General features: G+C 48.7%; 12 protein-coding genes across 13 annotated transcripts; 4 read left to right on the forward strand and 8 right to left on the reverse strand.

Moving 5' to 3' along the window:
* Window positions 1-9,452: 9,452 nt before the first annotated feature.
* Window positions 9,453-11,335, reverse strand: LOC131209763 (arrestin domain-containing protein 2-like). The gene is made up of 4 exons (XM_058202897.1): window positions 10,857-11,335; window positions 10,591-10,770; window positions 10,114-10,299; window positions 9,453-9,949 (listed from the first exon to the last, which is right to left on the reverse strand). Exons 1-4 carry the CDS (start codon window positions 11,310-11,312, stop codon window positions 9,773-9,775), a joined length of 999 nt encoding a protein of 332 aa, XP_058058880.1. The 5' UTR covers window positions 11,313-11,335; the 3' UTR covers window positions 9,453-9,772.
* A 1,207-nt stretch (window positions 11,336-12,542) lies between these two features.
* On the forward strand, window positions 12,543-14,006 carry LOC131209503 (pyridoxine/pyridoxamine 5'-phosphate oxidase-like). The gene is made up of 3 exons (XM_058202588.1): window positions 12,543-12,655; window positions 12,728-12,884; window positions 12,988-14,006. The coding sequence occupies exons 1-3, from the start codon at window positions 12,610-12,612 to the stop codon at window positions 13,508-13,510; spliced, it is 726 nt and encodes a 241-aa protein (XP_058058571.1). The 5' UTR covers window positions 12,543-12,609; the 3' UTR covers window positions 13,511-14,006.
* A 4,794-nt stretch (window positions 14,007-18,800) lies between these two features.
* On the reverse strand, window positions 18,801-69,532 carry LOC131208951 (diacylglycerol kinase eta). The gene is made up of 16 exons (XM_058201897.1): window positions 69,410-69,532; window positions 64,945-65,055; window positions 33,568-33,648; window positions 27,996-28,147; window positions 27,721-27,916; window positions 27,154-27,651; window positions 25,051-25,196; window positions 24,413-24,679; window positions 24,219-24,344; window positions 23,956-24,158; window positions 23,030-23,898; window positions 21,844-21,987; window positions 20,543-21,749; window positions 19,901-20,461; window positions 19,400-19,833; window positions 18,801-19,331 (listed from the first exon to the last, which is right to left on the reverse strand). The coding sequence occupies exons 1-16, from the start codon at window positions 69,530-69,532 to the stop codon at window positions 18,801-18,803; spliced, it is 5,649 nt and encodes a 1,882-aa protein (XP_058057880.1).
* A 4,475-nt stretch (window positions 69,533-74,007) lies between these two features.
* Window positions 74,008-83,179, reverse strand: LOC131209179 (open rectifier potassium channel protein 1). The gene is made up of 7 exons (XM_058202179.1): window positions 82,720-83,179; window positions 77,684-77,863; window positions 77,505-77,626; window positions 77,075-77,430; window positions 76,812-76,959; window positions 75,641-76,156; window positions 74,008-75,576 (listed from the first exon to the last, which is right to left on the reverse strand). The coding sequence occupies exons 1-7, from the start codon at window positions 82,859-82,861 to the stop codon at window positions 74,413-74,415; spliced, it is 2,628 nt and encodes an 875-aa protein (XP_058058162.1). The 5' UTR covers window positions 82,862-83,179; the 3' UTR covers window positions 74,008-74,412.
* Window positions 83,180-90,267: 7,088 nt separating this feature from the next.
* Window positions 90,268-94,205, forward strand: LOC131209785 (putative ATP-dependent RNA helicase DHX57). The gene is made up of 2 exons (XM_058202924.1): window positions 90,268-90,335; window positions 90,401-94,205. Exons 1-2 carry the CDS (start codon window positions 90,268-90,270, stop codon window positions 94,203-94,205), a joined length of 3,873 nt encoding a protein of 1,290 aa, XP_058058907.1.
* A 255-nt stretch (window positions 94,206-94,460) lies between these two features.
* Window positions 94,461-97,474, reverse strand: LOC131209069 (protein kinase 4). Its single transcript, XM_058202047.1, has 4 exons — window positions 97,410-97,474; window positions 95,367-97,336; window positions 95,118-95,263; window positions 94,461-95,054 (listed from the first exon to the last, which is right to left on the reverse strand). Exons 2-4 carry the CDS (start codon window positions 97,138-97,140, stop codon window positions 94,929-94,931), a joined length of 2,046 nt encoding a protein of 681 aa, XP_058058030.1. The 5' UTR covers window positions 97,141-97,336; window positions 97,410-97,474; the 3' UTR covers window positions 94,461-94,928.
* A 316-nt stretch (window positions 97,475-97,790) lies between these two features.
* Window positions 97,791-100,817, forward strand: LOC131211731 (GTPase HRas). The gene is made up of 5 exons (XM_058205317.1): window positions 97,791-97,848; window positions 99,037-99,619; window positions 100,178-100,318; window positions 100,421-100,536; window positions 100,622-100,817. The coding sequence occupies exons 2-5, from the start codon at window positions 99,481-99,483 to the stop codon at window positions 100,796-100,798; spliced, it is 573 nt and encodes a 190-aa protein (XP_058061300.1). The 5' UTR covers window positions 97,791-97,848; window positions 99,037-99,480; the 3' UTR covers window positions 100,799-100,817.
* A 2,789-nt stretch (window positions 100,818-103,606) lies between these two features.
* On the reverse strand, window positions 103,607-104,569 carry LOC131210036 (large ribosomal subunit protein uL29m). The gene is made up of 2 exons (XM_058203224.1): window positions 104,419-104,569; window positions 103,607-104,338 (listed from the first exon to the last, which is right to left on the reverse strand). The coding sequence occupies exons 1-2, from the start codon at window positions 104,508-104,510 to the stop codon at window positions 103,651-103,653; spliced, it is 780 nt and encodes a 259-aa protein (XP_058059207.1). The 5' UTR covers window positions 104,511-104,569; the 3' UTR covers window positions 103,607-103,650.
* Window positions 104,570-104,747: 178 nt separating this feature from the next.
* Window positions 104,748-108,129, reverse strand: LOC131209130 (pyruvate dehydrogenase phosphatase regulatory subunit, mitochondrial-like). 2 transcript variants are annotated; one of them, XM_058202122.1, is made up of 5 exons: window positions 107,452-108,129; window positions 106,272-107,115; window positions 105,425-106,206; window positions 105,175-105,350; window positions 104,748-105,111 (listed from the first exon to the last, which is right to left on the reverse strand). In XM_058202122.1, exons 1-5 carry the CDS (start codon window positions 108,052-108,054, stop codon window positions 104,868-104,870), a joined length of 2,649 nt encoding a protein of 882 aa, XP_058058105.1. In that variant the 5' UTR covers window positions 108,055-108,129; the 3' UTR covers window positions 104,748-104,867. The 2 variants fall into 2 exon arrangements, with proteins under 2 accessions (XP_058058105.1, XP_058058106.1); XM_058202123.1 differs by having other exon boundaries at window positions 105,175-105,365.
* A 1,395-nt stretch (window positions 108,130-109,524) lies between these two features.
* On the reverse strand, window positions 109,525-111,568 carry LOC131209761 (trans-Golgi network integral membrane protein 2-like). Its single transcript, XM_058202895.1, has one exon. The coding sequence runs from the start codon at window positions 111,260-111,262 to the stop codon at window positions 109,853-109,855; it is 1,410 nt and encodes a 469-aa protein (XP_058058878.1). The 5' UTR covers window positions 111,263-111,568; the 3' UTR covers window positions 109,525-109,852.
* Window positions 111,569-111,732: 164 nt separating this feature from the next.
* On the forward strand, window positions 111,733-113,966 carry LOC131209632 (complex I assembly factor ACAD9, mitochondrial). Its single transcript, XM_058202741.1, has 3 exons — window positions 111,733-112,816; window positions 112,880-113,204; window positions 113,269-113,966. The coding sequence occupies exons 1-3, from the start codon at window positions 111,810-111,812 to the stop codon at window positions 113,791-113,793; spliced, it is 1,857 nt and encodes a 618-aa protein (XP_058058724.1). The 5' UTR covers window positions 111,733-111,809; the 3' UTR covers window positions 113,794-113,966.
* Window positions 113,967-114,226: 260 nt separating this feature from the next.
* LOC131212688 (acyl-CoA Delta-9 desaturase-like) lies at window positions 114,227-122,734 on the reverse strand. Its single transcript, XM_058206647.1, has 7 exons — window positions 122,602-122,734; window positions 121,794-122,203; window positions 121,443-121,708; window positions 121,282-121,352; window positions 115,758-115,943; window positions 115,483-115,678; window positions 114,227-115,406 (listed from the first exon to the last, which is right to left on the reverse strand). Exons 2-7 carry the CDS (start codon window positions 122,182-122,184, stop codon window positions 114,933-114,935), a joined length of 1,584 nt encoding a protein of 527 aa, XP_058062630.1. The 5' UTR covers window positions 122,185-122,203; window positions 122,602-122,734; the 3' UTR covers window positions 114,227-114,932.
* Between the last annotated feature and the right edge of the window lie 16,533 nt (window positions 122,735-139,267).

Genomic DNA, 139,267 nt, shown 5'->3' on the forward strand with positions numbered 1-139,267 from the left:
AGAAACGTGGTGTCAGTACTCAAGCGCACAGGCTGCCAATTATGCGAATAAACAACCGGCTCGTGTCAGCATCGTTTGAAGTTCCACCGTTTCCGAAGCCGATTAGCGACACTGTTTGTGGCTCTCTTCGCAGCTTCGAATTTATTCCCTACGACTTTTCCGAATCAATCGGACACTGGTAGCGCATGGGCCGGACGGTGAAGGATCGGAACATTAACTCGGAAAAACCAGTTCAGATTCTGGTTTAGACTAGTATATATAGCAAAACAACAATTTATCACTTATTATCTATACGACAATGTATGACAGAGACTTGCAAAAATATATGTACTGTTCTAGGCTGTTCAATTAGTTTCTTAGCTTCGATAACAGAGAGCGCAGCTACGAGCCTGATTTTTGTTTTGTTACGTTGGTACACTCTTCAATTGAGCGTATGTAAGGTTTCGTGCGAATCGGTCACTTAATTTTTTTTGACAAGCCATTTAGTATCGACATGTTACAGTATTTTTTTACAGCTTTTTTGACGTCATCATTTGATGAAAAGCGCTTTTCACGCATGATTTTTTCGATCTGAAAAACGATGTAGGTCACCAAGGGCCAAATCTGGTGACTAGGGTGGTTACTCTAATAACTGGGGTGCTACATCAGGCGTAACGTAATGATTTTGACATTAACGATTAATGCCAAACTGCTGTGGCGCTGTCAAAAAGTTTACGGCTCGCGCGAGGCGTAAACGCCGAGAGTAAATACTTTTTGCATACGCATGCTTACAAACAGAGGATAGTTTAAGTTCTTATTTGCCGGTGTAGCAACAAAATAAAAAAAACAACAGAAAATAATATTCAGAAATCAATTTATTTCTCTTCTATTTCTATTTTCTCGGATCAAAAACACGAACGTAAACACGTTTCACATTTCGTTTTTATATTTTTGCTGCCACACGAAGCGTAAACAGTTTGGCATTAATAATTAATTTTACGCTAGTTTTCACGCTTTGTGTAGCCGCCTAGTAACAATTTGATCTTCATGTTCGTGGATTTTGCCATTTTCAAATTGCTCTTGTGACAGGGTGCATTGTCAAAACTTCAGTCAAAATATTTATTGCTCTACGCAATGAGATGGCTAGACCTTATACTAAATCTCTTTAAGTGATTCGACGATTTTTCCAAAATGATATCCTGTATTTTTTTTACGATTTCAGGTGTTATGTCAGTTTTTAACGTTTTTGACAAGGATCGTCTTGAAGGCTAGTACGACCACGTTTAAACTCAGAAACCCACCTTTGAACCCCCTAATTAAAGTTGAGGATCCCTTGTACACTTTCAACATTCGTTCGTGAATCTCTTTTGTTTTTAAACCTTTCAAAAATAAAAATGAAATCATTGCACGATGTTTGATTTGTTATAAATGGTTTGTAAAAATAAATTTAGTGGCCCGTAGTTAAGAAGTTCACTCACAAGTAGACCTTCAAATCACCTTATGATTAGTAGATTTAAAATGCCGAAAATAAAAATTATGTTAAAAATATTGTTTTGACTCAACGTGTCATTGGCCCCTGGTGCGTAGATGCATAAGTTTGCTTAAATACAAATTATATTTAGTTAAAATTTCGGCCAAAAATATGCCACTACAATCCTAAACATTTCAATTTATGCTACCACGTAACAACTATTTGACCTCTGCAGGAACGAACTAGCGCTACGAATTGGCACATCATCCAAAACAATAACATCGTAGGAAACACGCGGCACTAATCTGTATGTTGTAGGCTTTAACCGTAAAAAAAGTTCTCGGCCGCACTTGTTAACAAGTTTTTCAACTTGCATTATCGCGAAACTTAAACCCAATCAGATCCAGGTCATTATGCAATCAGCAGGAACCGCATTCGTGTTTCGGGGCTTTACGTTGTAATGCAGACGAGGCGGCTGAACAGTTTGTTACCACGCGAACCCTGCTATTTCGTGGCACTAACTAATCAGCTTGGTAGTTTGCAGGCATTCAAACTGAGCACTGAAACACTTGTGAGCTGTGTGCATGGCGGTTGGAAAATTTGTTGCAGGAGAAGTGTCAACGACTCCGTACCGTGGTAGAGCGGCTTTCTTTCCGTTGTTCCGTTCATGTCGGAATATTACTATTATGGTGGAGAAGAGCACTTTTCGCAGCACTTTATTGCCTAACTCTTTTGTGAGTCGAAATAGAAGTCCTAGTTCTAGAAGTGCCGACGTCGCGAACACAATAGACGCGCTTTATTACTGTACACAGTTGTCACAAATGCTCGCTGAAGCTAACAACGGTTAATTTATCTATGCACAGAACTCTTGTTTCGCAGCAATTATAAATGGTAGAAAGAACAGCTGGTAGGCTTAAGCAAAGCCCGGATTGGACGGCTTCCGTGTATAACCAACATCTCAACAACGTCGTCATTAAGACCGGCGAAGAATATTGGAGTACCAAGGTTGCTCTCCCGCGAGCCACTTCCGGCGTACTAGCAAAGGAGAAGAAATTGTACGAGGCAAGTTTATAAGTTGGGCACCAAGTTGGGAAAAATTCGCGAAAAAAACGTCGAGCGAGAATGCAGCTTACGATGCAAAATAGGAACCGTCGGCATGACGTTCTTGCATCGAGACATGGACTCAGTCAACGCAGTTACAGTGGATGGTTAAGGCAGAACGCCATGTTGATTCAACTTTCCGACATTGTTTGACAACTGATTCTGACTGAGTTAGACTGTTCCACTGATTACGGGAACGGGTAAGAACCCGAACGATTTGACCAGAATGCTCCGAAGTTGTTGGCAAGAGTCCGGAACAAAACGCAAGATCCTCTTTATCCCTCGGCTGCAACACTGGCCGTGTAGTTTAGTAATGGCTCTTGGATGCTCGAGCATGCAAGATTTGTAGGACACAGGCATGGACTCCCAGGCACGTCATACCTCCATCACAGCTGGCTCCAGCTTGTGCACCGGATTAGGCTTTCGGTCTTCTGCAAGCTCCTCACAGGAACACACACGTTATACTTCTCTAACGTACGGGAATTAAAAGGTTAAAGCGGTTAATTGGGCACAGAGAATTGCTCAACAGTAGCAGAATGAATAGAAACGGTAAAGGATTATGTTGTCCAGCATTGTGCAGCACGAGCTGTACCCTTCAACTCTATGCACGCGACTCGAGTGACTTTGCCCCGTGGGAAACACTCGCTCTGAATGGTCGGTGCACTCGGGCCAGTTCACTCAAACAAACCAGTTCTTCGCGCGAAGTGTACCGCGATGTCGACCGATGTTGTTGCCGCAGGTTCGTTGTGCAATTAGCGACGCAATCAACACGATCCCGGGTGTGCAACCCAATTCCTGTCAAAAAACCATTATCGAATTGATGCATTATCGTCTACGCTACTGTTACTGTGAACTCATCGCAAAGCTATCGATTAAAAATCACTAGCCTGCATCATTAGTTAACATCCGGTTGGATCCGGTAGATCAGGGATCTTGCACGATTCCGTATTGATAGAACTCCTCGCGTGGTCATGTTGAAAGATTAGTTTTTAATGCCTTTTATCCCATTCTGATCGGTTTATGGCCAAAGCTTGATTTGAACGCATTAATTGTTGTCGATAATGTTGTCGATCAATAATTTCATTAGGTTCTAAAAGCTCATAGTGCACAACACCTCTCATATCCCACCATATGCACAGCGTAACATTGGTGCAGTGAATATTTCGCTTTGGTTGCGGTGGACAGGGTTCAAAAGGTTGTATCCAAGGCCATTTTACGTTTAGGATTCCAGTAATGAATTCCCTTATCATCGCCAATAACGATTCGGTCACTAGCGTACATATTTCATAAAAAAAATCTTGGTGATATTTAATGAATAAGTACGGTAAAACCCCATGAATTAATTGAAAGTCACAATATTTTAATGTGATGACTACAGTTCCAGCTAGTTCTACCGATTATACTCTGCGCCTAATGGAGCCACTTGAAAGGCATTTTAGAGTTCGATGAATCTGTTTACTTCCTAATCGCGCATTACCGTCAATTACTGTCATGAAGTAAAAACGCTTGCCGACCGTGTCTAATAAATCATCGCCGCTGTGGGGCGATTTTATTGAGCAGTTCGGCTTTCTGACACACTTTCGGGGCAATAAAGTAAGATAATTTGCCCGGTTCTGTTCTGTCATCGCCATGCCCACGGCAGAAGGTCTCCGCACTCCGCGAGCATCCCGCGATCCTATATTGATAGAACCGAAGGAAACTTTGTCTTGTTGGTTTCACAATACTCCAAGAAGCACCGTTCGTCTGCGCTGTTTATGCAGATGGGCTGAACAAACTTTGGCCCGAGGGGATTTATGCTGCGCCACTAATGGACTTCACACCATGGTCCGTTTCGATTTGACTGTTTGCTGGTGCGGTCGAATAGCTCCGGTACGGAAGCGGACTGGAAAGACTTCGAATAAAGTTATCAGGAGCGACACAGAGTTAATGAGTTGATAAGGGCCTGTGGTCACCGCTGTGCGCCAAACTTTAAATTAACTGAAATGTTACGGTTTGCAATGGGTGTTTGTGTTTGTGAACTGATTATCCCAACCCGGTGCCGTTGTTGGCCAGGACGCCACGGTCCTAGTTCGTGGACCTGTAGCTCCTGGATGGAGTCGTGCAACAGTTTTCATCGTAGCTTTGGTTTTTTTTTTCTTTAATTAATCCAATCAACCATTCAGCCCGATCCAAATGGGTCTGCAGTGGCGCTTATTGGCCCGTTGGTATCTATTGATACCACGGCAGTAATAAAACGATTGTTACACTATCGACAACTTTTTAATCACCAATAAATTGACGACTCGGACGTACATTTAATTATCGATCCCATTACGGTCAATAGGCTTCGATGAAAACGGGAAACGGATCCCCGCTGCTCCGATGGGGAAGTTCGGTGGGCTGCCCCAAAGTTTACCATTTAATCGCCTTTAGATCCTCGTAATGCGAAGATTATGCCATTTGGAGTATTTCTACGCCACGGATGAGGGCGCTTTCGCTATGAAAGCACCACTTACTGTCAGGTGATGATAAACATCGCCATCGCGCCCTAGGGACACCGCTGGACACCGCTGGCCCTGCCGAAGGGTCAGCCCGGTCGCGGCCGGTCAGCGGGTAAGGGCTATTAGCGATTAATTTGCTATTTTCTGCCCTACCGATCGCCGGGCCCATCTGCCGCCGAACCAAGGGTTCTTGGGTTTATCTCCTTTCGACATGAAATATGACACTTGCCCGGGAGTGGGCAGCTCTCGGGTGAGCGTAAAAAGGTTGCCATAATGATTGGAGCCGTGCGGCTCACCCCAAAGGTTGCAAACGGCCTCAGCTTCAGCCTCGCCCGGGCCATTAAGGTGGTAAACCGTAACATTAGCCGGCACACCGGCCGGTGTCCAGGGCCGCTGGTCGAGCTTCCGGGATAAAACGCATCGCGGTTCACAGGGCGGACAAGCGAACGGCCGCGTGCCCCCGGGGGAGAGCTTCAAAATTACGATTTTTGATATCCGTCTACCTACATTCTCTCTGCGTCCTCTGCGTAGCATTAGGCCGCAGATTTACACTGGCGGCTAAAAATATGCGTTGTCGGATCAAACTGACCGCTTCTTGTTTCCGGCCACTCAAGCCCGTCTCGAGGTCCCGCAAATTATAATAAAATGCCTTCAGATGCTAAAAAAAAGCCAGAACCTAAGACAGTGTAGCACGACATTGTCCGTAAGCGAGTTGGTCAACAAACTTTCGTAATATGGCCCTGTTTTGCCGAAACTCCTCTATTTTGAACGGCCTTCAGGTTTGTGGAATGTGTTTTTTTGTGTTCGTAAATGGAACATCTGGACCGCGTTTCGATAAAATTGAGAAAACTCTAAAATTAATTTGGGAAAATGAAACGCTTACTTTTTTGTGAGTGAAAAATAACCAACTCGAGCTTGGATTCCTTCTATTTTAATTTCCATTTTAGATCTACAACGGTGAGTTGCCGGAGAGTTTGACTCACAGACGCAACACTGAATTTGCGGCCAGCCACCTGTTATATTTACCGGCCAGTTTGTCGGAAAGTTCCTGCTAATTGGACTCTGATGCATTCTTGAGTTTGGTCCCAATTTTAGTTGGGATTCATTCATCATGAAAGTAAGCGGAAAAAGAGGTAGTCCTTAAGATTGGCTCCTAGTTCTAACATGTAACGACCCATCATTAGATTCGAGCGCTACTAACGTGTACGAGCGATGCTATGTCTTTGTGATCGGTATTGTATTGTTTGTCTGTTAGTTCGACAGGATGAACTGGTCACAGTCCATTTCGAGATAGGATGATGGAGGATTGTGTGGTTTCTCTCACGTCCTAACTATTGAGATTGTGACAACCTCATTGTTCGTCGCCTGAACCCTCATAAAATCCACAGAACTCATAAGTAGTGGCAAACGATGAAACGGCACCAACTTTCCATAACCTGGTTGTAACCCAGCCCCTGGCAGTTATTGGGTTTGTCCAATTCTAACCGAAAACGTGCCTAACTTCTGTGTGAGCTACTAAAAACAAATAAAAACGCTGCCATTCGAAAGTGGGTGGAATCCATCGGCCACATCGGCAAACTTAGATAGAGAGAGAGAGAGAGAATCCTGGAACAGGGATCACTTACCCTTTGTTCGTTAGACGAGTGCAGCCGCTCCATGGCGCTCCATCGCAGCCGCGGGAACTGCGTTTCAATGTATTTCTTTTTTGTTTTGTTTTCGTTTTCAGTTGTAATACTCTTTTACGCCTCTCTCACGTACACTTTCGGCGAACGGTGCAGAACTTCCGCATCCATTTGGCTACTTCCGGTGCCGCACACTAAACGCGTAGATAAAACGGTTTCAGTACGGGAATCACCACCGACGACGAAACCGCCGCCGATACGAGCCCTGATCCCTGGAATCCCCCCACCCGTAGCAGTGGGAAGTGTTGCACTCCGAGTGCACAATTTTATCCCACGACCCACTGCACACATACACAGGCGCGCGCGCGCTCGCGGTTTTACTAGGAGGAACTATGGCGCCCGTTTTATTGGTCCGTAGTCATCCGCCGCGCGTAACGAGCACCGCTGGCAATATCCGCTCTAAGCTGGACACAGGACGAGACGGCATCATGCGCGCGTGATGTCGGGCGGAAAGGGCTCGTTTGGGGCAAAATTCAATCTATTATTTAAACCGCCTTTGGCCAGTACTGCTGCACTTGCTTCACGGGCGCGCGCCAGGACGACCCGACAGCACACCATCACAGCGAGCGACACACGATACGATCAAGCACGACGCGAACAGAGAGGGAAAGAGAGAGAGAGAGAGAGATTCGAGCACGCCGTCGGCGCCATTACTGTCGCTCGACTTTCGGGTTTTCCGGGCGCCCGGATGCACCACCTAACTGCAAGCGGCGCTTCCCGATTCCTGTAAGACGAACGACCACCACCGTACGCACACCGTGGCGTGGTGGTCGTGTGCTGCCGGTCGTGAGATCCTCGCGGATGCACCCCCGGCCGAACGCATTCATTCCTGGCGGACAATGGCGCTGGACGAGAGGACCAGGACGAGGGTCGTGATCGCTGTGAGGGGCATGCTTCCTTCAGAGCGCACCACCCACTTGCGGGTGGTGCGATCTGATGGTCCATTTCCTGCACGTTTCCCCGTCACTGTGTATGTGCGACCACGCGATGCAACTCGCGCATCGCGGGTGCATCACATATTTAATCCTGGCCTGGCACACTCCTGGCTGGGCCGCCGTGCAATCCAATTTCCTCGCTGGGGACACTGCACTCGATTGCCCGTGAACTCATTCACCCCCCCTTCGTTCCGTTCCGGTCGCTCACCACGCGAAACACGGAACGGAGGTCCTGGACGGCTTGGTTACAGCACGGAATTTCACGCACAAATCGAATGCAAACCACACGCGCGCGAGCCCGACATGCTCCGACAGACCTGCAGCAGCAAGATGTAAACAGGCCAACGGCACACTCGGATTGACGTTAACGGAGCGAACTGGCGCCGCTGCCGAACCAGCGGAAGTCTCGCACACAACTGACCCGACGAAGGCTCAATCCGTCCCGAAGCGGGTCCCACAGGTTAGTCCACGCGTTCTCGAAACGAGCACCGGAGCGCTGCCTTCGGAAAGCTTCCGGATGAACACGGCGCGCGACGCGGACACTCACTGCGTGAGATCCCGCGATGGAGGCGACTGGTGGCTGGTACTATTTGCCTGGGTTGCTGAGATTAGGAGCTTCGAACGAACGCCCGAAAACCCCAAAGTGAGCGCGAAAAAACCGAAATGCTAGCCTTTGGTCGTAGTGAATCACAGCTGTCAGAAAAAGAAGCATCCTGCGAGCCGGCCGCCGGTCTTTGGTGTGCGGCCATTCGTACGGTTATCCACGTGCAACGCGAGCAGTGCAAATAATTTCCCCAATCAATCAAAACACAACCGTGCTCATTTTTTACTACATCAATGTCCAGCGTAACGATAGTGACGAGGTAAGCTAACGTTAGGTTTCAACTAGATAACATCTCACTTCAAAGGATTCTTGTTCTTGCTCTTTGGCACCCCGGCCGTGATAAGTGATTCTTCTTATTCGGCAATTACAACCACCGAGCGGGTTGTTGAGGGAATTCTCGGAAACCCATGGTGCCAGCGTGCGTGACAACGACGAGCGTCACCGACTACTCTGCCAACGGGCGGATGTGAGCTACATATATTCCATTTCAAAGGATAACAGTCCATTTGTCCGTTTGAGGCCGTTTTGGGGTTTTGAAGTCCAGTAGTAGATGGACGCCATGTTTGCGTCTTTCAAATAATTTCTTTCTTCCTTGTTTTCCCCTTGATCACCGGTAGCCGAAACAAAGACCGGTTGATGGGACCGACTTCGTTGGCACTACTAAATTGCAACCTAAGACCAACCAACCAACTGTGCCAACCAGGTGGCAAAGGATTGACTGTTCAAACAGAGTGTATCGAACCATACGGCTAAGCCCAATCCAGTACGGTGTAATCGAAATAGATCACAGAGTACGGATAAGATACGTCCATTCGAACTACGCAGCATTTCGCACAATCAACATTGACAGGCCAAATGCACCCTAAGCCACGACACTCGTTCCACCCGGGGGAATTGGACCAGAAAGGAGTTGGCAAATAGGTGACGGAACTGTGGTTGATAGGGAAGTTGGAAACCTATCGTGCGTCGTTACTTTGCACTAGCCGTCAGTAAGCAGCAAACGGATTATCAGATCAGACAGGGTCACCGTAGTGCGTAGTTTCCAAAACCCAACGTATAACAAACACATGAAAATTAAAGTTTTTAATGTTTTTTTATTGAAAATTTTCCGAAAGTTTTAATAATGTTAACACGTTGTTGAGGGATTGCTTTTCTAAAATGGCAGTTAAATGACCAACATTTTGGCACTGTAATTGACAGACGTATTCAAAAATTGTAAAACACCAGCAGTGTGATTTCGAATCCTGTAATCCATAAGCTATGATTATTCTTGTCAGCAAAGTGTCGTTTATCGCATTAACTACTACCTCGTTAATGCTACACGGGTTAGGAAGCAACATTAGAGAGAACCCAACAGCTAGTTCGATGCTGAGTGATGTGATGAGCATCGTTGACCGTGAGCATTATTTGGAACTTCGCATAATCCGATCATTTAATTTTGTTCACGATTATCAGGGTCCCGCAAAGGCAACGGACGGTTCAATCAGCAAAGGGTTCAGTGGGGCGGCCCGGCGGACCGTCTAGTGTAGCACCTCGAACGGTGTGCCACGGGACACGGGCAGCGCTGCCGGGTACTGCACATAGTTATCAACCCATTCCTGTAGGTTTTCGTCGTCCCGCCGGAACGGGTACGTCCCGAGCGTGATGGGAATCCGAATGGCTTCCTGGCGCTCCATGAGGTTCGGTTCTATTAGCACCTGCAACCGGGATACGGGTGTGATGGGAAAATCAAATTAAATATTACGGTTAACCGGGAACGGCCCCAAAGCGGACCGTCCACATGTGAACGGAACGCGTGCAAAGCGCTCCGGGATGTGACGCCATTCACACCTACGCCATGGCCAGGGGAGCACAAACTTACACAGACGCTGTACTGCACTTTGATCAGATGGCAGCCGAGCAGGTTGGTCGGTGGGAGCGGCGGCACGGTGAGGTGTCCGTTCTGCAGTACATCCCGCCCGCCGGACTTGATTTTATCCCGCACGATAGCGTCCAGCTCCCGGCGTTCCTGGTGTACCGACTTGCCGTGGACGAAGTATCGCACCGTCTGCAACCGACCGACCGGAGCGAGAAATTTACATCAATAAGCGTAAGATAATGGAGTTGGTGTGCCGTAAATCCGTTCAAACACCGGCACCCGCACAAGCGCCACATTCTCCATCCAATTATGCTCCGTTTAATCAAGCTTCGTTCCGACTTTTACGCCCACCTTTCGGCTTGTCCAACGTGCAATTACTTTTCATTCCGATCCGGAATGGCAAGAGTTACGGTTCGGTCGCGGCTCTAGGGGACTCGAGCCAGCAACTCGATTCAGCCGCGACGTGGGAAGTAACCTCACCTCGATGAGCGCATACTTAAGCAGCTTCACGGTCACGTTGCTCCGGTTGGACACCTCGCCCGTGAGCAGAATGCTCTCGCCCGGAATGTACGCCCGCTTGTCCAAGCCCACGTTACAGCGGACGGTTCCACCGATATAGCCGACGCCTACGCGATGATCGACGTTCACCTCCATCGGACTCTGGAACACCGAGGGTCAGACGCGGCCAGAGTTAGCGGTTCGGTGTGTGTTTTGCTCGTCGCCACCAGCACCTCACAGACACTTACGCTCATGATGGGCACCTCCAGGTTCAGGTCGATGGGATTTAGAACTATAAACACCTGTTGGTTTTTGTGGGAAATGCCGGACGTTTCCTGGAGGCTCGTTTTGCAGTAGTACTGCACCCAGCCGTGCCGGCCGAGAAAGGTGGAGGGCAGCGACACTGGCAGCCCGAGCTTGAACGGGAAACAGTGGATGCCCGGCGACAGCAGGATTGGCTTGTTGTCGAAATCATCGAGCAGCTTCATGCGGAAGTCGATGTAATTCTCCTTATCGTACGAGCGATCACGGCGCCCTTTCGGCACATGCACGGTGCACTCACCGAGCACGTGAAAGTGCAGCCCCAGCACGGCCGTGTTGCCCTGCGTTTCCAGCAACACCCGGCCGGACAACACCTGGCCGGGCAGATAGAGCAAGGTGCCACGGTCGAGAATGATTTGAAATTTGGTCAACTTTTTCGACATTTCCACGCAGGACCCAGTGTCCCCGGTTGTGCCTTGTTTGAAACAGTTTCACTCTCACAGAGAGTCACTGTCAATCACAGAGAAACGCACTTCGATAACGTTCCGCGGATAAATCCAACTCCACACTGAAACCACGAGCTGCTGTCCATTCTGGTACCGCCGTTGGAACTTGGACAGTGGGCGTTCGGAGAACCACTTTCGTACATGGCGGAGAAGCGCACGGTTGGGGTCGCCATCGGGTAACATTGGGATCCCAGAGTTAAAAGCTCCGTCGGAGTTAATCAACATCCGTAATTTAAAGCAATATAAATCTGATGGATCTGTATAAGTAATAGTTGGTCGGGGGAAAAGAAACTCATTATTTTTGCTTGAAATTAAAAACTTTGTTTAAAGTGTTTCCGATTGTCCGATTTGGGTCAAATATGCACCATTTGTATAATTGTCTAAAAGTAGCCTCTCTTATGAAAGTCTTGATCCTTATTGGGAAAGAACTGTACTAATCCATTCAATCGAGTAATCGATCTTCTCTTGACCCTAATTTCTAATCAGTCAGCAAGTTTTGCAATGCGAGGAAAAGGTGATAATTGTTTGGTGGAAGTTACCTTGGATTGCTCTGATGGAACTAACTAACTTTCTTCTGCTTTCCAATGTTTTTTGGTGTTAATTGGTGTGGCAAAACAGTGTTGTGGTCGATTTTTACTTCCTGGGCGATCAACTTCGATTATTTCTGTGATTTTACCGACAAATTTCGACCACGGGGCTATCTGTGCGAGGCGCTTCTGACACAGACAACATCTTTGATTTGATTTACCACTAAAATTACACAATTGTACTTTGTTTCTCATGTGAAAGAAATTGATTTGTCTGTTAAAATATTTCTAAACACAAATAAAACACTCATTCTGATGCTTCCAACGTTTGTTGTCAACCCTGCGCTTCCGTATAACAGTTATTCCATTCTGTGCTACAGTCACAACGTGCATGAAAAGTTTTTTGAGTAATCCAGTAAACAATTTCTTGTAGTATATTTCACCATCGTGTGCTTTTTCGTCCAAGTAAACAACTGCAAAAGATCGAAAAATATCTAGAGTTTATGAGCTTGTCTTAATAATTACTATCAAGTACATAAACAATATTCACAATACCAATTTAGTGTTTTTGCCCCTAGACACTTTTCGTGCAGCGCTTTGTTTACTTCATATCTTTATCGTGGCACGGACAAAATGTCACAATAAAGATGCGCTAGCCGAACGAATTATTAACGATTCTCGGTTCGGTTCAGTTTAATCTCACCTTTATGCGATTACTTTTCTTCAGAAGAATGTCGTTTGTAGATCTCGCGTGTAAGTACATCTGAAATAGGTACGGGTAGCTCCACGAAATGAATTCCATTATATATTTTCATCGAAAAACAGCACTCCGCATAAAGTACAAATCGGAGAAAGAGATCTTTCTAGAATCCAGCATCGAACGAAAGGAACCGATAAGTCTGTTCCGGAAATGGATGCAAGAGGCATGCGACACTCCAGAAATTATTGAACCGAACGCGATGTGCTTGGCAACAGCAACAAAGTAAGTCAGTGCGATAAAATAATCTCGACCGTCATATTTTTTACGTTGCCGGCATTTGACTGATAACGGGCTTCTCTCGCTCCGCTCGCTCCGGGCTTCTCAGAGATGCTGTTCCTTCGGCCCGGTTTGTTCTGCTCAAAGACGTGACCGACGATGGGTTTACCTTCTTCACAAACTACGAAAGCCGCAAAGCGGATGAGCTAACAGAGAACTCCAACGTAGCATTGGCATTCTACTGGCTTCCGCTTAGACGTTCGGTGAGGATCGAAGGAATAGCGGAACGTGTTTCACGGGATGCCTCAGAGGCGTATTTCCACACCCGTCCCCGTGCTAGCCAGATCGGTGCGGTGGCCAGTCCGCAGAGTAAACCGATCCCGAACCGTGAATTTCTCGATAAGAAAGAGAGAGCGCTCAAGGAAGAACTGGGTCCAGACGCTGAAGTGCCGCTACCCAACTGGGGCGGTTATTTAGTTCGCCCGAAGGCCATAGAGTTTTGGCAGGGCCAAACCAACCGTTTGCACGATCGCATTCGTTTCCGGAAGGCACTCAAAGTAGATGAACGCGTCGACGGTGTGCTGCTTCATCAAGGGGAAAGTGATTGGGTTTACGAACGTTTGGCACCATAACCGTGCTTACCGTTGCGACGACATAGAAAGTCTTCCATCTGTTGCAGATCTTTCGGATAGAATATTAAAATAGCGACATTGTTGGCCTATACCCTAGTCTTTATTTAACCGTCTTATCTTGCAGTACCTCCCAGTCTCAGAGAAACGGAAGTCTTATGCACCATATGTTATTGCAATAAAAGTTAAAAATTATGTGCGGCTCCCATTTGAGCTGGATTGCAATATTGATTTTGGAGAAAACGACGTCATTGAATGCGGATGAGCCCTTAGCTTCTATTTGTTTTAGGTGCTTCGTAGTAAAGATTTACAAGTCTTTTTGTTGTTATCAGTTTAGAAAGTAAGATCCTCTAATCGATAAGTTATTCTTAACTTTGTGAACAATGAGATTTCGTGAACAAAGTTATTATTAATGAGTAAAAGCACGGAAATTGAAAATAGAAATATTATGGCTGCATACATTTCTTGGACAGTTTGTAGAACATATTTTTAATTTGAAATGCACATATTATGGTTCGGAACGGGATATCTTTATGTTTAGCTATATCGTCCAGGCGAACCGTGAAAGAAATTTTTTTTTGTTTCTCATTTTATTAGTAACAATATTTATATGCTTCAAATGCTATCATTTATATATTAAATTACCTTGTGTAAACTGATAATCAGCTTGTTCTTTAAAGGAATGCTTTTAACATCGAAAATATAAAAGCATCCAGCATAATGGGTGCATCAGGGCAAGATTTTGAGCTGTTGAACATTAAGTATTGTTGAGTAAAACTGAAAAGTATGAATCATGCAATGATATCGGTAGAAAGTTTTCCATTGCCTAACCGTAAACATTCACTTTCTTTAATATTTAAATCCAGCATATGTTGAACCATCAATGGTTTCATTTACTCACAACATTCGAAACAAAGTCCATTGTCCTGTTGGAAAGTTTTCAAAGAAACGAGAAACAAGCTGCGAATGATAATTTTTCTTGTAAAATATACTGGATAATTGACTGCATGAATCCACTGGAATGTAGTGGACCAGAAATGCAGGGCAACAAACAAACACGAATGCTCTATCGTATCTGTGCCCAACCAAACAGTCTTCTATACTGGGAGCTAGACATTCTTGCGGAGGACGAAAATTTCATGGAGCAGGAATGTAACGTTGGTTCTTTCAGTGCGTGTTGCGTACATATTTTGTAAGTTGTTTTTCCGTGATTCAAGAATAATTGTCAACCTTTTATGCTACACATTTGCCATTGCATAACAATATGCTTCCAGCGACTGAATCTTTTCACTCTGCTTTTGGTTAACATGAAATGTTCATATTCGTGTAATGTAATACCCGTAGTATTCGACTGCGTTATGTTTGCTTTTACATTGAGACAAATTAGAAAACTCGAAAAACATTAACAAATAGCATTGATAAATAGGGGACAGTTTCCTGTACATTCATAAGGAGAGCACAGCTCGGGAAAGTTGAACGGTACTAAAGCCTCTGGGTCTGTTTCCTCGCTCGCTATCGGTTTGGTCCTCGGTGAGTGCGATCGTGGAATGCATTAACGAAAAGGAATCACATAACAAGAAGCTAACCGAGGTTCAATTGCAGGGAAGCTGATTTAAATGCTGAGGAAACTATAGAAGAATTCAGTTCAGCTTTGGATCACATCACAATTAATGGGAGATATCTGTTTTGCTTGACAACAGCTTAACTTTCTACGATTGTTTATACACATTTCAACCAAACACTGAACCACTAATTTGTGAGGAGCGGGTTTCATAAACAGGAAGGACTTACACTATCAACGCACATCAAACAGGTATGGTAAAGAAACTACGATTTTGTTCTCCCGCTTCGTTCGCCACATTTTGTCTCTACAGCTAGGACAATGGTACAATTAATGCCTCCAGGGCCACTTAGAAGTGATGCAACTAGTTTGCGTCAGGAATTACATTCAAATTTTGCCACGACCCTTCACTAAACATGTTCTGCGATTACTTTACCCCTCACATTACATCTATACTATCGAAAGCAACATTCAAACACGGAATCACCATTACGGAAACTAATGCTCGTAAATATCGTTAATCGCGTGTAGACGAAAGTACGCCAGCGTTAGATGATAAAGTTACTGTATAGGCATTCAATTTTACAAGCAACTGAGAGTACAGTACAGTTCGAGTGGCACAGTGCGCTTGTCCCTGGGGACAAATCAAACTCGAACCCGAGCTAGAACGATGGTTGGGTTGAAAATTGTAGAAATTTGCAGAAAATAGAACTTACAGAGCCATTTCCTATGTGCTCTGGCAGCTGTTCTTTTCTCCTTTCTCGATAGTAAACGATCCAAAATATTCTTCATCTCCACAAATTTTACGATTACAGCCTACAGCATTCGATTGGAGTATCAACACAACGATACAATCATTTGGTTTTATTGTTATCGATGGCCACTGTGGTATTAGAGTCAGGCAACGTAAACTGCGGTTCAAAACCGCGAATAGGTGCCAAGATGCTGGCCAAGCTAGGCCAATATTTAAGTTTGCCAGAATCAAATCTTACCCTTAACGCGTACCAACATAATTGATTGTGCTTGCTTTCCGCTGTTTATAGCATTCCGTTGTTACCTCTATCGCCTCCGAACTACTGGAGGCGAGGTTAACGACTACAGGAAGGTGGCCAACAGTGGGTGGGTTCCTCTCTGCGCGAGGTAAACGTGGGGCTCTAGTTAAAGATCGTGCGCTACGTTCGTGGGTGGCTAACAGGAGCACTAACAGTTACTCTAAATCTAACCAACTTATTCGAAACAGTCAATGATCAACATTTATCCCGTCTCTTTGCTAACAAACCGATGAGCGGTGATTTATACTGGGCTTACCTATAGTTGCCCCCTTTATTCAGTGTAGTTTAAACGCATTTTGATTTTGCTTAACTTTTTAGTGCATAATTGAGACTCTCCCATACTCTAGAGTTATCGTTACGAGCCAAAAAAAATAATTTACATCCCGCCGGGGGGGGCCATAAAGGTGGCTGCCGCCATACGCTTTACACTCTTTTTTTCTATCGAGCTATAAAGTTTAATCGTATTGTAAAGATAGTGTAGTTTCCACAGTGGGAAGTCTTGTGTGCATCTCGCGCAGGAGATTAAAAGTTTAGAAAAAAAGGCGTCCTTCTGATTTCACTACCCATCAGCCTTAGAGGCCTCGATTTTTGAAGAGTCACAGAGTTCCCATCGTTTACGGTCGTTTTCTTCACCGCTTGGTTCAGGTGTGCCTTAAGAGAACAACACAAACACACGCACTACGTCTAGGAATGATCACTTAACAGCTCGCTACTTAGTAAGGATTTTGAATTTAGAACGTGTTTTTGCTGTGTCCTCATGATTTCATGTTTTTTTATCGGCTATGCTACATTTACTTTAATTGTCGAGTACACATACAACGATTGTCTTTTCGAATGGAAAACATCCCGATTGCGGAAAGCGTATTTTAGTTTCAATTGAGATTTATGCTTGATAATAAAGTCGTTGGTATTACTTTGCTTCGACACACGTTGGCTTACCGTAGAAATCCATATCGTTTAGTTTCGATTTATGTGTTTTAATTTGTTTTACTGGGGAGGGGGCGCATTGTATGTCGACTAACATTTGTGTGGCTCCATTTTCCGGATACTTCGTGGGCTCTTCCCGCAAATGGATTCTAAACTATTCTCTGAACATAGCCACGGTTAATGAATTGATTGATTGAAAAAACGATGCCACCGGTTGGTAAGCCATTCCGCAGTGTGCACGTTCTGGTGCCGTTCCGTGCCGTAGTGATAATGTTTGACTTGTTCCATTCCAACTTTACCAACCGTTGCTTTATATCTAATCAGTTGTTGGATCGAAGTAAAAAGTATCATTTTATGTAACAAACGTTATATTTATGTATATTATGTAGCTGTTTGCTCTGGCTCGGGGCCACTCGGTTCCGTAAGTTTGTTTCGTTTTGGTTTTATTCGTTTACGTCTTGTATATAGTATATTCTAATGTATGTATGCATAAGATGTAGCATATTCATATATGTATTTATGTATAGTTGTATATTTATTCGTGTAAAATGTATAAGTAGCATGCTTTGTTCTGTTTTAATTTGCATTCGATGAGATAGTTTTACGCCTTCCGTGTCCTCGTTTATTCTCCAGGGTTTCCCCGTATTACTTATGTTACTTCATATTTACCTAGCAATAGGCGCTTCCTTACATAGCTCCCATTCGTTTTGTTGGTGCCGCCGCGATCAACGCAGCACTCATCACCACCAATACACGCACGCACACGTACACGCACACACACAAACACACACATACATTGAACATCCAACAGTACTGAACAGGAACACAAAAGGCGTTAGCAGGGTGTTCGAGGAGAGATCAATAGAACCAGAACCGCCAGCTGTGGGCAGGTTCTTGCCGGACGAAGCGGAACGCTTCTCATTGCCGGTCGGAGTGGTCGAGAAGAATTGCTTGTTCTGCTTGTCTCAGCAGAGGACTCACACCCCGTTACGACAATCTATGCACCGCGTCAAGCGACAATCAAAGGGTGGAAACTGAAACACACAAAAGACGTCGCTCACCGTGCGGACACACTAAACTGTACGATGTGTATAAGGTTACGTTTAGGAGATCTTAGAGAGATAATGCAATGTAAAGTAGGGTGTTGCTGGGCGTCGCTTAATTCTAGTAGTGGTTTTGATAATTTCATGCCCTGCCCTAGCTGGATGGGTGGACGACACATTTCACGGCTATTGCTTCCGGCCCCGTCCGTACCTGCGTTGGATGATAAATTACGGGCCAGGATTGCTTTTCTCCTTCACTGCCAGGACTGCACCTTCACTCCAACTACCGGAAGGGGGTTCTGGGCTGGTCCTTGAACACTGGTTACATACACTACAACAGCTAGCAGGGCCTCTACAACAGTCGTATCTAGTCCGCAGTGGTTCCGCAGTTAGTTACTTCGAAGGTTAATGGTAGGTTCCGCGTTCTCTTTAAATCTTCTGCTCGCTTCTTCGCGCTAAATACGACAGATAACAAAGTCTTTCAGTTGCTTTTTTTTTGTCGAAAAAGTATCAACAGCTTATTCTAGCCTTATTCGGTTGCAGAGGCTGCACCCATGTCCTACGGAGAAGTTGCTTGAACGTTAGAATTGGGTAGATTTGTAATGATATTTTGCGATCGTCACGATTCACGACTGATGTGCTTACTCGTAACCGGCGCTCAGGAGTTGCTCCCTGGGCTCGGGTAGACACGTGTCTACCCCGTGGCTGGCCTATCCGGTGCCCAAGTCTTTGATTGCTTGCAAGATACGCTTCACGTGACCGACCTTGGTGACGCCGAGGTCCTTCAGGTCGCGCCGTGCCAGCGTCAGCAGTTCCTTACCGCGGATGTCGTTCTTGATGAAGCTATCCACGTACTCGGCGAGTTGCATCGCTTCCAGCCAGGTCACGACCTCTCCGACGCCCCAGTTGCTGACCGTCTCGCGGGAAGTTGAGGCCGCCTTCGCCACAGCTCCGGCAGCGGCCGGACCATGGCCATGACCGTGGCCGCTGCGGAACCGCAACCAGAACGGTTTCTGCTTCTTGCGGTGATCGATCTCCTCGTTCGGGGCCAGCACGTTCAGGTAGACCTTCGTTTCGCCGGTGTCCGAGGCCTCCTGCAGCGTGCACTTGTTCAGCTCCATCTCCATGTTTGCCAGCGACACGCTCAGCTTCGTTTCCAGATCCTCGCGCAGGATGAGGCTGTGGCTGCGTTCCCTCAGCAGCTCGCACGTATCTCCGTACAGCTGTCTCGCGCAGCGTACCTACGAATGTGACAAGGAGGTGATCACAAGCGATCCGTCTGATCCCCGCGCGTACCCTTGGCACCTACCAGTTCGGTGAGCTGTCGGCGCAGATTGGGCCCTTCGATGATTTTGCCACCGGGATGAATGGACTCCAGGGCGTCGGCCGTTTTCGAGGCCACGGCGTACAGGTTCGGTTGCAGCGAGGGATGCGAGATGATGAGGAACTTCACCCACTTCACCAGCGTGCTCACACACTCGATAAAGTTCAGCAGCAGGTAGGTTTCGCGCTCGGAGAACATGTCCTCCGACGGCGCCACGTGGTGCTCGGACGCGGTCGACGGCTGATCGCGGGCAATGCTGATGCTGTGCTGGCGCTGCTTCTCCTGCCAGCTCTTCAGCGACACCTCCAGGCTACGGTTGCGACACAGCATCTGGGTGCGGTTCTTGTGAATGATCCGTATCATACCGGGTGGCTGCAGCCACGCTTCGCCGTCGACCTGAATCGGCACGCATTCTTCGCCTGGCGGACGGAACGGAATCGGACATGTAGCGAGATGGCACACGAAAAGCCCACCAGCCCAACTTACCGAGTATGTTGATCTGCACACACTGGCACTGCGCTATTCGGTGGTGCTGGAGGTTGATGAGCCGCGAGGCGGCCATCTGCACGGACCCGAAGACCGCCACCACCTCCAGGATGCGATCGTCGAAGCTTTGCGCCAGGAAGCAGTCGTCCTCCTTCTTGCTGCCCCAGAAGTTGGTGCCGCCCATGAAGCTGGGGATGTTGAGCACCACGATGCCCTGCAGCGACGGCAGCGGGATGCGCTGGCCGTCGCACTCGAGCTGCACCTTCTGCTCCAGGTTCTTGTACGTCTTCTGGAGCCACTGCTTCGAGCCGAGCACCCCGTACCACATGTAGTTCTTGGCCCGCGATCGACACTTTTCCGGGTGCTCCTCGCGCTTGTTGTGGAAGTCGAGCGAAATCTTCGCATCGATCCCGATGCCGAAGTAGTTGTTCATCACCGCCTTCTCGTAGTACCCCTCGAGGAGCGTCTCGTCCGGGTCCATCAGCGGGCTGACGGCGGCACACAGCGTGTCGGCGTTCGCCAGCAAGCACTTGGAGATGAATCCCGTACCGCTGCTGACATCTGCAACCAGACACAGAGAGAGAGAGAGAGAGAGATTGTTAGGTCCCGGTTTCGGGCAACGAGCCGAGGGAGCACACATACTTGGCCAGGATGGGAGCCGCACTAGCGGATTGATGATCGGCAGCTTCTTCACCCGGTCCTCCTTCTCGTCCTTCTTCTTGTCGTCCTTGGACTCGGAGTCACGGTCCAGGTTGAACAGGCCCATGTTCGAGCTGAAGATGTTGCTCTTGGAGCTCTCGAGACCCTCCGGTTTGAACAGCAGGCTGCCGCTGCTGATGCGCCTCGAAGCGGCCGGCGAGCAGTTCAGGAAGCGGATGTGCTCGGAATCGAACCCGAGCAGGTTCGGGTTGTTGTTCGAGTGGCGCCGATTGATGTCGACCTCGCGGGCCGTCAGCAGGTTCGGGGTGTGCTCCGAGTGGCGCCGGATCTCTGGTACGCGTAGTGACCGCAGCTCATCGCTGATGGCCGGCGACGGCGGTTCCACCACCACATTGATCGTCGGTATCCCCGGCATCCGGATGCTCTTCTCGCTCCGATCGTCCTTGCCGTGCTCGTCCTCCTCCACCTTCTCGTCATCGTCGTCATCATCGTCCTCCCCGTCCGCTTCCTCGCCACGGTGCACGTCTTCGTCGCCCGTCGTCGCCCGCTGCTCGTCGATATCGCTCGACGACCGGTCACCGAGATCGTCATCCGGCAGACTGTCGGCCTCGTCCTCTGCGTTCGCCGCCGACACCAGCTTCTTGTACTCGAACCCGGACGAGCGCACCGTGTCCGTTTCCGAGACCGAAACGTCCGACGGTGAACCGTGCCCGGGCAGCAGGTGGCGGGCGAACGACTTGAGGTTCTCGTACTCGTTCTCGCCCACCGACAGCCGGTTGGTGAAGCCGGCGGCCACGGAGCGGCCCCGGTGCGCCCGTTTGAAGCTTTTGCGCGCGATATCGTTCCCTTCGACGAACTTGGCCAAGCTGCAGAAGCGCGGTTCCTTCACCTTCTGATCGTCGCACCGGTTGTCGATATCGAACACCCGGTTCTCGAATCCGCACTGGTCCAGCTCGGCGACGTCCTTTCGCGCCGGGGGCGGCTTACACTTGAAGCTGCGACGCCGCGTGTGATCGAGCGTGCAGAGTGTGGTCGTGTCCTCGGTGATCGTGTTGTCCTGCAGCGCGCCCAGCAAGTCCTGTCCCAGCACCGAGCTGATGTCGTCCATGAGACTCTCGCCGTGCAGGGCCTCCGTCGTGTCGCTGGTTTCGGGCGAATCGATATGGCTAAAACGATCGTTGTCTAGATCCTGCGGAAAACACGCACCGACAAAGGTGGAAGCAAATGTCAACATGAAGCTGTCAGGCCTGATCGAGTGGGGAGCCGATCAACGCCCCAATCACCTGTATAATATCACCGACGTGGATTTGGGAGTTGTTGTCTGATTGTCTGTCTAGTATCTCCGACGTAACGCTACATTCTTCGTTGCTTATTGCTGATAGAATATCACTGCCATCGCCGGGCACTTCGTCGGACGAGGAACGCTCCTGGAATGGATGATGGTAATCAAACACCACTGCTCAGTGGGGATTTTGTACGGGAAAGGCGGACATATTTGTTTTTAAGAAGAATCTATGGCCTTTTTGCAACGTCTGTTTCTGTTAATAAATAATCTGTTTTCGTTATTTTAAGGTATTTTAACGCCTTAAGTATGCAATCTGCATTACACCAAAGTAAATTAAAGCACCATCGTGAAGGGACATATCGAATTTCTGCTACAAATCGAATGCTTTGTAAGTGTAAAAAAGGATATGAAATGATCAAGGAGTTTTACCCACTCCGTTTGCGGGAATTTTGAAACAGGTAATTATTACCATCCAAAGTATCCAACCCATGTATTATTACTTAAACGTTGGAATACTTATTAATTTTTTTTCTTCATCCAAACTTAAATCAATATTATATACTTGGTTAAATACATGATCAATCGCGATATCGTCACTAATGTGTTTCTCCATGATAAAAAAATCTTTAATTTTATCTGGAAAACTAAGTTTATGGTTTTTTCGTTGCCTATAACCCAGTGACATAAAACTAATTTTAGGGTCACTGCTATGTATTGCCCGAATAAACGTGTCTTTTAAAGTATTCTCTCGAGAAGATTTTTTTGCGTAGTTTGCCCTATCTTGTCTAAAACATTTAAGCAGCGTTAACAATACAAAATACAACTCTATACAAACGTAACTTCTGAAACTGGTGAAAATGCGTATTAGATGCAATGGTACATTCGGTTGTTCGAACACAAGATAGAGATGTTATTTAGTTTATCTAAATAATAGAAAAGGCATAAGTCCAATATGTTTTGTATGGCCATTTCATAGACTACAAAAGACCAGGCGCCTCCTTATACTTCAGAAGGCGTTTTCTTAAAATATTCGTAGCGGATGAATCCGCAAGAATTTTCGGATTCGGATTTGTCATAGATAACTGATCGGTTTTAGGCTAATATAACTAAAACCCTCAGTTTTTAAAGTTGACTTATGACCGCCTTTTCCCCATAGTGAACTTCCTCGCCACTCGTACACTTACCGGCAGGTCCGTGTCGATGATGGTAATGTTTTCACTGAAGTAAATGTTTTCCGGCGGCTTCTCGAGGCTGGGAATGCAGATGGTTGGCACCTGCAGCATGTTGGAGGAGCACGGCTTCGAGGCCGACAGTGCCTCGGGGGCACTGGCCGCCGGACCCCCCTTGGCCACCGTGACCCGCTGCGGGTGGGTGCGGTAGTAGTTCCGCTCGTACACCTCGATCGGTTGAAACTGCAGGTAGCCCCCCCCGGCCCCGTCGGCCCGGAACGGATGATGGTCGCCCGTGGCCTGTAGCTGTTGCAGGTGTTGCTGCTGCTGCTGGTGGTGGTGCTGCTCGATGGTCTTCTTGAACGGCTTGAATCCGAGCCGCTCGAACGCGCTGTTCGGGTCGAGATCGAACTTGACGGTCTTCGTGTCGGACTCGAAGGAAAAGTCGTACGGCGCGGTGGTGGACTGCGAGTCGGACGTGGTCGTTGCCGAGGATCGCTGGTTCAGCGTATCATCCGCATCCTTGCCCTGCTGGTCCATAGCGTTCTCCGACTCGGCCTCCGTCGGCGGTTCCAGAATGGGCGGCTCGCCCCCCAACCGCAGTGGCTCCGTGTGGACGCTGTTCTCCTCCAGCTCCTCGATGCTCGAGATGCGGTAGGACTCGGGAACGCCGGAGCTGCGGCGACTGCCACCGTCGGCGAACTGCTTCGGAACGGGCAGATTCAGGGTGCTGAAGAAATGCTCATCCATCGAGTCGCGGCGCATGTCCGGCAGCGGCGAAATGCAGGTCAACCGCGACGTGGACACCGACGGTGAGATGGTGCCCGGCGGTGGCAACGTAGCCGGTGATGCGCTGGTCGAGTTCTCCGATGACGAGGCGGTGGCTGGAAGCGGAAGTCGTGGTCAGTCACTGACTTAAAGCGCAGACTCAAAGGACCTACCTCGCAGTGTGTTCATCGGAACGGACAAACGTTTCTGCGGTGCGTACGGCATGGACTTCTCGCTCAGCTCCAACACGTCGTGGATGGCTCGCTTGAGGCTGCTGGCCCGACACAGCACTGCCTCCTTCTCCGACCGGCGGTCTAGTCTACTGATGCGCTCTTTGGAATTCAGCTTATCCTTCTCGTTTTTCTCTATGGTTTTTCTGCAAACGAAGAGCGATCACGTCAACCCTGGACTTCCCATCGGACCGCGACACACTTACGTATCTATTGGTCTTTCTGAGGCACTTTTTTGAGCAATTTCTTTCAGTGTTCTAAATAATTCGTCGTCCCCGTGAAGACCAGCTTCCTCGTCCTTCAGTGTATCTAATAACATTCCTAACTTTTGTCTGCAAGAAACGAGTACGAGAAGAGCGCGTAATGGGACCTGCTGCTGTCAGGGGGTTCCAGGACTTACCTTAAAATATCACATTTGACGCTTAGTTGCTCCTCGTCGGAGCTAGTTTCCCTTACTCTACCGATAAAGTCATTGACCGTTTCGCACAGTATCCGCGTCGACTGTAGCATCATCTGGGTGTCTTCGTTGTAGACAATTGACTGCAGATGCCACAGGGCACTGTCCTCGTACTGCGACAGCAGCGGGTCCGGGTAGTGCGAGATGGACATCTTGGGGGTGCGCGTGCTGGCGATGCCGATGTCGCGCTCGAAAACCATAACGCTCCATCTGTGCCCAAGGTGCGCCGGGCGAAAGAGAAGAACGGAGGGACCCATCAACTCACTCGGCTCAGCCCATGGCATTATGCAAAATCACCACCCCCAGCCAGCCAGCGATCAATGATAAAACTTTGCCCCTTTCGCGCACTTTAACGCGGCGCCATTACACAATTAATTAAAAATTCCAACAATTCATCACTTCTTCGATCGCAGCCCGGCCCGGTGATTGAGTGTCGCGAGTTGAGTGGAATTTGAGGCACGTCACCGTCTTCATTAACCCGAGCCTCCCAGGGAGGAGTGTCCGCGTCAGTCACGGCGAAGCCTGTCTGAGGTTCCTGAGGCTATCGCATCAATACTGTGTCCCGTGTCCCGTGTACGTACCTGTCGAGCATTTTGGTGCTGGCCTTCTCGTAGCGTTCCAGCAGCTGCGGTAGGTGTGCGTCATCGTCGCAGGAACTTCCCCAGCCGAGCACTCGCGCCAGATCGTTTCCGGTCCCGAGGGGAAGCACCGCTATTTGGCATTGTTTCTGTTGATGTTGAGGTGGGGAACGAACAACGAAAAATGGTCTCTTCAGTTCTGTGGCCGCCTTCAAAGCTCCAACTGGATTAACCGAGGCACCCTCAGCAGCGAGACAGGGCGATTCCGGTTCCGGTTTTACGGCATTCTCAGGCAGCCGTAGGAATGTGCACATCGCGTACTTTGCGTACTTGGGCGGCTACCCTCGAATGTTTGTGCCACAGGCACACACGGTGGGTAGCGAATGTGTCGTTGTCTCAATTTTCGGAAGGAATTTAATTTGAGCATCTCTCGAAAATAATATGCCTTCGCGAGGCCTCAGATAACTTTTTCAAGTGCCTCCGGAGGCCGGCCGTAACGCTTTCTTATAAATTCATGAACCATCCGCTGTAAAGCTTTCCCTGCACCGTTACTGGTATGGGTCAGGACTGCCGAATGCTGAAATGGAACTGGCGGCGTGTGTAGTAAAATAGGCACCGCAAGATGCTACTCAATTAGTTGGCCGCCCGGAGCAGCTACTCGTGCCTAGCGAAAGTTCTCACTGCGTCCCGGCGACCCACGAAAGTTCCATAAATTAAATCACCATCAGGCGCGTGTCAAAAATTAAGACATTTCGTGTGCCGTGATTGTCCGACGGCCGACGACTTCTCGTTCGAGCGTCATCGATTTCAAAGTTTCCGCCAAGGAGACGATGACAGGGGAGAATTCCTGCCAGCTGCTCCGTCCGGAGACTGGAGAAGTTGGAGAAGTTTTTATCAAATGGACTGCTTCGTGGTCCCACCAAAGGTCAACCGAGCGGTGGATTGGACGTATTGTGAGCAATGTTAAATTGGCGTGACATTGACTTTCCGTGTCTCCCGGATTGTGCCCGGATGACAACGGTGCTTTCCGTGTTACATCATCCACCCAGGCAGTACGTAGATGTAATTCGACTGGTCGATAGCATAGCGCACCCTCCCATGATCCTTACTAGGAGCTAGCAACATCTGTTCTAAAAAACCGCACTCAAAATGTCGCTCCTGCCCAACAATGCTACCTAATGGGCAGAAGCTTCTGGTGTCCTTCGCGTCAAATCCCTACAAAACTCTCCCGCTGGAGCATCGGCCACTAAAGCCCAGCACGCCACGAAGCCTTCCGTTGGTTTCGTTTTGTCGGAGCTCAACCTCCTGGCTCCCTCATTAGATATTAATCCCCGGCGTGACAGTTTTGACAATTCTGTCACTGCGAGTGCGCGTGTATGACGCGGCCGTTTATTCGTTCCGATGCTACCAGGGCTTCCCAGAACTCATTTCCTGTGCACGGGCGAGCGAGCGAGCTCCTCTCATTCGACTGTGAAAATGGCGATTGGCGACCCGGGGAACTCGCCAAGCACAGGGGCACTTGTTTTCCGTGGCCTTCTCGACCCAGCCATATCCTGCGCGGGCCCCGAGGCCCGCACAATGTAACCCTAACGAACGGAAGTAATATCACGGACGGTTGCCACGCGTCAGGCAAATATTTATGAGACAGCCAGCCAGCTACGGCCCCTCGCGTTTGCGTTTTGCTTCGCAATTGGCGCTGGTCCGTAGGACCGCCGGTGTTATGGAAGCGCCACATCACTTCCCTTTCGCTACGGCTACTTCCAGATACAGCCGCGGCACCCGCTGCTAGGAGGAAAATACAAAACGTGCCATAAAATATTCGCTTCAATTATGAATTTGTGGTCCAGCCAGTCAGCCAACCACCAATCGGAGCACCGGAAGCCGTCCGACGGTTGGGTGTCATAATTTTTGCCCTTGACATTTCCATTCCTCGGTAACCGTTTGGTGCGGTCTGACGAAGACGCAACCATTCGGAACGCCCGGACCCCGGCGCCATTATGAATGCCGATTGACGGATCGAATCCTTTTCCATCAACCAAGATGCTCTGCAGCCCGAGGGACCCGCTCCTGGGGCCGAATGAACGTACTCTTCTGAACGCATCTTACCTGCATCTTCAGGTGGTCTATCTCGCTGAGGACCCAGCCGACCGACCCATCGCCGGAGCAGATCAGTATGCGGAAGGGATCGAAGTGCCGGAACAGCCGCAACCCGAGGCCGGGCCCGCTCGAGATGAGATCGAAGACCTGGGCCGGGTTGAGCAGTTGCTTGAAGCGGCGCAGAAACTTCACGCCCTGGTTGTCGCCGGACTTGGAGTTGACGAAGACGAGCAGCGGCGAGAAGCTGCCGTGCGGTTTGCACACGTCCCACGCCTCGTCCAGCCCGATCGAGTGGAGTGAGGTCGGCGGCACCATCGACACGCGGGCCGGCCCCAGGGGGCAGCAGGCGGGAGCGTTCGGGCGGCAGGCCGTGTGCACCGTGGACCGGCACCACAGGCAGCGCCAGTCCTGCAGCCGCAGCACGGAGCCGCACGTTTTGTCGCATACCATACACTTCGACGACACCGGCAGGTTACCTTCCATCCACTGGTGGGGCATCACGAGGTTCTACGGAGAGGGGGGCGGGGAACGTGTAGGTGTGGGGGGAGTATCGGGGCCACGAAACTGCCTACTTACGCCATCGCACTCCTCGATGATGTCCTTCCCGACGCTGGCCAGCGTGGTCCATTTGCAGTTGGAGATGGCCTTGGCGGCGCAGCGCTTGTGCACCTTACACTTGCACACCTCGCAGGACAACCCGTGGGACGTGACGCCGGACAGGGCTTCGCGGCAGACGTTGCAGTACGTGGGGCGCGCGTGGGACGTTGCGTACCTGCGTTTTAGTGAGGATGTGGGGCCGATTAGGACTCCGCCCGGCAGAACACGAACACCCGGAACCGTACCATACGTACCAGTGGTGGTGCCCGGAGAGGAAATCGTGCTGGTCCGGCGGTCCCGGCTCGAAGAACTCCCGGGCCGAGGCAGCTTTCAGGGCTTGCAGCCAGTCCTCCATCTCGCGGCGTGATTCAGCGCCCAGAACTAGCGACCGTGTCGGTGTAATTAGCTGTGAAGTGGATGTAAGAAAGTACGTGAGTTCTCCTCGTGACCGAGACAGACTAGTTGGAAAACAATCGACCCGATCATATCCTGTGTCATATGGTCCAAAAGATTACCAGTTCGGCTTCGGAACTAATGCTGGGTTGTTCCATAAGTTTTGCGCTTACAGAAAGCGCTGCTACTAGGCTACATTCTTTGTGTTATGTTGGTACACTCTTTACGTATGTAAAAGATCAAGTATCGTGCATTGATTGTTTTTTTTTATTTTTGGAAGCTATAAAAGCAAAGGAAATTGATGAACGAATTTTGAAACTGTGTAGTGACTCTTCGCGTTCAATTAGTACAATAGAAAGATGTGTTGCTGAAACTAGAAGTGGTTGTATAAGCCTTGAAGACGATCCACGTCAAGGCCGTCGAAAATGCAGGATGTCGTATTGGAAAATCGTTGAGTGAGTAAAAGACACCTGTAGTAAAAGCCCTAGGCATCCCATCACCGCATTGCATGAACATTGCAACATTGCAACATTGCAGGGTGCCGCAATAACTACCAATGGAACAAAAACACGTTTCGAAAGGATGAAGTGGATTTTGGTTGTCAACTCATCATTAAGAATGAGACTTGGGTCTATCACCATGATCCTGAATCAAAACAAGAGGCTAAGAAGTATACTTGGTTCTTATCCTTTTAGACCAGCTGAAGGAGAAAACTCATGAAAAATGAACCGGTTTGCAGAAGAAAAAAAATCCTTTGTCTTCAGGACATGAACTAAAGTTCGAATTGTTGGAGCATCCACCGTATGAAGCAGATTTCATCCTTGGCGACGTGACGTTTTGCATCAAATGTTGAAATAATAATATCTGTGGAGGCGCATTTTGCAGTCCTTCCTGAATCTCACTTCAGGGATGGAATTCATAAATTGGAATCTCGTTGGAATAAGTGTATTGCCCATACTGAATAGTAAAGTGTATTTCAAACTATAAAATTCAGCTTCTCTCATCGAACCGCAAAACTTTTTTAACAGCCTGGTATGTTGTTGTGATATTACAGAAACACGAAACGGCAGAAGATGCAACTCAATTAGCGGCCCCGAGTCTGCTCGGTCGGTTCAGGTCGAAAAGTACAGAGAATCCAGTCGGTTCGCTGGCCCCATTACACCGCAACATCTTATCTCAGCAGCCACTAACTTTCAATTAGCCACAGACTGAAACTGAAATCGAACACGAACTTTGCCTTCAGCGAGAGGGCCAAAGTATCAGTTCGGTCCTCCATTCAAGACCACTTTAGGTGATTTGTCTAATCATCTGCTGGCGCACTGGACAAGGCGGTAATCAATTGCAACACTGTGACCGTTTGAAGTCGCAGGTGGTGCAATCAAATCACGGAACCGAAGGCAGCCCACGACCATGCCGTCCTCTCTTACCTTTTCACGTACATCTCGGGACAAGAGGTAATGAATAAAAAAGGGTACATTTTGGTGTTCTTGTGCGCCCCGGAACAAGGTACGAACGGCCCAGAACATAGAAAACCGAGTTCCCGCGGTGGAAGTCGGTCGTGATTCGAAGGCCACTCGTTGGTCCACGGACTCCCCGCGCCCAATTAGCACGAGCAACTCAGTGTCAGGCGGTTTCGAAGGATCCTAGCTCTGTGTTTGGGATCTCTTAGGCGACGCCGTGCGTTGTGTAACAGCAGCTGGTGTTGCTTTCAACTGAATTAACGCAGGCAAAGTGGACACGGTTGGGCTTCGAACAAAACAGAACGAGAGAGCAACAACGGAAAACTTGGCCCCCGTCAGAACCGAGCAAACAAACACGCGCACGTAGACGTAGGCAGGATTCTGTGGTTTCACCACCAGAGCGGACGGACAGCCGAGCCAAGCCGAAGAGTGTTGGGTACCGCATCAACTTTTTGCAACTTCAACCTTCAAAGCACCAGCATCAACACCGAGGTCCCCTCCGGGGCGTCCGGGGTGTCGACCCCGATGGGCCCAGTGGAGTCAAAGTAAATAGCACTCCAACCCAAGAGTGCCGAGAACAGAAGGCTGAGGGCTCCATGCCAAGGTAAGGGGCATCGTATTGTTTCTTTTTCCTTCCACCCTCGTGCTTTGCGGCGTAGATAAACACTTTGCGGAGCAGAGTCAGCGCTCGTGGATTGCGAAGCTGTACAAAAGCCTGGAGAGCATCCTGAACCGGTCGCCCGCGCAACGGCAGCCCCACCGATGCTTGCATTCGTTTGCAAGACATGAATTCAAGCTGGAAGGTTTGAAAATATTTCATCAAGCTTCGGGTGCGCTGAGGGCCACATTCCGCCTTCGTACAACTCCGACGGCCAAGGTACCATCATGGCACGTGATGCAGGATATGGGTGCGCGAACTGCGAAATTAGTTTTTGATATTTGAACCCCTCCGCCAGAGTCAAAATAGGAACGCTTTCGACCACGCTTCGCTTAGAGCAGCGTTCTACATTGAAAACAAATTGTTAACAACACGAAATCCGATGCGCACGAAAACAATGGTTATACGCTTGGAATGTGCCGTCGATGTTACGGACCGTACGTGGTCCCGTTTCACTATTTATAGGCCTTTCTCTGCACTTCGGAGCCCGCGGCGAACTCCCTGGGCCCTCTGGGACCTGGGCCGAACAACTGGGACACGGATATGCGTGGCGCGTGTTCCATATTTGTTGGCGCTGTGTTTGCGGCGTTCGGTATTCGTTTCTCCCTTTTCGCGCCCTGCTCCGGTGGCTTTCAATCCTTTACGTGGACATAATGAACAAAACGTGCATCCACGTGCGGTGCACAAGAATCCTGCTCCCGTGCATTCAGTACGCCCCGCAGCCAGTTGGGGTCATAATAGTTGTGCGCCATTTTTACGGCAAACGAACAAGCGTACAGCATAATAAGTAGTCGGTAGGGAGCCGGAGCGGCCAATACATAAAAGTGTGTGGTATTTCCACAGTATTTCATGTCCGTAACCCTCTTGCATTGTACAAAACCTGCTGGAACTGGCAAGTGTTTCATTGTAATCGCATAAAAAAATCGTGCTGTATTCGAAATGTGACAAACAGGCGTTACCCGTTTTGTAGTTGCGAAATCAGAGGGCTGGCACATTACAGTTTCTGAATAATTTCAAGTTGAGTGCCTGCCATTTTAGAACATGAATCTTAGAAAATAATCTATCAGGATTTGAATCTTACAAATGAATCGATCAAGAACAAAGGAAACGACGAGTGGAGGACCGCTACCATCAATTCCGAGCGATACCGATGATGCTTTTTGAAAATTCGGAAATTTTCAAATCTTCAAATTTGTAGCTTGGAGCATTTGGCAAATCACACCCGAAATGTGCAAAAGAAGTCATTGAAAATTATCTTATCAGAATCAACTGTTGCAAAATGTTCGAATGTTCTGTTCAAGCGTGATGTACCATCTGTAACTCCGTCCACTCCGACTGCGAGCAGCTCCGGACTCCTACTTTATATAAATTCGACGGACTTGTTTTGTTTTTAAACTAAGCCATAAAAATCATGTCGAGATGTCGAATCATCAAGATATCTCCACGATCCTCCTTCTTTCAAATCGTTTGGCACCAACTTGGCTGCAACAAGCCTAATACTCAAATCGTCCACCAAAATGCTTTGTACCGGGTCCAATAGATTCATTGTTTAAGTTTTGCTTTGTCTATCCATTCATAAATTGATTCCCTTCGAATTCATTTAAAACATATTAGTTAATTACTTTTAAACACTTAACGAATGACCCTTTACAAATGAACTTAACTTAAATAACTTTACTCCCTTTACTCGGTTAGCATCCTACCATGAACAATGCATAAATGGGAGACCGAGTCGGTTCTCTCCCATCGGTTACGAATTCAGAAATTCAAATCGCTTGTTTGTCGAACAACTCCCAAACGGTAACACATAACAACGCGAGGCGTGTAGATCCTGGTGCCTGATAGAAGTTTGCCCTTTTTCGTTCACCTTTGAGGTGGGTAAGGTGGCCATAATGCTAAAAGTTTTCCCATACTATCCAATCGACGCGGTTTGTTTCTTTTTTTCCCACAGCATAAACTCAAACCCGTGCGGCATTAAGGGCACGATAAAAATGTCGTTAACACCATAGAGACATGATGATGGAAAAATATAATCTTTTTTCCCATCGTTTCTCGTTTCGGTTCCATTTACTCAACCTTGCCCCGGAATCCGGCCGACGCAGGAGGTGACCCCTTCTGCGATGGTGGTAAGGAATCCTGCGGAATGATGATCGAATCGAACACACAAAAGTAATGTCAAAATTCGCCCAATATTCGGGTGGAGGAGGCTGCTCTCGGGGTGTGTTGGCCAGAAACTTCTTGCCGGTGGCGGCTGGAAGAAGGGGCAAAAAAATAAAAGCGATGGCACGTGTGGCCCCCCACCATGGGCGCCATTTTCGGTCGTTCCGCTTCCTAGGGTCCCGAAACGGCGAACTTCGCCCTGAAGCCTCTGGTGGACGCGGAGCTAACCGGCAGCTCGGCAGACCTGGCGCTGGCACGTGATGAACTCTAGCGCGCAGGATGTTGGGACGTGCCAAATCGGGACCTTCGTGGCAAGAACGTAAGGATTTTATTGACTCTTTACGTCTTCTGCTTTGCTCTCTCTCTCGTTGTGCTTCGGTGCGTTCGGTGATGGAATTTGTGCCGCAAGTTAAAACAAACCGGCTAGAAACTGTTGGAGCTATTAAAGGAGTTTTTAGAGCATCCCGTCCCTGCCGGCCGCTTCCCAGTACTTCTGTTTTACGATTCCTCAATCATTACCTAGCGACGCACGGGGCAGCCTAATAAACAGTAAAACGGTAAAACGCGGGTGTTTAGGTGCAATTCGGGGCGGTGTTTCGCTCGGCCGAAGTCAAAGGAACTGGTTCTGGTGGCGTAAAATGCGAAACAATGTTCCGTAATGGCGTTTCACCTGTTTGGTCAATTCTGAGCGGCACAGTGCGTAGAAACGCATCTAAGCCGATACTTAATTACTGGCCACTGAAAATATGGCATGTACGAGTTTCAGCGACTGTTAGTTAAAAGTTGGCACATTAACAAAATAACAATTTAAATATTTAAACTGAATCAAATGCTTAACGTAGTTGAAATTAGCGTATGGCGATTCGTGTGTTTACACAACAATGCCAAAGGAGAAGGCCAACTTCTGCAGATCGTTTGTCCCAACCAATAGTGGTGTGTATGGTGTGCATTATTTTTAATTTTATTTTAATAAATTATTTTAATTTTTCATATGTTAGTCTAAGTTTAAGTTCTTTTTGGAAAAGTTTGAAGCGTTAACCAGGTACAGTTTTTGACAGTTACCAAACTACTTGCTGGATCGACTGGATACATTGATTTAACCTGGCTGCGATAAGCTGTAATTGTGACAGGGAAAAGGAAACCGTCGGTACTCACCTGGAAGCTGTGATTAGCATTTTTCGTGCTGCACTCGGCAAAGCATAGGTTTGAGAGGTCGATTTCATCGAAAAGCTCACTCTGGCGAAAGGCGAACCGAGAAGGAAAGACAAACAGCAAACAAACAGTAATCAGCGGCGAAGGATAAAGTTTTCGGAAACAGATTGCACTGTCAATTAACAACGAACTGCCGTCGGAGAGAGTAATGTTCAAAATTTGGGCAAGCCCTCTTGCCCGGGTGCCTTGCTGGTGCCGCTCAAAATTAGTCGCCACGTGCCACGCCACGAAGCCCTCGGCCCTGGCCACCGTCCCTAGGTTGTGCCATTTGGCACCCGGGACGATCCGCGTAGAAAGTCAACAAAACCGATTCGATACCGAAGAACGGGCGTAATAAATTTCTATAAATGAAAACCCCAGCAGCGCTCGTCCAGAAAACACATAAAATATCCATTTACGGTTTGTTAATTAGATTTGCTCGGCTCGAACGGCCCGTAAAAAACCGAGTTGCTCCAGTTGGCCTTCCTGACCGGAGGCACGCGCCGACTGGAGATGTATGGCCGTGGTTCAGATTTCGCCTGGACGGTGCTGCCCGAAAATCCTGAGCCCTGCTCAGGCCGTCTGCGGCACGACAATGATGATGGGGACCCTCGTGCGCCACTCGAGAGGGTTTGCATAGCGAAAAGGACCGGCCACGCGGTGACGGGCACCGAACTCAGATGGCTGGCTGGACAAAGTTGGCCGTAAAACACATAAAATCGGAGTCAGCAGCTGAAACAGCTGCAGATTGGCAACTCCCGAGCGCACACGGGTAAGGACGCCACCGAGCCGTAAGGACACACGAGCGCGCGCGCGCGAGAGAGAGAGACAGAGATAAGTTTTAATTAGCGATACTTATCCGATTGCCTTTTGAATGAATCATCTCGGCTTCTGCTTTATGTACGTCCTGAGCCCTCATCATACTTTCGGCGGTATGATTCTTTTCCCTCTCGCTGCGCTCGTCCTGCGAGGACTCTAATCCCTGTGCCAGTGAATAGCGAACAATGCCAATGCGGTACGTCGTTGGTTTAGGCTCACCGCCACTCCACGGCGCGGTAAGATGTTCGTCGACGTGGTCCTGACCTGGGGCCACCTGGATCAACCGGTAATGAACCGACCATTGCTTTTGGAGTGCTTCAAAGACAAATGCCATCCGCGACACGTTGGCTACATTATCGCCACTCGTTATGTAAATACTCTCTCTCTCGGCCCGTGCAATACTATCCGAGTCCGCCATTATTGGACCATTAGTTGGGGTTTATTAACTGCGTTCCGCGAAAAACTCGCAGCGAAACAAGATTCTTTTCAGATTAGCCAATTTCGCGAATCCATTTAGCGTTTCTTTGATCTTTGGCGATGGCCACGGTTTGGTGGTCGTTTCGATTTCCCCATAATGGTTTGTTGGTTCAACGTAACCAACGCTCGGTGACCAGCCTTTCGTGAAAATTTGAATCCTTTGCTCCGCAGCGCTGTGAATCGGTTATTCGATGTTGTTTGAAATTACTATTCACGACCATATATTTAATATTTTAGCATAAAATGCTGCCGATGAAAACAAATGCAGTGCAGTCGGACTAGCTTTGAAAATAACACAGTTTTAACTGGTATAAGATTCTATTATTTTTATATAAAACGCAAATACGTTTGAGCACAGTTATAATCCTCCGATTCAATTTGCTCCTCAACTAATCGTTTTAAAGAAAACATATTGTAATTGTGAACCCTCTAGAAGTTGTTTGCTAGACAGAAGAACACTTGATTTTTAAGACCTCTCTTCTGGCGAATTTAGCGACAACGACAACAAATCAAAACTCCAGATTTATGCGGCCATTATCCTTCTGTTTGATTTAGCGTTGTCCACAAAAATCTCTCCAAAGCTAGTAGTTTCATAACTCGAATAGTGCAATTCTTGATAATACAAGTTCGAATTGATGTTTCGATCATACAACAGAAGCTCCAACAGAGTGGATGATCCCATGACAATCCACCATCCATCCATGTGAGATGCTTGCTGGGTAAGAGATGTTGTCTTCCTAACGCTGCATAATGTGATCTGCTCAGATTTCAACTTGCTCTCACTCTCGACGTTGAAGGAATATTGTAAGACTTTCTCAAAAGGCCGTACACTACATTCATCGTCGAACCGACGAGAGTGACCTATCGATTCGTCTTGCGGATTCTACTTTAAAACAGTTTCAACTGAAAACAACTTGTGTCCGAAACGTTCGACGGAATGCCGCAAAACGGAGTTTGCAGAAGTAGCAATCAAGTTTTACTACCAACCCTTTACGCTGTGGCTCACCAAAAGTTCCTTTGGCAGCCAATTTAAAGGGCTGACCCAGCATGACCCAGTACGTATCGGGAAAAACGGTTCTGAGATGTGCTTCTGAACCGAAGTCAACGACTGCAGAGGCAGAATGAAAGGTAAATGTAAGAAGCAAAAAAACACGTTAAAAGCTTACGACGCGGTCTTAGCAGAAGTTTAAAGAGGTCCCCTTTTTTGATGGGCATTCTTTGGTTGCTTTCGCGCTTGCTGTGACCGTGAAGGACTAAAGCCATTGCGACCCAAAACGAGACAAAGAGAGCGTCAGCTACAGCAGTCCATGTCATGAAAATGAGCTTTCATTAGAGCTTATTATTTTTTGTCTCACCATTACGGTTCTTGTGTCGGTTGGTCCAGTTGTTACCGCTTAATCATTGCAGCAGAGGAATCCTTGAACCACTCTGCCAGTACTTCAAGAACTTCTCAACGCTCTGCCAGGTACAACTTTCCTTTAAAGCGATCAGTTTTATTGATAAAGCCTGGGTCCATGCCTGGATAATATTCATTCACGTATTCACAAACAAGATTGCAATCTCGTGGAACAAAGAGTCACGATGCGCAATATCCAAGGCAACGTAATAGAATACAAAGCATAAACCACTCTAATCCTGTCTTCCCGTCTCTTACATATTAAATTGTGTTCTGCCGTTTCCGGTTTGCTGACAACGACATGTGATTTTGACAGTTACATATTGCCACTGGAGCAGGTTCGCAGACGCATTGTTCTACAAATCCCAAGTCAACGCAGACCGTTCTCAACCAATGACAAGTGGACTAATCTCCGGTTCTTGCGTTCGGCACTCGGCAGAAAAAATCTGGGCAATTCGATTGAATAAGCAACACGTGGTTGAGCTGACGCAAGGCGTTGCGTGATTGAAACCTGTTTTCCATCGCCTTAAGCTTAGCAAGTAAGAGCTTAAATGGCGTTAATCCAAACGAGTGTTCATACAATTTAGGTGACGAATTCGAAGCTTTTGCCATGTGGAAAGCTACCCCATACCTATATACCAGGATTCTGGAAAGCTACCCTATATACCTGTTACGGGCAGTTGAAACTCCAATCCTGGGTTCCAGCCACTTGTCTGTGCGTATCATTTCCCAGCGCAATGAATTATACATGAAACGGCGCCATCGACACGGAAAACTAATTAAATTATTCGTGACGTACGGGCAGTCCACGGGCCTCTGGCTCATAGGTATGCCACGACCGGAATCTTCCGAAATACGCTCGGATTTTCGCTTCATTACCAATTTATATAAATACAATAATAACTCCATACTGAAATCCATACTTGTGGAGACCAATTTTTTTTTGTACGAAGGTCACTATTTATATTTCGGGAATTGGCAACACTGATGTCATGTGAGTCCCTCTGATGGTTCCATCGTAAAGTTTGACATTTTTGACGACATACGTACTCAGAACATTTTGTCATACGGACGCTATTTGTTTATTTTATATTTAGTTGAAAGTTTCGTCTCGGCAAAAAAATGGAACTGAATCGTGAACATTTTCGAGCGATGATTTTTTACGACTTTCGACGTGGATTATTACAACAAGAGTGCGTCAATCAACTTAATTTGACTTTTGGCGATGAAGCTCCATCAAAAACCACTGTGTATCGCTGGTATAGTGAATTCAATCGTGGTCGTAGTTCGCTGTCCGACGAGTTTCGTGAAGGTCGTCCAAAATCGACTGTAGTGCCAGAAAACATCGATGCTGTGCACGAAATGATTAAGCAAGATCGTCATGTAACCTATTGTGAGATTGAGGCATCCCTAAGCATTAGTTCCACCAGCATATATGCGATTTTACATGAACACTTAGCTGTGCGAAAATTATGTTCACGTTGGATCCCACATAATTTGACAATCGCTCAAAAAAAGGCTCGTGTCGATTGGTGCAAAGAAATGCTTCAGAAATACAATCGCGGTGCTTCAAAAAACGTTTATAAAATCGTGACAGGTGACGAATCATGGATATATTCGTATGAGCCCGAAAATAAGCAGCAGTCGACTGTATGGGTGTTCCAAGATGAACCAAATCCAACAAAAGTTGTTCGCACACGAAGCACTTCAAAGAAAATGGTGGCCTGTTTCTTCGGAAAAACTGGTCATATTGCAACAGTGTCTCTAGAGGATCGTAGAACAGTAAATTCTGAGTGGTACACAACCATCTGTTTGCCAGAAATCTTCGGTGAAATAAGGAAAACAAACAAGAGACGTCGGATTGTTCTTCATCATGACAATGCCAGCTCTCACACATCGGCTCAAACAAGAGACTATTTGAGCACTCAAAACATCGAATTGATGGGTCATCCGCCGTACAGCCCTGATTTGGCACCCAATGATTTCTTTTTGTTCCCATCCGTGAAGAATAAACTGCGTGGTCAACGATTTTCATCGCCCGAAGAAGCTCTTGGAGCGTTCAAAAATCATGTTTTGGAGATACCTCATTCGGAATGGAATAAATGCTTTGAAAATTGGTTTAAGCGCATGCAAAAGTGTATCGATCATCGTGGCGAGTACTTTGAAAAACAATAAAAATATATTCGCAGCTTCACTATTTGTTTTTGTTCCTATTCCCGAAATATAAATAGTGACCCTCGTACCACAATATCGTGATTACGGTAATGCCACCGCGATCCACCACCACTCGACCGTGCGGATGACAGCGGCATGGGCCTCACGGTTCACATCCGAGATTGGGTTCGGTTTGCTTTTCGCGAAAATGAAATCAAAGAAATACGCAGCACGCCAAGCCGAGACGAAGGCCGCTACTAGACGGCGGCTGCTGATTGCGTCAGAGCATTGGCACGGTTCGGTAGCTGCCGCCGTCGCCATCATGAAGCATGAAAGTGGCAACGGAAACGCCAGCCACACACCTTACACCTTACAGGACGAAGCAGCAAGCGGACACTCGTCCCGTGTAATTCGATTTTCGACGATACTGCCACGAGCATCGGCCTTCGCGTGTCTATTTTTTGCTCTTTTCATCGTCATCAAAAGTTTCCAACTGCGGGAGAGACATTTTACTTTCATTTTAATATTCTGTTGCCGCTTAATACGCGATGTTACAATGCGCCACGGGAGCGTCCCGCATGGATCGATTGCCATCGGGCCGTTGCGAAGCCATTTTGATTGTTTTTTCGCCCTCCCCGATGAAGACTCGCCCTCATTGCCCCTTCCCGGCTGAAACGCAATCCATTTGCCGGATTGTGTCTCATTGAAGGGACGAGCAAAATGCGCACCGGAGTTCTTCGTTAATGCCTTCACGGATCCAGCCTAACATGGGCCGCCTCATCACACACTCGGCGTCTGTCGGCAAAACATAAACCGACAAACGGAACTTTCCGTAATCTGCAACTCAAAGCCATCGGTGGGGGAAGCAACTTTCGGAACCGAAAGAAGGCCCCGAGTAGGGGCTAGTGCCTGTGAGCCATCGCATTAATCTTCGAGAAATTGCACGAAAGTTGAGCGTCAGCTACCTGAACCGCTCGATAGGTTCTCGGAAGCGGTTTGGCGAAGTTTGAGATTAATGATGTAAAGCCTCGTAAGGTGGCTCGGCCGATAGGTTCCCCGGCGTTCGTGAACGGCATTTTTATTCGGTGCTTCGCAAACAGAACACCGCCAAGCAGGGGCATTAAGGCCAACAAATTGCGCCCGAGCTCGAGCATTGCCCGCCGGCATGCAAACTTCGAATCTTCGGGCCAGTAATAGGACTTCTTTTCCTGAGTTATGCAAACAATAAGTAGCAACTATAACAATAAGTGTGCAAACTATGGCCGAAAGTTGTGAAATATCCTGCCAACGGACAGGATCCTGGCTCCTACTGTCCCCGGTTCGTTCGTCCTTCGTCAGCACTAATGGCCGGGTGGCGAAAAGTAAACTTTCATTCCGCTTCATTCAGCGCACAAATCAGTTTCCAGTAGCCAGCAGATGTTTGTCCAACGCAGTGCTCCAATTGTCACACTTGCCAAGGCAAGGCGACCCTTGGCAGTCGGAAAGCGCACGTGAAGCGGGCGACGATGGGCCCGACCTAGTTTTACGCCTGATTGCTGTCAGCTTCGCCTGGTGGGCTTTCCCACGAAAGAAAAGCCTCCTGCGGCTCGAAACGGACAGGGCGACACGGTGAACGGCTTGCGAAGTTACTCAAATGCACCCGCAACGCCCAACTCAGGGACAGGGCCGTGTGGAAATGGGTGAAAAATAATCCTCGCTAGAGCCAAACGCCCGAAGCGTGCAGTACTTTTCAGTGAAAATATTATTCAATTGAAGAGACAATTAAATGAAACTCTTTCAAGCGAGTGAGCTTTCGGCCACGCGTTGCTAAATTTGGCCAGGATTTTTCGCAACGGATCTTGGCAAATAGTGCTTCCATAAAACGATTACTTAACAAGCTTCCGCTTTACGGAAAAGGGAAAGCTGTTTGAAATACAATAAAAAAAACCAGAAAGAAGTTGTTAGAGAACTGCACAAAACATCCTTCCGATAATTTATGACAGCAACAGTCATCTACAACTATCTGCACATCATCTATGAAAGAATTACTCAACAATGTTTAAAAGAAAAAATCATCGAGTTCTTTTAATTTTGTTTTTCAGTAATAATACCTTTATTCTTGCGATCAGCTTTAATTTTCCGATAGTTCGTACTTCATCCACAAGTACTGCGTAATCCATAAGCATAAGCATTCCCTATCTAGCAGCAAGTCATCTAGCTCGAAACAGAATTGATCAAACAAAAATCGGTCCACAAACCAACAGTAATGGTTCCCCCCGCCGCCCCAGGGCAGCCTCCAGAGAACTAGCTCGTCGCATGGAAATAAAAACATGTTTTCGAAATTCCTCCCGAAACCAAATACGGGCACCACCGCCGGGCGTACCGCAGGCATTGCTCACCCCAAAATCAGTCTTCCGCTGGCTGCGCAATTAGAACGAAGCTCGGCCAACATTCTCCCGCCCCGGGGGGAGGGGAGCAGTGGGATTCCAGATCGTCCGGTGCCGCCATTTAGCATAGCGCCCTGCCCTGCCGTCCCCTGATACGCACGTCCTCGTCTTGGCCAAGCAACAAACAACACCCGAACGGCGCTTGACGTCATAAATGTGTGGCATTCTTCTCGCGCTGACGATGGTCACGTCCACCGTCTGAGAACCCCGGCGACGGTAAAACTTTCTTCACCGGCCACCGGTCGCCGCCAGCCACGACGCAGTGAAGTAAAAACGTAAATCCTTGCGACACGCGGGCGTTGCCTCAAAGGGGCGATTTGCGAGCCATTCGCTGGTTGCGGTGGGAAAGAGGATTTCCTAGCTCCGAAAACCCACTACCGGGGACGGAGGGCAACGCCGAAGCCGTTGGCCGTAAGCCGTGGTGATGTCATTGGCCCAGCTCCGGTGACGCCCGACAACGCCGCCTTTAATATTTTTACCAAGAACTCTATCGGCTTTATTAAATATTTATCGTTCCTTCAAACTGAGCTTCCCGCGCAACGGTCGGTTAATGCTGGAGATTTAGGATTAAGGTGGTTCTTTTTCGCTCCCGCTGACGGTTCGCCCATCCAAAAGGCTTCGCTGGAAGGGCTTCGGTTGGGAGCAGGAAGTAAAGAAGCTTGCGAATCCTTCAATAGGTACTCCGATGCCCAATTACGATTTGTTTGGTCACAAACCAAAGAGTGGCAAGGATTTCAGGAGACGTTTTGTACAATGTCCAATGCGTTGCGATCCAATCACCGTAACGAGTGAACAAACTGAGGTGAGGTAAAGAATCTGGTGCAAAACCTTATAGAGACTAAACACAGACAATTGTCCAGTAACAGTTAGCGACTAAAATCAAATTTCTTTAGGTCCAAAAGCACTCGATATCGTTTTCGTTATTTACCTGTTATTGACGATTATTTAGCCCACAATTTGCCATCATGACTTGCCACCAACTAAATCGTTGCTATTTACCAAACTCAACTGATTGCCCCATGGACGATGGAGAAAGTACAACCCGAAACGAAGAAGTTGCAGAAGAATACCAAAATAGCAAAGCAACAATATTTGACATATTGTAGTTTGAAATTTATGTTGAAATTTTCACTTCTTTTAAATTTTAATGTCATGTCATGTCATGTGAACAACCGCAGCTCTGATACCGGTCGAAAAGTTCACGCCAGATAATGAAATGTAGGTTTGGTTGTTCTTGCTGGAGCCCAACCATCGCACGCCGCATTATGATCTTATTCGGCTTTTTTCTCGTTAATTCCCGGACGCTTCCTCGAGTGACCGAAAACCTTATATCCTTTTTTTCCTGAACCGCTCCTGATAGGCTTCCGGTCGGCCGTTAGCCATGCTCCACGTGCCAAGTGCTCCCTCTCCGCGTGTTTAAGGCGCATTTTCATCAAAACGCACGAGACGAAGGACCAATAACGAACCTTGCCAATCCACCTTGGTTGGCCGCCGTGTGTTTGTTACGCTTTTTTATCCCCAGTTCGGCAATCGTACCCTTAATGTTGCGCTATCCCTCCCCAGAGAGTAACCGAAAGGTCGAGCGAGCCGAGGGTCCTGCGGCCCCCAAAGTTTAATGCCCGATCAGTAGCGCGTTGCGGAGAGTATGGTGAATCCCTCAAAATGGGATACGGCGCTACCAGCATGAACCGGTGGGACGATGGATAATAGAATTCGTTTCGCACGTTGCCCCGGTTCCCCACATGGCCCATTATGCTGGGCAGGACTTCGTAAGCAGTGCATTTTACAGACGGACGGTAACGAAACAGCTCGCTTGTTGATCGTCAATGGAAGAGAAAGAAAGCGATTTATAAATCCCTCCACTCCACATTGATTGAACTATTTGTGACGAGATGTAAATGGTCGAAGCTTAGTACACGCGGAGGACCCTGGCTCCTTGCGAACAACAGCCCATTCGCCCATTCTCCGAAAATGGCCAAAAACGCTTTCTCTTTCATTGGTGAAAGTTAATTTAAAGCAAACACTCGACCGTTTACGCTACGTGCCCTTTGGCAATGACACATCGTACGGCAGCCGAACAGCTTCGACTGGAAGTCAAGAAAAAGCGTTTTACAGCATGTTTTGCGTACTTTGACACACAGCAAAAGACTGGGCAGATGCGAGACACATAAGTCAATCATTCGTGCGGCTGGCATTGAACATTGTCATCTTTTGGCCAATTTCAAGAGTAGCCACATTTGGATTGGGATTAAACAGCTCGTAACAACCTGCTTCCTGTGTTGAGCGACTGCAGTGTTTCCAAAGACTTACTGAGAAGAAAGCTGTTACTGTTTATTTTTGTATTTATTAATTTATTTTAATTCGTTCAGTCAACGACTTGGGCATTTAATATAGGAAAGGACTAACGGTAGAGCAAACACAACAACCGAAACATGGAACAAAAAATGAGTGTAGGAGAAGAATAAACACCTAGAGTGCTGCTCAACAGACATATTTATGTTAAGTAAACTATTCCACGTTAAAGATTCTATTGTGTGGACACTCAACTCGGAGAAGGTCCATGAAAATGTAGTTTGTGTTCATTATATTAAAGCTGTTGGTTTTAAGGCGTAAGAAACCAACACCCCAACGAATTGATAAAAGTATAGTAAGCATCTCAACTACAAACCCTCGTCTGTTCGTCAAAAACATCCAACATTCACATGTAAGCAAGACCAACATGAAAACGAGGCTGGAATTTTACTATTGGAATACCTTGAAACCTGGTAATACCTTTATACTGGTAAAAAGTGCTCTGGACTAATGAGCCGGTAGTAAGATTCGATTACACTTATGATCGAATGTACGTTTGAGGCAGAAAAGGTAAAGGTATCCTATCAGTGTGCAAAAGCAACAATGAAGGAAAATGACAAAGGTATCATGGTCTGGGTATGCATTTCTGCACTTAAGCCTGGGAAGTTAGTGAGACTTCAAGTTCGTGTGGAAGTTCGTGTTCGTGGAAGTTCAAGTAGGGTTTAACAAATTTGTGGATTCAATAATGTCAACGTCAATTACATACGTTAGTTCCGCGACTTATTGACCGATGTAATAAAATAAACACCAAAAAGCATTAGCTCATCCTCGTACTAACGGCGTGCGATCTCTAATCATAATGTGCAAAATGCAAATTCTGTCCAATTTTCCCGGCGCTTCTTCCACTTAGCTCAGCCTGGTGACCAAAACGAAGGGTTGCAGCGTACTCTTATTAGCCAAGGACCCAAGGCTAACACGAGACAGAAAGCAAAAGACAGAAAAGCTTACTAATGTGTTACACCTTCATAAACAACACTTTCTAATTTGTATTAACAACACTCCGCCGTTCGCCTGCGGCAAATTCCCTTTCCGAAACCCTTTCGACATAAACACTGCAGCGCAATGGCCACGGTGGGCTACAAATTAGAAACTGTGGCCCCGTCTGTGATCTCGCAGACAGCTGCCTGCCATGGCCGCCCGGAGCAAAACGGATGCTGAAGAAACACACGTGGAACGGAAGCAAAAATTACTTGCCGGCGCCGCAACAATTATCGCCGCAAGCCGCAGAGAGACAGACAACACACGCAGCCAGCTTAGCCGCCTCGGAGCATATGTTCGCCCGCAGCCGGGCAGAGATGGGCAAAAATTAATAACAACACCAAAAGTTTGCTTCTCCCGCCGGCGACGCTTTTCATTTGCGAGCTTAAAAGCAGTCCGCAGTTCCTTGAACGCTCTTGTAGCGAAGACGTCACGCGGTCCGTGAGGGACCAGTTTCACCTGCCACAGATATGCGGCTGCCGGCGAGGAGGTTGTGTAATTCGTTTCCGACTATCAACCGAAAAATGTTTAAATCGTTACTTCCAACAATCTACACTGATCTCGGTAAGCGAATGTTTTTTACGTTGAGACGACGATCTGACTCAGAATCGATGCACGGTTGTTTCTCACCGGACCTCATGGCCTAGTCGTACGTGTAACGTGTATTTTTCGTCACTTCTTGACTTTAATATGCCCCTCGATCAGTGTCGCGATGTTTGTGAAGGAAATATTCTTTTGCTGGCCAAGGAATTTTGGGACAAACGAGCTTTTCTTCCGACGGATCGGTCCGGCACCAGAAAAACAAACACAGTGGCAAGCAAGCAAGCAAGAAGGATATGGGAAAAATGCCCGGACGGGCCAGCTGGCCCCCGCGGGGGGAAATATTCCAAGGACCACGACGATATGGGGGTGTTACACGACGTAACGTTGCCAGCATTTCCCTTTTTGTGCCGCAAGGTACAAAGTTTCTCTGCGCACCGCGGAGCGTACTTCCGGCGAGAACTCACAAGGCCATTGGCAACGTGAAAATTCGCAAAGCTACGGGACAAAACATGAATAATTAAGGTAACAATCACACCCGGATGGCATCATTTTTCGCTGGGTCCGGGCTCGGGCTCAGCCGGGATAAAATTGGGTCGCATTGTTTCAACGCCATACGCAGCGTTAAAACCGTTACCGAACCGCGCTGTCGCAGAATTCCCAGAAGTCTGGAAAGGTTTTTCGGAGGTGAATTTGAAGGTAAAAATATAAGCGACGGATAACGAACGAACGATTCGTTAATCGCAGCATATCAAACGCCAACCCCGTGCGCAACCGCAATTTCGGTAGGGGGAAGTGAAATGTGTTGCTGGCGGCGTTAATTACTCGCGCTAAGACTTTGTAATTACACTCCACAGTGAACTCTTGGGGTGTATATTATTTTAAAAACATTACTTGGACGCGATGAACAGTCCCTCAATTTCATCGAGCGTGACGATGCGACAACCGAGCGGCTCCGAAATGCTTTTGCTTGGTGCCAGGGAACCCGGCGACATCCTGTGTGTAACCGGAAATTACGCTCAACAGTTTTGGGGCCGAGTTCAGAAACTCGATAGGGCGCACCGGGGCATCGTTTACATTGTTTCACCTGCCTTTTTTCCCGCCCGGTACGCCTCGGGTGTATCACTGTAAACGTAATTTCCTGCCAGCCAAATATTTGTCATCACTTTCTGCGCCACGCACTACAAACAGGATGATGCGATGCTCGTTCGATCCCCTTTAGCCGCTTCGCTTCGATTCGTGTATGCTTTATCCGTGTAAGTTTTCTTTTCATTATCTTAAAAAGATTATTGTATTTAGCGTTTATCGAAGGTAAAAGAGATCAAATGCTTTTTTACGTTTGATTTTGCTATCTTATTCAAAATTTTCACATTTTCTCAATCATTTGTTCAAATGCCATTGGTCAGGGTTTACATAATTTGTTTACTTCTCTGGGCTTCTAATTTCAGCAACAATTCAATGGGTCGTTGGCCGTTTAAAATTATTTTCTCCTCAATTTCTCGCAAACACGATTGAAAATGTTATTTTCAATTAATTTCAAAAGGAGTCGATTTTGTTCAAATAATCTAACGATTTAAATGTTTCTTTTGGCAATAAAAATCGATAGCGAATATTTACGAGACATCATGAACATATTAGATCAGAACTGCACAAATGTGATACTGAAATGTAAATAATGTTGTTTGCGAAGTAATTAAAATAAACAAAATCATTTTACAGTTACATTGATGTATTTAGATGCCTTCTGATGCCTGTTGCCTTCAATACTACAATCAACAACACAATTTATGACTTCATTTTGTGGATGAACATTGACCCGAAGCATTACTTAATCTGGTAACGTTTCTGATTGTAGAAAATTGCAACAAGGAACAAATGGAGTTTTACTTAATATTAGGAAAAATATCAATGTGTAGTTGTGCATAATGCTTGCGTAAACAACTTAGTCGGGTATGCATTAAAACAATTGAAGGTAATTAAATTAACATAATATAAAGCACTACACAATCGCAACAAGATGTTTGCCACAGAAGCGTTCACCTGTCAAGACTTCATTAGGCTCCTTACACTTTACTTTCCCAAGCAAGTTGGAGCAGCGACGTTCCTTCGCTCCGTCATAACGAAGTATTAAATTCAATTTCGCATCGACGGACTCGAGACCTGCGCGACGACCGACGGTGTGCATCTGACGAACTGCAACTTCAGAGGCGACGACTTCCTGACATTACCATTCACAGGCAAGCAATCTAATTTTTGGTTCGGTGACGCTTCCGGCACGTGGTGCACCCTTTGCCGTGCGTACACAGCGCCCTCTATCGAGGATCGCAAAAATCGACAACCGATAATGGTAATGGAAACAGGCATTTATGGAAATGAGCACGCTCCGTTGCGTCGGAGCGCAGAACGGTGCGCCCCGAAGGACCTACGGGACATCCGGTCAACAAAGCTCCCAAAACACGAGCGCCAGCGCCTTGCGCTGTCCCACTCACGGCGACGGATGCTGTTCTACGGGCACTTCGGGCAGAGCTCTTGAGAGACCGAAAATGGTGATAGGCTCGTCCACTTACCATTAACGGCGCCTCGGGCCGGTTTTTTTCGACGCCGACGACGACGACGACGACGACGACGACGACGACGACGACGACGACGATGTTCTTTCAGCACTAATTTACCGTCGAAAACGGTATAACCTTTCCGTTGCGTAGAACGATGGCTACAAATTGCTCGAATGAGGGAGGACACCGTAACGTTCCGGGCGTGCTTTCGTTCGATAACTTTCCACAAACGTAGACATTCTCCCGACTCCAGAGAGATTGTTTTTTTAATTTCTGCTCACTCACCTAGTGGTAGGTAAACAGGACGGCACATTCTATGTGTGATCACATAAAAAGGACGCGCCATCCCATCTGTCCTGCCCGGGCCATGGTACAAGCGAAGGATCAAGGAGTTATTCTTGTATCAGGAAAATGTAATCAAGAATCATCACCGACACCACGCAGGGCCCCGTCCGGAGCTCCGGAAACTATCTCGGTAAGGCTATTTCGGGACATCCTGGGTGCCCTGGGTGGCTTCTGGAAGCCGCAGCCGCAACGGAACGGCCCCATCTCGTATCTCGGCCGAGCCATTCCGATTATGGGCTCATAAGAATATACATGAAACTACAGCGCATCCGACGACGGCACGGTGGCAGCCGTGTGCCGCATGATGACGCAAGAGTGACACTTCCAGGACGGCCCATAAGTTTTACCATTCCAAGGTACCCTCGCTGCCTTGGTGCGCGCACCTCATTCGTGGTCGTGGAGCAACGGCACTCTGGTCCAGTACCCGTCAGATCGAGCACCAAGATGGCAACGACACGTGGTCCACGTCGTCGGCAAAGTTAGTAGCCACCAAACACCTCGAACCTGACGGTCTCCGGATGTGGCCGAGAGCTTTTTTCCATAAATTACACGCCTTCCATTAGCTCGCGGCACTCGGCATCTCGGATCGATCGGACCAACGTCGGTCAGCAGCGGCCAGCCGGCTCTGAACTGGATCATCTTTCAAGGTGTCGAAACTAAACTAATAAAGTTCCCCGTTCGGGGAACACCTGTGCCACCGTGAGCGTTCCGTGCGAGCGTTGTGAATTTTTCAACAGCTCGCGACGTCATTTTGAAAACCAACACGTGGCGGCAAGGGTGGCAGAAATGGGATTTGAGATTGGGTGGTTTCGGTTTCTGTTCCCCGGGCTCAATGGGATTTTTCCGCAAAAACTCGCGAGCCCGTGTCGTGCGCAGAAAAAGTCGATCAAGCGAATATCGATCGAAGCGAGAATCTGCAAAGCCGGAGAACTCTCGAAAGGCTGCCCCGGGGGTTGTATTAGACGAGACGAGTGCCACACGGAAAACCGCGGCCGTGCACGGCACATTCGAAACCGTAAAACCCGGACGCCAGGACCATGGGCACGGACGTCCTTTGAAGATATTCGCGGGGCCCTCGTTTGCTAAACATCCGAAACAACCGAACTTTGCGCAAATGGCAGGCAAAGGCAGCCACCCAGAAGAGCCCAGACATTTGAAGTTCGACGCCAGTTCCGGCGGAAAGAAATTCCATTCGTTGTCAATTACGAGTCGGATCAAAGCGATCAGAACTCGGCGACGGACTCCAGTGTGCGCAAGGGTGCGTCCTGTGCTCCAGGGGCACCCCTACTTCACAAGCCAGCCTCTCAACGAAATGGCAGACTTCATTTGAAAGGAATTGTCGGGCGCCCACATGCTCGCTGAAAACACTCACACAAATCAATCGTAATGTAATTGTGAAAAATAAACCCATAACGCAATGGAATCTCTCACTGGCAGGATATAATCCCACGACCCACACACATATGGTGCCCTTCTTGACAATGGCCTAGCTGCCGCCGATGTCGAGCGTTAGCTCGAGATGTACCTGCCTTTCAGCATTTCTTGTAAAAACAAGATTACAATCGCTTCGAGCACCGTCAAGGGCCACCCTCGGGGATGATCGATCGTCCTGCTGCCTGGGCAGGCTTTCCTCGGCCACGGGCCACGGGCCCCGGAACCTAGCTCGAACTAGTCGACCCAAAGTGTAGGAACTCCCTCCAGTGCCAGTGGACATTTGCGACGCCTATATCTATCATCGTAAAACAACTCCACCCGGTTATCGAACGGCAATATCGTTAAGAGCCCCGTCCGTTACGAAGATGAAACGCCGATTGAGCCGCACCATAAATCAAACCCTAAATCGGGCAGATAGAACGCTGTCTTTTATCATCTTTACCGCCGCGCCGTCGCGCCCAGCTGTGGCCGTTGCGGGAGTGCTGGACGGTTCCGGTGACGTAATACCTGTCGATAATGGGCAGCTAGTGCGTCCAGCCGCCCAATCAATCCATCAGCTCGAAAGGCTGTCGGCGACGACTCGGGCTGGCTAATTGCTTCCACAGATGATCCTTTTCATCGAACCCCGGACTGATCGATCGATGTTACTGGGCGCGTCGAGCCTTAGGTCGGCCGATTTTAACCTGTCAGATTTGAATCTATCGCGAATCGCGAGATGGGCCACGGGACCACGGCTCCAGGACGACTCCCGACTGTTGACCATTTCGTCCGTCCGGTGGTTGGGTTGAGACACCGCGACCCAGCACAACGGGGCCCAAGGTTGATTGATGGACGGCCCTGCGACGCTAAACTATTAGCCGCTCTCGGTTTCGCTCCCGCCCGCCGCTCTCGCGGGAAATCTGCTCCGGGGAAACAGGCGACTGGCTAGGCGACAAATTGTTTCGCCCAATTGAGGTCACCATCGTCCGTCCGTATTTGGGTCATTTATTTGGACACCCGCGGATGACGTCCGGCGCCACCCGGCCCGTCACGGCGGCTGCCACTCTCTGCCCTGCCTACGCCATGGGCTTGATTATCGTTTTCATTAGCTGCACGGGCCACAGCCAGGACCAGACCAGATAATAGATATCACCAGCGTGTTATATGTGAACCATAAAGTGAACCCTAAAACAATCAACCTGACTAATGAAGAAGGCTGCACCAGTGTGCCCTGCCACTAATGTGACTCCCCGTTAAACAATGTCCAGTTCCAGAGCACTGGGCGCCCACCACTGCATGATGCTGCGCTCGGTGCCACGAAACATGCCAACAAAGCCACGCTGGTCAACAGGGGAAAATGGTTTTTCCATCAATTTTCATTACTCACCACGCGGTCCGGTTATTTGCCGGCCTTTTGTTGGCGAATGCTGTCGGCGTCTCGTACTGCCACGGTACCTTTTCGGGCCATCTGTGCATTTATGTGCTGCTATCATTTCGTTGCGTCAATCTTAATCCATTACACTTTTCATCTGTTTTTTTCCATTTGCTGTTGGTTTAATTCTTCGTTCCTTTTCTGCAATCATCAATGAGTAGGAATAGACTCAAGCCTATTCCTACTCGACAATGATTCTTGTCAATTTCAATTAAACTATTCGCTTTATTTTAGTCACTTTTGGTCTGCGGATTTCCAAATTTTGTTTAGCTTTCGTGGAGATTTTTAAGATTTTTTTTCAAGCAAAATTTCTTGAGGTCCAACAATCACTATCTGGCGGATTATAACGGACGTTTAAAAACCTTGTCTTAAACCTGTGGTTTGGTGTCATGATCCTAACATTTTAATTTAATATTTTCCTCTTATCATATATCAAAACACTAGTTGCAAACATGAAAGTCACAACATTTACCAATGTTTTACCAATGTAATGTTAAAGGCAAAGCAAATTTATAAAAAACCACACTAGCTTCATTACATTTAACATTTGACAACATGAAAACCTTTAAGCAGCTTTAAAAATACCGTTTCAAATTCTTTTAACTTTCAAATGTGATGTCCCAAGTTTTGACATTCAAACCAAAAGAGACCTGAACAGTCAAAAAAGGTTTATGATGAAGAATGGGTAGCGTTTCTCGATTAGAATACGTGTCAGATGTAAAAAGAATTTGCAGAAATGCCAGGAGTTAACCACACAACAGTTTCCCATCGCCTGAGAGCCGTGGGGATGATTAGAAAAATGCCTTATTGGGTTCCACATGAATTGAACCAAAGAGTTATTGAAAGAAGGAAAGCCATTTGCAAACTACTGTTTGTCCGGCAGAAATGCAATGAATTCTTGTACCGAATTGTCACTGGTGATGAAAAGGTGAGTTATTAAAAGAGTACTAAACGCAATAAGCTTTGAATAGAGCCTGGTGAACCATGTCCACCGCAACCAAAGCAAAATATTCACTGTGTAAAGTGTTTCCTGTGCATATGATGGGTTTTGAATGGTGTGATGAGCTTTTAAATTCAATTATTGATGGACAACGCTATCGACAACAAGTAATGCGTTTGAATAAAGCTTTGGCCATATGCTGATCAAATTGAGATAAAATACATAATAAACTGGTTTCATAATAAACATAACAACGTTCGACCACACACAAACCGTTCAAAACATATCTCGAAAATATCCGATGGGAACTGTTGCCCACCCTGAGGCTTCACAGAACTTCACCTATTGGTAGTAAAAACATCCACAATCGGTAGCGGGAATAATAATAATACAAAATGAACCAACAAACGTAATACACCTTCAGCATATTACAACCAAGTTACCCCAGAATAAAGCTATTCGATAGTGGAGGAAATACTACATATTGATTAAGATAATCTTATTAAATTAGATTAAGATTAAAATACTGTTACACACCCCGCTGTATTCGGCAGATGTTGCTCCTTCGGACTAATACTTGTTCCGTGGCATGAGTCGTTACTAGCAGTCCAGCGATTCACTTCTAAAGATAAAGAGTTCTATCGCCACGGAATCCGAGAATAAGCGGAAAGATGAAAGAAAATAGTAGCTAACAACTGACAATACTTTAAAATAATAAATCATTACAATAGTCATATGGTTTGTTTTTGTAGTTAGGCCCCAATTGTCGGTAACATTACTCATGAATTAGTTTAACGGGCTAACAGGTTTCTTTTTAAATAAAGTGTTGTGTATTTTTGAAGGTATGGTAAAAATTCTCCGATTCCAGATTTTCATTTCTTTCATTTCATTGCAATAGGTTCACAATCATTTTCATTACTGCCCGATGAATGCTTGTTCGATATCCACCAGTGCCACAATTTGAGCAGTGCGTTGGCAATTTACGAACTGTTATCGAATTATAGCGTTTTCCACAAAACACCACTTACTAGTAATCAACCAGGTGCTAGCACTGATGATGTTACCACCATCGGTCTTGGCGTGCGCCGTTGCTTCTGCATGACCTCACAAAATGCAATCAGCAGACTAATAGACCAGAAGATAGCTCATGCTACAAATCAATAGATACCCGTTGACAATAGAAACCCGACACGCTTACCACACGCCAGCTGGCTAGCAAGCAGCGGAAGACTGCATATCCTAGACACGTTTCGTGTGACAGTGTCTGCGTGTTCGTCCCTCTTCGGTAGAGACAAATTTCGGTTTCCGACGATAGTTTCAAGTCATGCCATAATAATGAATGCGCCCAAAGGAATGGCGATGCTTTGGAATGTTGTCCCAAAAAGAAAACAACAACACAAACGGACATATGTATCCAGTCTATTTATACCCCACGTGCCACTCCAGGTATCGACAAGAAAAGGATCGTATGCCTTCCATCGCCGCCATCCCGCCCCGCCATCGGTTGCTCGCTCAGTGGATGCCAAACTTCCCGCCGGCCAGCACCGGTGGTTGGCAGCAGTATCGAGTGTATCGATCAATATCCATTCAATATTCATAAACATTGGCCCGTTTTGTTTATGTACTGCTGTCAAGATTATTACTCCTCCATCCCGTGACGGATGAGGGCATCGCCACAACATAGTTCACGCTCGGCACTCATCCGCACCCAGACGTGTGGCCAATTCGCTTGTCAAATGATTCGGACGTTTCTCGGACTTTATGAATGACACGGGCAGATGCGCATCAGCGCTGCGGTCTGCGGGACGGCCACACACGTCGCCGGAAAACGGCGTGTCGGGCGTGGCATGCCGGGGGATCTCTCGGTGGGAGTGCCCTCGATTACTTATTGACCGCTTCGGCCTCAGGTGGCCACACATCACGTCGCTTTCAGGTCAAGGGACAACTACGTGGCACTTAGTTGATTCGGCCGGTATCGACTTTGGGCAATTGTTACGCAAAGCGATGGACGCATTTTCCCTCCCAATGCATGATAACAGATCAATAAATCGAAGAGGGTGGCAATGATCATTGTCAACAAATTGAAGGTAGATTTTATGGCGCCATCGAAGGCACTTCTAACTGGCTCGACTGACCTCATTGGGGTCCGTTACCAGCAGCATAAAGACGGAAAACGCAAGGATACGGAACTATCTTAAAGAAAGCCGACACGATGAAATTCTCGGAACCAGCATCTAACTACCTGACCCGTCTGTTCTCATATCCGTTAGCCTTCAAATAATATCAAGATCGAAATGTCGTTCGAACGCCTCAGTGCCATCAACTGCTGGCATGATTGCTAACCTACCAGGAGTACCAATGGACGTCAAAAACATCCAACAATGACGTTCGCCAAATCAAAAATGTCCAATTTTCGTAGTAATTTCGTTTGGTGTCATAGATATTTAGAATCAAGTTGATAACAGCGAAGTTGTGGGTTTGTCGACAACGATCGTCGTTAGGATCGAATTTTCCGTGTGTGTCTAGCTCCTATTACTTTGTGCACCACTGCACCTGGACCGAAGTTAGTTATTACCGAAGCCAAAAAGGTGAACAAAAGAGTAACATCTAGAAATCTAGAAAAAACAGTTTCAAGAAATTACACGTAAACAGTTAAACAATAACATTCAAATATAATAGTACTAACCAACAGCTGAAGTTTAAGAATCAATCATTTTAAGCATGTTTAACAATAATTTAATTACAATAACATCCAATTGATATAATCAAACGAAATCCTTAAAAACGTTGACATAGACTGTCAAACCTTAAAACCTAGTAAATATTTCGTCAGGTCAGCAGATAACGAATAACGTTGGCGGACAAGCTTTTTGGTTGAAAAGTGTATAGATACCGTCACTATCTCAGACACAATAAAACATTCAATATTTATGATCTCTTTTCAATGTTGTCCATTTAGGTTTTTTGCCAACCAACCATTAAAGGTAGCAACGATCACTCATACAGTTTCGCATCGAAAATTAAGGTGAAGTATATTTAAAATAAAAAATTGTTAATCTAATAAAAAATTCAACAAATTGAAATTAAGATGCCCAGCAGCTCGCCATCGCAAGAGAATTGCAAAAACCCGAACCCTTCCTGCGTTTGATATTCAATGTCAGTTAACTCAACATTTTCACCTTTATAGCGCGCGCACTTTCCGTTTCACCCGATCTTTGACAGGGCGTACCTTATCGGCCCCACCAGGCCCACCCGGTTTTCAAACCGGAGTTTTTCAGCTTCAAAGCCACTTCCACTTCGAACACTTAGTGACCCTCGAAATCGGCCGTGTAAAACAGGGGTTCCCAAGAGCCGAAGGCCGAAGATCCTTCACGCCATACACCTGGACGACCTGATCCTTGCCTCGCCACGCTTCGGTGGGGCGACGACTAAGGGCTAACCCTTGTCCGGGTGTCCGGTAAGCTAAGGCCGACAAAATCGGTTATGAAAATCAATATCCAATTTTTTGCAACGGATCTTAACGGGTTCCTTTACGTTCGATGATAATTTGGAAATTTTTAGAAATTGAAACGTTTTTTTATTTCCTTCATAAAATATGAAAATCGAACTCACGAACTCGGCGATGACTCACCTGCGCGGGTACGTCGTCGTAACCGTGGCCGGTTGTATTGCTCATGTAACTTGTTGCTATCCGGACCGGAAACGGTTCAGAAAAGTGCCCTACCTCGAACGTCCATTCGTTGCACTAGTTTCCCTTTGCACAATTTTTTGGCAAAACTGGCCAAGTGTGATAGATTGTATCGTTCCCTGTGCGGTGCCGGCCGTTCTCGAAATAGTTTTGAACCTTCCCAAATCAACGCACTCAACGGTCACTCGCACACTAACCGATCGCTCGTCAGTCCACTACCAATCTACCCCGTAAACACTCGTCAAGTCCTTCCGTGGAAACTTTAGGTTGGTTAGTTTTTGCGGTAAAGTATAGTCCTTATAAACTCTAAACACTGGCAACAATCTACGTGTGGTTTTTTTGGTTGGTTCGTTTCCGGCTCGAGTTCCTTCTCGCTGCCCCCAAAATTGCTTACGGTACAGGTGCGCTCTATAGAAAAAGGTCACTATCACGAATGGGTCCGAGCAGGGCTGTTGGTCGCTTGGCACGACCGCCCAGGATCCCCGACTTACCGGGCTACGGACTATGATTGCATAATTTCATCGAGGCTTTAGTGGAGGAAGGCATTCATTTGACAGATCCGTAGGACTCGCTTCTTCTCGCTACTGGTGTGACAGATACACTACGGCTACGGGAACGGGGTGATATTGCTTAGGTACGTTCTACTCGCTAATGCACTACACAGACAGAAACAGATAGGGTTGCAGTTAACTCGTGTGGTGCACCTGTTCAACACTCTACCGGTCGTTATTTTCGAAACTGTACAAACGGCACACTGTCACGCGTTCGAACGGATCGGGCGCGTGGGCGCCGCAAAGGTACACGGTTCTGTTGCGCAAAGTCTTGCGTTGCTGCCGTTCAGGTTGAGGCCTCCCGTGGAGTTGTGGTGATTGTCCTGGTGGTGTAGCGGCAGAACCGAGGGCCGAGCGATCCGTCGGTCGGTCGGTCCGGGTCGCCGTCGGTTGCCGCGCGTTAGTGTCCGCACCGTGTCCGTGTCCTGGTGTTGTGTCGGTAGCGCTCGTAGGCCACGTGCCGCGCGCTAGAACCCAGATCCAACACTGACCGTCGGCCGCACCGAGCGTTCTACTTTTGATTCTACTACTCTGGTGGCTGCGGCACTCTGCAGTGTCCCGGAGACCCCTGGAGAGATGCGCGCTGGAGCACGAGTCACGAGAGCGGCTTCGGAGCTGAGCGAGCTGAGCCGGAGGCGGCCCACCGAAAGCGAAACTGAAACCCGACCCCGGGCGACCAGGGCGCTAGTGGTCCCGCTTGCGCTCCATCGCTCCATCTCATCGTGCCCACTCTCGCGCTCTCTCCGGAAAATGCAATCAGTGAGTGGGAGCGAGCTCTCAGCTGGCGAAACGATTTTCCAGCGCCAAGATTTCCCACCGCCACACATACGAGTGATCATCATTAGTGACGCTCGGTGGCCGCATGGGGTGCCCCGAAGTTCGCGCCCAAAATCCAGCCCTGACGCCCGTCAGGATGCTTTGGTCCTTTCGCTTCACCGAACCGCAACCACCGGAGCCGTGGAGCGTTTTTAATCACACTTCAGCGGCCGAGGCACGTGGCCGAGAAAGTCCTCAACTCCGGGGGCACCACCAGGTGGCCCCAGGAGCACCCAGGGGGGGTCCCACGGGAAAGTGCGTTCTTACGAAATCAATACCAGCCCAACCAATGCCGTGGTCGTTGTGATTTAACACGCGCCCCCGAGGCCCGTTAATAATTGATTGGGCGCCAATTTTCGTGGCGTGCCCTTCGGTGGCGCTCGCTTGACATTGGCCATCAATATTTGAGCAGCCCCATACATCATACTGCCATACGCCCCCCCCCTGTCGCTCCGGGCCGCTTTTGGCGGGCGAATGCTAGGATGGTAACGAGCAACACGTGCCAATGATCGGCTGGGCAATTAGATGTCCACCGTTTTTCCACCGCCGTATTTTATGCGATTTTTGCTTCGCTAAACATCGCTCGTTAGCAAATCATTTTCCACGACCCACCGGATCCCGGTTTTCCCACGGACCCCATGTTCTTTCCCACACAGTTTTCGGCTTCCCGTTCAGTGGAGCGTCACGTGGGTCATGGGGCAAGGTAAGCGGCCCTTGATGCTTTGACCCGCAAGGCGCGTGTATGTGTTGGCTGTGGTGATGGTTTACACTTTACAAATGGGAAGCGATTTTCCTCCAAACCGCAGCTTCCGTTAACTAACGCTCGTGCCTCTCATCTACTCTCTCTTTCTCGCGCGCGCGGGAGAGCTTCTTTCTCTTTCTGTTGAGTTCGGAACTCTGTCTCTCTCTCGACCGCCGGAGGTTCTCTCTTTCTACGGCTTTGTCTTTGTGTGTTAACCTTTTTCCTTTTTCGGTTTTCCATACTTCGTTTACGGACGGAAGGTAGCCAATCGATACCATCATCGCCTGACCTGACCTGCTCATTTTCTATCTCTCTGCACACTCTCTCGTTCTTCCTCTCTCTCTCTCTCTCTCTCTCTCACTGTCTTGCACACTGCCAATCGCGCCCGGTTACAACCCGTACGACGAACCCCGATGCGCAACACATGATTATGATGACTTCCCCGCGTATCACCATCCGTCCGTCGCTCGGTCAGTTCCACTCCGGCGGTCACGAGACGTTCGACACGCACACCCCGTTGGGCCGTTTATTTTCGCTTCCTTCGACAATTTGTCCGCTACCGAGCAGCCGAGTCTCACGTTCGCAGCAACCGCCGTGCTCCGATCGGCGTCCATCCCTGTCCCCGGCTATCCTGTCCCTTGTCCGACTGTCCCCCACCCCGGTACGTTTTGTGTTTGCTCACGTGCGAGACATTTTTCTTACGCCTCGTGGTGCTCCTCCTAGCCGGCGGACACGTAACCCGCGGTCCAGGGGGGATACCAGCCGTCGGCGGAGGGAAGCACCACCCATCACCCATCAGCAGTCGAAAAGTTTTCCACTCGCTTTGATAGTATTTTTCTCGCTTCATTTTGCGCCCGACCCGTCCGTTCGATGGAGGCGCATGGTCACCGATGGAGGCGCCTGGTGCTCCATCGGCGGCTAGGAGTGGCAGTTACGACAGAGTTTCTTCACCCTTGTTCGGCTTTCCTTCCTATTTTTCCGGTGGTGACTTTCGGTTCCCTTGCCCCCCTGTCCACGCCGGCGAATGGCATCACTAACGCCGGTGGTCGGTTTCGATCCCACGACCAGCGCAACCGTCGCGCATGATGATAGTAGCCCCTCTCACCCAACCAACCCCTGCCACCGTGGGGTGGGAGTGAAAATTGTGCAAATTTACTATCGTCACGTTAACGGTGTCAGATTCGTGATTGGAAAAGTGATGGATAGAGCGGCCCGGCCCAGCCCATACACATGGTGGGCGTTTCGCGATCCGACAACCCGCTCGACCCTCAAGTCGGGAGCGGGACTTTTACCGGGTCAACCGTGGGAAAACACATTCCTCCGCCCGGCTTTGCGCCGTTCGCGAGATAGGCGAAAGGCGCCACACCACGGGGGTGGGGTTTGTTTGTTCTCTGAACGGCGCAACGAAAGGAGATTATGAGATACGGGCACGGCTCATTCCCGGATGTAGGAATCGGAAAATTGCCGTCGGTGCAGGCAGCGCCCATCAATCATTCACCAATCGTTTCGGCAGCCCGCTGAGAGGGTGCGCCCGCGGTGTCGATGGTTTTTGTCTAATTGATAACAACGGGAAACCCCTCGAAAGGGTGCGTTTAATCAGATATTTGCGGAAAGCAAATGCTGTGAAAAAAAATGTTAAGAGAAAAGTTCCTTTTTTCTCAACAAAGTATAACAAAAATGCATTCCCACGCAAGAAGCAGAATCGTGCCTTGCAAAGTTCTTAATTCCAATTTCACTGCAATAACTTATGTAGGTAGCCGTGTCGGTTAGTGAATGTTTCATTTTATCAAATTAGAAGTCGTTCGATAGTAATTTTTTGCCCACTAGCTTTTATCAATGAGCAAATTTAAAAAGCGTATCAAAAATTATATTAACATTTTCAACATACACAACTTATTTATTTATTTACTAATAATATTAAAACCAGCAGATTCATATTAAATAACAACTTAAAATATTGCTCTCAAGTTGACACACTGTCAGGGAGCCGACGTATTTCGCTTAGAAAGCGATTGATTGGTGCAGTGAAACTTTTAAAACTTGTTATTGTCATAAAAAGTTATGGTCGGATTTTTCCATATATAATTTCATTTCATTGAGTTTGGGTTTTAACTTTCCACTTGTTCATGCCAGAACGATGTACAAGCTATTCTGTAAACAGACAATAGTTTGCATCCTTTAAAAGATTGAAATCAACTGAAATAATTATATCAATCGCATAAACTAATGCCGAACATATGCCGATTAACCAGTACGACAAAACATACACCCCATAAACTAACAATTAATGCTGCAAGAGCTGACAGCGTGAAGCCCAAGCTGGAAAATATTCCAACCTTACACTGTTGATAGAAAGTTTCATTCAACTTCATAGGAAAAAGACTTGATTAATGGAAATGGATGGAAAAAAGTTAATTATAATAGCTTTTATGCAAAACATTTTTTTCACCTGCCGAACATTGAAAGTTCAACATTGCAGATGCTTCGGATGCCCCACAGTATGCAACTGAACATCGCGTAATTAACCCTTAACATTCTGGAATTTAATCCAACTCATCGTCGATGAGTAATTAGCATCAGCCGAATCGATTGCATTGGAAAATACAGTTCCGTTGAAGTGCACAGCGTACGGGTAAAACTGCTCGTTCGCCAGTAAAAACGCCAATCGTGCCTCAAAATAGCCCAGCATTTTCCGCAAAGTGCGCTGCTACGGACCCCTGAGTCTGTGAAAATATGCACCACAAAGAAAACAGTTTCCGATCAGATCCGTGGCCCAGGTGAGATAGTGTAATCAATACACTGTGTCAATAATTGGCCGTACACGGAAATGCGGGTGTTTCCGGGGTCCGATCCAGATCCAGGTCCGACCCGTCATCAATGCACTGCTAATCCCGGTGGTTACCCGCCTGGATGGGATTGCCGAACAGCTGAGCATAAATATACACTCCTATCGCCGGTCCGCCGTGGAAAATCCAACTCTGAAACGCACACAGTACAGCCACTGAACTGCACTGAATCCGACGTGTTACGTTCCGTGGACTGAGCTGCACTAGTTTGCCCTCCGTCGGCCACATTTAAACAGCACTTCCCTAACGATCTCATTAGTGGAGCCGGTCCGGATCGGCCGGCCAATCTATTCTTAGGTGCCACGGTGCAACACTGCACGCCGCCGCCGTACGTGATGCACAGCTTCCAATGACGCACTTATTGGGCCCGATGCCTGGGACCGAGATGCACATTGGCACGCCCGATTGGGACTGCTTACCCTCGGTCGGTCGAACAGACCCGCACCAGACGCGGCGGCGAAAGTACCGTGTTTGATTGATAATTAATGAATCGTTGCGAAGCACTGGCACTGGCCGATGCTGCTGCTCCATGTAAAAACCACTTAGCCTTTCAACGATGCTTGATTGGATTTTGAATCACACTTCTTTCCGCACGAATCAATGGCCGCTGCACTTGAAGCAGGAACTGTACGCTGCAGCCGGCACTCACAGCTTGAGCTGTTTGTATGTGTGTTGGGTGTTTGAAACCTTTTCTTTGTATGACTACACGGAATTTAGTGCTGTCAATACTTAACTCTGCTTGGTGTTGCCTGCAGTCTACATCCTTGTTCTACTATCAACAATACACTACTCGCACATATAGAAACACTTAGAACATAAATAAAAAATAAAAATTAAATCTACACAGTCTGTCCCAAAGTAAACAGGACATTTTCAAATGGGCCATTTCTGGTGACGCTTTCTTGATGTAAGTATATTTGTTTGAAAGGTACATCTTTTCCAGAATTCCAGTCAAAATTTTCATGAAATTTGGACTACTGGAAGAAAACTTATTGTGCCCAAAGTGACAGTATGTTGGTGGTGTCGGTACAAGCCTTCTGAATGGCCAAAGTGTCTGCATAACGTTTTCTTTTCATTGACAATTGAAGATTCTCGAAAAGATAAAAGTCACAGGGTGCCAGAACAAGTGAATACGGGGAACGATTTATCGATAGAATGCGATTTTCGGACAAAAAATCAGTGATGAGCGTCGATCATTCTGAGCAATTTTTGGTCGTCAGTGAGTTTGTGTTTCAAAAAGTGAGCGCACACCTTTCGATAACACAATTGTTCGGTCAAAATGCAATGAATTGAATCTCTGGAAATGCCCAATTCCATTTCCATAAAACGTAACGACGATTTCGGCTCAATATTAAGAAAATCACTGGCGTAATCACGAACTTGGATTGGCTATCGTTCATCATTGGCCAGATATCGTTGATGTCTTCACGACCGTTTTTGAAACGTGTATACCACTCATAAATTCTGCCACGGGACAGACAATTATCACCATAATCTTGCTGCATCAAATGAAACGTTTCGGTAAACGTTTGACCGAGTTCAAAATAAAACTTGATATTGGCTCTTTGTTTATTTAAGTAATCGTAAGTAACCTTACGTTAAAATAAGTGTCGTGCAGTGATTGAAATCTTACTTTTAGAAGGTTTAAAAGCAAAGGAATTATGTTAACGAATGTTGAAACTGCATAAGGTGAAGAGTCCTTATGCAGTTTCAACATTCGTTAGTAGTATTCAATTAGTATAGTAGAAGGATAAGTTGTTGAATTAAAATGTAGAAGCACAAGCCTTTAAGACGATCCACGTCAAGGACGTCCAAAAACAGTAACAACACCTGAAAGCGTAGAAAAAATACAGGATTTCGTATTGGAAAATCGTCGCATGACTAAAAAAGCCCCATGATCATCACCATGATCCTGAGTAAAAACCAGAGGCTAAGGAGTGGTGTGAACCTGGTTCTTCGGCTCCGAAATGAGATCGTGTCCAGAAATTGGTCAAGAAAATGTTGGTATCAGTTTTTTTTTAATGCAAAAGGAATTTTGTGTAGCGATTACTTGCAAACTGATAAAACAATACATTCTGAATGTTATTGCATCTTTTAGACCAGCTGAAGGAGAAAATTCGTGAAAAAAGACTCGGTTTGCAGCAGAAGAAAATCCTCCAGCACAGGACAATATCCTTTTCTTCAGGACAATGAACCGTATCACAAGAAAATTTTGGCAATGGCAAACAATCATATATTATTGCAAAACTATTGCAAAAACTTCCTTCACTGCTACCATTTTCGCTTGAACTTCTTCACACAGAAACAAAACATGAAACGTATAGTTCTTCGCTTTGGTCTTAGCTTAAGGAATGTTCCTCCAAGGCATATTGCTTGGCGCAGAAAAACGATGCATAGTTGTGGTGGATCGAAACTGAAACAAAGGACCACCAAAGGACCAAAGGATTTGCAAAGCTGAAAAATTATTTTGTCGCCAAATGAAATTTCTTTACCTTCCCCACAAGTCCCAGGAATCATAATATTTACGTTGTGGCTCGTTGACAAACATAATTTATTCCACCAACGGTAATCCAGCCAAGAGAATAATGGTAAGTTGCCGCTTCGGCATTAAGCACCGGCGTAAGCCGGGAGACCCCGAAGCCAAAGCTCCGGTGCGAAATCGTGGGCCGAAAAATAGGGCGCTCCCTAGCATTTCCGGGGGCCGGTAGATTTATGCTGCGGCAGATCTACCAAATCTACCAAACAGTCATACAGCCATCTGGAAAGCATAACTTAGCGACAACCAAGTCTACCAAATTCACCAAACAGCCAAACGGAAACCATAGCTTACTTTACGAGTCAAACAAGTGATTGCATAACAGGCAACAGAAAGTGAAACCGTCAGCCTTCAGCCTTCAGGGGGTCAGCCTTCAGCAAGAAGGGCAAAAACATGCAAGACCGTAAGAAGAAACCACACCGATCACAACACATAAATTAAACAAACATGAACCGGACGCAGAACCCAAGCGTGTAACAAAACACCACGCTTGGACTGCCAAACCCGGGACACCAGATAGAATCCAAACATAAAACTTAAAACATGTAAGCAAACACACGACGTGAGCATAACATTCTATGTTCAACGGGGACAGTTTTAAAAATCAATAACATGCACCAGCATGTAACTGGAGCAGATAGGACACCCAAAACTAGACCCATCATAAAATAACATAAACATAAGAGTAACACAGACCCCGGGAACGTAGCACAGACCCCGCGTCGTACAGACGTCGCGCCCGTCTTCGGAGCATAAATCACTCGCCTGCAAGATGAACCAAGTGTGATAGGCCGGTACCCAGATCGACAAACATAAGCGGCCGCAAGCATAAGCATCAGCGCGTAAGTAAAAGTCACGCCACGCAGCAGTCGATCGGCGAGGTAAGGCCAATTCCACCATAATGCAAATGTCGGTCCATTTTCGAGTGCCCTCCCTACCGCAATCAACCATTGTAGGTGACTCCTTAAGCCGCCGTTGTAACATTGCCACGATAATTGTTTATGGTCCGCTGTTTACAACACCGCATTGGATGCTTGGCGTGGCCGGGAAAAAACTTCCGCAAGCCACTGGCACCGTGCCATGGCTGGCTGGATGGGCTTATAATGCTTTTGCTTTGCTGAAGAGTCTTCCGCGTCTCAGCGTCGTCAATAATGTCGAGGGCGGGTCTGGACGGAACGGGCTCTCGGCCCGGCACTCCCTACGGTACGAGAAAATGCTTCGCCATCGACGTCGGTGTAGCGTATCGCTTTCCGGCCTTTCCCGGACTTTCTTTCCAGAGACCGAGAGCTACTCTCCAACGACCGCTGCGAGTTAAGTGCTCCCCACCACGTTGGGAGTTGTTGGCCCTCGGCGACCCAGAGTGTCGGGTTGAGAGTGTACTTCCTGAAACTCCCAGCTGCCCTGTCGGGCCAGGCGAACGAACATACATCAACATGTGCCATAACTTCACGTTCGACAACTGCGTATCTAACGGACCGGAACAATGGGAACCGTTCGCCACCTGAGCCGCTTCCCCCGTGTGTATGAGTGTGTTCCCAAAACGGCGTTGGTCTGCAACCACAAAATGGCGACCAAGTCGATGGCCGCCACACCGCCGGCAACCACCGATCGGACGTGACCGAGGGCCGAACCGGAGTCCCTCAAAGCGGAACCGTTTTACGAGTCCTTGAGTTGCCCGATGGCAGCTTCGATCGCTTTCCGTCGGCGGCGTACTTTATTGCCGACACAATCCACTTTACATGCCACGGGTATTCGGGCGTCGGACGTGCCGGCCACAGGAAGTTGCGTGCAGCGCCGTACTGTTCCGGTGCCGGTGGTGCTATTAATGCCCCATTCAGATCGTATCGATGGCCGAATATCTTGAACGGCACACTCGACACCGACTCAACCGTAGGCCGTAGCCGAAGTAGCTGAATCAATTTCTGGGCGCGCTGCTTTGGGGCGCTCCTTTCGATGGTGATTTTGACGATAGATTACGGCGGTTTAGATTAATTTCTCCGGCCCTCGTCAAGCGGACCGTGGGCCAATCCACCTGGGCACCGCAAAACCGAACACGTCCCGGAACATGACGACGTGCAACACGTGTTGGCCACCGTCAATCAGCGCGCTGACAACCGAGGACCGTCGTCAATTCGCCGCAGATTAGATTCGCCGATCCGGACGGCCCCGGGTGGCCGAAGGATCTCCACCCGTGTCAGGCAAGAAAATTGGTCAGGGTCAGACCACGTGAAGACCGTTTGCCGAAACGCACACATACACCTGTGTGCGACCGTGTCCTTTGACGGCTGCCGAGGTTGACCGACACTCGCTGCCCTTTCCGACCGGTGGTACCTACCTTGCTGTCCTTGGCGTAGTACAGTTTGTGTCCCTTGAGTCGAAAGTATCGCCGACGCCAGCGCTGGAACGACCAGGTCTGCTTCATTAGGTAGCCCTCCTTGATGGCGGCCTGGAAAAGGGAACAACCGGACATGGTTCATGGTTAGATTATAGCCAAACTCAGCTTTACTTCTTTTTAGTTTAATGTGCGCTAACGAACGGTTTGGCACGCAAGGCGAGACTTTGACGCACTGACCACATTTCCCCAATACGTTTGTTTACTTGGCTCAATCGCATATTTGGGGATGTGATTTACTTTCACATACGTAAGAGCACGATCCATATGTTAAAAATAATTGTTTATTAACGTAACTGAATGCAGGTTCAACAATGCAGGTTAGATCCAACAGTAACGCTTCAAGCCACGGCGTGCTCATTGCCACTTTTGACTCGCAATTTAATTTGAAATATTAAAATAACCGAATTGTTTGACATTTTCGTTCGTTCGTTCGACATCATTGAGGGCTTATTGTTGACTCAAAAAGATTAGATTTCTTAACGAATGATATTGAAACCCACGGATCACGGTTGAAAATTATTTCATGAGTATTATCCGAGTTTAGTTTCAAAAGATCTCCTTAGTATCTTCTTAAGATATTACAATATAACTAATGTTCGACCGCCAAATATCTTATTTTTAATGTATAATTTTCGATGGCGTGTTTGGATTCCACGAAAATGGTGGGCAAAATATCGATTATCTGTTGTCATTATTATTAACAATAAATATTATTATTATTAAATTATTCTTATTAAATTATTACTATAATTATTCGCAAAATATCTGTGGTCCAATCTCGGCAATGGCAATGCGAATTTCGGTCTTGACGTCGTCAATAGTTGCTGGTTTGTTCGCGTAACATAAATCCTGTTGCGCCATCCTGTTGAAACCAAATGTGGTCCAAGGTTTCAGCTTAAATTTCGCCGAAGACCCAATCAGTCAACATTTCTCGGTAGCGTACACTATCGACAGTAACGGAGGCTCATTCTTCATTTTCAGAAGAAAAGTGGGCCGGTGATGCCGCCAGAGCAAAATTCGCACCAAAAAGTCACTTTTAATCAGTGCATTGACTTTTCCTGCAAGACGTGTTGGTTTTCCAACCCCCAAAAATTTGAGGTGAAAATCAGCCTAACAGTAATGAGCTTTTCAAATGTCCTACAGTTTAAGTTAAAGACTCACCCCGTCGGAAAAAGATTTTAATATTTTCCAATTTTCCGCAAGCCTCTAGCGTCCTTGTTTGTAAATATCAAAGTTTTTCTAAATGTTTCAAATTTCCAGATTGAAATTTGACGTTTTAAAAGACAAATAATCGGTCGTTCAAAATCCAAACACTTGATGGTTTACGATATATAATGTGTAGTAAAGCAGGTTCAATCGTTGTACAAAGTGAAGTGAACCGAAAAACGCTTGCTTTTAAATGTGTTCATATAATAACGACTTGAATTGGAATGGCTGCGGGAAAACGAGCCAAGCTGTTACACGACACTGAAGCTGCCCGATAGCAAATCTTTCCTAGCCGTGTACAGTCACCATCGTATCGGATACTCTGCACTAAAACGAATGGAATGCATTACAAAACGCAACGGGCGGTGGCTATCGAATAACTTCAGGGAATATTACCGTAGCCAGTAACAACATCTGCTCCCGACCGGTCCGTATCAGTCTTGAGGACCATCGCATCTATCTTCCTTCATTCGAGCCATCGTGCGCCGCGGTGCGCAAGGTAAGATCTGGATATGGTCACAACGTGCCACGCTGTGACCATTGGTCGCTTTTCTGCAGCTCGTTTACTCAATTCCTTCCCGTGTAAGCCCAGCCCCAAGCAACTAGCGTGTGGCAACGTTCGTTCGAACGATGACTGAGACGGATGTTCCATGCGGTCACCCTGACCCAGTATCGCGCTACATTGAAACGATCCGTGATACGCGAACCAACGGCCACCGCGCCCTGCGGCAAACGGCTCCAAGGACAGGGATGTTGGGTGTGAGAGAAGAGCCGACTGTCAGCGGCGCCCGTCTAACGGTTCACTGTCATGGCGCGACAACCGACGTCATCGCTTTGGACCGTATCGCACGCCACAACCGTCACTTCCGGCCACCGGGCTTTGTGCGTTCGGACGTTGAGCGCGGTTACAAGTTAATGAGGTCGCTGATGCTGGAGCAACGCAAGCCACGACGAAATCAGGTCAATCGCCACCACCATCCTGTCTGGTTTCGGTCCCGGGCATCGCTCCCGGAGCCGGAGCCATCCATCACGGACCGTCATCTCAGAAGCGTGGGAAATGGGAACGGAACTGGCCATCCGTGCCAGCGTTGCGATAACGGATGGTCTGCAAAGCATTGTCACAGGCGTCCTTTTATTGCCTGTTGTGGCGGACAATCTCGGACGAGCTCTTCCGCTGGACACTGGGCCGAAAGTGGGCCGTACACAAACTGTCGGCTCCAGCAGTTTCGTAATGTCATCCCCAGGTGAGTTAGTGGTTTCTGGTGTAATTATTTCTGTCCCGTCTGCTCACAGTGTCTTTCCCACCCATTTCCACTCCAAATCCATCGGTACACGCATGCCGTTGACATACAGCACGTCATGTAAATTCCAGTGGGAAGCAACACATTTTTGGAACATAAATTTGATAGATTCAAATCGGGAAAGCTCAGCCAAGTACGTGAGATCTTGTATAGGTTATTCTGGACTAAAGCTATCAGCGGATCAACCTGCGTAATTGTTTTGATTAAACTGATCCTAACGGGTAACCATCCCTGAAGATGGCTAGTAGCTTACAGCAAATAGAATACACTTTTGTACGTTCAAGCGTTCAAGACATTAGACAGTTAGTTACCGAAGCACTTTAGCTAATTCTCTGATTTCAACAGACTCTATCGTAATTTTCCTTACACGAAACGTTCTCCAGTAGCACTTTCTACGCTTGATTAGCGGTGTATGCCAACAACAGGCACGATCAACTAGGGAGACGGCCCAGACCGGCGGCACCATCCGGTGCAGTATCCTGTTACTCACAAAACGTTCATTCATCACACCCCGGTTGGCCAACGGCAAGCCGTCTCCGGAAAACTGCATGCTGAGTAGCATGATTATGCTTTTAACATCCGGAGCGATGTTGCAACGGACCTTGTACGTTGCGCAATAAAGTCAGCATGAACGGAATCCCCGCCGTCGCACACTGGTACATCTCGCCAACCGTGACTACCGCTGCTTGGTGCTAGCGGAAATGAAATCAACAAAATTGCGCTGGCCTGAAACAGAAACAGAAAGAAATGAAACAAGTGTCGCTACATTCCCCTGAAAGGGTTCACAGTCTGATTGGATCTTGTTTTTCTCTCTATAATAATTTCTTCCAAGATCTATTTTTTTACACTTACTCAAGTCAAAGTAATTCTCCTGTACAGAAAGCTGCAGGAACTTAACCGTGATGGTCGGAGGCCAAAAACTGGCTGTAAAGCCTTTAAGATTGTGGAACTAGTCGAACAGTCTGAAGAACTGCCCAGCTAATCAGTTCCCTACCGTGACGCTGTGAATTCACCTAAAGTGAATAGCTCAAGGTAGATACATTGCTAGAAAATTTGCCTATTATTGACCGCATCTAGTGCCGATATCAGAGACTTATCAGATATTTTCTTTATAGCATTACATGAAACGTAGAAAAAAGGATTTTATAAACGATTACAACAACGTCACCTTTTTTCGGAACGCATTGATTTCCAGAAGTCCAGAAGTGTATACACCCTATCACATCACAATTCAACTATTTGAATGTTAAATAACTCCGCTATTTGATAGTTGAGTTTGATAAATTAGCCAGATTCTCAAACTTCAGCTTATGCCGTTAGCTATGAATTAATTTACGGAAAACAGCGGGTTGAAATTGTAGCGCTTTCTGCTGGACTAATACAATTCTGTTGGGTCAAATGCAATGAAAAATGCCCAAAAAATGCCGCCTTTCGTGTGTCTAATGGAGGCGGTCATTTGTTCGATATTGTATTTTAGGTAAAAGTCCTTCGCAGAGCCCACAGAACCACACGCCAACCGTGTGCCCTGGCTGTACGCTGCAGCCGCAATTAATCCATCTATTAATACGCCATTCGCTGCTATTCTCGCCCAGTTACGGATACTGTTACGGATATCTTAAACCGAATCGATTGGCAGAATAATTGTAAAGGAATGTCACCGATGCTGGTGGCTGGTGCACCGGGCTCATCGTCCTCGGCTCAGTTCACCCCGTGGCGCCAGCACCCAGCACCAGCAACACTCTAACGAAGCCTCCGGCCACCCACCGGGAGTTATGCAGTCTGGCACCGGAAACGAAGGAAATTTAATCATCCGCCACCGTCGAAACGGGACGCTTCGGGGGACGACAGGAGCGGGCCCGTGGCGGGCTGCCGTGGTCCACCCACCGCCTACTACCTACCGCGGACTTTACATCCTTCTTGGTTGACAATTTCCGGTGAAAGATTTTGGCCGGCTCGGTTTCGTTCTCGCTCTCGGACGACTCGTCCCCGGTCCGGGGGCTGCCGTGCGCCGCCCCAGCCATGCCGCCGGCGTGAAGGGTGGGCCGCGGATACGCTCGTACTAATTGTGTTTACTCGGCCTCTCGGCACACACTCTCAGTCTCCGGCCGCTCGCCCGACACTCATCCGGCCCAGAACGTACCAGCCGCGTCGAGGCTCCTACACGGGGCCCCGTGGCAGGACAGCTTTTTGTTGAGGTCCTGTTTTTGGTGGAGACACACGTTGCGCGGTGCACCTACATGACGACATTCACTGCCCCTCCCCACCCCCACGCACGTCTACGCGAATGCTCTACTCTTTGTTTTGACCTAGTTTCAGCTCTCGGTCCTGCATCCCTGCTTCGCGCCGTTCGATGTTCTTCGTGCTTTCTGTGCGGCCGAACCAACACGAACACCCGGAACGTACGCACGTTCGAACACACATACACACAGGAGCGCGCGCGCGCACGCACCCACACGAAGAGACCAGTGGCCGCGGGTCCAGTGGGGTTCTCTCAGGAGCGAGGCTCTTGCGGAGGCTCACTTCACTTGCGCAAAACTTCACTTGACTGCCTGCCTGCCTGCCTGGGAAGTTCCTTCACCGTCCTCGGACCTGGCCACTAACCCTCCCCGGTACGTCCGCGGTAGGTGGCCGCCGTCCTCGGACAGGACTGGACGCTTATCACGGAACACCGGGCGGAAACAGATTCGGACAGGTTTCGTTGTAGTGGTGGTTATGCTCCTCCGCCTATCTAGATGCCAGGTTACGCGACAGCTCGTCCCGGAGCTGTCAAACTCGGAGCTCGGGCTCGAAGTTCCGTCAATCAAACGTACGCGTGAAATCGTCCTCGCACTCTATCTAGCGTTGCATTTTCACAGCCATCGGCGAAGGTCTCGGGACTATCCGGCACTAGTTTCACGTTTCCGGTTCTCCCGGCCAGGTGGAGACCACCACCTGTGGGAGGGATTTGGCCCGGGGACAACTTTGCGCCTGCCACTCCGGAACCGTAACGTAGTCCATCACAGGAGCGACTGCGGGCACTAACAAACAAATGTTGGCGGCGATAGCCAGTGTTCGCGGGACAACACTGACACAGCCTGGCACAGCCTGCCACGGAAAGCTGTACAATCGAGCCGGACCCACGGAAGTGTCGTCCGGCTGTCATCCGGCAGCGGCAGCGGCTACACTACTGAAATCCGCACCAAACACAGCGCAGCGAGTGTGGAAGTCGCGGTACCGTGGCCGTCGTGTGTTGTTTCTCGGTAACGCGGTTCGCCTGGCCCCTAAAACGCACACAAACGCGGGCGCGCGCACTCACGCTGCGTCGGAAGCAACAGGATACCCGCCGCCCGTGAGCTGAGGCCCAGAAAACGGTGGCCCAGAATCGCAATCGCAGCAATCCGCGCACTGCCACCGCAGCACCAACTCTTCTGTCACTCACCACACCTTCACAGCACAACCCGGCGTCGGACCACCACCACCGCAACCACCGCAACCGCCGAGCGCCAAAGTGTCGAGGACGCGCTCGGGCTCGGGAACGCGCTTGGCTTTGTTCTCGTCCGGACAGGCCGGCGGACAGAGGCTGCCTTTTTTCGCTCCACGCACACCACACCAAAACACATCCGATAGGCTCACCAACACAACGGCGCGCGCTAGGAGCGCCCCAACTACCGGTCTGCCCACCGCGAGTCCTGCCGTGGTGCCTGCTGCTGTCCGTTTCGCGTACGGCCACGCTAACGCCACCTCGGAGTGTATCCTTAGCGTATCGCCCCGTACGCCATCCGGTTAGGACCAATACTCACGCACCATCGCAATCGGAGTGGGCCACCATGCGTCTCCATCGACGCACTGTTTGGATGTGTGCGTGGAACACGTTACGCTACGGTTCACTCTTTTCACTCGCTCTCTTTCTCACTCTCCCACTGTCTCTCTCTCTCTCTCACTCTGCCACTCTCTTTCCTATTTTCCTGCGGAGGAGAACCGGTAAACAAGAGCGTAAGCGTGTATGGGTCATCGCATCGTCCTCTTCTTGGTGGTGGTCACGGCTCCTCTCAAACAGATGCCAGGACCAGGTCGCCAGCCTTTCCCACTAACCGACTGAACTCGACCCCTCCGCACGACCGAACGCGGAGCCGCGCCGCCTTCTCGTCACGCCTGCTGGTGGTTGATGTGTTTGTGAGTGTATTCTGGTGGGTGGGTCCGGCAGAGGCAACGGCCGATAGGGTGTCGCTCTTATTTTCCGTTTTGTTTTGCTTCGCTTTGCCCCTGTTCTCCGAGAGACGGCCAGAGTGCGCAGAGTGTACTATCAAATTTACGTTTGTTTGGCACGGACTCTGGCCGCGGAGGGTCCTTTTTACAGCGACTAGCGAAGGTTTGGTCAACCTACTCACCATGCTTCGTTTCCGTTGATCAGAAGTCCAACGACGATACGTTCCGACGAACTACTTAGTTGGGGCAAGTTCCCGAAACTTTCGCTTAATATTACCGCAAACTGTACCGACTTCCTTGATTAAGGAAGGATGCTCCATTATGCACGACATCTAACACTGAATCCCAGTCTACTGAGTCTGCCGCAGAAAACGCCGGCAACACGAAGGGTACATTTCGAACCGGCAACCGAGCAGGCAGTTGATTAGTGTTACCGTTGCTAAGTGAACCACGTTTCTGCGAAACCGTTACAACTCGTTTCCATTATGCGGCCGGTCAGTCGGAGTGTTCCGATTGCCTAGTCCATAATGCACACTCTACCATGCTGAAACCCTGCAAGGCATAAAACTCCCCATTTATGCTTAAATAGATGCAAACTAACTATTTTTAGTCTCGAATCTCTATTTCTGAACCATTCACCGGCGGGGCACGGCACCGGTGCTTTTCTGCATGTGACACGTCAATCAAGCCAATCTGGCGTGGGAAGTGGAATGGAACTACAGTGGTGGATCTCGGGCAACCATTACCAAAGGATGGCAGGCGATGGCCAAAGGAGAACCAATCAGGTAGCGTAGCAACTCCACTAAGCGGTCTATTCAGCGGTGTGTTGCCCCGTTCGCTGGTTGAAAACCGATCGGCAATAATGACACACTTCTCGAACGGTCATTCGTAGAACTGGGATTCTTGTTCTGCCATCCGTTCGGGTGGGGTAAAAATAGTCCACCGGCTGGAGCATCCGATGAATGATCGAACGAGAGATGTTTTCATTTTTTTTTTTGTACCACCTGAACCGGTTTGTCAACGCAGCCAGATGTCAACAAGTCCTCGTGGTGATGGTAAATTCTATGATTAGTGGCCAACCGTTTCCGGCAGTTCAACCAATGAGTTCCAAAGAATTCCTGTTGATTGAGCTCAGGTGCGTTATAAGATCCACAACGCGGCCCTCCTGAACCCATTCAGAGGAAGCTAAAGTGTTGGACCGATGAACGGTTTCGACTATCTACCGTACGATTTGATTTATATAGCAGGCTGTTCGATAAGTTTTGCGCTTCAATAAGAAAAGCAAAGCAAAATAATTTTATGGTTTGAAATACACTTTTAATTCGCTATGGTCTCCTTGAGCATCAATACACTTGTTTCAACGAGATTCCAATTTATGAATTCCATTCCTGAGGCTTCCACAGCTATGATAACCTCATCATTTGATGAAAAACGATTTCCACGCATGAATCTTTTCTCATGAATGAATGCTCCAACAATTCGAACTTTAATTAATGTCCTGATGAAAAAGGATTTCTTAGTTCTGAAAGAAATGAAAAAAAAGTCACAATAATAATTGGAACTTATTGTCTTGCCAGTTTGCATGCAATCCTCAAACAACCCCAAAAAACTGATGCTAACACCCTTTTTGGCCAAATTTTGGTTACGAACTCGTTTTGGAGGTTCCAGTTTCCCGAAGGTTCACGCCACACCTTAGCCTCTTGTTTTGATTCAGAAACTCATCTTTTCACTGCACTAATTGAAGGCGAAGAGTCCTTATACAGTTTCAACATTCGTTCATGAGTTTCCTTTGCTTTTAAACCATCCAAAAATAAAACGTTCTATCACTGCACGATACTTGTTTTTTTTTCTTTTGTAAAATAACACTGTTGTGTTTGTGTAGTACAACTTTTATTCTGATAAATTCTTGCAGTGATTATATTAGCTCTTTGGCTCGACAGTAATTCGGTGTAGACTGTTCGACTGCAAGCTGTCAACGGTTGTTCTGCTGACATTCCGCAGAGCTGCCAATTTTACGTACATAAAAAATACGGTGACAGTGTAGCACAAAACTTATTAATCAACCCAGTGTCATAAGAAAGTTAACAAATGAATAGTTTCTTGTCCAAGAATGGCTTTCTGGAAATTGTTATCGGTAATTCGATTAAAAAACTGAACAGAACTTAAAGAACTGTGAAGATGCAGAACTGTCCCTGGTTGGAGTTGCAAACCACAAACCACTCAGATCACAAGAACTCTACGCCTGTCTTAAGTGAACAGCTTACCTTGTGTCCGCACCTGACGGAAGAAAGGCGAAACGCTTCGTTGGCTCATCGAGTATCGCTTCGGTTGCAATTTATTTTAGTTTTAGTTTAGTTCAATTAACAGCTATCATACTTCCGTGAGTCATACATCGCCGCACTACCCGAATATCTGTCCAAGTCCGGGACTTGAACTTTGAACTTTTGAACTACCATCGTCACACCACTTTGTCGTCCCCAAACCAGCCAAGCACCGTATCTCTGCTAGCTAGCTCCATCCTTACTACCTCACTAATGACTGGATGTTTCACGAATGGCAACGACTGGGGCTTATAAATAACAACGAATTTGTAAACAATTTCTTTCGAACCTATCTTCCGCTGCAACAATACTGATGCGTTCCCGCGCGTCTAGCGCTAGCCATTTCCGGTTGCTATTCCCGTTGGTCCCTTGGTGCGTCCTGGTCCGCCACATATCTAGCGTCTATCGAAGAGATTCGATAGGCTGCTGTGTCGGTTGCGAGGGATAGGATTGATCGGTTGTCCGATCGGCACAGCCGATTGGTCCGAATCCGACCGACTCAAGCTCGGCCTCCAGCGGTACGGGCTTGGGGGTGCGGCACCCGGCGCTGCCGGCATCATCAGCTGGACCGGCGTCTGCCCGGCAGTGGCCAGGGGACTCGGTCGGGCCGACAGCCTCCGCTGCAGTGTCGTCGTCGGCAGATTGTGGAGCGATTGGGAGGACGAGTTCAGGTGCGGTGTTCCGAGCTGTTCGCCTGGTGGCACCGGCCGCGGACAGTGTCCCGGCGGATAGGCCAGATTCGAAGGACGCACACTGAACCGACGTCGGTTGGGCTTGGGTGTGGGCGCAACCGTGACGAGAGCAGAGCCACCGCCACCACCCGTCAGTGGACGGATCGAAGATCTCCGTATGACCGGCGGTGCCATCTCCACACTGCCCGTCCGACCAAGCGGAGGCTTCAGCGAGCCACGCCGCGAACCCGGTTCGATCGGTGGCGTGAACAGGGTCAGCAACGAAGGCACGGCCGTCTGGCCAGTCAGTGCCGGCGGTGCTTTGCGCTGACGTCCGGGTGAACCGTCACTGTACGCGAAGCTGCCTCGGTTCCGGGTGTTCGAGGTGCTGCTCGGAGCCACAGCTTCCTGATGGACCAGCTCCAGTGCCCTCAGCAGATCACCGATCGTGGTGGTCTCGAGTAGCTCCTCGTGCTGCGGTGGCATCGACAGGATGCTGGCTCGTCCACGCGATGTCGTCGTCAGATACGAGCTGGTCGGTAGGTTGAACATCGATCGCCGGCCTTTGCAGCTCGCCGACAGGTACGCCTCCAGCCCAACCGGACCAGTCTCCACGTCACCGGACCGGGGAGCCTTATCGGTCGCGGTTGATCGCTTGCGGAACGGATTGAGCCGTTGCAGCATGCCCCGGTTAACCGTTGACGCCGTTTTCTGGCCTTCGTCGGCCAGCATCGGTGGAACGTTGATCGTGAGGTTCGACCCGTACGGCGCATTCTTGGACAGGGCCGCACGGAGCAGGTTGTCCTTTTGCTTCACCTTCTGGCGGATCTGCATGATCTGCTGAATCTGGCTATTGTCGCCGCCGCTCCACGTCCACTCGTTGGCGTCCTGTCGAGGGTGGAAAATATTAGCCTTACGATCGCTCTCTTTCCCGGGTCACTTCGACACTTACCTCGGGTGGCACGTGAAGCTGCATCCCTATGTCCGAGGCTGCCCTTGGTCTCATCATAGGCGGCGCTGTAAGGTAGGCGCTCTTGTCGGACCCGTTGATCGACCAGCCCGACCAGGTCCGCTCGCTGGCCAGTATCTGCGAGTCGGAGAAGCAGTTGACGCCGGCGTTCAGGGACGCTCGCTCCAGGATGCTCTGGTCATCGTCCGGGCTGGCGGTGATGTTGCCGAGGGCCGTCACGACGCGCGCCAACAGTTCGGCCGGCTGCACCAACGCCTGCACGCCGAACGTCTTCTCGCGGTTGATCCGCTGCAGGTCCGTGTCAGAGAGCCGGCGCACCAGCGACCCCGGTCCGGTCGACTTCCGGTCCGCCAGCGTGAGAGCACTTTCCGAGTTGGCGCGTCTCCGCCGAGTGGTCGGCGATGACGGCGAACGGTACAAGGAAAGCTCCGGGCACGAGCCAGACCTACCCTTGCAGACCGCGCTCTGCCAGCGATCCCAGGGCTCATCGTACACGGGCTGCAAGAGGCAACAACGGAGCTAATGAGCCAACAAGCCCCACTCGGCGCCCTGTACCCGCCACTCCCGGCGAGCCAGCAAAAAGCGGCTGGCCGGGCCCCGCGCTTACCACGCCGCGTTTCGCGACTGTCCAGTGTTTGGCAAGCAGTGGAAGATATTATTATTTGAGTGAGTAATTTCGCCCATTACCGGACGGCTGCTAACTTGCCGTTCGAGAAAGAAATCCATCGGCACAAGCAAACATCGAAGGTTGGATTCGTTCGTGGAAACTTTTGGGTGATCCATCGAGTGTTTGGATTTTAAACGACCGATTATTTGACTTTTAATACGTCAAACTACGTTCTGGTAATTTTAAACGTTTAGTAAAAACTTTGAGATTTACGCAATGGGACGCCAGAAGATTGCAGAAAATTGAGAAATATTGAAATCTTTCTTCCAAAGTGGTGAGTCTTCAACTCAAACTGTACGAAATTTGGCAGGCACACGTCGTGCAAGAGAAGCCAATGCATCCACAGCGTAGTGACTATTTCGTGGGGATTTTTGTCTGGCGGCATCATCGTTCCACTTTTTTCCGAAAATAAATCCAAACACTAGATGAACAACCCCACCCTATACAATCTGAGCAGTACCGATGCCCCACCAGATAGCACCTTACCTTGAACTTTAGCATGTAGACTTCGTTCAGAATTTTCCGCAGGTAGCTTATATCTTTGGTAACACCGTTCCACACACGCGACTGAGTTTCGATCAGGTTCGATGCTAGCGCCTTCTCCAGTCGCTGAATCTTTTTGTGCGAAATACCCCTGAAACGGTGAAAAAACGAATCTCAATCCATCAATCCTGTAGTAGTTGCTGGGAGGGACTGGCTTTAAATCTGGGCTCTAGTAAAGATCGATTCGACAGACAACCAACACTCACTTGGCAATAAATCCGAGTATCATGAAAATGTATCCGATCCCGGTGAAGAACCACAGGATGATGAATATCTGGTAGACCGTAAACAGGTCGCCGAAGTCGTGCGGCTGGGAGGACTGAAACGAGGCCGCAAAGTCGCCGAACCCGATCGTCGTCAGCGTCACGAAGGAGTAGTACACCGAGACATCGTACGGCCACTGCTCGAAGTAGCTGAACACGCAGGCCGGCGCGAAGATAAAGATGATCACACCCGGTATAAGGTACAGGATGATCTGTCCGATCAAGTTGATCCTCCGTGGCACGTAGCCGGCGTTGGCCGACAGCTTGTACGCTTTGTAGCGCTCGTAAAGACGGACAAACTGCAAAGAAATGAATGTTTAATTTAACTGAAGCGATGGCGGATCCGGCGGGTCGGCTCGTCCGTCACTCTTACCCCGCGGGAGAAAAACTCGCCGACGTACGCGAAGAAGAACCCATTCACGGGCAGACCGATGAGGGCGTAGAAGATCAAGAATATTCGCCCGAACGTGTTGTGCGGTGAGATGTTGCCGTAGCCTGCAATGGGCCATCGTTAGTGTTGCCGTCTTCACGTAGAACGCAAGCCGCACTTACCGACGGTAGAGCATACGATGAACGCAAAGTAGAACGAGTGGTAAAAATCCCAATCGTAGGGCGGAACGAACTCGTCCTCGGTGTAGTTCGTCACGCTTCGCTTGCAGTAGTCGTCCAGCTGCCCGATCAGCTCCCGTTGCAGGCTCGCATCCTCAGGGGAAAGGTATTTGACGAGCATTTCTGGGTGTTGGCGGAAGAAAAGTTGTGGACAAGCGGTAAAGGAATGAAAAAGAGTACGCAAATTAGTGTGACACTAACGACAAACAAATCATTACAAAATAAAGTTAGCTATCAGTTGCCAACATAAAGACCATTACTTTCTTGTAGCAAATTGATATCCGGCCTTAAGTTGATCAGAAAACCCGAACCGACAAAAGTCTATTTGGATTTGGGAAGTTCAAAAGTCAATGGGTGGACGAAATAAAGTTGACGAAAATAACGAAATAAAGACTTGGGCAGAACACAAGACATATCGAAGTCAAATGAATGTGAGACATGTGAATGTCAAATACCCGCACAGTCTTGGACGAGAACCAAAGAAGAAGAAAAACCCCAGTTCAGGATCGTAGGAGATTATTGTCTGTGATTCATCTGGCAAATGCCTACCAAAAGATGGCATCAGACTCTATCAAACGGCAGGTTGCAAGATGAGCATCCGACGGGGGTCACTGCTTCTGAAACATTCGCGTGTGGGGGAAATTACATCAGCTTGCCGATTCAGGGACGAAAATTGGCAACACTTAGCGCATGTCGCTATATGCTGAAAGTTTAACCGGTTAGCAGTGCTGCCCGCCTCGAATTCTCTCTCGGACCACTTCGCATACTGTTTCACCACTTGAAGTAACAGCTTTCGCGCGGTTCTATAAAAATATCTGATTCAGCCAGTGCCACCCAGTAACATAGAACAGCATGCGGTCTACAGCAATGTGCTCACACAATGGCCACGAGCATGGCCGGTCTATTGACAGTTTTCTCGTTAGCCTCCAATTCGATTAGAACAACGGTGCTAACGAACCGTAAAGAGCTCAGTTCGGTTGCACCTTACGTGCGAAAATCACGCCGGATCCCCATCCGAATGTGCATGATTTCATCCAATCCAAACAGTCCGTGGTCCACTTTTCATTGGGAGCATCGCGCATGACGACCGATTACGTCCAGGTCCGGTCTCAGGTCCAACGAAATCCAGTAACATTTTCGTGCCACTGGCACCATTCTAAATCGTTGCCGTTCGTGTAGTGGAAAAAAACGAATCGAATCTACAAAACTTTATCACGAAGTCAGGTGCTAACTGCACGAAGCTAACCACCAATTCACACGGAGCGCCAAACTGACGCGACTACCAGTTATCGTACCGGTTCGAGGTTGGATGAGAAAGATATGGACAACATACTGTTACTTCCTGTAAGCTTATGTTTCGTTGTAAAAGGTAGTAACAATCGACGTTTTGAAGAAAATCAAAGTTTTTGGTTAATTTATTTCAGCACTTTATGATTTAGTATTTTAGATAAATCGATTAGTTCTGGTACTGCTCATAAGTACTCGTTCACAAACCATTTTCCCATCCGTACAGCAACCATTCCTGGGAGTTGAAGAACAGAGCGTTATGAACAGAATTTGTTTACTGACGGCAAGCTCCCATTGCAATGCACTTAAAATGCTCCATATTCATAGGGTCGCCGCGCATTCCACGTTGATTTATGGGCCCACATGTTCGATCGCTATCGCCGGCGATGCAGATAAGTCGGTGGTCACGCGCCAATCGCTAATTAATTAAATCACTCCACAACCTCCACGCCAAAGTGCTACCCGCTACTGCGGCGTTGAAATCTCTTGCAGTCCCATTTGCGCCGTCCCGTTCCTCCGACGCGCATCTCTTTCGCTCGGTTGTGGGCGCAAAAATGTTGCAATCTTTGCCACGCGTCACCATGCGAGTAGCTTAGTAGTATGCAAATCAAAACAATCATGTTCGCCTGTAAATGCTGATTTTGATTGCACCCCACAGATGGCGGACGCACTTGACACTGACGTGAATGAGCAGCCATTTAGTCGGGTCGGCTTATTACTTGTTCGATTGCAATCACTTCATCAACGCGGATCGTGACAAAAAGCGCGCTAATGGGGCGTCGATCGAGCTACGGCTCACGCTGCGGACGCTGCGTATCGGCTGTCTTCACGCTGTTTGCCGACAAAAAATGCCCGTCACAAATTTCGGGCTCAGTGCTCGTCGGTAGAAGCCCGCGGTGACTTCTTAACCAGTTGCGTGAGGCTCAATTGAACAAGTTCGGATGGCCACGCAATTGATCAAAATTTCTTTAGAAACACTCATTTTTTCATTATTTCTTCGATAACTAAATAAAAAACTATGAAATATGTTTGCGTGACGTGCGTGACCATGCGGTGTTCTATTGCCCCTTCGATAAATCTACGTACCAAACGTTATTCGTACACTAATATCTAACGCTTGTTACTTACCGGCTTGTCACTTTTTTGTTTTCGATGGTTCTTTAGAGGTCAAAATCATTTACAGATCAATCATGCCAATGTTAAAATATTGGTGCATTACAAAAAGGCAGGGGTACACAATCTCTAAAGTGTTTTGGTAGTGGGTCTATTCTTTTGCAAAAAAATGTTTTCAATTGAACTAGTAGTGCTTTAGGAGCATAGAGATCGCATTTTTATTTGACCACATGGTGGATTTTTCTAAGCTGTCAAAATTACAACACCTTGTTCAGAACACTTTAGCTTTATGTTAAAAATTTAATTTTCATATTATTTAATAAAATCATTGATCATCAAATCAAATCAAATCATTATAAAAAAATGATTTCACTGATTTTGTATTAACCATGGTTAAAGTGAATAAATATAAATTATGCGGTAATATCCCGTGTTACATCGATAACGTGGACATTGACTAAGCGATCATAAAGTGAAACAATAATACAAAAAAACTATTGTAAAACGTGCAAAAACAAACGAATAGTTTCTAATTTAATGTTTTACACACCAAATACATTCAAAAATAGTTACGCTATCTGGCCATGATGTAAGTAACTAACTATTCAATATGTATGGATTTTTGCTAATTTTTTTCTAAAAATAATTTTAATTAATTGTTTGTTGTAGAACGAACTTAAATGTTTTATCATCAACTTAGAATTTCTCATTCCAGTTGATGAGCTTATGATGACGTCTTGAGAATGTGAATGACGGAATGATCTGCAGACGAGCCACACACTACAAACTTTCGCACGAAGGCTAACAATCCCGCCTGGCAGCGCTCCACAGAGTCATACTTGTAAACAGCTGACGGTGTAAATGAAGCACATCGGAACAACGTTTCCAATTTCTTCCAATTGTGCTCTTGATAAAACATGACAAACAGCTGTTTCTGAAAACACGATTTTCACATTATTTCCGCTGCAGCCCTGCAGCCGGCATGGCGGTAAACACACGCCAAGAAAACAACCAACAGTTCAACGGCAATTTCAAGTAGATATGTGCACCTACTGTCACGCTGCATTCAGCGCAACACGTGCATGCAAAAAACTAACCCTCGCCGGCCAAGAGCATGTGATAAGAAATGGTGCAGGGCAGGCCAACAGAAAACAGCACCCCCGCGTCACTCCGGTGCCTCTGATAGCTCAGCCCGGCAAGTTACGCCAACACGGGCCTCTTCATACGCGCCGGAGCGTGAGCTTAGGTGTAACAACAGCACCGAGAACCCGCCACCTGCACCGCTCGTGCGCGACCATGCGGGATCGATTTTGTCCGCCGACCATAAACTTCCAGTCGGACGCCGAGAGGTTCATTAGAATTCAAATTGCTCCCCCTCCGACACCGAGGATCGACGGATCGCGCACAAACCACTCGAGATGGTGTCGCATGGCTTGTAATTTGATAATTTACGACCCGGACCGGAAATTGGTCTCCTCCTGATCATCGGTGACCGAATCACGATGAATGGGTTCGGCACCGCCCTACGGCCATCGATACGATCAAGGGGTGTGTGAAAAGGGGTTGCGATCCCGATACTTTAGTGGTTCGCCTATTATTAGCGGTGGCATTGTGCCGTGCAATGGCCCCACGACCGCGAGCGTTATCCTATAATCTGATCGTGCGTCCTTTCAGTTGGCCCCCGGCGAAAATCTCATCACAGAGCGTGCCGAGCATCGCACGAAGTTAGCGCTGCTACCGAGTGTCTTCAAAGTTTGGCCGATCGTCCATTGATTTGAATCTAAATTTTGGTCAACTTAGCGCATCAAGAAGTTCGGACGGATCACGATTTCATCAAATTACTTGGCATACCCTGCAGAAACTGCTGCTAAGGCTGAAGGCTGGGCGGTTGATCGCTCCACAAAAAAAAACATACCAAGGATCCAGGCCTAGAAAAGAGAACCGAAGCATCCCAAGGATAATCCCAACCACATGCCGGAATTATTGTTTGCATTAGTTTGCATTAGGTGTTCAGCGCTTCATTTGCGAAAATTGCGTTCCGTTGCGTTGAAAATTGCAGTATTAATTGAGGCAAAGAAAGAAAAGATGATGGCATTCAAGCTTTAGAATACCTAGCTAGATTCAAGCTCTAGAATACAAATTCTAGAATACCTCAAAATGCTTTAGCTCAGCAATATGTGTATCTGGGCCAGCGTTCGATTTGGCAGTTCTTTCAAAGTTCTACCCCAAAGCTTAAACGATCGGTCGGTCAAGGGACATATATTGCCTCTTGAATGAGAATAAACTTATAAGATAATTTAGAAGATGGATAACTCATCTCATTTGGTCACCATAATAAAAATAAAAATAAAAATAAAAATAAAAATATTTTCTTAAGGAAAACATTTTTTTTTATTCAATGACAAGGTATTCAAATCGCTGATCGATGTTGATTGATAGTCATTATTGTTTGAGTAACAGTAGATTACCGTTGGAAGAGTGTGTGTTAATTAAATCATTAAAAGTCTTCAGATTACTCTTCAGGCACACCGCGTCAAAATAATCATTTTTTTCAGTACCGTAATTTCCCGTAAACTCACCGTTAATCTCGATCCGCTCGGCCAGCTCCTTGGCTCGGCGTTCCGTTTCCAGGTCGTTTTCGACATGATAGAACACGCTGGCACCCAGAAACAGGTACGCTGCGTAGAACAGGAGTAACGCAAACCATTCCTTGAACGTCATGCCGGGTCATTCGATCGCTAGAACGTCCTGGCCCTGGCGCACCGCTCGCACACACTATTTCCGGTTCCCTTTCCGGTCTTCTTTAAGCACTTTGCCCTTTTGGGTGGAAAAACGCCACTCGCACGCAATCGCTTCAACGTCGAGGATCACAGTCGAGCGTCAGCTACACCATCACTCCACCTGCTCCGGTGGCTGAATAAACTTTGTCGAAGTACACGGCACCGGTACTACCTCCTCCACTCACAAACACCACCGATCTCCGTTCCGTTCCGTTCAGATTCGTTCGTTTCGGGCGCGATCGAGTACTACCGCGCTGGTAGCGTCTCGCCTTGCGCTGAGATTCAAGATGGCACGCACACACTCACGCACACACTGTCCTTGCCACCGTCAGGGTACACACCGAAGGGATAATTAAGCCACCCGGTGGCTTAACAGGTCCCGGTACAGACCTCAGCCGGGGCCGGGTAGAGCGTTCCAGAACGTCGATGCGTCAGAGCTCTACCTATTACCTGGCGGCCGGGCTCAAACATGCACCGACCTGCCCAACGATCACTAGCAACTTATCACGCCCCGGTCTCGGAAGGAGCAGGGATTGGAGGTTTCAGCTCACTCACTAGGGCTGTGACCCACCCGAACCCGCGACTGGCCCGAGCTGCTACAATTTACAGCGCTTTATTGTGCGCTCGAGAGGCTGGTAGTGTGAACACTGGCACACACTGCATCCGCGCGTATCGTATTTTATATAATCACTTATCACTTCACGGAATATTTATTCACTTCGTGATTCGATCGATCGCCTTCAGCCGGGCGATCCAGTTGCCTCCAGCGAGCTCTGCCGGAGATCGCCAATCGCAATCGGCGATGTGGCGATGCTCTGCGTGTGCGAGCGCCCGCGTCCGCAAGTTCGCGAACAAATAGACCCAGCGACAACGGAGCAAAGTTCTCGCCAATTTTCACACTGCCCACCCGAGGCCCGCCACGTTACCGGGTAATTCGGAACATTTAACATCTACCCACACACGTGTGTGCGCGCGCCTTCCTCAGAAGCAATAGTCATAAAGGCGGCCGGCGCTGCCACACTTTCGATAGGCGATAATGGAGGGGCTCTTTCCGGTAAATCTAATCGCAACAGCAGCAACAGCAGTATGCGTACGTAGAGCGGCACGGGAACGGATTTGATCAAGCTTTCAGGGTATGCCATAGTACATTTCCCACAGCAGCGCCACGCCAGCGTCGTCGGTCGGTCAGCTTCCTGCGTGCACGGCTCCCTGAAGGCTGCCTGGGCTGCCTGATCTTGGCGTCCGCGATATCAGATTAGAAGAATCGGCCCTCACCAGATTGCTGACTGCTCGGTGCGCTCCTACCGCCGTGTGGCCTGCAACGGAACGGAGAAGGAAACGGGAAAAAAAATCATCGCTGCAATTGTTTGCAAATTCCCATCCTTATCACTCCTTGCAATTCTCACGATTTAAGGATTAAGCTCGGGGAGGGAGTAGAACTTTAAGTTAATTGTGGCCGAAGTAATTTCCTGCCATCATGCTATCTTCCACCGGATCTTGCGTCGAGTCGATCTGGGTTTTAATGTTTTCCAGATTGATGATCGAAGGATGATGGCGATTTTCCGAATGCGCGAGGTGCAAAAACGCTTCTGCAACGCGCAAACACAAAGTACAAAGTTTTAGATAAAGAACGATGATTATTAAATTCATCTTCAGTCAGGAGTCGTTCGCGCACGTCCGTACTCAAGGCGCTCGTTTTAACGGCGTCTTCCTAAGCCATGGTCGCATTATTCGAAACCACGTCAACGATTTTGGTACGTGAGCGAAGGCGGTATTTTCCATGCCAAGTGACATCGTAAAACATTCGACACTTAAGCAGTGCGCCATCATCGCATGACGACGCATCAAATAAGGTTCAGCGCCGTGCTCATGCTTGAATCTTATGATATTGGGAAATTTGAAAATACGTAACACGCCAGAGACAAAAGCGGTTCTGGTTGGGTTGGTTGACAGGTACCGATCATCAGAGTAGGCTATTGATCATTTGCGACCAAACATTAAACTTATTTGCTCAAAACTGTTTTACAAACGGCCCCAAAAGATAGCTCACATACGAGTATGTCGCTTGCAAACATTCAAGGGGTATAATGTTTAAATCGTCACAAAACACCGCCAACAAGCTCAGGAATCCATTTTCATATTGAAAAACGGACAAAAGCAGCATCTTGAAGTGTAGTTTCTCAGTGAGACTTTACCCTATTACGGCTACCCTTTGAGGGTTTTTTTTATTAGACTGCCCTTAAGCATGCTTGTGGTCACCCAAAAAATCCTACATTCTTCTGGCTTCCGTTTCTTTTTGCCAACAATTTTTATTCAACTGTTTCCCATGAACACGTGGAACGAAGATGGATGGAGGTCGACTCGATGGATATCAGGGACATTCATTGGCACTTGAACCACTGCTCTAGTGCCAACGCCAACCACCCGCGGGTCCCTAAAGGCCGTGACGTCTGTCTTGCCGATAGCGTCTTGTGGAGTAAGATTATCTCATAGTTCCAGTTTAACAACCATAACACTCGTTACGGTGCGCCGTTGAGGTGTTCAAGGGTTACCGCTTTACAGCCCCATCACCACCATCGTGATACCGCACGTCAGCCGGTGATTGACATTGGATTCAATGGCCTTATCAGCGGCTTGTCGGTTACCGACAAAGCTTCCGATCGTTGCACTTTCTTTTTACTGCCTAACAATGGTCATTCATCAGCTGCCGATTGGGTTGATTATCCTTATCGATTGTCTCAGCCAATTCCGATTTTTTTTATGGATTATTGCATTCAGAGTATGTCGTCGGGCGTTCCAGCTACGGACCGGACGGCAATGAGTGGGGCGATCTATGAGGAAAATTCTATCATACGTATCGGACAAATTCGACTAGCCAAAGGCAAGTGAACCTTACTCTCTATTTTCTATCTTAGCTCACGGCATTTCAATCTGCCGCCAGCAAGGTCACTCTATTATTCGTGTCACATTGGACGCATTCCTTTTTTCTATAGTTGGTAGTCCTAACCTAACATTGATAGTGCTGCAGAAAGTTTGCTGCTGCTTGAGATATGCTGAACTCCTAATAGCACATGAGAACAGAACTGAAAAGCCACAGGCAAGTTATGCCAGAAAAGAGAGCTTTAATGAAAAAGGTCTGTGAAAACGTAAATTTGGACCGGACCCTATGAACTTGAGGATGCTCGATTGGGGGCTCTTACTTAAGCCCATAAGGCAGCAGATGTTTCAAATTTGCAAAGAATGCAATGCTCGACTCACAATGCATTTCCCCTACGGATCGTGTAGACTTGCTCGAGAACACGAGAACACTCAACTGATCGCGCAGATGCAATCGAAAGATGGTAATCGGAACTAATAAGCCAGCCACCGGCTCGACTTCACCATCCGTGCTGGGTAGCGATGGTCGTATTTGTTGCTGCCTTCAACCTGTCAGACGATAGCTCTCATGCACAGAACATTTCGCCAGACAGTTAATGAAGATGAGAAACGAGCGTACTGTGCCCACGCGCCTCCGTACTTCTACTGCTCCAGATTAAGATGATCTAACCGACGTAAACGCTCGACGGCGGTCTCGTTAGAGTTCGTCGGAACTCCGATACATGCGGGACTGGAGGCGGGCTATGCTGCTGCAAACTGGTACGAACTGTACCAAAACTGTCTCCACACTCAGAGCAAAACCCAAACAAACCTCAGCTGGCCAAATGACCAGCGCAACGTGCGGATCGACGCAGTGTGTTGACGCCGACGGAGTCTGCGGTATTTACCCATATGGTATGGTACGGCCACCACCAGGCATCTGGAAGCGTGTTCTCAGCAGGAATTTCTACCGATTTGTTCAATTGCCGTAAAATGATAATCACACCAGACACTAACCTAACGGAGTCACGACGCTACAACCTGGTTAATCTGGATGTATTTAACACGAAACTCACACAGACGCTCAAACACGTGATTCAAACCAAACGGTACAATCTGTCGGTACGTCGTTCTTGTTCTGGAAACGCTTCCTTTCGGTCCCAACCCACAGCCCAGTGCCAACCAGCCAGCCATGGGATCATCAACTTTGCGGCGCAAGTGGCGATAAGCACCACTAAACGGCACCCAGCTACTGATGGGATGGGTGGTTGGTTCGTGCTGACAAATGGGTTGCTGATTAGAGAACTAGAAGTCGATCGGCCGGAGGGAACTTTAAAAGCACGGCGAGGCTTATTAACCGGGCACTAATTGTACGTGCAGCGAGTTTGTGCGCGAGTGCAGTTTAATTGTGTGCTCGTATCAATAAGTGCGCACGGTGATAAAAGTAAACCTTCGGCCAGTGGCGTACTTCGAAATGTGTTGTTGACGCCCGCACTAGCTGTTGGACATTTTAGTCCTTAGCAAGAAAAACCAATTCTACGATCACCGTAATGCTATCCGCCAGCCAGCTGTGAACGGAGTTTTGGAAACGTTTTTAGCGAACTACTCTAGGCTGAACTGAGGGAGAGTTCGTAAAGTTGGTGCTATGCTTTTTCGTTGACTGCGCTTTTGAGGCATGGATCACGATTCTCAAACGGACCGGAACAACTTAGCGGCGACTGGAATCGGATGCTCGAACCATCAGCAATTCACTAACATTATCGACCATTTCTAGTAGAAGCAAGAACATGAAATGGGAAGATTTCTATCAACATTTAAGCATCTCTTCATCAACTCACTTTACACTTTTATGACGCACGAGAATGATTTCCGATTCACTAATTAGCCTAACCACTTGCAATCAATGGTACACTTTTTCTTGATGGTTCCAGAGTGCACCACTGCGATCGCGTTCTGGTGTCGCGATTTGTCAAGTCTGATAAGCAGCTTTCGGGTAGCAAGTGTCGATAATTTCGGTCGTGAACAGGTCTCCAAGTGCGATCTCGATCGGGGGACTGCACGAAGGAGCGCTTTATCGACTTCAACGCAGTAACGGCTTAAGAATAGTCTGTACGCAGGTTCAACCGATGGTACTCACTGGTGTAAAACGCTCCAAGCTACCAGTGATGTCTCGACGCATGTAGCCACGAAAAGAACACGCGCATCGACTAGCTACGGGTCGCCCCAAGCTTTGGACAGGGCGGACACCGTTTGCGCCGAACCGAACGACCGGCTGCTACTGATCGACTGTGTGGCCCGACGGAAACTCGCCCCTCTGCACGAGCCCTGGTCGGACTCAATCGATCAGCCAGAGGCCACATGGGCGAGGTCTACAAAACACTGACTGAGCGTCGAGCGATCTTCCTGCGCGCCCGAGACATCGACGCGCGAAAAGCAAGCTGATAGCCGGAGTGCCAACCATGTATGTATGAGAAGAGCATGTGTGAGCATTCAATGAGTGTTACGCAAATCCCTGGGCCAGTGGGTGGAGAGAGGCGCAAATTGTGATAAACGAAGTTCACACCACATGGCACATGGCACTACACTGGGTTTCGTTAAACGATACGAGAGTCTCGATTGTCGAGCCCAGAGGTGTCCTTTATTTGGGTGACTAGCTTGCTGGTGGAGGCCACGGAGAGCAATATTACGTCCTTTACATTGCTTCCTTATGTCCTCTAAGCCACCGCTCGCCCGATCAACAAGGGCTTGTGTCGAATTGGAGTCTTCCAAGTTCAAGGTAGTATACTGAAGTATACTAAGGATTGGGTCATCTATATTCCTCACAAAGAAGAGGATAGCCCACAGGTGATCAACCGCACACCGACATCCGCATTGGCCGTGCTTATCATACGACAGGTATTATCACAAAGGGCCACCGTGATGGAGTTACTCACGCCGGGCAGCATCGCGGCGCTGACCTAAGAATCGATTTATCACCTGTCCATATGCGATCAGCTGTGCATGAGACACAAAGAGAGCTTGACGATGATGCAGCCTGCAAACTGGCCGTTATCATCATTCTTAGGTCACTTAGAGTTGGTACCGAATGGCCTAAGAAATGTGAACTCGGGGCTAATGACCATTAGTCCTGTGATAAGCAGATTTGGAACAGCGCAAAATGCCAACACTGTTCCACCACTGTTCCTGTTCCTGTTTACAGGAGTGTGAACTATGGGCTCGACACGCGTTACGCGATATTCGATTGGCTCGAGAGGGTAGCTGACAATTATTTATATGATTCAAACAAAGAAGATATAACAAACTGCCCCGACGATGCTCACTCAAGAGGTTCTCTCTTTCCCGCTCTGAACGTGTCCAAACGCTACGATACGATAAGAACTTTCCAAAGTGGATGGTACACTTTGGCTTCAGTATGTCACCACGTGAGTCTTGTAATATATTATTTCCTATTAATTGTCTAGAGTGGCCATGTATTGGGTCTTCTAATTTCCAGATATCGACACGGATTTTCAAATAGTATCTATAAAGCCTGTGTAGAAAAAGTATCAATTGTTAAACTATGTTCCTTACCAGATGGCCTTACCAGAGGTTCCCGGGTTTGCCCTGACCCTGACACAGCCCATGATTCTATTGTCATATCCTATGGTTGAGGGAATTAAATTTGAGTCCATCTCATTGTCCCACGTGGTCAAATCTCAAAATTGAATGCCAAAGCCCTCGGTTGGGCCGGTTGGTCATCCAGAATACAATGAGAGACAAAACGGTCCGATGATGCACATGATGATGACCTTGGATCTATCAATCGATCAAATCAGATTTTCATCCGCATGATTACTTTTTATTTTTATCATCCATATCGTCGGGCGATGGGACATGGGATATTGGGCCCGAAACTGTTTTCATGGGATATTTTTTTCGAATTTGGAAATTTTCAATCTCATGATCGATTTCATGGCAGATCGCTTGCATATGACACAGTTCAAAAACACTTCCGAAAGATCCAAAATATCCACGCATGATCTACCCCAAAATTTCTCCAAAATTAGCAAACACTGCACAATACAGTTTTGCTTTAATTAGTCTCTAATCAAAATTGTTGCTCTTATGAAAAACATAGATTTTATTATCATAAGACGCCAGACTAAAAAAGGCGTAATAAACGCTCTGTACTAAAGAGAAAAAAACTAAAAGAATCGTTTACAATGCTGGAAACTTGGATGAAACTGAAACTTGACGGATTCCCGACCATTCGTGGAGAACAAAAGTTAACATATCAAAGTTAACAATTTCTCGTCGAAATATTTTAAATCGCAGCCCTATTTGTTTCTGAACTGTTATACGGCTTGTCGGAGTATGCGTGAACTACGATCAGCTGTTTTTGACAGTTTGCCTTTGCACAACACGTTGAAATGTCAAACATGATTCACAATCGCGCTCTTCTGCCAACTAGTCGTTCTCCAAATTGGATGATATTGTGAAACTGGCCGTACGATGGACGAGCAGAGTCGACAAATGGTTTCGGATTGTTTCCTGCGCACGATCGTTGACCCTCGGGCCACGTAAGTACCGGTTCGCTTAGTGACTCTCTTTGTTCTAAAGTTTTATTTACCGACCACGGCCACAGAAACACTCCGATCGAGCCTCCACCAACGAAACAGCCGGTGAAAGTGGAACTGCAAGTGCTGCGGTTGAAGGATGAATCGCAAAAGTTGATCATGGACACGCTCCGGGCCATTCATGGGGAGTCATTTCAGCTGGGCGACATCTCGAAGTACGAAGACAAGGGTGGCCGCATGAAGAAAGGGTTCTGGCAGGACCGCGGAAATCTGGTCATACAGGGTGGTTGCGACTTTTCGAAGGTTGTCCGCACCGGCAACAGCAACGAGGACAAGTTTCGGATGTACGCAACCATGAAACTGCACAGCTACGGTTTCCACCGTGCGCATTGCGAGGAAGCCTTAGACCACCACAACGGCGACATCGATCAAGCTTTGGCGCTACTCTTTTCCAAGTACTTTCCCCCACCGGCCAACTTACCTCCGCCACCAGAGGAGTACGGTGAGGAGGAACTCAGCACATTGCGAGCCGACGAACGTGAAGCATTGGAATCCATCTACGATAAACTATTTGTGGAGAAGGAGCACAATCATGTGTGGCAGCTAAAGTTCAAGATCGGTCACCTGCTCGTTCACAGTCCATCGGAGATGAAGAAACAAGCCGAACGGGAACGGCAGCAGCAGGAAGACGATCGACGTCGGAAACAAGATCAGCTAGCGAAGAAAAAGAAAGCCAAAAAAGAAAGGTGTTGGAACTTTGCGAAGGGCAAATGTCGCTACGGCAATCGGTGCAACTATTTGCACGAGACTGAACCATCGAGCACAGGTGAGAACGAAAAGAAGGACGGCAAACGAGGGGACAAATCGGCGGAAGAGGATCCGAACTGGTTCTTCCTAGAAGTGCGCTTTCCTCCCGGCAATCGCTATCCATTTGAACGGCCCATTCTGCTACTGAGAACCACCTGTGCTGACATCCCAGAGCAGTTGTGCCTTCGGGTGAACCGCCGACTGGTGCAGGAATCGATCGAACTAACGCGTGACGGCATGCCTTCTATCTACACCGTAGCCGACCTGTTGCAGAACGACGAAGAAATTGGTCGTTTCATCGAGCTCGATCGTTACCAATTTCTAGACGCGAAGCGATCACTCTTCTATATCCCCGAACTAGATGAAACGGACGAACCAATGGCCGGAGATTTGCCCACACACCATCAGCGAGGCACAACGGGTCGAACCGGTGGTTCGAAAACCAATCCCGAGCAGCTTCAGAAAGAGGATCGGAACATTGTGCGCAAGTTCATGGACAAACAGACGAACGCAGCCTACCGGGAGATGTTGAAAGCACGTCGCAACCTTCCAGCTTGGGCGAAAATGTCCGAAATCATCGAACTGCTCGATTCGAACCAGGTTCTCGTGATCAGCGGAGAAACTGGATGCGGAAAGTCCACACAAGTGCCTCAGTTTTTGCTCGACGACTGGCTGCTGCAATCGTCGCGGTTAGGCGCCAACGAGAAGGTGCGACACTTGGAAATAGTTTGCACGCAACCGCGCCGTCTGTCCGCGATCGGAGTGGCGGAACGGGTTGCTGAAGAGCGCAGCGAAAAGATAGGTAATACCGTTGGATACCAGATACGGCTCGAGAACCGAGTGTCTTCCTTTACGCGGCTCACCTTCTGCACCACCGGCATTCTGCTCCGGCGGCTGCAGTCTGATCCGATGCTCTCGAACGTCACGCACGTTTTAGTCGACGAAGTGCACGAGCGTAGCGAAGAGTCCGACTTTTTGTTACTAATTCTGAAGGAACTGCTCGCCAAACGTTCCGACCTGAAGGTAGTTCTCATGTCTGCGACACTCAACTCAAATCTATTTGCGAGCTATTTTGGCGACATACCGGTGCTCGACATTCCCGGACGAACCTTTCCCGTCGAGCAGCTGTTCCTCGAGGACATCCTGGAGCGGAGCGAGTTCGTGCTCGAGCCTGACTCGCAGTTTTGCCGCAAACTACGCAAAGCGGAACAGGAGCTGCTGGCAGAGGAACTGGAGTACGCGGACGTTAAGGCAACCAATGCGGCGCCGGCGAATACGATCCGTGACGAAAATCTCAAAATGACCGATTTCTTTGCACGTTACGCCGAATACTCGAAACACACGTGCAAAACGCTCTACCTCATGGATCCGCTCCGCATCAATCCAGAACTGATCGAGCACGTCCTGACGTACATTGTGGACGATCCATCGCACAGTTGGCCCCGCGAAGGGTCAATACTGATCTTTCTCCCCGGTTTCGCCGAAATTCAAACTGTCCACGAGGCGCTTAACGAGAGTCGGCTCTTTGGACCGCGGGGTGATCGGTTCGTGCTGATTCCGCTTCACTCGATGCTGACGAACGAGGAACAGGCACTGGTCTTCCGGCGACCGCCGAAGGGAAAACGGAAAATCGTGCTAAGCACCAACATCGCCGAAACATCCGTCACCATCGATGACTGTGTGTTTGTGCTCGACTGTGGCCAGATGAAGGAAAAGCGGTTTGATTCGAACCGCAACATGGAATCGCTCGAAATGGTGTGGGTTTCGCGTGCGAATGCTTTGCAGCGCCGCGGACGTGCCGGACGCGTCATGCCCGGCGTCTGCATACACCTCTACACGCGGCCCCGCTTTACGCACCACATTCTCGGTCAGCCCGTCCCAGAAATCCATCGCATCCCGCTGGAGCCGCTGTTGCTGCGAGTCAAAACGCTGCCGATGCTGCAGGAGCGCCCGATGACCGTGGTACTCGGTGCAACCATTGAGCCACCGAGTGAGGAAAATATTACAGCGGCCATCAAGCGCCTAATCGATATTGGCGCGTTTGATCGAGACGAGCGGTTGACGGCACTGGGACACCATCTAGCTGCCCTGCCCGTAGACGTACGCATCGGCAAGCTAATGCTGTTTGGTGCAATTTTCCAGTGTCTGGACAGTGTGCTCACGATCGCGGCTATTCTTAGCTACAAAAGCCCATTCGTGGCACCTTTCGGTAAGCGGGATGAAGCGGATAACCGAAAACGGCAAATGGCCATCGCCAACAGCGACCATTTGACGATGCTGAATGCCTATCGACGGTGGATGGTCGCAGCCAAACGCAGCCGCTACGCGGGCCAATGTTTCGCCGAGGAGAACTATCTTTCGAACAAAACGCTGGCAACGATCGGCGAGATGAAGTACCAGTTTCTTGAGCTCCTGGTTTCGATCGGTTTCGTACCGCTCGATCTATCTGGCGGTCGGAGTCGTGCCAAACGGCAACAGCTCGACGATCTGGCGCAGTTGACGGGGCCGGAAATGAATGTGAATGGTGACAACAATCGTCTCCTGGCGGCCATACTATGTGCCGCGCTGTATCCGAACGTTGCGAAAGTATTATCGCCGGAGAAAAGCTTTGTATCGGGTGCTGGTGGAGCCGTGCCGTACTTGCCACGTGCGTCCGATTTGCGGTTCAAAACGCAGGAGGACGGTTTCGTCTGCTTACATCCCTCGTCCGTGAACGCCAGCGTAGGATTCTTTGGGTCCCCGTTTCTGGTATACCAGGAAAAGGTTAAAACGTCACGGATCTTTATCCGCGACTCGACGATGGTGCCACTACTGCCCATGGTACTGTTCTCCGGCAGCGATCTTCAGATCGAACTGCATGGTGGTGACTTTGTAATACTGCTTGAGGGAGGCTGGCTGATGCTGCAGACTGCCACGCACCAGGTGGCGGAAATGATGAAATTTTTGCGCCTTGAACTGACCAAAATGCTGGAGCTCAAGATTAGCGATCCACTGCTGAACCTGTTACACCACGAGCATGGTAAACGAATCATCGAGACGATCGTGTATCTAATCAACAAGGAATAAAAATGGACGGGTTGTACAGTCTCAGTGTACCTTATAAATGTACAGTTCCGATTAGTAAAAGTCTACAAGTTGCAATAAAAAAGAATTTATACAATGTACGACGGAGTGATTGTAATTTTTTTCATTATGCAAAATGCAATGTTTTTCGTCTTTTCCGGTCGAATGACTGTTCTCAATGAAATTGAATTGTGGAATAAACACGATGCATTCGCCTCATTTGCTCTACATTATTTCTTCAGTTTTATTCATGAACGATTCGATTATAAAAACAAAATAAATACTACACAGCTTGTCGAGTGTCGAGAGTCCATCAGGGACAAATATCAAGCGAACCATACGGTTTCGCTAGGAAATCATAATCCGTAAGGTATCCTTCAAATTAGTGTAACGAAAGCGATGAAAACAAAAACTTGAAGCCTATTTCTACATAATTTCCAAAACCAACAAAACTATTGACATACAGCGCATGAGGCAGTAACATAGGAAAAGCGCCTCTCTTCAGTTCACATACTTCTTCAGCAATTTATTTGTTGACAACATTGCGTGACATAGTTTGCGACCTTCTAGTGGTTTGCCACTTGATCGAGAGGAATAAGCGACAGCTTTCCGATCGCACTTGCACAGCACTTACGAGGCTCGTTAATATGTCTATGCTCTAAATACGCTCCTCCGGTTCTCCTGCAAAATAACGGCAAAAACCAAAAAACGCGGCGCGGCAAAAGTCTATGAAATCAGATAGTCCAATGCCTTATGCTTATTGTTGTCGAACTTTAGGAGAGCGTCGGAGATTTTCTGCTCCTCGAAACCAACGTCTAGCAGCTCACTCAATGGTATAAGGTGCTCGATGACCTGAGAATGGGAGGAATAAGTATAGTCGAAGATACCACCGACTGGACTCAGTAGTTTTGTTACCTTTTTGTCATCGTTTCCAATCCTTTGCAGAACCCACACTACGCGCTCCAACGGGAAACCCATGGAGCTGATACGTTTCACAAGATTCTGTTCCGCGTGAGACAGTTGATTGTATTGTGTGTAGTCGATTCGCTTTTCGCCACTCACTGTAGGTATGAGGACACAGAAACACCGATGAATACATATTATTTGCACCACCATTTTTATGCAGAGAATAGTGTACATAGTACCTATTACCCTATAACTCACCCGAATTTTCAGAATCGGTAGTAGTGGACCGACCATCGCTTATCGTTTGACTATTGTTGCGTGTCCGGCGCGTTGCCGAATCCTGTATCTCTTCGTTTAGCTGGCGGAGGATGTCGGGGACGCTACGAGACTTCGATCGGAGCCCCACCGCACCGGACGCTTCGCCATCGTTGGCATCGGCGACGTTGGTGCTATATACAGAGGGATTTGTCGGTGTACATCCGGAAGAAGACGACGACGATTGATACCCGTGATAAGTCGGCACCATGTAAGCTGTTCCGGCGGTTGTCGTCGTATTCGTGGCCGTACTATAGCCATAGTTAGTGGCGTACGTATTTCCAGTCGAGCCACCAGTCATCGAGGTCGACGGAACGACCGAGCTAGGATAGTGGTAACCGTAGGCGTAGCTCTGGATCGCGGCTGGTCTGTATTCTGGTTGATGGCTTTGACTAACAGGCACATGGTACGGTGTAGGGCTCGTGTAAGCGTTCATCCTATAGCGATTGTCAGCCGCGGTCGCCGAGGAGTATCCCGGGGTGGCCATCGCGGCTGAATCGTACGGAGCAGCGTAGTTCGCAGAGTACTGCTGATGATAATTCGAGTAGGACGTTCCAAGGTAATCATTAGCACCGCTCACGGCGACGGACGTTTGAGTAAATTGATATTGGTTAAGAGGATAGCCAGGCTGGGGCATCGAATACTGCTGATTCGTCGTGAAAGGCGTAGTGTACTGATCGTTCGAATGTACAGCAAGATGTTGCTGCTGTTGCTGTTGCTGCTGCTGCTGCTGCTGCTGCTGCTGCTGCTGCTGCTGCTGCTGCTGTTGCTGTTGCTGTAGCTGTTGCTGCGGTTCATGTTGCTGTTGTTGGGAGTGTTGCTGTTGAGGTGGCTGCTGCAAAATCTCCGTTTCTGCCTCTTTCGTCTGCTGATGCTCCGTCTCTACCGTCGGACTAGTGAGGTTCGTATTGAGCTTCAACACTTGTGCCAAAATATCCAAATCGTTTATCGTACGCAGCTCCATATTATCGAACGGACTGGACGTATCGTTCTCAAAGTCCGAATAATTGATTTTGTTATAATTATTGTTATTGTTATTGTTGTTGTTTCCGAAGGTAGCGATTGGTGCTGTTTTCAGCTCGGTGCCAATCTGGGCCGTCTTTGGAATGGTGATGTTGGCGCCCACGGGAGCCGCAGAATAAGCTTGAGTCTGGGCAGCACTCGGTGCTACCTCTCGTATCACAGTCGGTACCAGGATCGAGCTGAATTGGCTGCTATGGTCGAACGCTTTTGCATTGGCCGTGCGTTCGTCCGACGAGCCGGATGGGGCCGATTCATCGTTCTCTTCCTCCTCTTCCTCCTCGTCGTCGTCATCCGTTCCTCTGTTGGCGGGCCGCGCAGACCGACAAGGAACCTCGGCATCGCCATTGTCGTCACTAGCGCTCGACAGTTCGTCCGTGTTGGGGTAAGAAATTTGATGTAACTTTCGGTTCTGTTCGTCCTCGATGTGTCGCAACCGGTTCTGTTCCTGCACCCGCAGGCGACTACTTCGCTCGCTCCGCTCCCGCTCCGTGATGGCTCGCCACTCGGTCATGCGTTTAAGTACTGTGTCTTCCAGCTCGCAACCGTAGCATGACTCACGCAACACCTGCCTAACGTCATACTGGCTTAGGCGGTTAACAACTCCCTGCGGGAGCACTATTTTTGGTGGCGGTTTGAACCGTTCCGATATCTTCACCGGGACCCCATCCATGTAGCCAGGCGGACTGTGCGACATGCGGACCGGAGGACGCACAACGTCGCAATGCGCTCATCAGAAAACGCCTTCCAACAAGCTAAATTCAATTAACACCACTGGTGTCCACAACGCTGAGAGTGGCCTTCATCATCTGCACCAGCCAAGCAGTTTCCGACCCGACGATGAATGGGCATCCGTAATCGAACGCAGCGCTCCTATGACTTTCCCTTCCACCCTACGAACGATAACGGAAATGGTGAACGCAAAGAAGAAACAAGAAGAAACGCTCCCAAAGCTGCACACGGAACCTTGCCAAACACAACATATAAATTTACGCTGAACAGGAAATATATTTTCTCCACGCACTTCTCCTTATCACGGCTATTTGTCCGTTCTTCGAACTGTCAAACAAAGCTGCTATTACAGGGTGACCATCACGTGCAGGGTTGCGCACAATGCTTTGATGCCGATGCTTTGTCGACTGTTGAAGCCCGTGGTATGATTTTTCATCCTCGTACCATTATTACAGTAATAATTTCTCGAAATCTTTGATAATAGTAACTGAACATTTTAATGCCAAGAGAGCGATCTGTTGACAAAAAGTGAACTCAATTTGCAATATTTTTTTCTTATGGCTTCTCACGCTCTAAACGCAACCCTTGATATTGCGCGACGCACTCAGTTGTTCAGTTAGATTTTACGATTCGTCCGTGTTCTTCGCTCGTAGCACGGTCCGCTTCAAATTCCGTAGGTCTTTGCTCAAATCCGTTTTCTGCATCGGGTAAGTCTCGAGTGTCGAGAGCCCCTCCGTTAGCAGCGCAGAATTGCGAAGAGCGAAAGAAGCTGTCCTGCCGCTTTTCTGGCAACCATCTAGCAGCCCGTCCCATCGCCATCGCAAACAAGGCGTGTTCCTTTTCGCTATGCTCAGCGGTGACTCGGCAACTGATCAAAAAAGAGTTAAACCAGACCGTGTGATGAGCAATAACAAGACGGCAACGGATCCGACTTTTGCGGTGATGCGTGGTGGAATTTCGGGTGGCAGCAACAATAGTAAAGAGCAATCTGTGAAAATGGGTTTATGTTGAGTGTGTTTGCGTGAATGATTAAAACGATTCCGGTGAATCGAAGTTAATGCTGTTATTGATTTTGGTGTTGCCATTTATCAAAATTCGTGGTGTGATTGATTTTATGTAATAGCAGTACTTAACGCAAAAAGTGTTTTGCCGTAAAACATTTCAAGTTAATAATAATCCACATGTTTTCTCCACACAGCAGACAAGATTATAGTGCATCGAGTTTGACGAAAAAAGAGCAAAGAAACAGGGTATAACAACGAAAGGCAGTGCCAGCATTGAAGGCGGAACAAAAAAGCTCGAAGGTGCACAGCGAGCTCAAATTAATGATTCTGCATTCGGCAAATTGTTGAGTAAATTACTCAACATACAGTGCACAATCCTTGATGGTGTTGCTCAAATGACCGCACGTGCGAGTGTTTGTGAAGGGAGCGAAAAATCTGATGTGTATACACACAACTGCACCCACGTAGTGGTACGATCTGTGCAACCCCCGGACAACACAGCAACAAAGAGGAAAAGAGCAAAATCCGTGTGTTTACCGAGCGCTCATAGAAAGAGCGAGAGAAAGGGCATCTGGGAAGAGAGCAGAGTGAGCGTCTAGCGTTTGATGATTGAGAATTGGTGTGCGATTGTGTGTTACTGTGATTGTTCTCTCGCGTAACATCGAATTGCAATACGAAGGCGCTAACGACGGCGTCCGGGATCAATCAAACGGCTGAAAGAACACTAGCACCAGCAACAATCCAGAATCGTCTCTCGCCGCGTCATTTGACGGAGGCAGAAAGAGAGAGAGAGAGAGAGAAAGAGGATAAGAGATTCGTTTGACGACGGGCGTTGTACTTCATCATTGTATTTGCAGCTTGGTCCGGAAGGCGTATGAGCGCAACAGAGGAAGAGCACTGAATTGATAGAAAATAACAACATCCGAAAGTCGGCGCCGTTTCCAGTGGCGGCGAATCAAAGCAGCAGGTGAACGGCAGCGCGTTAAAGACCGTTGTGTGTGTGGCTGGTGAGAGTCCTCTAAATACGCGAAGTTCTCGCGTGATGTGATTGTGACCAATTGTGTGTGCATAGATAGAAGTCCCTATTTGTTCCGTAAAAGGTTTTTCAATCTTAGTCGAAAACCCAATTGTATGAATCGAGTGAATTGGTGCTATCCACTATCGGAGTGTGTTGCAAACTGCGCTCTGCTCCACGCCCCGCTTCTTCTTCACCTATAGTGCGAGAAACAATAGCAACGGAGAATACATCCGCCGTCTGATTTCCTCGCGAACATTGGTTTGCCTTTGCGAATAGCAGAACAATGACGGAGTACAAACTAGTAGTAGTAGGCGCCGGAGGTGTAGGCAAGTCCGCCTTGACCATTCAGCTTATTCAGAATCACTTCGTGGATGAATACGACCCGACGATTGAGGATTCCTACCGGAAGCAAGTAGTTATAGGTAAGTTCTTCGTAAATTCAAATGCGCTATTGTCTTCTAATTAGCATTTAATCCGTAGAACATTTCAAATCATATCAAGCCTATCGAGTTTCATTGGTAGTTCAAGAGGAAAACAACATAAATCGGCCCCAAATACGGCCCAGTCTGTTCCTAAAAGAAAACAGTATAAAGCGCCCGAACAATATTATTCGTTGTACTGTATTGCATTCTACTGCTGAGGCTTAGCTCGTTTCGCACGACCATATGCTGATTCGCTTGTGAAAAGCAACATTTGTAAAAAGTGAATCATCAATTGGCCAGCCAATAGAGTAAGGAATGCAGCTTCGTGTGCGCTATGCATCTTGTGCTCACACTAATTGAATTCAATTAATTAACTCATTTGTGTTCATTGTGTGCATTCGGCCAAAGCCACTAGAGTTGATGTCACGCGATGCACAAGCAAAACATACATTTGGTCTCTACTTCTTATCGAAGCCGACCCAAAGCCAACAAAAAACTTATCCCGCGCCACTTATCTAACGCTCCTTTCACCGTTCCTTTCATTGCTTCACATTGCAGATGGCGAAACTTGTTTACTCGACATTCTGGACACGGCCGGTCAAGAGGAGTATTCGGCGATGCGCGATCAGTATATGCGAACGGGCGAAGGATTTCTGCTAGTATTTGCTGTTAATAGTGCCAAAAGTTTCGAAGACATAGGTACGTAGTAAAGGTGATCGTGAAAGAGAGAGACAGAGTGTGTGTTACCGAGCTTCGCTCGACACGATATCGATACTGAGTTAAACTTTCCTACCCTTGCAGGAACGTACCGAGAACAAATCAAGCGCGTTAAGGATGCCGAAGAGGTGCCGATGGTGCTGGTTGGCAACAAATGCGATCTGCAAGCATGGGCAGTGGATATGAATCAAGCAAGAGATGTAAGTAACCGGTGATGGTGGGCATCGAGCACAGAATCCTTAGACCGTAACATTCCACCCGTTCCAATTATTCCGAAAATTGCAGGTGGCGAAACAGTATGGCGTTCCATTCGTAGAGACCTCGGCAAAAACACGAATGGGTGTAGATGATGCCTTCTACACACTGGTGCGCGAAATTCGTAAGGACAAAGAAAGAGGGAAAAAGAATCGGAAGCACCATAAGCTGGTCTCGAGCAGGAGGTTCAAGTGTCAGTTACTATAAAACTGGCTTTCGACTGACCGAAGGCTGACTGGCTTTCGACTGACCATTACCAGCCAACCAGCCAGCCTGCAATCCAGCAAACAGTATGTCTCCGCCCCGTTCCACAAAATGATTTGCGAGAAGTTGTACGAGGAAAGGATCCACCATTTAAAAGATTCTTTCAGTGCTACCGTTGTATAATCTCCCAACGAAGAAAAACAACTTCGGCAGCAGCAGCCAAAACGCGGGAAGAAGATGTTTCACAATTACCAATAACATTGTTCTTCGATAGAATCCCATCGTTAGACGAATAAGTCTACCGATGCGCAAATTGTGTCGTTGCCAACAGCCAACGCACTTGTTTCAGTTGACCTTAGATCACTAACGACGAAGAAACGGTTATGAACGCTAGCTAGAAATCATCGTCAGAAACGGGCATACTATCGATTAGAATGATCGTTCTCAGTAAGATTCGACACGTGAATATTACATGCTCGATCGGTTGATAAAATTTAAAACAAATCAGCCAGCACTGTGTATTCAAGACGCACAAGTAATTATTGATGGTTTAAGAATAGATTCCAGACTAGGAAAGAGGAATACTTCCGCAATCCGCAGTAGAAACGAACGATATGCAATACTGCGTTAAGGTCCTAGAACAGGCTTGCATTATTGGGTTTAACACAAGTTTTGAGTGGCGCAATGGACGGATCAGGCGTTTCGTGTCGCCGAGCATCGTTTTTTTTTTTGAATTTGTCGATATTATCCTATCGTTCGTTGCGTGTTGCCACGCCGCTTCAGCGCTCAAAGCAGATCACTTACGCAGTAATCGGTGAATATTAGGATTTAGCGGCGATAGAACTCAGAATGATAACTGAACAGAGACCGAAGAGTGGTTCAAAGCAAGATATGTATAGACATTTTGTGTATCTAATGTGCGCTACCCACGGTGTTGCACCGGTTTTCACTTCACATCTGCCCGTAAAGACCTATGATAAACGTAAATACGAAGTTTAAGTAAATTAGTTATCTTTTGCTCTTACCAACTCATACGTCTAACCCCCTACGAAGGCAGAAGGCGAGTGAAAAGGCGCCATCATCCGACGATGCTGAGTGAGCAATACGTAAGAAAGTAGAGAAAGTCATCATGATGGCAAATGAAAAGTGCGACTAAAACCACGCTTTTTGGTTCGAAGATCAGTCACATCATACAAAGCCCCGAGTGTGTGAGGGGCTAGGAAAACAAGAAGTGTATAGCATGAAGGAAGGAGTAAAAGTGGTTCAAAGTGGCCAGCACAATTAGACAAATGAAAAGAATTAGGAAAAGGAAATGGATACAAATGAACATTATTCAATCAACACAAGAGACCGCTGCATGATGCGGATACTTCAGCTACGTCTAGCAACTAGGCCACTTTCACAAAAGAAAGGTCCCAAATTACACACAGGAAAAGATTCTATCGAACGTTTAGATTAACGATTAGCAGCAGCTGGATTAGAAACACCACAATCCAGCACGACGCCGATCATTAGATATCTTATTAGTTTTATGATGTAAAACGTACGGAAACAAAACTAAAAAACAAAACCATACAACCAAAACCAGTGGCGTCGATATTATTTTGTTATCCATCCTTTTCTTTACGATATGTACACTTGACATCGTGTGTTTCCCTTGAATTGAACTTGGCTCGTTTTGGGCCATGCTTACCAGTTTCGTGACGAACTGAGACCAACGGCACCAACTGAGACCAGCTGCAACATTGATCGTACTGAACGCCATTAGGTAAATAATATTTGAACTTCGGGAAATGTGTTGTTGAAGTACTTTGTCCTTAGTTTGCCATCATTTTTTATATTTTAGTTTTACCAGTTGGCATGCAAATTGACAATCCTTAGAGGATGTACTTGTAGAGGATTGTACTATTCAAAACCACACTTGAATCAAACGTAGATCTGGAGGGATCTGGAAATGAAAATAGAGCATAATGTGAACGGGTTCGGATTGCAGGTAAAGTATAATATACCCGTTAAATCGGTACATCATCAGGACATTGCGTTGATCTTTTGTCTTAGTTCTTCAGCCAACGAACTTTCTCTAGTAAGGGGGACGATTCGTTCCTGTTATTGAATGGCACGTGAAAGTGATTGTAAGAGACTCATCAGGGACTTGTTTATTTGCTGATGGGCAACATCGACCTTATTTTCTACATGTTTAGAGGGGGCGGGAATCGAAAGATTGCAAATCAACCAGCGTAACAAAACTAGTCTTTTGCGCAAGTGTAGATAGCTAAAGCATAGCCGTTATCAAATTGACGATGCTACATACCCCACTTTAACCCTCGATACTTGATACGAAGGAAATACAATAGCAGTCGAAAGCACTCAAATGCACAGACACAAAAATGGTCAATACCACAAGGCGCCTCAGCGGAACCAAATCGTTGCATCCGGGGAGATTTTTTCGTTTGCTACTGCAGTAAAATAGGCAAATGTGTGAGATTTCGCTTGCAAAAATGCCATTAGTCCGAGGAGGAGACACAATTACATAAGTATAATGAATCAGAAATATTTAACGACAAGTGCTACAACAAAGTGCATCTACCTACCAGTCAGTAACAAATAATAAGGACTTATGAGAAGGATGTCGGTGAAGAAAGGAAGGATAATAAATAAAGAAGAAGAAAAATGGATAAAATATTTTACTTTCTTCATGTTTACTTTCTTTCGAATTTACCCTAATAGGTGTACTTTCGGGGCTGTAAGCGCATTTAATTCATCTGACTGCGAGCTAGTCTGCACGCAACAGATGAAACAGAAAAAGATCTCTCTATCGATAGTAATATATTTATTCACCTCTAGCGCAAGCAAGCTCACGAATCTTTTGCGGACTGATTCGAACGTATTTTGTCCAGCCTGTACAGTTTCTCTACGTCTACGCTTGGAAACCGTTGGGCCAACGTTTCCCGGTCAATGTTGGGAAACCGGCGAAGCAGATGCACCACCTCATTGCGTTCGCGATTGCGTAGCTTGCGTTTCTCGTTGTACAGACGCTCGCGATACTTGCGCAGAAACTTCATGACAGCGGAACCGCCGTACGAGAACTTGTGCCGCTCATTCCACTTCGTGTTGGCAAACTTCGGTATCACGTGCTCGAACGCTCGGTAGAAGAAATTTATGCCGAGCTGGTTCGACACTACGCGCCCCGGTCGTTCGCCGGTTTCGCCCGTTTCCAAACTATAGTACGCTCGGTTACGTTCCCGTATCACGGTTTCCAGATTTTCCATCGACTCCTTCACCTTGTCGAGCCGTTCGGGGCTGGGAAACAGTTCCATCTTTTCCTTGCACTCGTGCTCCATCGTTAACAGCATGTTGCGCTCCTTCAACAGCACGAACCACAGCTTGTGCAGATCTCCGTTGGACTTTATTCGCATATCATCCTTCGTCCAGCAGCGGCCATGCTTGACCTCTTGCTCGCCCCAGTTTTTCTTATCGTCGAAAAATTCCGCCAAATCGTTACGGGGAGCACTGGTCCCGATCGCACGCATCGGATGCTTTTGCCTGCAAATGGAAACAATCGCCGCTTGCTTGTTTATGTAATCACCGTGAGAGGCAAACACTTGATTTCAGCCAGCCCTTACCATTGAAGAACTGATGTGCACTGCGGAGTAGCTAGCGGAAGACGCCGTGCCAAATGCAGCGCAACGGGCGCTAATTGTTTGAAAACATTCATTTTGCAGCAAATCCAGGACGAACGGATTCGCCAAAAAATGTGCGATCCTGTCGCCGGGAACCGTGATTGTTTACAATCACCGGAACACTGCTGTCATCGGTAGGGTGCAGCACGCAGCCCAGACACCTGTACAGGGTTGCTTGTTTGACGTTTTGTAAATTTTGAAATTACAGTTGAAGAGCCAATCGATCGAACCTTTCGATTGGAATAAAAACACCAGAAGTTAGAGCAGTGGAGTTTCGTTGTTCAGCCTTGTTAAAACTTGTTCGTTGCTATCATCACGGATTGAGAAGGAATTCGTTCTAACAGACGATGCCTTTTGTTGGCTCGGTCTGTCGGGCACCGTCCAACTGCAAGTTACCCCTGGTATTGTTGTTTAACCTTCATGACTGTCGGTCGATACGATTTGCGGAGATCCTGCCGTTCGGTGGGGTGCGCCATCGTCACTTTCGGATGCACGTGCTGCGTTAGGCGAAAACGCTTACCGGCAATATCAATGTGATACACCGCGTCCTTATCCATGATAAACTCCGTGGTGATCATGCCCGTCCGCCGACTGATGTACCCAAGGCAGACGAGTTTTTCCGACCCGAAGCCATATCTGTTGAAAAAACGGTATCAACACATGAGCTGTTGGTTGACGTGTCCTTTAGCTACCACTTACCCAGCGGATGTGACCGTGCCACAAAATTCCCCGTTCCGGTAGAGAGGTTCCCCTCCCCACGGCCAAACATCCTTATCAATGTCGATTTCCTCGACGTGGAACAGCACCAACCGCTTCCGCAGCCCGTCCCGTTTCTGCGCCTCCAGAGCTTGGCGGCCGATGAAATTTTCCTTTTTCTTCAATTGTGAACTCTGTAAATCAACAGGCACTGCCTCAGCACACACAGGACATGCACAAACATGGCACTTACATCGAGCCGTACCGAGTAGAAGACGCCCGCCTCGAACGGTGTAGTCATGCTCGTCAGCTCGTCGCCCCAGAACGGGATGAACCGGTCGATGCGCAGGAAGCGCTGCGTCAAGGTGCCCACATCGCGCACCCCATAGTCTCGCCCGACCCTCATCAAACGATCGTAGACATGAAGGGCGTACTCGGACGGCACGTGAAGACAGTAGCCGGGCATGCCGGTGTGCGTGAAGGACATGATCATCACATCGCTCGCGTAACCCACGTTCAGCTTCCGGTAGGTGAACGGCGCTAACCGGACGTCCGAATTGGACAGCTCGCTCATGAGCGGCGTAGACTTGGGCCCGACCACGTTGATCACGGTATACATCGAAGTGACGTCATTCAGCTGGACGGACGCATCGGTCGGCAGGTTGCGGGACATCCAGTCGTAGATGCGTGTTTGCTGCGACGAAGGAGAAATCATAAAGTAACTGTCCTCCGTCTGGCGTATCAGCATGCAATCGTTCTCGTAGCCGCCGCTTTCGTTCAGCATTCCCGTGTGCACGATGTGGCCGACCGAAGTGTTCACGTCGTTGGCGCACATCATCTGCAGATAGCTCAGGACGGCATTTTCGCCCGATACCGTGTCGGACTGAATGCCCGGCTTGATCTCAATCTTCGAAAAGGACGAAATGTCGATGATACCGACGTGCTGAGCGCACGCCTGATACTCCTTCTCCATGAACTGGAAGAATTTCGGCTTGTAGAAGCTACCCTGGGGCAGGGTGGGCAGCGGGTCTCCTCCTGCGTGCGAGAAAGGAATTCCTACATGAAGCTGCACTCTCACGTCACGCCTCGGGCAAACTTACGCCTGTACTCAGAATCGAAGTAGAGTGCTCGCTCGTAACCCATCTTAGTACCGAACACCGCACCTCGTGCCTCCAGCACGCTGTACAGCGGCGAGCAGCGTAGTTTGCGCGAAAACTTGTACTCACTCTGGTTCGGGTAGAGGATGGCGTATTGGCGGCCAACCACCTCCTTGATACGCTGCTGCAGGTACTGGCGATTGTTGTGGAGATCGAGGAAACGCTGCACATTGAACGGCAGCATCTCGATGGTCGGTGTCCCGCTAATGATCCACTCCGCCAGGGCCTTCCCTACGCCCCCGGAACCCTGCAGCGGGTTCCCATTCATCCCGCAGGCAACGAAGTAGTTCTTCACCTCGGCCGACTCCCCGAAGATTAGGCGTCCGTCCGGGGTGAAATTGTCGGGGCTGTTCCGCATCGCTGGCATCGTGAGATCGCGCAACACCGGCAGCCGATCGACGGCTTTCTCCCACAGCGGTGCACAGTGCGAGTAGTCCTCCTGCAGGTACTCCTGCCACGCCTTCGGTATGTCTTTGGTATCATCGAACGCCGGTTTGGCTTCCTTCTCGAACCAACCGACCAGCAGCGATTGGTCGTTTTGCCGAGCGTACAGGTTCGCGTCGTAGTCGCGGACGCAGGGCAGCAGATTATCGTCGTCGGTCGGCAGGTTTAGGGACGGCGTTAGCGCATAGTAGTGTTGGGCCGGATAGGCCGGGACACGGACCGCCGGTTTGCACCTCAGCCCCAGCTCGCGGGCCCACATTCCGCTGCAGTTCACGAAGTACTCACACTTGATCGTGCCCACGTCGGTTTCGATCGAGTCCACCCGCCCATCCTTGGTGTTGATCTGTAGAAATCGTTAAGCATACGGAGGAATTATGTTACAACTAGTTTCTACGGGGCTACAGTCTGTTATGAAGCAAGATCGGCTAATGACGATTTTGAAGTACACGCTTCGTGGTGCATCAAACAAAACGGTCCGTTCTATCTGATGCAACGCACGAGATCCAAAGTGGGATATAATTAGGCCCTATATAAATACATTTTCCAGAGGTCTGTCACCGACGACGATGCGCCATTCGTTTTCCCTACACCAAGAGCGAAGCGTATCCTCACCATTTTCTGGCGACTTAAGAAGTGGCATTCCAGTGAATACGGACACAAGGTCCAACATTTTACTCACATATTTCACCTGACACCCTTCGAAGTACTTCACGCCTTTCCGTTTGGCTTCGCCGGCCAGCACCTGCACGACCGCGGCCGGATCGGCAATGCAGTCATCCGGCACGTAGACCGCCCCTTGCAGATCGTCCGTGTGTAGAAACGGGTGCAGCCTCTTGGCCGTCGCCGAGTCGACTAACTCGCACTGCATCCCCGTTGGCAGGATATACGCCGCCCGCCGCTGCAGCGCGATCACTCGATCGTGGGTTTGCGCTAAATTAAGACTGCCGCACTTTCTCAGCCCAATGTCGTGGCCTTGCCGGTGCAGCTTCTGGTACAGCTTCAGGCTCTCCTCGATGAGGGTGCGCTCGGGGGTCGGCTTGAACAGCCCGATCGTGCCGGAGCCAAAGTGCGACGTTCCGCTCCCGATCTTGCTCTGGTCCAGCACCAGCACATTGTTCCACCCGTTGTCAGCCAGATGGTAGGCTACCGAGTTTCCCAGCAGGCCGGCGCCCGCAACAACAACACGTGCCTGACCGGGGCTACTGGCTGCTTCACTGTGGCTGTGGCAAAACGTGAGTCTCTCGCACACGGGCCGCCCCGGGAAGCGCAGCAATTTGTACATCCTTCCTGGGCCACACTGCAGACACACACTGCGGACGGCTGGCGTCCAAATTTTCGCTCACTCAGTCGTTCTCTATGCCGCGCAATTCGGTGCTTACATAATTTAATTTAAATCACAGCTCATTGACAGAGTCCGCCGCCCGATCACATTGTGTCGTGTTTGTGCACTGGTCGCAATGAGACGAACTGTGGTGAGTGATGAAAAACACGCCTCCAACCTGTCACGGTGTAGTGACAGTGATCGATATTCGATATACTTGGGCATCGCCGCCGTGGAGTCACGAAACAACAGCCGAAGCATGCGCACATCGTCCGAAGTCCGGAACACGCCACAGCGCTAGTGAAAGTGACGACACGCAAGGAAGAGTTTGTAAACAAACCGCGATTTGTTGACATCCTTGCTCGGGATTACGAAGCACCACGTGCTTCGTCGTCGTTGCCTAGCGATGGGCTGCAGATGGAAGTGAGTAAGCGATTCGTCGGAGTATGCGTACGTGAGCTGATAAGTGGCCTTTTACGGGACTCGTCAAATACATTTCCAACCCCGTTGAACTAGAAGATAGGTCAAGGCTACATCCTGAAAAAGGATATTTTTTTCGTGTACTGATTTAAGTTGTATCTCCTCTTTTCGAGATTAGTGGACCCTATCCATTGTGATTATAAAACAAATAGTTGCGGGGATAAATAACGTCGCTTGGTGAGCAATCGATATAATCATTATTACAAATACAGATTAGGCAACATTAGATAGGAAAACCTGAAGCTCCACAGTACTATCTACTTATTAGTAACATGTGAATAATAAGGCTAACTTTACGCTACAATTCCACGTCGAAATTTAACGGTCGTCGCATGGTGTGTTGCAACGGCTAAATCCGCCATTGCTCTTTTATAGCACGCAAGCGATGACAAATGCCCAACATCATTATCAGGTGGGTCGATAAGTAGCTAGGTTAGCATTAAAACGTGAATAGTAATTATTTTTCGAACTTATCTTTTTCACATCTATTGGCCATTTGCAAACTGTAAGCTTCATAATGAAGTGGTTTGCTATCAACCCGCCAATTAAAGCTTGATTGATACTTTGGTCGAATAGAAAACGAAAAATGCAAACAGAACCAGTTCTAAAAATGCCGATAAAAATGCGCAACTGCCTTGGTTTGTCATGTAACATGTTGACTGTTGAATCTACGGAATAATGCGATTGGGTGGTTGTTTGAGGCTTTTACACTGTGCAAATGCACCCAACCTCTCTGGGCTTGGCCGCGGCTAATCTAATCCCCTTCTTGCGGTGGTTGATAACAGTTCCAATGTGTCGATAACGACACTCGATACACGTCGACGAAGGTGTTCTTATCGAAACAAATACGCCATTCGGGCGCGAAATGATGGAACGCGGTGCAATTTTCGATTTGTAAAAATTCTTTTCACTTTTATTGAACTCGTTATTGCGATCACTGATGATTGGCGTGCAACAAAACCGTAAGAGATCGCCCATCCATCCGGGATCCGTAAGGATGGGTAGACGATGGGACAGTAAGTCAGCGGTGCTGCGGGTAGGAGCGGATGAAGAGACAAGTAAAAGTCGAAAGGCTGCTACTATGCCACGTGCAATGAAATATCGTTTTTTCGAACGCCCCCAGGGCGAGCGCGTTTTGCGAGAGCTACGAAGAGTGAGGCGCCTCGGGGCAGAAGCGTCGAACTGAAACGCACTTTAAGAAAGTATTTACAAGTGGTCCCGGGGAGGCCGACGGCCCCGCGGTAGGGACCATCTGCGCTGTAACCGTAGCGCGAAGCTCTCAGTAGATGATCTGCGACGACGAGTGTCCTCCCGCCGGTGCACTTCCCGATGTGATGGCTTCCTCGAGGTTTGAGTCCAGCTTCCGGTAGGCCGCCGTATGCTTGCGGCCCTTGCTGAAACCCCCACGACCGCTGCTCGTCCGTCGGCCCTCGACTAGCAGTGCGAGCAGCTTCGATTTGTTATGGTACGCCACGTAGCACAGTGCGCAGCTGAACATGGCGAACAGAAAATACGAGAAAAAGTTGGAATCGTTCTGATTATAGAACGGATCCGACCCCTGCACAATGTCGCTGCTGGCCTTCGGTTCACCGCCAGCGGGTTCGCCTTCGTTTCGTTCCTTGACTTCCCGTCCTCCTTCCTCTTTTCGCTCGGGCAGAAACGGGTTCGTCTCCTGGTCCGGATCAGCGTCAGCGTTCGCTTCCTCAGACGAGCCTGGTTCCATTAGTTCTGCGGAATTTTCAGCGACGACGTCTTTGTTTGCCTCCTCCTTCGCGGTCTCATCGTCCCCACGCGCCTCTGGTGGATCATCGAAGGGCCTTTGGTCGATGTTGCCGGGACTATCTGGCGACTCTTCCTGCAGCTGCTGCTGCTCTGCAGTGTCCACCTTCTTCTCTACCTTCTTCGGCGGTTCGTGCGCTTTTTCGTCTTCTTTTGCCTTGGTGTCGTCCACCACAACCACGGCTGGTCTTCCCTCCACCGCTGCACTTGCATTGCCTTGGACCGCGGGAACACTGTTTGGCGATATGAGCTTGTGCACGTCCGCGCCACCCGTACCCGTACTGTTGGAGACTAGTTGTTTGGCCTTCTCTAGCTCTGATCCCCCAATACCGGATGCCACCACAATATCGTGCTTCGATTCATCCCTCGGCGGAGCGATAAACTTTGCTGGCACGGCAGATTTGCCTTCCCCTTCCGGTATACCCTTCTTGTTTTCCGCTTCCACTATCATCTCGAATCCGACCAACAGTGCCCGGCAAGATTCCTTGATCGAAAACGTTGACGTATAGCAGTTTTTCGCGCATTTAACGAGATCGCCGAACGGTAGAAGCTCTGGTTTGTTTCTCAAGTATACCGGTAGTCGGTTCGAAACAGTTCCGGTAAGATTGTTGCAGAAGAGGATTCCTTCCGTGCGCGAAAGGTTTCGGGTAAGCGATTGCGATATTGCTGCTTCCGCTCCGTCAAGTTTGTAATCATCCAGAGCCTGTAGCATATCCTTGAGCGCCAGACAGTCAGCGGTTGTTGCGTTGGCACTGCAATTCACGAGCAAACGGCTCCCAGAAACACTGGTGGAGTCCACTTTCGACGCGTCTGTCGCCTCAGAGGGACCGCTCTTCGGTGCGGTCCGTACAATTGTAGCTAACCCTAGCATTACAGTCAGGACGAGTTTCGCTTGCGTTTGTAGCTTCATGGTGACTCCGCTAGTTGGGCCCCTTGTTAGGCGGTGTGTGTCGGGTGTGTGACTAGCTGTGTGATGCGAAAGATTGAAGCGATATCTTCACCGCTCGGATGATATCACTGTATGGACGGATGAAACGAGTGTTCTCACTCGCTGCTAACGCACGATGGTCATTCTGGCTGGGCTCTGCGAATGATTAAATATTCCTTTTCGTATCCCGAAAGGATAAATACGCTCGCCGACGCACGGTTCCTATGCCACGGTGCACCAGTGACGACAGGAATGCGAAAAGTGCGTTTATTCTGTCGATTTGCGAAGAGTTGCACCGTAAAATAGATCGAACAAACCTTGCACTTCGTCAACAAATGTCAACAACAAACAATGACAGCCGCGTCGATCATCCGCGCAGGGTTGTGTCGCACTCTTCGCCACTGACAGCTGGCTGGCGGGCGTAAAATTACAACTCGGCTCCGACAGAGATTTCTAGTGTGCATTTATGTGTGTAAATAAAGGGTTTTAGAGGCCTACGGCTAAGCGGAAGGCATAAAATTGTGAAACAATGTTGACTGCCGTTTGTTGTCGGCTCGGTAGGTCGGCAGGCCCGCTGGCCATCGCCCGGCAATGCTACTATTCTACCGTAGCTTCACGCGATTCCCAGCATTCCGAAACAGTTCCTGATCACATAACCATCCTTTCGAAACCGGCACACGAGCGAGCGGCACAACGAAAACCCTTCGTGAAATCTATGTTTCTGGGCACGGTCGATACGGATCTGCTGTCTTTTCCAGAATCGCTAAACAGGGAAGAGCAGTCCCGGCTGATGGAGGACAAGGCCAAGCTCATAGAAACTACTGTCGCGCTCGGTAAGGTAAAATCAGCCGATTCGTTCCAAGTCTACGGTTTGCAGGGCCCTCTGGCGTACGGCGGCAAACAGTACACCGAAACCGAATTCGCTTATATCAACGAGTTGGTGGCGGAAAACCTCCAGCGAGCATTAGAGGTGCTCGAGCATAATGCCCTCGTACAAATGATTACACGCCACTGTTCGGACGAGGCAAAGAACGCATTCTTAGGAGAACTGTGCAGCGGCCAAAAGATTGCAGCGGGAGCTTTGTACGAAACCAACAGCTCGCGTCACACGATGTTCAGCACGGTAGCCGAGCTGGACTTTTCCGACCGCAAATGGCGTCTGAACGGATCAAAGGTGCTGTACCGTAACGGAATGGACTCCGGGCTACTAGCGGTGGTAGCGTCAACTAAAGGGATCGAAAAAATGAACGCAGAGGAGAGCACGATTGCCACCTTCCTGGTGGATGCCCAAGCAAAAGGTGTAGAGATTTCGGATGCAACTGTGTCCAGGAACGGGATAACAAGGTTGACCGTTAACTTCAATCAAGTGAATGTGCCTGAAGAACATGTCATACCCGGAGGAACCGACGTACTGACCAAACTTCTGACATCAATGCGTGTACAGTCGAGTGTGGTGCGAGTAACGCTGCTGAAACGGATACTGAACGAGCTGACTACAGTTTGTCTGAATACGAAAACAGTTTCCGGTGAAATCACGTAAGTTGTCGCACATATCCAAATGATCTGCAGATCTCTTTTATCTGTGCTTTTATCATGCAGAGACATTGAAGTCATCCGGGAGCAACTGGCGAGAATGGCATCTGTAGTTTATGCTGCCGAAAGTCTCATCTACATGACGACTAGCTTAATGGATGATTTTGAAAACCAAGACGTTGACCTCGAGGCAGCAATAACGAAAGTGTTTTCGGCAGAGCAGCTCATCAAGTTTGCTACGCTTCCGCTAAAACTACTTGGACCACAAGCACTCAGCGCGGATAGCCCATTCGAAGCACTGTTCAACGATGCTTTTAAGCTTTACATCGGTGACGAATCTCTAGATTCCGTCAACTTCCTAATTGCACTATCGGGACTGCAGTACGCTGGGGTACGATTGATAGACATGCACCCAAACTTCAGAACCTCAGTATGTGTGTGTTTTGTCTTTTCAGAATCACGCCCACGAAACAATCAAAAAGGATCGCAACCCGGCCATGAATCCGTCGTACGTAATTTCGAAGCTTTTTGAGAAGTCGTCCATACAGAACCCGAAGCAGTTTGCCGATCTGCAGCAATTCTTTCATCCGTCGCTAGACCCTGCGGCTCACTGGATCGAGTTTTCGATCGTTAGACTGAAACTTGCCGTCGTGTGTATGTTGTCACGGCACGGAGCTGAAGTCGTAGATCGCCATGTTGAGCTGGAACGGGTAGCAAATATTGCCACTATGATTTACGCAATGACGGCCTCGGCTTCCCGAGCCTCCCGAGCGTACTGCATAGGGCTGCGGCACGCTGAGCATGAAGTGCATCTGGCGAACATGCTGTGCCGGGAAATGAACGAAAAAGTTCGTCTGCTGGCAATAGACTTGGAAAGCGGACCGTTTATTACAAATGACGACAACTACAACATAGTGGCACGAAATTTGTTCCGCAATAAGGGTTACTTTTTCGAACACGCCATTACGAAAAATTATTGAAGCAGTTGGCGATAGAGCAGGGAGCGTGGGCTACAGGGAGGTAACTGCACTATTCAGTTAGTTTTTGTTCACTTTGCCAACCTGCAATGGTTTGCTAGCCCCCCAGAATTAATTTGTAGCCCATCTTTTAAACCAATGTGAAAAGTAGTCGCCATCTTTAATAAAACTTTCAATCTTTATCCGTTGTGTTCAATTGCGTATTCCATCTTTCTATTATTGGGTATATTTGCTGGTCAAATATTAAACCATTTCCAAGTACTAACGATAATAATTACTGCCAATTTACAAACCCGGTTGATTGAGAGATCGTTTCGCCTAGTGGCTTACTCAGAATAGCTTCAATGCTAATGCACATCGGCATACGAACGACAAGGAAATAACGGGCTTATTTATTTTCTTAAAGTTTTTATTCTTAGCGTAAATTTCAGCACTTATTGGAATCCCTGCCCCGAAAAGAAAATAGTCATCCCCTAAAAAGACTGTACGCGAGCTACTGCGCGCCGTGCAGTCTGCGAAATGCGAGGGCCTGTTGCCATGCATGTTCGTTTTCGTGTTATCTGGCCTACTTAACTTAACAACTAGCAATTGGGAAAACACATACAAAAGCGTTAATGAAGGTTGGGCATTATCATCACGGTTTGGTAAGGATGCGTGGCCAACGACAGTGGCGAAACGATGATTATAGTGATTGTGCGTCAGCACGGACAGTAAGCGGAGACGAATCGCGACTATGCATGCTCATCGCCGACGCCACTTGGCTAGGGAGCTTTTGAGTGTAAATGAATGAACTAGCTTTTCGAACCATGCTTACGGCACGAATTGATTTGACTGTTTTTGTATCCACTGTTCTGGCATTCCGCCGACCGGCAGGTTGGCCACCAGAAGAGCATATCACATGCTTTCTTTTTCTGCAATCTTTTGCATCTTGAGAGAGAGAAAGTGAGAAATCGTACATGACCACAACACGCCTCGTCGAGGATAGGTGATAGGTTTAGAGTAAATTGAGCATTTGGTGCAACAGCAGAGGCGAGCTCTTCCTACGTGTTGCGCCCTTACTGGAACGCACGTGCTGCGATGAAGGATGCGACGAATGTGTCTGGATGGCCATTTTAATCTCCGCCATCGCCAAGATGTGCTAGCTAGTGAGTTGCGGTCGGTACCTCGGCCACCGGGACTCTCCGCTTGACCAGCGCATTGTCGTTGCAGTCGACAACGTTCAGGGCGGCCTTTCCCTGTGCACTCTTTTCGCTGTTGTTGTTCGATTGTAACAGCAGCTCTTCCGCTTGCTGCTGCTCCTTGATGTACTTCGACAGCTTGGTGTAGATTTGGTTCGCTTCAGTCGTGCGGCTTTCTTCCTCCTGCTGGCGGCGCAGCAGCTCCTCGTTCTCCTTCGACAGGATCTCCTCGTCCAGCTCGGATTGCTTCAGCTCGTCCGGAATCAGTGCGTAGCCGTCCGACTGCAGGATCTTCGGTTTCGGCGTGTGGATCGAGTTGTAGCTCGGGTTGGACGGGTGCTTCCAAACGTTCCACAGCGTGGTGAACGCCTGGCGGCCCTCGTCCGTGCCGTAAGTATGGTGTGACTTGTCGCCCGTGCGCATAACACGATTTTTCACCTGCGCCCCACCAAAACCGGCAATGTAATTAGCGATCCTCCTCCATTATAGGAACCAACCGCCAGTGGGTACTCACCATGTTGGAAGTGGCCGTTTTCCGGTCCCACACCGCGCCAACCTTGGCCAGCAGATCGATCAGCGTTCCGGTCAGATTAAGCGGCGTCCCGTACTCCGACGCACGATAGTCCCACGGGAAGGCATGATGGTAGTTGTGCCAGCCCTCGCCGACAGCCACGAACGACACAAACATGTTCTCCACCGGCCACATGGTTCTGAAAGCGCGTACAAGCAAACGGATTAGTTCAGTGCTCCTGCGGATCGCTGCGGTCCCGGAAGGCTCGGGCAACTCACTTGTCATACGGACGGGTGCCAAACATGTGGGCAGCACTGTTCACCGACCATGTCCCGTTAAGGCTGAGCACTGTGCGGAAGAAGAACGCCACGAAAAGGGCGTACCAGTAGCTCTCGCCCCAGAAGTACACCGGAACGGCGGTCGGTCCAAACAGGGCGAAGATGGTGTAGAGCAGTTTGTAGTGCCTAAAGGGTACAGTGGTAAAGGGATGTGTAATAGAACCGAGAATTGAAGTGCCAGAATGTCAAAGCCTAGGTTATAGTTTCTTTTATGGTCGATCATGCCATTTGTCCTGAGCCCTGACTCAACTGGGTCAACAATTAATCTGTGCCGGGAGCCACAAAAGAACCTCATTGCTTACGTGGCCTAGATGTGAGTCAATTGTACCAGGTAGAGTAATCGATTTTTTGTTGCCATCGCTAGAGGCTGCGACCATCCAAGTCCGAGAGTAATCACCTCATCTGTCCACGGTCGACCGGCGACATAAAACAGAAACAGTATCGCATGCCTATGATTAGACGAGGCACCGGTTACCTGTGATCGGTGGAGGCCTATCAGTTGCCTTAATCTCCACCTCTGCCACCACACCACGATCGATCAACATTTCGTGGCCTTGGAGTGGCTACTTCCTCCTGTGGGGCTAGGTGGCCCGCCACCCGCTAATTATTGGCCTAGCGTGATCCGATGGCAGCAAGAAAGTTGCCCACTGCCGGGACCGGTAAGTGCTTAACGGAGATCGTTACACCGCGTGGCAGGTTACCTGCTGGACACGTGGCCCGTTGCGTGTTCTCTTTTTCTGGGAATACCTGCGGTAACACGGCTTAAGCCGACATCACGTGCTGTCCACGCTTCCATAGGCGAGCGCGCTGATTACGACACATCTGCCCGGTGCTCTCCTCGAAGTCCTCGAGGCGGGTTCGCGGCAAGAGTCAAGGGCACCGCGCTGATGATGTACCACTTATGCGCAACCCGCTGGTCTGAAGTGCAATTGGACACGAATCGATCGAGGACCGCAGACAACGCGAAACCAAATAAAGTGCAAGTGTTTATAATGACCCCAGAAGCCTGCTTCGGCCGAGCGGTGCTGTAACGCTGGCTGGATCCGATCGGCACGGCCAGTGTCCATTGGTCCACTCTGGCTCTGGGGTCTTTCGGTGTGTGCGTGCAATTCACGGACTGACCGTGAGCTGAAGTTCAATTGCGTGCTCGGACCGTGGGCGCCAAAAGGTTTGCGCACCCCTTCCTCGGCGTGGAAGCTGCCCCGAGGGTCTCGAGCGATGAAGAAAAGATGAGTTGTTTTGTTTTGGGCCTCCTCCCTTCGGGGCGGTCACAAGAAACGGTAATTCATGCGCGAGCTCCCCCGTTCGTTACGGAATGCACGTGCGCTACAGCACGCCAGTCACGAAGCGAACGTCAAGCAGCCGCCGGCGGCCGTGCAAGCTGACCTTCATCAACATCGGCCCAAGTGGACCTTCGACCACAAGCCAAGGATAGCCAAGGGAGGCGGACTTCGGATCAGGTTGCCGCAGGAGGCCGCATCGACACTTGATGTTGATATTTGAAAGATCACAAATGATCGATACTTCGTTGGGCCAGTAATTTGGAGCCTTGGGGGAGGCTGTGCCGATCACAGAGCTACCGTCGTGCTCGGGGTGGCCACGGCGATGAGGCTACTACGCTTTTGGCAAAAGGTAACCTTTAACTGAGACCGATTTGCTCACCTCGGTTTGTAGACAAGTGAGCGGTTCCTTCAGCGCTGCAACGCTCTGGCGGCTTAGATGATTTAATGGACCTGCAACACTATCGAACACAAAGGCGAATGAACGAAAGGATAAAAAAATGCCCCTTTTGATGTCCTTTCCATACTTCATCAGTGCAACAAGCTGATTGCCCAAAGTATTAAGTTTTCAGATAAATGATAACGAAATTTTCGAATGCTAGTATCTCTCTTTGGTAACTTGACTACTGACGACTAGTGATACCCTATTAGACCCAATGTGCTAATGCTCAAGCGTTTTAGCCTATTGGCACACATCGCATTGGAACACACTAGCATTGACATTGTTGATCGCGATCTCGAAACCTTTTCCAAGGTATCAAAGATTTCATAACTGTTTTTGGATCCGATACCGTGTGTGCTAGCAAAAACTGGCCAGATGCAAGGGGTAACGGGAACTTCACCCATAATACCCCATTATTTTTGAGCGTCCTTTTCAAACGAGTTTTCCCGCTCTCTGATTCACCGTTCGACCATGCTGCCCAAAAACCATGGTGGCGCTTCACTGAATGGGGGAGTTATTAATTTTCAGTCGACATTTTTCGACGACGACTTTCGATCACGCAACATCCGCCTTTCAAGCTAACAGCTAACCCCAAAAAAACCGTTCTGCAAGCCGCTTCGCATGTCATCAGCCCGTTGGAATGGCGCGTTTGAACGTGAAATCGAAAAAGCGAAAACACCAGACCGTTTTTTTTCGCCCCACTCTGACGACCCCGTCAGCCTTGGCCGACATTCTAACAGATCTCCCGGGCGCTTTTATCACGCCCCGCGTATCAATCGTGTGCTGAGACACACACGTGTGATGTAATAACACGCGGACGGGTATCCTTTCCTTCGAGTTCGGCCAAGCAGCTTGCGGGTAGCGCCCCCACCAAAAGGAAGACCGAATAATTTATACAAAGCCCTCCGCCTCTGGGCGAGTCTCGTCTGTCGGTTCAGTTTTGACGTGCTAAAACCACTTAGTAGCGTCTCAGTTGCTTCTCTCTCTCTCTCTCTATCTTTGTCTCGTGGACCCGTAGAGAACCTGTTGTTAAAACGGCACTCCACCAAGGACCGTGAATCATGGGGCGTGGGGGTTGAGACAACGCACTACTCCACCCACCTCAAAACCTTATGGATTCCGCATGCACTTCTACGATCGCTGGTCAACCGAAACGCAGGCGGAACAGACATCTTCGGGGTTTGATTCATCAAGTTTTGATCTGATCCCGAGATCCCGAGCACACCGAACGTAAAGGAACAAGTTGAAGGATACCCGGGGCCAACCGGGAATCGAACCCCTCATCTACACTAGGAACACTGAAGTAGTTTGACCAAACTGAACCACATTCGAGGGACCATCAATCATGGCCATTTCGCAATCCTCGGATGGTTACATTGCAACAACACGTGCCGAAGGTTGTTCAATCGTATTGGGTGCGTGTTGGAGCCAAAGACACCGGATCACATGCGACTAATCGCTCTCGATGAATAATACATTGATCCGAGGAAAGATTGGACCAATAGTGGGCTGCTGTTGGACAGATCGGCCTCGACAATCGGTCGAACCAGTGGACGACGCTAACGATTCGCGGTGCAAGGCTGGTGCCACCACCAGGCGGTTCGTGACGAGCCCCGGCCTAATAACTGAATCAGAAGTGGATTAAAACGGCCATTTTCGGAGTGGCAAGGTGATACGAACGGTTGGACCATCGCTGTACGCTGTGAAGACGTCGGCTCCATCTCGACCGGGAAGGTGGCCACGAAGAAGCTTGGTCGGTTTCATCCTTCGACCATATCGTTTGTTTGCGTGTCGTGTTTATTTCGTGGTGTCACTATCTTCCAAGGACGGAGTATATTTTTCGGTGGACCGCGGTGGACGACCGGTGATTAATCATCGATCAACCCGATCGAGCAGGTAGCAAGCAACGTTAGACACCGGTTAGTAAGTAATTGGTGCTTTCCTGAATAACCTTCGCGACAGGCCAGGGGTTTTCGGGTTTTTGACTTTCGCACTCTGCCTTCCAACGCCAGATGTTCCGGCGGAACCCACCCCGAGCAGAATCCTCTTTCGCCACGGTTCTGCGCTGATCGACGCACTTTCATGCTTCATTAGGTGTGATTCTACACGCCCCAGTCCATTTGTTTGTAGGGGCAAAACCCAACCGCAGATTGTTTCCGTGGCGATCGATGCAAGATCGCCTTTACATCAAGTAGTTCCTGAGTGTTGAGTCTCACGGTTGACACGTTGGTGAGCCATTCGGCTCTATTTGTACCTCTCATAGTCGCGTTCCAATCACGCCACACCGGGGCCCGAACTAGCACAATGCTTCCGTTCCGAAATCTATGCGCCAGAGCTAACGCACGCCCAAGCGCCGAATATATTCCACTTTGAAGGACACCAGCCGGTATGTTTGGCAAGGTCTGTCGAATTTGAAAATGCTTTCCCTTTTTTTGTCTCGAGTCAACGGCAAACCTCTGTCGCTGATCTCGGTCGGTTGTGGTGAGCCATATTTTGAGTGTTTTCAAGACACCTCATCTGCAGTATCGCGGAGACTCCGTCAACTCCGCGATCCACTAACGCGTAACGATCGACTAGGCGAACACCGTTAGGTGATATTCAAATTTTGAACCCTCTCCGTTAGATGTGCTAAGCTTTGCGACACACTCCGTCGACTAGCCTTTCTCTAGGTCCGAATCGAGGCGGGTTCAATATTTCGGAGTCAAGTCCAGCGGAGCGTGCGAATCGAGGGGCGGGATGCAGATTTGGAATTTTATGTTCACCTTCTCTCTATCGCCCAGATTTGACTAGACTGCTCGAGTTGCAGAGAGCCTGGTGGGGCCACTTTGGCCATTTCTGTACGACGCTTTTGGGGAACCTTTATTCCAATCGTTTCTGTGTCGCTGCCCCCCAGGCTGCCCGGTATCTGGGTTTGGGACTCTTATGGGCCATCAGACATCAGGATTGGGCAACGCCGCCTGGCTGGTGATTCGGTGACGTGACTTCAAAATGGTGGCTCGTCCGCCTTCGTAACCTCGTTGGTCTCGCAAGATTTGGGTATCTCTAGCGTGCGGGAGAAAGCGCGCCGCGTGTGGTGCAAGACTGGTGGCTGCCGCTAGGCGCCCTAAGCGGACAGTGTGCCAGGACAGTGCGAGCGTACGAGCTACGAACCGTTACCGTTACGTCAGTGGAGCAGATCGACGGCGGCGGCAGCGACGATCGACGCAATATTTTCGGGCGTGCTGTTGATCTGCGCCGAGCCAGCCTGGCGAGGAAAAGGGCTCAAGGTCGCCGAGGTCACACGGCTGATGGGCTATGCTGACCGAAAGTCAATGCACTGTCGGTTCGGTTTTGGAAAAAAAATGGAACCATATGGTTCGCCAACATCTCGTATGTAACAACAGACGCAAAACATAATGGAAAACATGGAACGGCCCACAAGTGGCCCACCACAACTGTGGCGAAACGACTCCACGGACCAAGAGCGAGCGAAGGTGAGATAGAGTGACCGATGGGGGCAGCTCTTTCACCATGGCCACTGGCCACTTTCATTATGATGCTGCCGGCTTCAATTGCCCACCGAGGGTCATTAGCGGAGCGCACTTGACTGATTGATCGACGGCCGCACATGAAGGTTAGGTGCATCTCATTACGGGGGGGGGGGGGACAGCTCTCCTCCGGAGGACCCGCTGACCGTGAACGCCTCGGTTGGGTGGTATTTTGGGCATAAGTGAAGGTCGGCCGCCCGAACAGGGGTACTTACCGCTTTTGAAACATAATCAACGGGTCCGCTTCCAGATCGGACATGTCGATCTTCTTGCCGTACTCGATCACCTGTGGCAGGGCGAAGGGGAAGAGAGGCAGAGAGCGGGGTGAGAGACCTGTCGTCCTGGCGGTGGCTGGCGGTGGCAGTGGGTGACCTACCTTGGGGTGCTTGCGGGACAGCAGCCAGCCGATGTGGGAAAAGAAGAAGCCACGGTTGGCGTTGTGCGGATCGGCGTCCGTGTCCGAGAACTTGTGGTGCTGTCGGTGGTCCCGCACCCACACGTACAGGCAGTTCTGTCCGGCCAGCGTGTGCATCCAGAGCAGGATGATCCTCAGCCAGAGCGTCGCCTTGAACGCCCGGTGAGACCAGAGTCGATGTGCGCCCATCGTAACACCCTGTCCCGAGGCGTACATCAGCCACATTGCTGTGGAGAAGTGAAGTGAAGAGCGGCGCTACAGACCCAGCACTGCCCAAGGACCTAACGGCCATCGGGTTTCCCGTATACTCACTGTAGAGCGTGGTCCGGTAGTCACAGTACCGCCAGAAGGCCAGATGCAGCCCAATCCAGCCGCAGATGTGCAGCGCCAGGAACCCGATCACATTCTTCCACACGATCTCGCGCTTAAAGCTGAAGTCCGTCCCGATCTCCGACGGCAGGATGGGCGTTGCCGAGCCGATCTCCTTCAGCTTCCGGTCGACTTCCGCCTCGTCGTGCACGGCACTGCCGCACGTCTGGAGCGCTTTCTCGAACTGGGTGCCGGCGAGGGTCGAGTCGGCCAGCTGCGGTAAGCTGGTGTCTGTGGTCTGTGACGGTTCCGGCTTCCGGTCGGCGATGGCCGTCTCGATCAGTTCCGGCGTTTTGGCGCACAGTATCGTTTTCGGTAACGAATCGGCACCCATTTCGCCGGGCGGGGGGGTTCTGCAAAGCAGAAGCAGAGAGATGGAGAGTCCTGATTACCGACTGCTCAGCATTCATTGACAGGAACGTGACTCCAGGAACGTCAGAGTGCAAATGTGGGAAGCCTGTAAACCTGACCGGTCGTCGCGACGGCGCTGCTTACTGGCTCATGGCCATCCGGACCGCCTTGTCTCGCCTTGAGCCTCAGCCCTCAGCCCTTGACGGGGCGTGTAAACGGGCGCCCCAAACGATCGGCACCGATTGATGGCTGGCCCTTTAGCGAACTTTAGCTCCCCCCACCCACCCACGGAGTAGAGTCTTCAGAGAACAAGGCATGGTCTGTGGCGGTCCATCACCTGGCGGTCTCCGGTGTAAGAAAAAGGTGACGGAGCCATCGAACAGAAAGCAAATTTGTTCACCATTTAAAGATGACCCTGGTGCCGGTGCCGTGTGTAGTGTGGGTTGCAGGTGCGCAGGATTGATTTACGTCCACCGACTACGGCATCGCCCGTCACCGGGTACAATGATGTCAACCGGAGGCCAACGGGGCGAGGTGCGCCCGTGAAACGATACCCGTGACTGATGGGCAGCTAATTTCGTGGCGGACGCTCGTCAGCGACATCCATCAAATACCGAGATCGATTTCCGCAAGTCGAGAATAGTGACGTGCCGTGGCCTACCGTGGTGATCCCGGTCGACGCGATTAGTGAACGGGAAGATTCTACAGGACGAGACCAGGGAGACTCCCGTCCTCGTGAAGGCAATTTACACCCAACTCCGGACGCCACGCCCCACGGGAGGAGCGCCCCGTAAACTGGTTTGACATTTCACCTAACACAATGAACCTTTGGGCGAAGCGAACCAACATCTCCGTTCCGTTCCTGCTCCGGGCGATCAATCACTCCGGGCTGGGGATGGGGATTAGCCCTACAGCTGCCGCTGCTGCCGGCCGGGTTATGGGCAAAAAAAAGGCGATAAATTACACCCGGACACAGGACACATACACCAGCACGGAACACGCAGCACACACTGTCCTTTGCCTGATGGGCGGCGCGCGCGTCGGTGAAGGTTGCCGTTCTCGGCCAGTCCTGGCAATTACACGATTAGACGCCGATGCAAATGTGTAATTCACAATCCATTACACGACCGAGACTTCCACGGGGCCACAAAGGTGGCAGCTGGGCTGGAAATCACCACGCGGAGAACGCCTTCGATCGTTTGAAAGCCACACCACTCCGTTGCAGGAACTCTGTCCAGGTTTCGTCCAAATGGCTCCCGCAGGTGTCCAGCACTCCACGGCCACAGCTGGACAGAATCTTGTCCCGTTCCATCACTCTTTTACTCACCTTCTCACTCCGGAGCGAATAAGAGGCTCACTGAACAGTTCTTTTCCAGGCACTGGCTGACGCGCGCTTCTTTCCTGACACTTTCACTGCAGCAAACTCACGGGTTGCTCGATCACGTCACTTGCGTACGTTCACTTCCCGGGAAAGTGCTGTCATTTTTGACTTCCGTTCAATTTTGGAAACACTGGCGCGCGACACTATGGACACTATCGGGTATTGCTATTCCTGGACCACCTTGGTTCACTCACTCACGGAGGACTTCGTCCGTGCGCTGCAAGGAGTCGAATGAGCTGGTTCAAACGCGTCTGCTGGGTCGCCTGGGGTCCAGCCAGCCAGCCAGCCAACCAGCCGAGAGTTCGGACCGATCGTCCCGGTAGCCGACCGGTTTTCGGATCGCTCGATCCGAGCCCGCAAGTTACGCAAGTTTCACCGAAAATGTTTGATCACCGAAAAACTATCGCCCCTCGGAATGGAGGCCAGCTTGGGTGGGAGATAAAACTATGGGGTAGCCGGAGCGGGAGGTCTTCGGGAGAGAAGGAATGAAGCTGACCACACCGGCACACGCGGGTGGCACGGAACGTTAGGATGGGAAAAGCTAAGTTCAGCGAATGAACCCACCGTCAGGTTTGACGAGAGGTTTATATACTCACTCCTACCTTCTCGCCTCGCCTCGCCGACCGATCGAGACAAGCGATCAAGGTACCGCCGCCGCCACCTCGTGCGCTGTTTCTCTCGCGCACGCCTCGCGGAGTCTGTGGTAGGGCGGAACGCACACGATGACGCAGGAGGCCACGCAGACTGGGTGGCCCGCGGGGGGCAGAGAGCGCACAACAATGGTGAAAGAATCGGTCGCCCGAGAAGTCCAGTCCACTCAGGGGCTCTACGGGGTCGACCTACCGGAAGGAAGCCAACTGCTGCTGCTGCACACAGCAGGTCCGGTCCGGTTCACGAACTAACGCACGTTAGATGCCTTGGCCACGGGCCACAGAAAAAAAATAAATAATTAATCTGGTGACCGTCGCGACTCGCTGGTGACGCTCCGTTAGAATTGGGGGGGGGTTCCGTCCGTTCCGACAGCTGAGCTGGCCGTTTCTTCGTGGCCGACCCACGAATCACGAGCCCCAAAAACCGCTCAAGGTTCAGCGGGCCCCAGTTTCGGCCGGATGATTTCGTAGATCGCGTGGAGATGGTTGCTAGATTTATTGAAACGGTCGTCACACGCCATGGTGAAATGGAAACAACGCTCACCGCCGCCTGCTCCGCTCTTAGAGACTAGAAGAGCTGTCTGCAGATGAACTTCCCAAATGATGATTCGGCGGACGCCGTCGGAGGCTCTGCCCATAGGGAGACCTTGGCCGGGTGAGCCTAGCTCGGTTACTACCATTTTTTTTGGGGTGCACGCCAGAACGTAAACGACGCATTCTGTTGCCATTTCTGCAAATCTCATAATCGGTCCATGGCAGTGTTGCCATCCAAAATTCTCCAATTAATTGACCTTTCACTTGGGCGAGTTTGCTGGTGAAGATTTTCGTGGCGATTTAAGTAGGCGCCGTGAGCCTTTTGGTTCGTCTAAGAAACATGCCTCAGAGGGATTCAGAAGTCTGTTGTCCAACGGACCAACTGTGCAAAGCTCTGTGCGCTCAACCGCGGGAACGGCGGCATCCGAAGACTCAAGAACCCAATCCTTGTGGCGCTGCGTAGTGCTTTTGGCAAATGTAAATAACCGCGCGATACTTTCGGCGACGGTGGAATATGGTGGGCACAATGAAACTAATAATGATCCAAGGCGGCCAGCCGGCGGCAGCTTTACCTCATCAACGGCCCGCGAAGCGCACCCGTCTAATGTCGGAGGGGCACTGGCTGGCAAAACCCAACGGTCCGAGAGAGGTAAATAAGATTAAGAAATTACACAATGATTGGGTTTTTGGTCTGGGGCCGATCATTACTTCGCGGGTAGGATCCATTCTTGAGCGGAGCGGAGCGCGCTGTGAGTGGTTCAATTAGATTAATCGAGATTAATTATTGTATCATTGCGCACCACAAGGAAGTTGATTTCGCGAAGGGAACCCACAAAAAAAGATCTCCGGGGGAGATCATGTACCCAATGGGTTGAGACGTCGGAGCAGCAGCAGCAGCGAGTTTTGAAAGACGTTGAAAAGTCAACGAATGACGTCGGCCATTGTTTTGGTGTGGCGTGTCAATGTTTCGCATCCTAAGGTCTAAGTCACCGCCCGAGGGCCCTCCCCGAAGAACAATATCGCGCCACGTTCGCGCAACACTTACTGCACATTAGCTCACCATCAATTTCCATGTGTCACGTTAATAGGTCCCCCCGGCTGGGTGGCGTGAAAAATTGCGACAAAAAGTCGTGGGGGGGGGGGGGGAGGCAGGCAGCGCCCAAACAATATCACGTCCTCCAGAAGTGCACACACCGCGCAAATCGGTGGACCTAGTTAGCCGTCCGCCACACGCCAGCGAATTCGACGGCGACGATCGGTTACAAGCGCAGGCTCTTTGCGTTGCCTGCCTGCCCTGTGGCAATTTCATCCACTTGCACAACCCAGCCTTTGATTGGAGTTCCAGTTCCTACCCTAACCTACGTCACGCCACGCCAGTCGGCTGGCACTAATGAGATTTTATCGTTTTCGCGGCTAGCACATCTTCACCGGTCGACACACTGCTCCGTTTCTAACGCGTCTGTCTGCATCCGCTCACGTAGGACATCGAATACCAACGTCACCGGAACGGATGTGACGAGGTCTTGCGAATGGATGGGCCACGCACTTAACGCTCACCAAACAGATCACTTGGGACAGATTTATGACAGTTGGCACGAAGCACTGGCTGTAGGACCTCCTACTAGCTGGCATCCTCCTGGGATGCACCACACCTCAGGATGCGTTTCGCTCGGTTCACTGCACGCTGCTTCACGTGTGATCGCGAAATGGTACGGCCGACCCAACTATGCTCCGGCCCCCCCTCAGACCCCGTTTGGAATTGCTGACACTGGCCGATTGCTGGCCCCAGATCCCATCGATCGATCCACCCAGGGACGGCGACCAGCGCAAGTCATTAACTGGACGAGCTAATATTGACGAGCATGTTGGCCAAAGGTTTCCAAAGCGGCAGCGCTGGAGCTGGGTGAGTAAAGTGTCGTGTGGCCCTTTTCGCGACAACAACCGCGTGAAAAAGGTGTCATGCGATTGTTCGAAAATAAACACAGGCCGCACCCGGGCACCCACACGCTCCTACGGAATTGGAACACAATTCCGCTGACACTGGGCGAAACGGTGGCGAGTGGCTTGGCTGGCCCTAGTTCGATAGTTCCCAAGTGTCGGGCCGAATCAATCATCGGCGACTCTGGCCCAGAGGTCTCCAAAGCCGAGCAGAACCTGTTTGATCGGATTTGAGTTTCCAACTTCAATATCACCGAAGAACCAATCAGCCAACAGATCTCGGAAGCGTACGGCCGCTCCTTCTTCATTTTCGGAAGCAAAAGGGGCCGACGATGCCACCAGATCCACCAGAATTGTTTTAAAATTCCAGAATCAAGTTTTGCGAATCCCAACACTTGATGGATCACCCTCTCTCGTCCGTCTTTCGCATCCTTGCGGACACGCGAGAGAACCACAGGAGCGTGGTCGGCCGACCGAAAGGCGGAAACCAGTGGCAAAAGTGTCAAAAATCTGCCCCCCGGTCTCCGAGAAGCGCTGCGTCCAATTATCTGCAGTTAGCAGCCCAATAGCTTTCGGTTTCACCTCCGTTTCGCGTTATGGTTTTCATCGGGCGGATATCAAGCACTTCCGGGCGTAGGGGGGATTCACGGAGGCTCGGTGGGTGAGTTTCTCGGGGACGACACTATTCCTCCGACGCTGCGTTCGAATTCGGCCGCAACCTTGGCAGTGGAGCTTAACCTCGTGAAGTTGCCCAATGTTTGCGCTCTCTTCACTGGATCGACGAAACGTGTTTTAGGTCGAACACGAAGTAGTTCATATGCGGGCCGCATATCCCAGGATGGCTTCGCTCGTGAAACCGGGACCAGCTGCCAGATATTCGAAGCTAGCGTTTCTTATCGCTCCATCAGGCCGGTGTCGGCCGCGACGCGTTATCGGCGGGGCAAGCATTAGACGACGACGACAAGAAGATCCTTCGGCCATCGGCTTCGGACCAGAGACTTTTGACACTCGCGGGCGAGTCCCCGGGCGCGTTCCTGCACGGTTTGTGGTGTGGTACGCACACGCATTAGGCGTGTTTGAAAACACTTTACGCGAGTGTAAACAATTCCGCCAAATGTCTTGTCCAAACCCGTCCGATGACCCACCACCTCACCGGTGGACCAAGCGAGAAACCTTTTCGGCAGCCAAAACGACACGCATCGCTCTCATGTGCCCTGTCACGTGGCCCTGAAACACTGAGAAGCCCTAAGCCTTGCCGCGCGGTGAGGCATTTCACCGTCGTGAGATGTAGTCGACGAACGTGGCCAGTTGCGCCACAGCATCCCATTCATAGCCGGCGGAGCCGGCTCGGTGGTGTTGTAGTACTTGCACTTGGTAATGAACAATTTCGCTGGCCTTCGTCCGGCGTACAACGCACGTAGCTAGGGCCAGTCAGCGAACCGGTTTCGCCCGTCGGATGCTGCAATAGGCCACCTATCTCCGACCTCGTGGGGCGCTCGCTGACTCTCGGTTGGTTCGAACAGCCTTTGGAGTTATTAGCGAGGATCGCTTGAGCGCGATCGAGAGCCGCGACCAGTCTGATTTGTGTTTTGGGGTCTCGTGGTATCTCGCAACTCGGGACGACTCGAAACGGAATCGGAGCACCATGCCAAGAATCCATGCGTTTGATTGATGATTGGTTATGGCTGAGACGGCGTGGGGATACCACAACCATGAGTTTCGGGCTGCGTTTTAATGGCCGCGTGCGAGTTCAGCCCATGCTCAGATTGGTGGTTTTACGATCGAACACAAACGTTACCCATTACACAATAAAAAGTTTACGGGGCCACAAACGTCACCCATTACACGGTACGGTGGAGTGATGGGCGCGATCACGAGTGTCGGAAGTTGGTTCGAATGGGATGAATGAATTTTTGAGTACGACTTTGCAACGATAAGTGATAGTAGGAAGTGGTTGATAGTTAGTTGAGGAGCTAGCACACAAGAGGTGTTCAATGTTGCCTTCATTTTAACTGAAAATACCTAACTTGAAAAGGAATCTGTAAGGCATCCAAATCACTGGTGACGCGGTTTTGGTCAATGAAACAAAAGTCGATCAAACCTTTATTTTAATGAGTAAGAAACAGCCCAAGGAAAACTTTTACCAGAGATATTTAATAGTGACCGTGATTTACCAAAATGTATTGTTGATTTTTGTTTTACGTTTCAACAATTGGAATTTGGAATTTAAAAAATATTGGTAGTTATTTCAATGGGATCTATTGGTAGTTAATGGATCGCCATTGTCGGTAGTTATTTTAGTGAGAGAATGTTTTGGGCACTGAAATGTGTAAACAGCTGAGTACGATAAATTTGATAACAAAATTGGTTCTAAAATTGTTGCCCTCTTTGAACTCATGGCTCGCCGATGGCGTTGAGGAGTGTTTAAAGGAATGTTAATTGCAATAAAGTACTCTTTGCATTAGTTTTATCACGAAGAGGCATAGATATTTCTCTGACATAGAAAAACAGACAATTGAGTAGACTTTCTATTCAAACCTGATTTGGTTTCTAGCGTTTAGTTTGCATCGTCAAGCTTTAAGAATGAACCAAATGGGCCAAAATTAATTAATCTTGATGTAAACATGACGATCAAGACATCAAAATAGCATAATTAAAAAAAATGTAGAAATTGCATCGTTTTTCTTCCTTACTTCCTTGTTTCGGGCATTGAAATCTCTTGGATACATGTATAATATCTTTCCGTCAGTTTTACTTTTGTTCCCTTTATTCGTTAATGAAGTTTAGCAAGGCACTGTTAGCATTCTAAACGACGTCTTACGCCTCAAAAGCGACTATTCGATGCGGTCTGTCCAATTTCTCTTTTATGATACATGGGTACAAAAAATCTGACAAACATTGTCTCTGATACCGAATCTATCGTTACAATCAATTTGGTGTCCCTTTATGGCAGCAGCAACACATATGTCAAGGTTCGTTAATCTTTATCGCTTTATTACGATTCCACAGCTCCGACACACGGAGTCCACGGTGGTCAAGATTTACTAGCCCGCCCGAAGGACGTTTGCCGACTGCGCTGCGCAGGAGACGCATCGACGGCAGCATAAACGAGTGCAAGCCTTCGAGCGGTCCGCAAAAGTGACAATGAAATTGCTGCAATTGCTGTGCAGTCGCCGACGCCCCGAGTGCCCCGTGACCATCGGGAGACGCAAACGAAGATCAACAAAACCACCGCTAGCCGCGTAATGGTGACCTATAAATTTTCAATTAACCTTAAATGTTTTTAGGGCTTTCGGTCTACATCATCGGCGTGCCTTCGGAACCGGATCGACGAGCACCGTTTTCTTCGTGAACCCGTTCTGCGACGGTTCAGCTGCGCGTACTGCTGCGTCCGGACGCCTGGCCGGATTGGACAACCATTAAGTGTAATTACCCATTACGCTCTAGAATTATCATAAGGAAAGCATTGTCTTTATGTCGAACATTAGCCGGTCCGCGTGCGTGCCTGCATCGGAACGAACGCCCGGGGCGCCGCTGGCCCCGTCCCTCGTCGGGGATGATCGCAGCGATAATGAAAGCGGCGTAAACCCCACGCTGACCCTTGGCCTTCGCTGTGCGCGGTGAACACTGCACCGGGAGCTATGTGTCGATCGCGAGAGACCCCATGGAAGGGCTCCTGGGGCCAGTCAGGCTAATGGTAATTAACCAGCGACCGGCTGGCCACCAAACATGAAGTGCCTTACTAACGGGGCCGCAAGGGAAGGTCCAGTCGAAGGTCGCTCTGCTGATATGGAAAAGGTAGTTCGCGGGGAAGTTCGCGATTAGCGGGAAAGAAACGATACAAAGTGCATCACGCGTAGAAAATGATCTGTACCGTAATAATAATGTTGTTTGGCAGTTCAATGTGTGAGTTCTTTGGTGGAGGTTCATTTACGTTGAATTGGCAAACGAAAGTTTTACTACAATATGATTAATACTAAATATTTTTCTTTCTGCAGAAAATGTTTCAAATTTCGCAACAATAATCAAATAAGACTAACGGTTGAAAGTAGTAACAGGCATAATAACCCATTACCGGACTGCACTATTCGGCGGTAGACCTAAACATCGAAACCATTGTTGAATGTATGATCTGCATCTTATTGTAGCAATCAGCTTCTGTCCAGCAGCTTCCGGAGACTTCCACCGATAATCCGACAATCAGTTCCGTCAGCACAAGCTGAACAAATATTGGCACCGCCACATCATTAGCAGCTTTTCTATGAGACAAACCACCGAAACTCTCGCTTTCCACCGGATCGGACGGGTCTGGAGACCCGATCGCCGGGAAGTGCCTTGAGGTTGTGCAAACGCATTACGGTTTTTATGTCCTGGCATGTGTCGCCACATCGACGCATCGGTTCGAAAAGAAAGCCCTGACCGTAAGTCGTTGGATTATCGAATACGTTTCGTGTGCGGATCCGACACTGTGGCGGATGTGAGCCGGTGCTCGGCCTCGGATCACCACAAACCTGACCTGCTGTTGCGGCCGGCAATCATTCACCGTCTTTACGATGCAAATTTACAACAGATAGGATAGGTCTTTCTTTTTGCAACCCTACCCTACGCCACAATCGCCGTAGCCGTAGGCCAAAAAAACATCACTCATCTCGCCATCTTTCAAAATGAAGTTCGTCCGCGCGGTCGCAAAAGCGCACGCGCCGCGCAAACCGCAAACCACTCAAGCCGTGGACGTCGTGGGCTAACCTTCAAGTTTGTGCGAAATTCTGCAATCTTCGCCAGTTCGCGGTGTTCTCCTTTTGCCACTCGCTCGCCCGGTCGCGCACGTCGCACGTTTAGAGTACTTTTACCAATAGAACCAGCGCCACTGCAGCGCTGCAGATGATGCAGGTGTCAATGGGGTGCTCCAACAATGGGCGCATGCAGGCGAGAAGGGCAGTATGCACACACTATGCATCGCAAAGTTGCGTTTAATCGTTTTAGCATTGCACGTCAACCTCCAGCTTCAAGTGCTGTCGAAAGGGGTTCTCTCCACCAGAGGAGTTCGATCAAGAAGAAGTGGCGAGGTGAAGGTTCGAACGTTGCTGGCTGGCTGACAGAATGATGCAATGGCCCCGCGAGAGGGCCGACATTCCTCCGCAGACAGTTCGGATCGGTTTCTGCGAAAAGAAAGTGAAACTGTGGCATCTGAGGAAGGTTTGAGCAGGGTTTGGGCGTCTTACAAAACCACCGATTAGTGACCAGTGACGCTACGAGTCTTCTTCTACTTCGACGATGAATGAAACGTACTGTCGACATACACGACATGCCCTCATTCGGAATGCCCAACGTCTGACTGCAACGTGTTGGGTGAGGTCATGAGGCCTCGAGATTTTGGGAGCCCGGCTTCCAAGCGGAGAAAAGCGGAGTTGCCGGCAAATGCAGATTGCAGAGTGTAAAAAGATAGTGTTTATGGCTACGCTAAAAAGAATGCCGCCAGCAGTTTTACACTTCAATTTCGAAACGTAATGGCTTGTGGGTGGTTTATGTAGCTCGTGTAAGGATAAGGTCGCGATTCTAGTCAATGAGGTGTATTATCTACTGCGTGCAGGAATATTGCGAAAACACTTTTTAGCTGTTGTCCTCATGTTATACCAGATTTATCCGCTCTAAGCTGAGAGAGACACTTCGAGCGAATTTCTCCATGGTGTGTTTGATCAAATTTGAAAAAAATGGACAAGAAAATTAAAAAGAAAATCAATCAATTTAATTTAACAGACAATGATTTACATTTAATTGCATTACGAAGCAAACTAAGTTTAAAATATTATAATGGAATAGACCGTGCGACATCGCGTATTAGTCCAAAGGATACCCACTTCGTAGCTGAAATATATTAATAATAATAAAGAATAATATTAGCTGAACATATCGACTGCACAAACTGCAAGTAGTTTGAAGGAGAAAACGCAAAACGCTTACCACAACAATACACAACGATTCATGTTCCGAGAGGCAGGATGTGGTACAAATCGAGACAAGCTGGCTGCCTCCGAGATTTCCCAATGACGTCGTCTCATTCGCTCCCTCGCCGATCCTTTCTGTTTCGTACAGAAAGCTCTAGCGCCTTGCCGGGGACCAAACGATCGACGGCTGCGATCATGAACTTCAGCGCACCCGAAAGCTAAGCCCAATCATAATTTCGGGGCAATTGTAAGAAGAGCTCTTACCACACGTGACCTCCGGCGGTACCTTCGGCTGAAGAGCGAGTTGATGGAAAATTGATCGTTTTTTGCCACGATGAAGGTTACGGGGAGGCCTGGAACAATTACACTACATTACACGTTGCACACGCCACAGTCCGAGTAGCTCTGCATCCGTCGGTCGGATCTATCGGGCATTGTAGAGACTTGCCACGGTGCCCTCGTGCATTGGGCCGATCAAAGAGATGAATGTTCCACTCGGCGCGACGGTGGCTAGCTTCCAGCGATTGGCCGAAGGAAAACTCTGAACCGCTTTGTGTTTCGATGGCCCTGGAACTGGGTACAGCTAAGCAGAGTGCTTTCGGAACGAACGATCGAGAATGACGAACTTGCGGTAGAGTTTGTCTATTTCCGTTCTGATCTCATGATGATGAATAGTCGGAATAATCATTAGAGGTCATTGTATGGAAAAGGTCTGCAAATCTCCAGCGCCGTACTGATGTCACCATAATAGTAAAATTAGTCGAACGGAGCACTGCAATCGCTCCGAGGGTCTCAGGATAAGCCAGGTGTCACGAAGATTAATGGCTCATTAATTTTCCTGCCCAAGGAGGTAAAACCTTAAATTCCATTGTCCGTCCCATCGTCGGTTGCGTCCTTGAAAATATTTTCGAACGCCGAGCTTTTGAAAAAACGAACGGCAGCGCCATCTAGCGAAAACTTTCTGAAAGCACTCGCATGCAAAAGCAACGACTTGAACACAATGTGGGAGTCGGGTCTTTTTATTGCGGGAAAGATTTTTCAATCGATTTCATTTTAAATGGCGGTTAGCCATATAAAGGAAAGCATATTGAGTTGACAAAGTGATTTCAGAGTGGCAAGTTGTGCAAATGAAAAGTCCGAATGAAAAGTTTCACCAGGTCTTAACAGTTCTTGACGGGAAATTGTCTGAAAATCTCACCAAGCAAACAAATAAATCTGTTCGCGATAACCCGGGCATTGCAGTCTTTTGTGAACGAATTCCCGTCTTCGGCTATGATCACTTGCGTGCGTTCGATTTCGTTGTGTTTCTCAAGCGTTTTACTGATGATCATTAATTCGTTAATGTTTCTCTGCTTCCTTATGCGAAATGCTTCTTTTCGAAACTGTAAACTTATCATAAGCTATGGGGTAATATTTGCTTTAATTTCTATAAACAAACTTGCAAAGTTGACTTTCTGTTTCACCTCCAGTAGTTACTCGAACTGCTCGGTAATGCCTTCTGGAACTAATGGTTACTCTCTATCTGGACACCTGAAGCAAATTATCCATTGTCAACGAAAACCATTTATACTCCACTTATTGTTTGCCATTGTCTAATATTTCTACGCCGATCGTCACTCATTTCTACGACAGCTCTTCCTTCGTAATCCGTTGTAGTTACGGCTAAATTTACCAGCCATCGCTTCGCCAAATATTTCATTCGCGATGTTAAAATTTACGAATGACACAGATCGGCCACTAACTCTGCGATAGTTTCGTCAGTAGTCACTTTCAAAGTACAAAAACTAGACGGGCAATAGATCACAGTGCGGCGTACGCTGCGAACAAAGATTCGGTTCGGTATGTCCACCGACTCAAGTAGAAAGCATATCTCAAACGAAACCCCCACCTAACGAAGGTGGCCGCCTTCCGTTGGAAAGTGGCTAATTGGATCCCATGATGTTTGTATAGTAATTAGCGCCCTTTTCTCGCATAAATTGACGGTAGAGTGCAACGCAACACATCTCGCGCACGCCAGTAAATCTCTACCATCTTCCGTAGGACGCGGCCCGTGGCTCGAGGCCTCGGTGCAGTAAGGCCCGCCGAAGGACTGACCGAAGGGCGCATCGCTCCATCATTGCGTCAAAACGAAGACAAGTCGCAACACTACATTCCAGTGACATAAGAAATGTTGTTGATCCCTTTCCGGCCGGCTGACGATGGCGCGAATGGTGCTGAGGCTCCGGCCAGCCAAACTGGCGCAACCCGTTGGAAACGGCACGGTCGGGCGACCGGGTCTCGAGGGACGGCCGCCCTACAGGGCCAGTGTTTATGTAAATAGGTGTGTGTCGGCCGGGGCCATTTCTTCAAGTTCATTACCGCCCGGGACGGTTCCGCTGAATGAAGGCGTCACAGTTCTAGGAATACCGGTTTCGGTGTGGCTTTTCTCGCCGCGATTGCAACAGCATCGGCGATTGCGATTGTGCGTTTAATGATGAACCTCCTGGATGGCCTGGACCCTCCCTGCGCAGCAAACGGATCCATCAGCCGCGCGGAGCAAAATCGCATAAATTCTTCGCCCGCTGACCGGCCGACATGTTGACGGACATGTTTTCATCTAATCACCGCGCGCGTTTTACAACTAACCGTAATTTTATGCCGCGCAGACGCGATTCTGCACAGCCCCGTTGGCCGTGGCCATGGCAGTGCCCGTGATTACGATGGCGCAGAGTTGCAATTACCTCACGCGTACCACCACGAGGCTGTCGATTTCATTTGAAGAATGAAATGTTCGCCACGGTGGGGCTGAAGCCGGTAGGCGTGAAGCCTGACGTTTGGGTCCGGCCGACCGACCGGGGCCACCATTTGATCACTCTATCGCCAACGAGCGGAACGCTCGAATCCATCAATTCTAACCGGAAAATGTTGCACCGTGGCTCCGGGGCCGCCGACCTGAGGCCAGCTCCCTGACGGCTGGATGAACGGTCCGGTGGACAGATGGGGTTTCTTTGTTGCGAATAGGGAATGTGAGAATGGGTAGCATAAACGTGGCAGACAAAATGAAAAACATTGAACCTGAATAAATTACTCACTAAGTTATTACTTTTCTCGCATTACTTATACTTTGCTCCGGAACGAGGCTAGAAAGGTATTGAAGGACACTAATAAAGCAAACGGCTGATACCTTTTTCAGTGATTTGGAACTATACTCACAGAAGCCGCTGATAGCTAGCCTAAACTTATTATGTTATGTTAGTACACTCTTCACATGAACGTTTGCGAAGTTTCTTTTCAATCGGACACTTCATTCTTTGTTTTCAAGCCATTTAGTATCGACGTGTCAGTGTATCATTTTGGAAACTTTAAAAGCAAAGAAAATTTATGAACAAATGTTGAAAGTGTATAACGATTCGTCTCCTTCAATTAGTACAGTAGAAGGATGGGGTGCTGATTTCAAACGTTTAAAAGTTCATTTTTTATCAGGGCATAAATTAAAGTTAAAGGATTCACCAAATTTGGCCACCAGCGACCTACATCTGTTTTCAGACTCAAAAAAAATTATGCGTGGAAAGCGATTTTTATTAAATATTGAGGCCATAACTGCTATGGAAACGTATTTTTCATAAATTAGAATCTCGTAGGAACAGAGTGTATTCATGTCCAGGGAGGCTATACTAAATAATGAAACGTATTTCAAATCATAAAATTATGCTTTTCTTATCGAAGCGCAAAACCGATTGAACAGCCTGGTAGTTATTTGCTACCGACCCCTTGGCCCCGACTGTGGCAATATACTTTCTTGTATGCCATCATAGAGAACGTTTTAGTCATTTATCCAAATGCTATTCTAAACAGCGTGCTATTGAGTAGCTTTAAACTGCTTAATTTTATTAAAATATTCGGTATAAGTAAGTTCTTCCGTGTGAAGTAAATTATTTCGTTGCAAACTTACATCAAATAGCTCCTTCCCTCTTTTTAACTATCGCTAGCGGATGTTCGAAACTTACTGAGCTCAACTATCGCAAACGCACTTACTATGATCTTTCTTTCTCCGCGTGAAGAGTTTGCTTTTGTCTCTTTTCTACACAGTGGTAGCTTCTCTCTTTTCTGCACAGATCTTATACCGGTTACCTGTCTCTCGTCTCATGTGATTAGTTTTCCTGCTAGTTCTTAGACACACGTTCTAAGTTGTTAATCAGGCCACTTAGTCTGTTGACCATGTTACAAAAATAAGTCATTAACTAAATAAATAAAGAAGAAAATATAGACTTGCTAAACGGTACATGTAGGCCCAAAGATCTGGAAAGGCTTCCGTCGACATTTGGATTTGGTTGGTCATCTATTTGGATTAGTTCCATCCTGAAAGACGTGCGTTGCTTGCATATTAACAGCTGTACTGTCTGGTACTTGAAAAAAATACCACAAAAGTTACTCACGCTTTTCAAAAACCTTTGGTGGAATTTTATTTCACAGAAGTCTACAGTGCTTTGCGTTACATAACGGCCATGGCTTAAGAACCGGCCTATGAAGGTGTTGCCTATAACCGCTGGCCCCGTTCGAGTGGCCAGTTTCCGTGCCGTGACCGTCGAACGGTAACTTGTTTTGTTTTGGTCCAGCCCGAGGAGACCCTTTGCTTTGTGATAAGAATCACGACGACGATGACGACGGTGGCTCCCCGGGAGCCATTGCACTCGCTCGTGGACTCTCACGTTTCTCGAACGGAGCCCGTTGCAATGGAGACTGAAAACTGAATATAGAACAGGGCCTCGGACGGAAGCGGTCGGTAAAATGCGGTCTCGGCCAATGGCGCAGGAATCTCACGCGCGAAACGCACGTTGGCCGCGCGGCGGACCCGCCGAAGTGTGTCGATGCCGTTGACCCAGTTGCCGTTTGTCATCGTACCCCGCTCCGTGAAGGAGATTGGAGGATTAGATTCCACCGAACCCGAACCGGGAGGGCAGGGGCTTATAATGTTACATTCACACTAGCCACTCGCCCCAGGGGCCCCATCTTCCCACTGCCCGTGGGGGGCGACCCACGCGGTTCGGTAATATTCTTCGGCCGGGAGAGCTGGTTCCAGCGAACCCGGATCGACCGAATCAACGACGTAACAGAGAGGGAGAAGAGAAAACACGAAACGGCCGGTTTGGGGCGAAGTTGAACAAGCCCGGGGCCTCTCGGTCGTCGAAATTTCTGCTCCCCGGGGAGCCTTTCTTCATCCGCACACTCCACGCAATAGGTCGGCGGCTCACGAGGGAACTCAATTAGGGACCGCATTGATACCTTTCCGGCGCTAGAATGCAAAAAACAACAACAACAACACGGAACAACGACATAAACCCCGCGAGAAGGTGCCTCATGTTTTATGGTAATGATTTTACGACCCACAACCTCGTTGGGCGGCACAGTTTCACGCGATTCACACGATTCACAGGGCGTACACACAAAGACACGGAGCGTTTTATGGTGATCTATTTTACGATACAGGTCCGTGTCCGCGCCCTCGAAAGCCTCGGACCTACATCTTAGCCCCCCCCCCGCCAGTGGCGTATGGCGTACGAAAGTTTCCGCAAACCAACCGGCGCCAGGTGGCAGCTTCCGGCGAATGGGTGCGAAGCAAAAGCGTGTCACGTGCAAAGTTCAGCGCCACCAGCGTCTGGTGTGAAGAGTTCATTGTTTGCGTCCTGCCCACTATCGTCGCCGTAGCGTATTTGCGGAAACTGTTACCAACTTCTTCCCGGGGGACAGCGGGTGATTCATTCGGGGCCTGGCAGAGAAGCGGACAATGGGGAGCTGCTTCGTCATACGAACAGCACCCAAAGTACATTCCCTACAAAGAAGATCAGAATTTTTTTGTTAGAGAAACGCCCGAAAGTATGCAATTGGAATCACAACTTTCAGTCCTCCTGTTACTTTTGGTGAACTCTAGTTTTCTTCTTATCTGGTTACAACCACCGATCAGTCTAGGCTTGCATCATGCTAGTCTCTGTTGCTTTGTGTAACGGTGTGTTTGCCAGAAACGAAGGAAAGATGCGGCCTTTCGATGGGGTAGGAGTTACTACGGATATGGTACGTTTAGATTACCTTTACAGTCCAGACTAAAAACTCTACAACCAGTAAGTTCGTGTAAGTTTTCATTTTACTTACCAATACTCAGCCATCACAGGTGAATAGAGTAAAGAAACAATCGAGCTCGAATTACAGTTTACGTTTATTGTTTTATATTATCAACCTCAAGGTAAAACTTCCCTCGCGGCGTCTCGATTCTGACGGTGCTGTGACTTAATCTACCCTCGCGTGTCCCTGCTACATTAAATTGACTTCAGAACTGGGCCTATCGGAAGAGAAACTGGTGTGACCACCCGCAGGTCTGGGCTAACCTTCTACCGCCATGAATCAGATATCGCGGACGACCGCCCAACAAAGAAACAGCCTGTTAAAATACGGATAACCATCTAATGGGCTGTTCCGCTTTGCCGATCGGACCGGATCGGATCAGATTAGTTCAATGTCTCCAACCCACCGCCAACTGCCGCCACCGTCGTGTAACACCAATTAGCGTGTTGGCCCATTTCGGCTCTGCCCTTCGCGGTCTAGGTCTGCCCGCTACCGGGCGTTCCATTCATAAAAACGGATCGG

Source organism: Anopheles bellator, chromosome 2, assembly GCF_943735745.2.
Source record: "Anopheles bellator chromosome 2, idAnoBellAS_SP24_06.2, whole genome shotgun sequence".
Lineage (NCBI taxonomy): Eukaryota > Metazoa > Arthropoda > Insecta > Diptera > Culicidae > Anopheles > Anopheles bellator.

What these genes read in the sequence shown, in the direction of transcription:
- LOC131212688 (XM_058206647.1), bottom strand. Translation starts at nt 122,184, where the DNA reads ATGGGTGCCGATTCGTTACCGAAAACGATACTGTGCGCCAAAACGCCG. An exon ending in TGTCCCGCAAGCACCCCAAG is followed by an intron (nt 121,353 to 121,442) that starts GTAGGTCACCCA and finishes GCCCTGCCACAG; the next exon opens with GTGATCGAGTACGGCAAGAA. An exon ending in TTGATTATGTTTCAAAAGCG is followed by an intron (nt 115,944 to 121,281) that starts GTAAGTACCCCT and finishes TGTACCCTTTAG; the next exon opens with GCACTACAAACTGCTCTACA.
- LOC131209761 (XM_058202895.1), bottom strand. Translation starts at nt 111,262, where the DNA reads ATGAAGCTACAAACGCAAGCGAAACTCGTCCTGACTGTAATGCTAGGG.
- LOC131209763 (XM_058202897.1), bottom strand. Translation starts at nt 11,312, where the DNA reads ATGTCGAAAAAGTTGACCAAATTTCAAATCATTCTCGACCGTGGCACC. An exon ending in TTAAGTATGCGCTCATCGAG is followed by an intron (nt 10,300 to 10,590) that starts GTGAGGTTACTT and finishes GGTCGGTTGCAG; the next exon opens with ACGGTGCGATACTTCGTCCA. An exon ending in AAGTGCAGTACAGCGTCTGT is followed by an intron (nt 9,950 to 10,113) that starts GTAAGTTTGTGC and finishes TCCCGGTTGCAG; the next exon opens with GTGCTAATAGAACCGAACCT.
- LOC131209179 (XM_058202179.1), bottom strand. Translation starts at nt 82,861, where the DNA reads ATGACGTTCAAGGAATGGTTTGCGTTACTCCTGTTCTACGCAGCGTAC. An exon ending in ATACTCGGATTTATTGCCAA is followed by an intron (nt 76,960 to 77,074) that starts GTGAGTGTTGGT and finishes TCACCGTTTCAG; the next exon opens with GGGTATTTCGCACAAAAAGA. An exon ending in AGCTTCACGTGCCACCCGAG is followed by an intron (nt 75,577 to 75,640) that starts GTAAGTGTCGAA and finishes CACCCTCGACAG; the next exon opens with GACGCCAACGAGTGGACGTG.
- LOC131211731 (XM_058205317.1), top strand. Translation starts at nt 99,481, where the DNA reads ATGACGGAGTACAAACTAGTAGTAGTAGGCGCCGGAGGTGTAGGCAAG. An exon ending in CCGGAAGCAAGTAGTTATAG is followed by an intron (nt 99,620 to 100,177) that starts GTAAGTTCTTCG and finishes TTCACATTGCAG; the next exon opens with ATGGCGAAACTTGTTTACTC. An exon ending in ATATGAATCAAGCAAGAGAT is followed by an intron (nt 100,537 to 100,621) that starts GTAAGTAACCGG and finishes CGAAAATTGCAG; the next exon opens with GTGGCGAAACAGTATGGCGT.
- LOC131209503 (XM_058202588.1), top strand. Translation starts at nt 12,610, where the DNA reads ATGCGATTACTTTTCTTCAGAAGAATGTCGTTTGTAGATCTCGCGT. An exon ending in GTCGTTTGTAGATCTCGCGT is followed by an intron (nt 12,656 to 12,727) that starts GTAAGTACATCT and finishes ATCGAAAAACAG; the next exon opens with CACTCCGCATAAAGTACAAA. An exon ending in TGCTTGGCAACAGCAACAAA is followed by an intron (nt 12,885 to 12,987) that starts GTAAGTCAGTGC and finishes CGGGCTTCTCAG; the next exon opens with AGATGCTGTTCCTTCGGCCC.
- LOC131209785 (XM_058202924.1), top strand. Translation starts at nt 90,268, where the DNA reads ATGGACGAGCAGAGTCGACAAATGGTTTCGGATTGTTTCCTGCGCACG. An exon ending in ATCGTTGACCCTCGGGCCAC is followed by an intron (nt 90,336 to 90,400) that starts GTAAGTACCGGT and finishes CCACGGCCACAG; the next exon opens with AAACACTCCGATCGAGCCTC.
- LOC131210036 (XM_058203224.1), bottom strand. Translation starts at nt 104,510, where the DNA reads ATGAATGTTTTCAAACAATTAGCGCCCGTTGCGCTGCATTTGGCACGG. An exon ending in TGCACATCAGTTCTTCAATG is followed by an intron (nt 104,339 to 104,418) that starts GTAAGGGCTGGC and finishes TTCCATTTGCAG; the next exon opens with GCAAAAGCATCCGATGCGTG.
- LOC131209632 (XM_058202741.1), top strand. Translation starts at nt 111,810, where the DNA reads ATGTTGACTGCCGTTTGTTGTCGGCTCGGTAGGTCGGCAGGCCCGCTG. An exon ending in ACAGTTTCCGGTGAAATCAC is followed by an intron (nt 112,817 to 112,879) that starts GTAAGTTGTCGC and finishes TTTATCATGCAG; the next exon opens with AGACATTGAAGTCATCCGGG. An exon ending in CGGGACTGCAGTACGCTGGG is followed by an intron (nt 113,205 to 113,268) that starts GTACGATTGATA and finishes TTGTCTTTTCAG; the next exon opens with AATCACGCCCACGAAACAAT.
- LOC131209069 (XM_058202047.1), bottom strand. Translation starts at nt 97,140, where the DNA reads ATGTCGCACAGTCCGCCTGGCTACATGGATGGGGTCCCGGTGAAGATA. An exon ending in TACCGATTCTGAAAATTCGG is followed by an intron (nt 95,264 to 95,366) that starts GTGAGTTATAGG and finishes TCATACCTACAG; the next exon opens with TGAGTGGCGAAAAGCGAATC. An exon ending in TTGGAAACGATGACAAAAAG is followed by an intron (nt 95,055 to 95,117) that starts GTAACAAAACTA and finishes TCCCATTCTCAG; the next exon opens with GTCATCGAGCACCTTATACC.
- LOC131208951 (XM_058201897.1), bottom strand. Translation starts at nt 69,532, where the DNA reads ATGGCTGGGGCGGCGCACGGCAGCCCCCGGACCGGGGACGAGTCGTCC. An exon ending in ACGTCGGTGATATTATACAG is followed by an intron (nt 21,750 to 21,843) that starts GTGATTGGGGCG and finishes TGTTTTCCGCAG; the next exon opens with GATCTAGACAACGATCGTTT. An exon ending in GCCGACAGCTCACCGAACTG is followed by an intron (nt 19,332 to 19,399) that starts GTAGGTGCCAAG and finishes TCACATTCGTAG; the next exon opens with GTACGCTGCGCGAGACAGCT.
- LOC131209130 (XM_058202123.1), bottom strand. Translation starts at nt 108,054, where the DNA reads ATGTACAAATTGCTGCGCTTCCCGGGGCGGCCCGTGTGCGAGAGACTC. An exon ending in CTTCGATTCTGAGTACAGGC is followed by an intron (nt 106,207 to 106,271) that starts GTAAGTTTGCCC and finishes TCTCGCACGCAG; the next exon opens with GAGGAGACCCGCTGCCCACC. An exon ending in TCTACTCGGTACGGCTCGAT is followed by an intron (nt 105,366 to 105,424) that starts GTAAGTGCCATG and finishes GTTGATTTACAG; the next exon opens with AGTTCACAATTGAAGAAAAA.